The sequence below is a fragment of the Symsagittifera roscoffensis genome, chromosome 9, assembly GCF_963678635.1.
Source record: "Symsagittifera roscoffensis chromosome 9, txSymRosc1.1, whole genome shotgun sequence".
Lineage (NCBI taxonomy): Eukaryota > Metazoa > Xenacoelomorpha > Acoela > Convolutidae > Symsagittifera > Symsagittifera roscoffensis.
The window spans coordinates 20,627,086-20,755,535 of record NC_087070.1 but is presented as its reverse complement, the minus strand read 5'-3'; the positions used below and the strand labels follow the sequence as shown (position 1 = coordinate 20,755,535).

The 128,450-nt window shown below is 33.2% G+C and overlaps 4 protein-coding genes across 4 annotated transcripts in view; 3 read left to right on the top strand and 1 right to left on the bottom strand.

Moving 5' to 3' along the window:
• Positions 1 to 50,740: 50,740 nt before the first annotated feature.
• On the top strand, positions 50,741 to 80,588 carry LOC134854755 (ankyrin repeat, PH and SEC7 domain containing protein secG-like; the record flags this gene model as incomplete). Its single annotated transcript, XM_063871113.1, has 6 exons — positions 50,741 to 51,460; positions 68,969 to 69,204; positions 71,712 to 71,836; positions 79,753 to 79,875; positions 80,275 to 80,345; positions 80,457 to 80,588. Coding segments are annotated over exons 1-6 (849 nt in total), but the record flags the coding sequence as incomplete, so codon positions are not given.
• On the bottom strand, positions 57,737 to 65,422 carry LOC134854343 (O-acetyltransferase OatA-like). Its single transcript, XM_063870564.1, has 2 exons — positions 64,048 to 65,422; positions 57,737 to 57,790 (listed from the first exon to the last, which is right to left on the bottom strand). The coding sequence occupies exons 1-2, from the start codon at positions 65,203 to 65,205 to the stop codon at positions 57,737 to 57,739; spliced, it is 1,212 nt and encodes a 403-aa protein (XP_063726634.1). The 5' UTR covers positions 65,206 to 65,422.
• Positions 80,589 to 80,593: 5 nt separating the features above from the next.
• On the top strand, positions 80,594 to 94,895 carry LOC134854071 (uncharacterized). The gene is made up of 11 exons (XM_063870145.1): positions 80,594 to 80,599; positions 80,906 to 81,044; positions 81,587 to 81,713; positions 82,914 to 83,034; positions 90,029 to 90,196; positions 90,747 to 90,905; positions 91,986 to 92,204; positions 92,683 to 92,832; positions 93,230 to 93,442; positions 93,700 to 93,996; positions 94,543 to 94,895. The coding sequence occupies exons 2-11, from the start codon at positions 80,909 to 80,911 to the stop codon at positions 94,546 to 94,548; spliced, it is 1,596 nt and encodes a 531-aa protein (XP_063726215.1). The 5' UTR covers positions 80,594 to 80,599; positions 80,906 to 80,908; the 3' UTR covers positions 94,549 to 94,895.
• Positions 94,896 to 121,146: 26,251 nt separating this feature from the next.
• LOC134854163 (myosin light chain kinase A-like) overlaps positions 121,147 to 128,450 on the top strand; it is a gene marked incomplete in the record, with an annotated part of 12,472 nt that continues 5,168 nt past the window's right edge. Inside the window, 3 exon segments of the mRNA XM_063870291.1 lie at positions 121,147 to 121,832; positions 122,118 to 122,175; positions 126,174 to 126,254. Coding sequence (XP_063726361.1) covers positions 121,692 to 121,832; positions 122,118 to 122,175; positions 126,174 to 126,254 — 280 coding nt within the window.

The following is a 128,450-nucleotide window of genomic DNA, read 5'->3' as shown; positions in this document are numbered from 1 at the left end:
TATGTTTGTTTTACGTGTTATTATGGCTAAACGCGTGATGTTACGCTGTAAAGTTTGAAGAACAAATCTGTTTACAGTTGTCGATTTGTTCACCACGCCAAATTTCATTGCATTATGACAACGTTAAATAGACTTTTCAAAATTGAATTTGAAGGGGGGAAACTGGAAAAGAGCCGAATTTTTCACATGCTGGTTGGCCGCTTAGAAATAATTGACTTAACGCACGAGGTATTTAAGTTCAAGTTGTCCAATTTTCTTTAAAAATTATTAACTCGCTATTCCATTGAAAATGTGGCCATAGTCACCACTTTGTCTAAAATAAACAATGGTTGTCAAACTTCAGCTGCGCTCCTTCAAAATTGAAAGAAATTCAATGACCTTTGATTTCCGCGTAAACTTTGATTAAAAGTAGTTAAAAGACCTCTGTGACCTGAATCTTTGAGGCGATAAGATTGTCTGAGTGGTGAAAGTTGACAGGTTTTCTGCAGCATTTCAGTCAAAAAAAGATAAATGGAATATAGCGATGGCAAAAAAATATACAAGACTGCTCGTATCAGGGCGAAGCCCTGAATGTTCCGACTGCCTTTTAAGGTTTATGGAGCAGCAGTATTAACATAAAAAATTAAAAGAAATAAAATGAAAAGAATTTTTTTTTCTCTAAAATTTGAAGTTTTTTATGAAAATCATCCCCCCACACGCCATATTAAGTACAAAAAGATAGATTTCGTTCCTTGTAACAAATCAATTATGGCAAATAAGCTTCGTTCAACTAATTTGGAACGATTTATAAGACGGATTAAATCTCCGCTTACGCGTTAATAGCGCGAATTATATCGCGCGTTAATTTGAGTTAGGACCGAGTTGGTTAACTCATAGAGTAATTTCGGATAGGGTACACCGTCTGCTCGTCACGCTATCTTATTTTCGGCCGGATAGATTCGTGCAACTTCTTAGTCTAATACCGATCCTAATCTTACTCTTATACTATCTAGTCTCAGGTTGTTTAACTAGTCTCTGCTAGGCTCAATAGATCTAGGGTATACTGGTTTATTGCGGCTGCTGAAGTGCTCGGGAGAGTCCAACTAATTTCTAAGTTAAATTCAAATCTCTCTGGTGCTGAAATTACAAGTAACTTCAGCACTTACAAATAAGTGGGTTGTTAGTTAGATGGATCATGATTGGTTAATATTAAATACTTTACATTGGTAAAATATCTAAATTATCCAATCATAAAATGTAGTTTAGATCAGGTTCCACCCATCCGGGTTTTACAGAGTTTTTTAGAATAGTTCTTCTGCAATTCGAAGGATGGATGAAGGACGTTGGTTTTCGGCGAACATCATTTTCTTCCGTTTCCTCTTTGTTAAAGAAGTTCCAGGAAGCTGGAGTTAGAGACATAAGACGTTGTGTCTTCTAGTGACAACGACTAAGTCTTTGCAACAAACTCAAATCTGATTTCAGAATGGTTGGCTATGTCAGGTTTTTCTGTTCTGCGTGGAGAACTTCTTTTGTGTCTGATCTAGTTTGGGAATGGCGTGGAGATTGTGCGTGGGGGGGATGCCTGGTTACTCGGATCTGTACGTATACTTGAACATCGAGGTGGTCATTGGTCTAGTTCAATGAAGTCCTTTTCTGCGAAGTCAAGTCGTACTCTAAATCCTTTGAGTTGTGATTGTGAGTGGCATATCGATTGTGGTTGGTCATTCTCTCTCGAGTGTAGTGGGGTCGTTTTGTCTTTAGATGTTCGTCCTTGGTGTTGTATTCTGATCTATGTATTGCATAATGTAATTTACATTTTATAAAACATTTATTAGTTTAATATTTTTTAATTATGATTTTAGTTAGTTGTTTTCACAAAAGCTTTTTGTTTTAGTTCGGTTATTTTGAAGAGTTACTCACACTTGAGTAGCTCTTATTAAAAATAGAGGTGTGGTCACCAAGCGTGGATGTAGCGCGGTGGGTTAGGCCGGCTATAGAGCATGCTCAGGACGTCCTTCCTGGTGGGTTAGGCCAGGAGTGGGAGTATGATTTCATGCGGTTTTTGTGAGGGGTCCTGTTATGTGACAACGTTTTATGTTGGGTTTGTTGTGGTTTTTCTTATGTTTTGTTGGTTGTGTCCTTTTTTCAAAAAGCAAATTGTTCGTGGTATGGGTTTGTCTTTCGACTTTTTTGTGTTTTATTATTTCTTTCTTAGACTTTATAATAGTCTTCAAAAGAATAAATTATCCAGTTTTAAACTGGGTTAATCCGGTTTGGGTACCGTTGGTTTCCTTTTCTTAGTCATGCTGTTATGCTTTGTGTTGTGGTGTTTAGTAAGCTGCATTGGTTAGTTTTGTTTAGTATATAATTCCTTTCCAACCGGGTTAAAGGAAAGATTGAAACTTGTTATCGTGTGTTAGAGTTGTTGAGTGTGAAAGCTTGAAACTGAAATTCATTATTTTAAACAATTCTTCGTGGGCGAGCTGTGCGAGTGTGGATAGAATTTCTGTGCGAATGAATGAAAATACCAAAAGGTTAGTACTGCATTTGCATTTTATTAAATTACTGCATAGAATTTGGAAATTTACTGCTAGTTATGGGGGAATTTTAAGTTACAAATTTTCATCATAATTAGATTTACTGCTTGTGGGGGAAATTTTATAAATGAATTTACTGCATTGATATTAAATTTATAAATTTATAAGTGTAACTGATTAATAGAATTTTTAAAATTGTTTGATGAAATTTGCGATTTTTATTTGTCTTTTGTGGTTTTTGTAGGTGATTGTCGGATGAAGGCTAAAAATCTAAAGAAAACATGGATAAAGTATGGTGAGTTTTTTAATATTTTAATTAGTTAGTAATATTCATTTAATTCATACTTACCTGTTAGTCGTCGGGGAAAAAACCGTGGGGGAAAATGTCGTGAATTAGTTCTGAAGTTGTTAGTAGTTTAGCTAAGATGCGGATGATATTTTTAGTCTGAAGCAGTGGCCAAAGCAATTGAAGTGCCTTAATAGTGGTTAGTTCTTCAGTGCCAACTGCAAACTCATAAGGTGTGTTTTGGATTAGATTATATAATTTGTGATTGAATTTAGTGTTGTGGATGAATTCTAAAATTGGGATTTCTATGGGTTGTACAAACTCGTGCGGGATAAGGAAGGGTCGGGATTCTTCGGCGTTGAAGGTCTTGGTGATGGGACAGAAGATGTACATTTGGGTTATGGGATCATAATTACGAAGAATACCATGGAGGTTAGTGTCTTTAATACAATATGTGAAATTTAGGAAAAATGGTGAAGTGTATTTGGAATTAATGAATTGAAAACGATGGTGTGGTTGTCTAGAGGGTGTGTGTAGGTCAAAGTGATTTTGGATGAAGCGATAATAACTATATGTGTGGGTTTGTTTAGTGCGCAACATAATATCGTGTGAGCAGTGCAGATCTCTTTCGTGTGGTGCAAGAAAATGAAAGGTTAGTGAAAATATTTGGAAGCGTTCTTTAAAACTTTCGTATGCTTGTGGGTCTGTTAGTGCTTCTGAAATAATGTGATCAAACTTTCGGTCGAAGATGTTTAGTGTAAATATATATGGTGTCTTGATGAAAAATTTCTCGGTAATTTGTGGATTAGCGAAGCGATCGTCGTCTAAGAATTGATCTTGGTTAGCTCTGATGATGTTGTGATCATAGTATTCGAGTGTATATTCGTTAGCTCTAGGTGCAGTGTGTGTTTTTAGTGATTTTTTATATCCAACGTAAGTAAATTGTCTAGCGGTTAGTGGTGTAGTGAGTCGATATAGCATGTCCGTATTTCGCTCTATATCGATGTGAGTGTTAGATAAAGGTAAGCAAAGAGGGTTAGTAAAATGATAATATGAGGTCCAAGAGAGAGTGGGCATTAAAACGTATTCATCTACAAAGTTGCGTGTTTCGTTAGTGTCGTGGGGGGTGTTTAAGGTGTATTGTGGGAATGAGGGTAAGGTGATGGCTAAAAATTCTTTTGTGTTAGTGTGCTTGGGGTGGTTGATGTATTCACGGGCTGTTCCTGGTTTTGCTGGGAAAGGATGGTTGGGGAACTTTCTTTTAAAAGTGCGGTAAGCTCTATTAGTGTTGAGTGAAGATTCAGTTGATGTGGATGATGGTGCTAATGATTCAGTATAATTTGAAGAGGGTGTAGGGGTAGGGGGGTTGGATGAATTTATAGTGGAGGAGATTTGGTTTATGGTTGGGGTATGGAGGTGGTAGGGTTGTTGTTGAAGGGTAATAAAATTATCTAGCTCTGGGGAGATTCGGGGGGTGTCTGGAGAATGAGATGATTGGTCAGAATGGTATGAGGAGTAGGTTGGGGTAACTTGGGAAGCATAAGAGGGTGTGGGAGTGATTGGGTCAGGGTTATTGGATAATATGGGTTGAAAAGGGGGTTGAGAAAAATTAGAAGAGTTATGAAAATTATTGGATGGGGATGGTTCTGAGACGGCAAATTCATCGGGGGTTTCAATATTTGGGTTATTGAGTTGTGAGATGGAATATAAAACTGAGATGTGTGAATTAGTGTCGGAATTCATGCCTGATGTTACATTACTAGATGGAAAATCGGGTGGCGGAAAAGCAAAAAGTGGTATTATTGGGATTGTAGAGGTAAGATTGGTTGGGTGGGAATTTGATCGGTGTAGTGATCCAAGTTGGCGGCTCATCGTGGGCTAAAAAAATGATTATTTTGAGACTGGAAAGCGGTGGTATGGGGTTGTTCAATAATTTGTTCATAAGTATTTTGATCTTGTGACTGGTGTGTCATTATATGTTGGATGGGACTTTGTGATGTGGTGAGTCGAAAATTTGGATTATGTGTGATGGCTAAATTTCGAAAATTTCGTGGGACTAGGGATAGTGGATGGTTATTTGGTAGGGGTGGTAATTGTGGTGCCGTTGGCGTTATGTCTACATTGTTATGTTCTTCGTCGTATGTATTTTGTCGTGTTGCTATTTTTGTGTTATATTCTTTTATTTGTGCGTCTAAAAGAATTTTGTTTATAGATGTAGAAAAGATTCCAAAAAATCCTGCAAAGAGTATGCGTGCTACGCTTGCTTGTCTGTTTACTTGTGTGTGTATAGCACATGTGTTGTAGATTCCTTTTAAAAGTGAGAAAAGAAATCCAATAAAGTTAAACATTGCGTATAAAATAGTCAATTTTTCTAAGATGTAGTAGGGCCATCCTAGAAAATCGAGGATCTCATTTTTGAGTGTAACAAAGCTAAAAATGTTAATTGGTGATATATCTTGGGGACGGTATTTTTCACCGTTTAGATATATATAATCTTTAATGTCTTTAAAATATCCGCTATAGTCTTGCGTGTAGATATCGGCAAATCCTGCGGTTTCTGCAAGTTTGCGTAAATTTTGGTCTATTGATTGTCTTTGTATAGTGTCCATTTGTGTTAATAATTCTTGGAATTGTTGTGTTCTAATGTGATGTTGAATATCTGATTTTGAATAGATTCCTATTGATTGTAAGTCTATATTTGGGTTTCGAGCAATAGCGCGAATGCTTTCTGGTGAAAATTTTTTGAGTGATTGCATTAATGTGGGATATGGAGTGAGAAGATAATATTTATTTTCATCAGGGTTTAGTTGTACTACATTGTGGCTGTTTTCTGATCCACATGGGACTGCGGTATCCCAGAAATAGGTTCTTCGTGAAAGTGTATCCACGAAATGTACTTTATTCTTATAAAAGATAGGGATTCTTTTATAACATCGTTTATCTTCAAAAACGTATAGTGGTGATACTTTTTTAGTACAAGTATAAAACCATAAGATGTTTCCTTCATAGTCTAAAAAATTTGATCTATTTCCAGATAATAAGTATCCTGCATAGGGTATTTTTAATACTGCTAGTGCAAGTGATTGTAATATTTGTGTTCGTTCTAATTCGCATAGTTGGTGTAGTGTTTCTAATTCGGAGAGTGACATTTCTTGAAAAATTCGGCTAATTGTATAATCTAGTTTCATATCTAAATGAATATCATAGTGGATATTACCGAAATATGTAGTATTCATTAGTGATAATTCTTGTAAGCGTGTGCTTCTGGTGTCATGGGGTTTTAGATGTCCACCAGGTTTGATAGGGATTCTTTTATAACATCGTTTATCTTCAAAAACGTATAGTGGTGATACTTTTTTAGTACAAGTATAAAACCATAAGATGTTTCCTTCATAGTCTAAAAAATTTGATCTATTTCCAGATAATAAGTATCCTGCATAGGGTATTTTTAATACTGCTAGTGCAAGTGATTGTAATATTTGTGTTCGTTCTAATTCGCATAGTTGGTGTAGTGTTTCTAATTCGGAGAGTGACATTTCTTGAAAAATTCGGCTAATTGTATAATCTAGTTTCATATCTAAATGAATATCATAGTGGATATTACCGAAATATGTAGTATTCATTAGTGATAATTCTTGTAAGCGTGTGCTTCTGGTGTCATGGGGTTTTAGATGTCCACCAGGTTGTCCGTTGCTTTTTTCAAAATTAACTGGTATATAGGATGTTCCTTCGTTTGGAGGATGACCTGTGGCATATGGGTCGATTTTTACTTTTCCAGTGGTCATGTCGAATCCTTTTTCGTATTCAACTAATATCTCGGAGTATTGTGTTTTGTGAAGTGGGTTTCTGTTTTTACATGCAAGTTCTGTTTCTTGATATATTTGAAAACGTGTCAATTTATTTTCTATATTGTCTATGTTTCTAAAATTAGAACTTAGTTTTCGTGATGGATGGACTTGTTCATATGGAATTGATTGTATAAAATATTTTTCGTGAAATTTTATCATACGAGCGTGTATTTTTGCTACTTGAAATGTTGTACATGTATCTTCGGGGAACCAAACAATTGTTGCTTGTGTTCTCGTTGTAGGGTCGCAATAACCTTGATCATTTTTACAAGGTAATCGGATTCCTTGATAGATCATTGTATTATCTGATAAATCTCGTGTTAGTTGTATTTTTTCGAGTTGTATTTTCCAATCGAAAAACATTATTTCTTGGTATCCTTTATTTTTTGTGTCTGCTTTGCAGTTTGATGGGTCATTTATACCAATGTGTGGTATCCAATGTTTATCGTGTAGGTCATAGGTTAATCGTCCGTGTGCGCCGTTATATGGGTATTTTTCGTCTAGTTTTATATGTCCTTGGTGTCTTTCAAGTTGTGATTGATGTACAGAGTCTGAAAAAACTTGAAAGTTAACTAACCTTCTTTCGGAGTTTTTATTTTGTGTGATGTTTAGTCTAAGTAATTCATTTTTACAATCGTCGGGATTGAGATGTAAAAGACGTTCTATATTACTCTGATAGAATGATTCATGGTCAAGTCGGTTTTTGTTTCCGTTCGAGACTTGTGAACAATGTACTTTCTTTTCGGAAAATGTTGCTGTGAATTTATAACCTGTAACTGTTGTTGCTCGGGCTTTTGAATAGAGTGTTGCTATTACATTTGTGGTTTCTATAGCTTGTGGTTCTGTTTCACATTGTGATACTTGATTTATTGCATATTTATGTAGTGTTTTTTGTTCATTTTCTTCACAATCGTAATGTGTTACTAATAAATCTTGTGGTCCTGTACGAGGGGAAGGGTTTATGTTTTGATTTGAGATTACTAGAAAAAGGAGTTGGAGAAAAATTAATAATTTTAGAATATACATGTGTATGATAATCCTGAGTATGGATTATAAAATGTAATGTAGCCAATTGTGTTTTTGGTGTATCTGTCGTATTTGTATATTACTTCAGTAGTTATAAACGGTGGTGGTAGTGATTGAGCTGTTATGTTAGGTGGGTTTAATGGGTAGGGATGTTGGGTAATATTATTTAACTTAACTGTGATTTCAAACTTTAATTGTAAACTGTTTTGCTGAAGTATTTGAATATTGTGATCACGGATATCGTTGTGAATATCTTGGCGATATTGTAATCTATTAAGTGCCCAGTTATGAAGGCGGTTACTTTCTTGATGTTGTCCAAATAATGGTGGAGGTGCTGTGAATGTATTCCAATCTAGTCTTAAAGGAATATTTATTGATGATTGTTCTCGATATCTGGCGTCGAGATTATTTGGAAAATTTAAGTTAAAAGGTGGTGGTGAAATCTGGCTTATTGATGGTGTTGATGGTAGTGATAATGTTTCTGGTAGTGATGAGGATGTTGTTGTATCCGTAGAAATATCTATGGGGTCGTTGACTAAATTTGGTTCACCTTGTGTAAATGAATGTGTAGTCCAATATGGAAATCGTGATGTTTGGTTTGTGGGGTTGAAAGGATTTTCACGTATTTGCTCAGATGTTGGTGTTGAACCTAAGTAATCTGATGGTAGGCTTGAGGTGCTACGTTGTGAAAGAAGCGTAGGGGTTTCTGGTAATATACCAATGGGGTTTTCTGGAGTGTTTTGTGATGGGGATTGAGGTATATCAAAATGAACTCGGGGAGTTTGAAAATTTCTGTTTCGTCGAGGATGTATAATTTGTCTATTTATTTCGACTGTATTTTGGTTTTGACTAGGATTTCTTATTCTACTTAGTTCTTGTGGTAGTGTTGGGTATAGGTTATATGTTGGTTCGCTTAGAGGTGCTTGTCGTTGAACTGGTTCTAGTGGTTCTGATAAACGAGCGTGTCGTTCTTCAAAAGTGTATGGATTGTCTTGAAAAGAAATTCGTGTAGATGTTTGAGGGTTTTGAGTGGTTGAAAGTGTTGTTGGGTTATCTTGGGATGATGTCGGTGAAGACTGACTTTGTGACTGTTGGGTAGCAATTTTTGATAGTTTTTTGAATTATTACTTTAGTGAGAAAATTTGTGTTTATTATAATATTCTTCCAAAAAAAGAATTAGAAGGATTGTTGCTAGGGCAAATGTGAGGATTGCTTTCTTTATACATTTACATATGGTCAAAATGAGGGATGATAAGAATGCTATGAAAATTATAAATAATAAAAAAATATCAGTTCTACTGAAAATTGTTCGTATCATTTAGACAAGTTATATAAATCGTACCTGTGGATATAATCAAGGGTTTTGGAAAGTTGGAGGAATAGTTCGAGTATAGTGTAGAAAATTAAAAAAATGTTACAAAAAATGATTAGGATTATTAGAAAAGATTCAAGTATATCAAAAAGAAATATTATAAAGGTTTTAAGTATTGTAAAAAAATGTTTAAAATTTATGAGTATTTGAGTAACTGATTGAGAGAAGAGCATTTAAAAAATGATCTCTTGGTCGAATATTTTTTGCTGTTTGAGGCGATTTTCTAGTGTGGTCGGATTATTTATTAGTTTTTTTGACAAGTGGGTTGAGTTTTGTAAAAAATTGTTGGGGGCAATTTTTATGGTGATCGGGAGGTCTTCTTTGTCTTTATTTTCATTTGTCAAATGATCTGGGGTATTTTTGAGATTTTTATACTTTAGGCTAAATAAAATGTTCATTTTGTTACTTTAGGCTAAGTTAACAAATTTGTTTTGGGGGTATTCGTGGTCTGAGTTGGGGAAATATTGTTGATCTTTGGGTTATTAGATAAGGGAGGGGTACGGTATTATGGTGATATTTATTTTAGTTGTCAAGTTGGAGTGGTTTGCTTATTTTTGACCTGGAGGTCGTAAAGTTATAGTTATAGATGTGCCTGGAGTTCTATATTATTCGTCTAATTGGTCTTAGTTTGAGTTAGAGAAAGTGACGGATTGGATGAATCCTATTGGTCTATTTTGAACTAGAATTATTGCGTACTTGTCAGCATGTTATTTTGAAAAATGTAAATGAAAAATGTTTCGGAGGTTTCAAGAATGTGAAGTATAATGTTAAAATTACTTTTGAAATTCCACTTTCTTTAAAATTTTAGATTGGGGGATGAATATTTTTTAGTTTTTACGTGGTTGATTTCGGAGTCTTGTTGTTTTTCTATTTTCTGATTTGTCGATTTGTTCTTGGGGTATTATTTGTTCGATCATTTTTCTATTTTTTCTTTGTTTTGGGGATTCTTTATGGTTTTGTGTATTGTTTTTGGTGGCGGTTGGTTTTGTGTTTTGATTTTCGGTGGGGTTATCATTTTGTTCTGTGTTTTTCAGATGTGGTTCATTTTGAATGATTTTTAATCCTGTGAAAGAATATAATTGAGTTAATTCGCGGAGTGCGTATTCTTTTGGGTAATAAGGTAATAGGTTGTTTCGGTGTTGAACGATTTCTTTTTTGTTTGAGTCGGTAATTTTATATGTGACATCAGTGGGTTTTGCAATTATTTGGTATGGTCCTTTTCGAAGGGGTTGTAATTTTTTTGAAATTCCTTTTTGAGTATTAAAATTAGGTATTAAAACAAATGTTCCAATTTTTAATTCGGAGGCTGGTGTAAAACGTGAATTGATTTGTTCATTAATGTTTTGTCTTTGTAATAACTTTTTTGTTATTTTTTGATAAATTTCATTGTGTTTTTTATCTCTATTTAGTATCCATTCGGTGTGTGTACCGGAGGCTAGTTTAAGAATTTGTGGGTGATGAAAATGATCTTCATCGTGTGTATGTAAAGGTAGGTTATAACAAATTGAGTCTTTATTTGGTTGACAATAACCTTGTGCGTTTTTATGAGAATTTGCTGTAAACATTATTGGTTTGCGTGGCTTTTGGTTAAAAACCATTTCGTATGGTGACATTCCTAAAGTTGTCGTAATTTGTGAATTATATGCTAAGGGAAATAATTTTACATCTGCTGACCATTCGGTATATTTTGTATCATTTCCGTTGATGATACATCTAAGATATTCTTGTAATGAACGGTTCATACCTTCGACTAAGCCGTTTGTCCAAGGTGCATGAGATGTACGTGGTTTGTGTTTTATGTTGTATAAATGACATAGTGTGATAATTTCATTATTTATGAATTCTGTACCGTTGTCTGTGACTAAAATTTCTGGTAGTCCGAATTTTGCTATCCAGTGTTCATAGAGTGTTGTGTAAGCGTAATAAGCGTTACAATGTGGTACTGGGTTAAGTGCTACATAATGTGTAAATGCGTCAACAATTACCATAATGTAGGAGTTTCCTTCGGATGAGGGTGAAATTGGTCCTTTAGTATCAAATGAGATACGATGGTTAAAGTACAAGCTTTGTCCTTTAAAATCTTGTTTTTGTGCTATTTGTTTTTGGTTTGGGTAAGGTTTATTTAGTTGACATACTATACAATCATTGCATAGTACTTTTATCCAAATTGGTGCATTTGGGAAGTAAAAATTTTGTATAAAATTTGAATATGTTTTTTCTGATCCAGAGTGTCCTTTAATATTTTGTGTATGTGAAATATTAAAAGCTATGAGAATCATACTTAAAGGGAGACATGGAACTGTAGATTCATTCAGGTTATACTCTAAAAGGTCTGTATTTTCGTTAACTGTTGTGTTGTTAAATTTGCGAAAGTATCGGAGGAGTGTTTTGTTTCCTAGAATGGTTGAATCTGCTTTGATAGGTTTAGTTTTATATTTGTGCCATGATTTTAGTTGTGTAATTATCGGGTCAAGATTTTGATATTGTTTCAGTGTTGAAATTGTAATTGTTTCTGTTGGAGGGAGAAAAATGTTTTCAATTTCGAATTTAGATAAGGGTATTGTATCAAGTGGGTCGTGGAGGTCAAAAACTTGATTTATTGTGTATTTTGAATCATTTGTTTGTGGTCCTGATAAATTTATTTTATCAGTTAAATCTTCTTTTTCAATTAGTGGAAAATGGTCTTTCTTAGGCGGGTGTTGTTTTGTTCGTTTTTGTTGGGTGTTATTTTTTATCCATTGAGAATATGGGATTGGTTTGAAAGTTGATGTTCCAAGTAGATCAACTTCATAATGATTATTTTGACAATCTAAATAAAGTGGGAAATGTTGTAAACTATTTATTTGTGATTGTTCAATATCAGTTTTTACTGCATATTTGCATTCCAATCGGGGTGATGTTTCGTTTTCTGCAAGGTAGAATTTTATGTTTTTGGGTATTTCAACTGTTGTTTTTCGTGTAAGTAATTCAGGTGGTGTATTTCGACTTAAGGTGTCTGGTAATGCAAGATTTTTTCCTGCGGTCCAAACTATATGTAAGTTTGGAAATTTCATTAGAATTAGTTGAAATCTGTAAACTCGGTGGTTTGGGTTAGATTTTTGTGTAAAGAGAAAGATGATTGGTTTATGGTCTGTGAATAGAACTGTTGGATGTTTTGATCCAAGTATCAGAAATTCATATTCTGTCAGTGTATATATTATGGCTGTACATTCTCTCATTAGAGTTGAGAGTCGTAGCTCTGCTTGAGTGAATAATCGAGAATTTGCTGATATGAGGTTCATTTTATTTGTACCATTATGTGATTGTAATAGTGCTGCACCGATGCCAAAGTTCGAAGCATCGCACATTGCATAAAATGGTTGATTTGAATCTGGAATTGTGTTTGAAATTTGTTCAGTTAAAAGTTTCTTTATTTCTTCAAATCGTGTTTGATGTTCTGTGTTCCATTCAAAATTATTTTGTTGTCTAAGGATGTTATAAAATGGTCGTAGATATAATTGCATTTTATAAACATATTTACTTAAAAAATTTAACATTCCAAGAAATTCTTGGATTTTCTTTTTATTTGTTGGTGGTTGAAGTTTTTGAATAGCGTCAATGCGTGATTTCAATGGAGTGATTGTTTTTCTTTCTATATTATGTCCTAAGAATTTAACTCTTGTCAAAAAGAAGTGTGATTTATCGGGGGCGGCCTTCAGATTTTCGTTCTGAAGTATTTGGTGATATTTTTCTAAAACATTGAACATCTCGTCTTTTGTTTGTGATTGCATAAAAACATCGTCTAAATAGGTGATTGCGTTTTTCTTGAGTATTAGTGGTCTAAAAATTTTGCTCATAAAAGCTGAAAATGCTGCTGGTCCTATGGATATTCCATAGAATAAGCGGTTGAATTCATATTGTTGGTTTCCGATAACAAATTGTGTTAAACGTCGTGATTGTTCATCTAGTGGCATTTGATTGTATGCACTATTCATATCGGCGGTTGTAAAGTATTTGCCGTTTATTTTTGTTAAAATAACTTGTATTGGTTCAATGGGCCAATTACATTTTGATTCATCTATAAGTGAATTGAGGTATCTAGCATCGAGAACGATTTTTAATGATTCTCCTTTAGCTAGAATGATAACGGGGTTGATGAATGTGTTCCCTTTTGGTTGTTCTTCTTTATTAACTGGTGATATAATGTTGTATTGTTCTAAAATATCGAGTAATCTGTTCACTTTATCATGTAAGTGAATTGGTACTTTACTTGCTCTCTGTTTTTTGAAAACTGCGTCTGGTTTTAACGGGAGATGTAGTGATGAACTGATTTTTCCAACATCGAATTTTGATGTTGCATAGACTGATGAATATTTAATTAGCTGTTTGGCTAACTTTTCGAATTCGTCTTGTGTTATTTGTGAATGTTGGAAATTAAACATTGTTAAAAATTTCTGTTGGTCCTCTGTGTAGTTACTTATGTTGAATGTAGGTTTGAAATATGGAGTTTTTGTGAAATAATCCGTATTTCTGTTTTCGTTACTTATTATATTATTTATAGATAATTCTTCATTAAGAATTGTAGATTGGCAAATATCTAGTAATTGGAGTATATTATTTACGCGATAGGCTTTTTCGTGTATTGGTGATATTGTAGCGTTGGTTTCACAATATCCTAAAAGTCCTAAAGGTAATGTTACTTGGTAAGGTGTGTTGTTATAGACATGTAAGGAAATGATATCGGAATTCGAATTTTTCAAATATTTTATGGATGAGATTGTGATTTTGAAAAATTTGTGAATAGGTTTGAATTCAAATTCTGACATATAAAATTTTTGTTTGTTTTGTTCTTTATCATATTGGTGAACTTGTTTGATTGAAAAATTATAGATGTTTCCTGATAGTGGTTTTAGGTGTTTTCTTTGTTGGTTAAATATCGGGTAGAATTTTGAAAAGAATGGTGGTTGTTTATTTAATCTTTGAAAAAATGTTAAGGATGTTTCTTTTGTTTTTGTATATTTATCTTTGATTAATATTCTACTATTTAGTATGTTAATTGTTGGTATATACTTTGAAATAAATGGTATTCCAATGATATTATATTTAATGTCAGTGATATGGAATATTTGTTTAAATGGCTTATTTAAAATTTTGCTTTGCTCCATTGTTCTGGTGGGGAGGAGAAATAATTCGATTTTTCCGTAGTTTATCAATGTTGATCCTTGTGCTGTTGCTAACTTACTGGAGGTTTCAAGAGGTGTTAGCTTTGGGTGTAAAGTTTTTATTTCATTCCATGTGGGGATGTTTATTATGCTTGATTCTGCTCCTGAATCAATTAAAAAATCTATTTCAAGGTCTGGTGGTTGAAATTCTTTATTTCTTGGGCTTTCTAAGAGAAATGGTATTGTCCAAATTTTTTCTTTGGGTTGTTCTTTTTGTATATTTTGATAAATGTGGTTTGTATTCAAGCATTTTGTTTTGATATTTTTATTGGTTTGATTTGTAGTGTTAATCTCATTTGTTTCTTGCGTCGTTGGTGTGGAATTTATGGGTGTAGTGTAATAATTTTGAAGAAATTCTGATTGATTTTCATATATGTGTGATGAAAAGGGTTGTTCATATATGACAGATTCATAGTCATTTTCGACTTTTATCATATTGATAGAAAGAGTGTTTTCTGTATCACTTTCTGAATCTGATGATGTACAGTTTATTTGATTGAGTTGTAACGTATCAGTTACTGTGTCATCAATACCTGGAGGGTCTGATGTTGTTTCTGGATTAGATTGTACTTGATTGATTTGTCTTTGGTGTTTAGGTGTACTACTTCTGTGGCGATTATTAGAATTATTATAGTTATTATTATTCCGGTGTGGTGATTGGGAATAATTTCTATAACGATTATTATAACTTGGGTGTCGATTTTGTGAATTATTTCGCGATCTGTTTTGGTAATTATTGTTTGGTCTGTTATAGTTCGATCTATTATATGAGTTATTCCTTGATCGATTGTTCGGGTAATTCTGGTTTCGGTTGTTTGAATAACTTCTATTTCGATTATAGGAGTAGTTTCTATTCCTATTGTATGATGAATTTCGTGATTGGTTGTTTGGATAGTAGTTATTTCTTGATTGGGAATTAGATCTAGAAACAAATCGTTGTGTATTTGAATTTGATCTGGAGTAGTTACTTCTACTATTTGGTCTATTGTAGTGATTTTGTGATGAATTATGTGTGTTTCTTCGTTCTGGTGATCTTCTTCTATAACTTGAGTTATATGGTGATTGATTTCTTGTATAATTTGTATTGTTCGGGAGTGGTTTTCCTGAACTGTTGTTGCTGTAGACTGTTTTGTTCGGTAGATTTTGATCTTTTTTCATGTATTGATAGAATGATTTATTTGGTTCTTTATATTTTTGAGGTTTATTTTGATTGTCTTGCTGTTTTTGTCTACATTCGGAAATACTATGTCCGTATCGTCGGCAATAATTACACCATTTTTTGAAAGATGGTTTGCCTTTAAAGTTTGGGTTCTATTCGTAAATATTGAGTATTTCAGTGATTTTTTCAACGAGGTCTGTCTCTGATTCCTGTATATTATTAATATTAGTGGGAGTCGTTTCAATTCTGTTAACGTATTGTAATTTCAGATTTTCCGTTTCTTCTAGTTTCATCGTGATTTCTGCTTGTTCTAATTTGTCTACTAGTTTTCGAAAATCTAAATCGGGTTCTCGAATTGAAGAAGGATGGGATGCTCTCTTTTTTATTGCTATTTTCCTTAATTGTGGTGTTAAGGTCATCATTAAGATTTCTGTCATCTTTGTGTTTTTATAGTCGTGTGTATTTAGTGAATATGCTTTTCGAACTAGTGTTTCGATTCGTACTGCTATTTGCTTGATGGTTTCGTTTGGTAATCTGCGAATTTCATTACATAAAACTCTTTGTTGTTGTTTGTTTCTTTCGGAGTCAAACATTTTTGAAAATTCCTGTGTAAACCTTTTCCAGTTTGATTTTATTTCTAGAGGTAGTACTGAAAACCATTTTTGGGCTGCGCCATCTAAGGTTGTTTGTATTAACGCTGTGCGTCGATGTATCCAATTTTGATGTAGTGGCGTATTAATGGGTTCAGGTCCAATATTTAAAATCAAGTTTGCTGTAACTGCATTTAAATAATCTTCTACAGAGTATTCAGGGTCTGTACCTGTGAAAACCATTAAAGGTTTGTTTGATGTTATTGATGATCCACCCATAAGGTATGGATTCATTGTCATTTGTAATGATTCTGCTGCATTTGGCATTTGAGAAAAATTTGAAAGTTGGTTTCTTGTTATTTCATGTTGTTGGAGATAATATGGGAGTGGTATTTCATTTTGCATTTGTGATGCTTGATACGAGTGTGCAGTCATTGGATTTTGTTGTTGAATTGGTTGAAAAGATTGTGTATTAATTAGATTTTGTTGTTGAATTGGTTGTTGATGTTGTGCATCTATTGGTTGTGGAGAAAAATTTCTATGATTTGTACGTGTTTTCTGTATTCCTTGTCTACGATATTCTTGAGTATTTGGTGCAAATATATCTGGTTGTAAGAAATCATCATCTGAGGATAAATAATCCATTTGATAAGATGTCTGTTTTTTATTCTTATTTTGTTGAAAAAATGGGTAATTTTCACTGTGATCCTGTGGAGGATTTGTTTGGAAATTTATTGAATTAGGTTGGGTCATTGGGTTATCCCAATTTCGAGATCTTGTATATTGGTTAAAATTTCTTTGTGGTTGATTATATGTTTTTGATGGATGTGTATAATTATAATTATGGTCTGCAAAGTTGTTTCTTGTGAATGTTTTGCGTGTTTTTGATGGTATTGTCATGGGTCTGTATGTTTGGTAATCCATATGTGAATATTTAGGAGCAACCGAAGGTTTAACGGTTGATTGTAAGGTTACCTGTGTTTGTGAAGGATTTGTATTTCTTGGTGTTGTTAAATTTGGGCGTATTGGTGAAATACTTTGTTGTGTAGTTGTTGTGTGTACAATTTCTTCATTTATGAAGTGTGATGGTGTCTGGATATCTTGTTGAGTAAGATTCCTAGTTCCATTGAGGTTTTCATTGTGTATAACTGTAGAATTTAAACTATTATTCTGTGTATCGGGCAAAAATGTATTATAGTTTAATGGTGTTGCATCAATGGTTAATGGTATTACTCTTACATAATCTCTTATGTAAGATATCGTACTTATTGCTTGACTTGAGATTGATTGTGGGAAGCTTATAAATGCGGGATGAGACCATTCGGGGTCCCAAACATAATCTGATTGTTCTGTGATAGCGGTATCATCGTTCGAGTTTTGGGGTCTAAAATTTTTTCTTGCTTGTGCAATTAAATCAATATTGTGTGTGAAATAATCTATTATGAACCATGCCAAAATTTTTTGTAGATCGTGTTTTGTATGTTGTGAAACGTCGTCTTTCGTGAAATTTTCTTTAATGATGTTTAAATAACTAGAGAGTAGTGTGATTTCATGTCGTACTCTTAAATGTTTAGATGTTTCTGTCGGTGAGACATTTGTTATTGGGATTTCGTTTTCTAATATCGAAATATAACTATATATTATTGCGAAAACTTCATTGGTGAATATGGAGTTTGCTCTTTGTGAGTTATGATATTGGATGCTTTTTATATATTCTGAAAAAACTTTTGAAAATTCTAAATCAAGATCGTCTGTTTGAATTGTATATTTTCTATGATTATGGTTTGGTGAGGTGAATTATATGGAGTAGATTCCATACTGTTGTGTTATGTTGCATATATCTTTTAAGTAGTGGTCTATGATTTGTCTTTTGATTTTTACATCTGGGAACTCTGTTTTACATGGACTGATTCCGGGTTCAAATAAATTTAATAGTAAATTTTTGCAAAATATATGCTGTCCTCTATCAGTGGTTGCATCTACTATAAAAGGAAAGATTTCATCATCATCTGGGCTTTCTTCACCTGGGGTGTGCGTTGAGCTCATTTTTTCGTTCGATGACTGTTAATATGTAATTATTAATGTGTCGAATTGGTTGATTCCAATTGTATAAATGTACTGGTTTGTGTTTATACTGCTTTTTTATTTTTCTTTTTCCTCTTTTTGATGAATTTGAAGTTGTTTCTGAGTCAGAAAAATATAATTGATCGTGAAGTGGGCAATTTTTATCTATTGATTCTTTTAGTTTGTAAAGTTCGTCTAAACTGTTGGTTTCTGATTCTGAAAATGCGTTTCGATTTTTTGAAAATCTTTTTCGTGTTATTTGTCTTTGTTTCGTTATTATTTTTCTTTTTAGTGTTTGTCGTTTTGTTCGAATGTATCCAACTGTTTGTGTATGAGGTGTGATTACAAGGTCGTATTTTTTGTTATCTATTTCACAATTGTGTAAAACGATTGTTTGTTTATTTCCTAGGTTTTTAAATGACATAAGGTTTAGGATGACGGATGCAAACGGTTGTTAAATGATTTCTATTTTCTTAAACTGTTAGTTCTTACGATTTTTTGGTTAGCTTAACCTGGGTCTGTTTGTTCAGGGTTGGAGAGAAAGGTATATCGATTCCGAAGAATGATTTTTTACTTTCTCGTGGCTAGTATAAGCTAAGGTGTTAACTTACTTAATCTTACTTAGGGGTAGTGATTGTGTTCAAGGGTTGGAGAATAGTAAATCGATCCACAAGGTTCAGGTATAATTAGAACGCGAGTAGTTCGTTAGATACTATTTAAACTTACTAAGTCTAAGATTTATCCTGGGTCTGGTAAGAGGGGGGGGTCAAGTGAAGGATGAATAACCGAAGTTCTTCACTGTTTATCCTAATTTGAATGATTAGTTTTGTTCAAAAATTTCTATTAGTCTTAGGTCTTTAGAAAGGGTTGGGTAGTGAATCGACGTTTGAGGTCGTTAGACACTAATTAAGTGGGTGGGGGAGAACAAAGTTGTTCTGTTTGATCCAAGGATAAGCCTTGGTGATCAAATTTGAAATTTAATTAAGTAGAAAATGATTTAAGATCCAAGGATAAGCCTTGATGATCTGGTTTTTAAAATTAAGTGAATTTAAGTTTTAATAAAATTTTAAATGTGTGTAAAGGAAAGATTTAGTGTTTTGATGATATTAGTGGGTTTATGATTGCTGTTATGTTTTAGGTGATGGAGCTGGAACAACAGGATGATTTATGATTACTAACCATTTATTGTCATGCTACTAATTTTTATTTTCTATTTTTCAATAAATATTTTTCAAACATGTTTTGTATATTACTGCAGAGTTTTAGGAAAACGATCTTAGATCTTTTTATCAATCGTTATTGTATATTAATAATTTTGTTTAGCGCCTGAAATGATTTTGAGGATTGACTTCAAAATTTTAGGTTTGCAAATGAAAATCTAAATTCATTGCAAGTAGTATTCTAAATATAAAAGTTTGTTCTGGTTTTTGCCTAACTATCATATAGCTATATGGCAAGTTTCTACTTTGTCGTATGTCGTCTCTGGTTCGAGGTCTTCTTCCAATTCCGGGTAGTTCTGTTATGGTTCGGAATATTGGCTCTGATCTATTGAGTCGTAGAGACATTTCGATTAAATTATTGTCGTATAACATTTTGTAAATGTTTTTGTCTAATTTCTAATCTATTTTGGTTAATTCTAAGCTATTAAGGTCTTGTTCGAGACTTATGGTCGCACCAGATGAGTTAGGACCGAGTTGGTTAACTCATAGAGTAATTTCAGATAGGGTACACCGTCTGCTCGTCACGCTATCTTATTTTCGGCCGGATAGATTCGTGCAACTTCTTAGTCTAATACCGATCCTAATCTTACTCTTATACTATCTAGTCTCAGGTTGTTTAACTAGTCTCTGCTAGGCTCAATAGATCTAGGGTATACTGGTTTATTGCGGCTGCTGAAGTGCTCGGGAGAGTCCAACTAATTTCTAAGTTAAATTCAAATCTCTCTGGTGCTGAAATTACAAGTAACTTCAGCACTTACAAATAAGTGGGTTGTTAGTTAGATGGATCATGATTGGTTAATATTAAATACTTTACATTGGTAAAATATCTAAATTATCCAATCATAAAATGTAGTTTAGATCAGGTTCCAAATTGTCCCAAATTGGTCAAAATGGCCAAAATGGCAATCTTTAAACCCTCATAACTTTACGAAAAATGATCACAGGTGAAATATCTTTTCAAATTTGAGCTCAGGATAACAATAACTTTTGAATGATATAAAAAAATTCCGTCAAAAATGGCTAGTTAAAAAGTCGAAATTTGTCTGAAGAAAAAAAAAACCCCACCCCGAGCACAAATATTCCGTTACTTTCGTATCGAAAGTCGGAACAATAAGTTGGCTTGAGTTTTTTCCTTGCAATGAAATTTCAGTCAAAATTAACGTCATTTGTTTCAAAGCTAAGGCTGCTGTCTAATATACAATGGTTTTGTTAAATAAAATCTAGGAAAAATTAGTTGAAAAAACAAACGTTTGTTTCATTTGAAAACCGGGAAAAAAATCAAACTTGAAATAAAACGTTTGTTAAAACTAACGATTGCGTATCACTGAATTGTTCACGCGAAAGGAGTTAGCTAAGTAGAACTGATGGTCAGACTTGACCTGTTAACAGGTTACTAAATACCTTATCAAGTTGAGCAAATTCGGCGATTTAAAATTGAAGCTTATTGGCTAGGTTAAAATACCACTGGGTGGACCCATACAGATAAAGCACTTGACTAAACCAAGTAGCATTAAAATCAAATAATTCATCGGATATATGGGGAGCATTTTACATTTAAAGAGGTAACTAATAACTAAGTGAAAGACAAAAATACCAACTGACGAAAAGAAAATTTTGAAAATTTGATTTTCGGGTAATTTTTTTCTCAGGGATTCGTCTATTTGTTTCAACAAACTTATTGATGTTCAAATCTATTTCAAATTTTTCGTCAGCTCAGAACTCTGAAGGGAGTAAGAAAGACTAAACTTTTGAACGAAAAAATAACTTCTCACTCAACGGGAGTCCATCGTTTTCGGAACTTTGTCTTGATCTATTGGAGAATGTAATCGATTTTCTGATGGTGCGGAAATTGCATTTTCTTTAAGGACTACTTGGCATGCTCTGCTGTTTTCTGGATCTAAGTCGTCAGTGTTGTCCTTGCTACTCAAGAGAGCTGGCTTGTCTACGCTTCCCAAGCATGTGTCTTCCATGTTGCCTACAACATCTTAGATTTAAGTAGGGCCAAGAGTTTGACAAAATGTTATTGAAATATACCGGGTTGACCAAGAATATGAATCAAACACTTTTCATGCAATACCATGAAAAAAAATAGCATGAAAGGTCTATGATTAGTGATTTTGAGTTAATGAAAATGTATGATCAGCATTTTTCCACAAAATAAAAAACTTGAAAATTTGATTTCTGTAAAATTTACCTTCTCAAAAACTTTGGGATGTTGTGGTAACCGAACGCAAGTGACAAAAATATTGTATACTAAAAATTAGAGCCAACAAAGGGTGGACCGCTTTGTATTGGTAACGACCTGAATTGTCTAATAGTTGTCTTAGACAAATGGTATACTGAAAAAATCAAACTTTTAAATTTTGGCAAAACTTTTCAAAGATGAACATTTTTTAAATTTGATTTTTTACTTAATCAGAGAACGATCAAGGCGTACATAAACATGCCATGCAAAAAAATAAGAACTTTCAGCGTTTTTGAAAAAATTATGCAGAGAAACGTACAAAATCTAATTAGATTACGTTATACAGACAAAAATTTATTTTGTGCATGAATTTTTTTTATGGAAAGTGTCTGTTTGAGTACAAAACCCGTTTTGTGGGCGAGAAAAAACGAAAAAAAAATCGAAATTTTAGGGCAACTTCAAAATTACTTGGAAAAATTTGTATTGTCTCCTAAAAAAAAACGAGTCATATAATTTCCACTGCGATGTTTCGATCTCGGAAAATGAAAGAATATGAATCTCCAAATGTTTCCATCGGTACTTAAGAACGCCATTTTTCACTTTGCCATCCGTTGGATGTGATGGGAACAATATTTCTGCTGAAGATCGTTATCGGGATGTCAGTAAAACTGCAGTAATGTTTTTTTATAAGAAATGGATAACGCAGTTTTAATTTTAAAAAAAATTAATTTTTGAGAATCTTGACCAGTCTGTCTGAAACCCAATGGATCACTAACTTTATACCACTTTCATTTTTGAGCGCCACATTAAAAAGTTTTGTCTTTTCCTTTCCCTCCTTGTCTAATATCGTTGTAACAATTGAAACCAAAAAACTTTCGTTGTCATTTTGGCCGGCCTCTGACCATGCATTAACTACATCGCAGAATTTCAAAATTATTTGGTAATTTTATGTTGGTTACAACTCCTGATTTGACAGGTTATGTACACTAAGAAGTTCATATTCTTGATCAACAAAACTTGTTTTTTCAATATTTTTTTACGATAAAATACACTTTAAATACGAGTACAACAAAAAAAATTTTGTGGGCAATTTCAAAAACCACTTGGAAAAGTTTTTGTTGTCGCCATCAAAAAAAAACTAGTCATACAATATCCACTGCGATGTTTCGGTCTCGTAAAACGAAAAATTTTGGTTTCCCAAATGTTTTTTTTTATCGCTAGTGAAGCCTTTTTTGATTTTACTATCCGTTGGATCTGATGGGAACAAAATTTCTTCTCAAGATCTTCATCAGGTTTTCAATAAAACTGCAGTAATGTTTTTCTCAATTGACTGTGAGAAATGGATAACGCAGTTTCAATGATTAGAGAAAACTTTTTGAGGATTTTAACCAGTCTGTCTAAAACCCATTGGATCCATAATTTTAGATAAATTTCATTTCTGAGCACCACATTTAAGAGTTCAGTCCTGTCGTGTCCCTCGTTGTCGAATATTGTTGTAACATTGAAAGCCACAAAATTGTTGTTGTCATTTTGTCCAGCCTCTGACCATGCATTAATTGCATCGCAGAAGTCTTCAAATATATGGTCAATTTTATGGTTATTTACAACTGATTTTACAGGTGTACAACTGATTTTACAGGTGTACCTTAACTATCCTAATTATCGAAACTAGAATTTTTATACTGAATTTCTATTTGTTGATAAAATACACTTCAAAATTACAAACTGTGCACTGAGCTTCTTTTGCTGCACAACTCGCAAAGTTGAATTAAGCAAGTTTGCTACCATGGTTTATACAAGATTGTTTTTCTGTATACAGTTAAAAAGAACTATTTTTTAAAAGGTTTTTCGATAGGTTTTCCCAAAATTACTATAAACACTCTGGGCAGATTTTAATATATTTGTCACCATCAACTAGTTAGCAATCTATTTTTGTCGATGAGTGTCGAAATTCAAGTTCCTCGGGATGAAGTTTTTGCGTCAGGAGTTTTCTCTGTTTGTCAAATTTTTCTTACATATTTCTTCGTCTTCCCCACTGGCGATAACGTTCTTTTTAACAATTTCGGCTTATGCACCCCCGAAAACCTTACAAGTTTTTCCTAACTTTTTTTCATCTGTTTAAGAGCTTAGAGCGCTTAACTTTGTAATGATTGCTTGATTTTGGTGGTTCCAGAATAAGTGAAACAAATTCGAAGAATTTTTTCTGAATTTTTTTTTTTCAAAAACTTGCTTTCCTTTTTTTCATAGGCTATATAGAGCGTTGAAGGTTATTTGTTGTCAGCTTTCTTAACGCGTATGCCAGTGATATCTTCGTTTCTAATTTGCATTTCTTCTATCATCAATTTTTCTACTTTCTTCGAACTTTTTTTCTAAGTGATCTGCTTCTGGATCGGTTTAGTTGCTAAACACAAGCCAATAATGTGGATTGAAACGTATATTTAATCTAACTATTGGGTTAACACTGAATTACTTACTCACTCCGAAGGAGTTAGCGTGGTCGAACTGAAGGTGAGACATATATTGATAAAAAAGCTTGAAACTTAAAAGCTTTTTAGTTTTTCCTATGTTTGTGGCATACGTTTTTGTAAAGTTAAATTGTAACAACAATTTTCAAAAAGAATTTGAAAGTTCATTCAGAGGGCGACGTCAACCTTCCATCTTTTAAAGCGTTTTTATCTGAATCACTCGATCGTTCGTCCATTTTTAAAACCCTACTGCACAGGAGTTGTTCCAGCATAAGGAGTGTCTCCCGGGGCTCTTTTTTGCAGAACTTCATGACATTACGAAACTTTCAGGGAGCAGTTGTTACAGCTGAAAAACCTTGTTTTGCATAAAACCCTTCATTTAAAGTTTGAAAAGCTGTATGTTAATTTGTACTAATCTATTGCTCAAGCAAAAAGATTTTTATTTTGTTGTGAAAGCATGTGTTATGATCATGGAACCTGATCTAAACTACATTTTATTATTGGATAAATTAGATACTTTACCACTGTAAAATATTTAATATTAACCAATCATAATCCATCTAACTAACAACCCACTTATTTGTAAGTGCTGAAATTACTTGTAATTTCAGCACCAGAGAGATTTGAATTTAACTTAGAAATTAGTTACCTCTCCAAGAGAACTTCAGCAGTTGCAATAAACCAGTATACTCTTGATCTATTGAGCCTAGCAGAGACTAGTTAAACACCCTGAGACTAGTAGATATAAGAGTAAGATTAGGATCGGTATTAGACTAAGAAGTTGCACGAATCTATCCGGCCGAAAATAAGATAGCGTGACGAGCAGACGGTGTACCCTATCCGAAATTACTCTATGAGTTAACCTCAAGGACCTAACTCATCTGGTGCGACCATAAGTCTCGAATAAGACCTTAATAGCTTAGAATTAACCAAAAATAGATTAGAAAATAGACAAAACATTTTCAAAATGTTACACGATAATAACTTAATTGAAATGTCTCTACGACTCAATAGACCAGAGCCGCTATTCCGCACATTACGAGAACTACTCGGTTTTGGAAGAAGACCTCGGACAAGAGACGATATACGACTAAGTAGAAACTTACCATTTAGTTTCATGGTTGCACGGCAAAAGCCAACTCAAACTTTTATATTTAGAATCTTATTAGCAATGAAGTTAGATTTTCGTTTGCAAACATAAAATTTTGAAGTAAACCTTCATGATTATTTCAGGCGCTAAACAAAATTACTAATGTACAATAACGATTGATAAAAAGATCTCAAATCGTTTTCTCAAATTCTGCAGTATTATATAAAACAAATTTGAAAAAAATTTATTGAAAATAAAAATAAAAATTAGTAGCATGACAATAAGTAGTTAGTAATTATAAATCATCCTGTTGTTCCAGCTTCATCACCTAAACATAACAGAACTAAACAAAACTAAATCAAATAAATTTAAACCATTTTAAACCTAAATTTAATTAATTTTAAACTAGATCATCAAGGCTTATCCTTGGATCTTAATAAATTTTCTATCTCATTAATTTTAAATTCTGATCATCAAGGCTTATTCTTGGATCAAAAAGAACAACTTTTGTTCTCCCCCACCCACTTATCAAGTGTCTAACGACCTCAAACGTCGATACCCAACTTTTTCAAAAGACCTAGGACTGATGGAAATTTTTAATAACACTAACCATTCAAATTAGGCTAAACAGTGAAGAACTTCGGTTATTCATCCTTCACTTGAACCCTCCTCTTACCAGACCCAGGATAGATCTTAGACTTAGTAAGTTTAAAATAGTATCTAACAAAGTACTTGCGTTCTAATTATACCTGAACCTTGTGGATCGATTTACTATTCTCCAACCCTTGAACACAATCACTACCCCTAAGTAAGATTAAGTAAGTTAACACCTTAACTTAGACTAGCCACGAGAAAGTAAAAAATCATTCTCCGGAATCGATATACTTTTCTCTCCAACCCTGAATAAAAAGACCCAAGTTAGGCTAACCAAAAAATTGTAAGGATTAACAGTCTAGGAAAATAAAATTCACTAATAACTTCTAGCATCCCTCATCCTAAACCTTATGTCATTTAAAAATTTAGGCAATAAACAAACAATTGTTTTACACAATTGTGAAATAGACAACCAAAAATACGATCTTGTAATAACCCCACATACATAAACAGTTGGATACATTCGAACAAAACGACAAACAATAAAAAGAAAAATTATAAGCAAACAAAGACAAATCACACGAAAAAGATTTTCGAAAAATAGAAACGCATTTTCCGAATCAGAAGCCAGCAGTTTAGACGAACTTTACAAATTGAAGGAATCAATAAATAAAAATTGCCCCATCCATGATCAATTTTTTTTTCCGATTCAGAAACAACTTCAAACTCATCAAAAAGAGGAAAAAGAAGAATAAAAAAGCAATATAAACACAAACCAGTACACCTATATAATTGGAATCAACCAATTAGACATATTGATAATTATATATTAACAGTCATCAAACGAAAAAATGAGCCACTTTCAAAGTGACGAAGGTCCAGATGAAGAAGCAGTTTTTCCCTTTCTTATAGATTCACTCAATGATAGAGGACACACACGATTTTGTAAAAACTTACTTGCAAATTTGTTTGAACGATGAATCAGTCCATGCAAAGCAGAATTCCCGGATGTAAAAATCAAAAGACAAATTATAGAACATTATTTGAAAGACATATGTAATCTAGCACAACAATACGGAATCTACACCATGGAATTCAGCACACCACGAAAAGCTCATAACAAATATGTAATTCAAACAGACGATATTGATTTAGAATTTTCAAAAGTTTTTATAAAATATATCAAAAGCATACAATATCATAATTCACAAAGAGCAAACTCCATATTCACTAACGAAGTTTTTGCAATAATATATAGTTATATATCTATATTAGAAAAAAAAGAAGTTCAAAGTATATCACCAACTGAAACATCCAGACATACAAAAGTACGAATAAAAATCACAGTATTTTCAACATTTCTACAATGAAAAACTCAATGGAACCAGAAATTTTACACAGCAAGACATTCAAACACCATCACACTTCATAAATGAAGAAATCGTCCAAACAACAGTAACAACTACACAACAAAGTATTTCACCAATACACCCAAATCTGACAACACCAAAAAATACAAATACATCACTAACACAGGTAACCTTACAATCGACCGTTGAACATTCGGTTGCTCCAAAAAATTCACATATGGACTATCAGACGTACAGACCAATGACAAATTGTCAAAAACACGAAAAACGTTCACAAGAAACACTTTTGCAGAACACAATTATAACTATGCACACCAACCAAAAACAAATCAACCCCCCCAAAAAAATACACAAAATTTGAATCACGTATGTTCCCATTATTGGAACCTCCCAAATACATCGACCAATTCAGTAAATTTTCCAGATAATCCACACCCTCCACAGGATTATAGTGAATTTACCCATTTTTTCAACGAAATAAAAATAAACAACACAGACCATATAACACAAACTATTTATCATCTGATGATGATGATTATCATCAACCAGATATTTTTGCACCATATACTAAAGAATATCGCACACAGAGACCGCGACAATCTCAACCATCTCAAAATATGAAAACTTACCCACAAAATACAACAGATATACAAAATCCACAACAAATGCATACACAAAACCCATTTAACACACAATCTTTTCAACCAATACAACCACAAAACCCAATGTCAATGCATTCTTATCAACCAACCCAAATGAAAATTGAAATACCGCTTCCATATTACCTTCAGCAACTTGAAATAACAAAAAATCAACTTTCAAAGTTTTCACAAATGCCAAATGCCGCAGAATCAATACAGATGACTATGAATCTATACCTCATGGGGGATCGTCAATAACATCGAATAAACCATTAATGGTATTCACAGGAACAGATCCTGAATATTCTGTAGAAGATTATTTAAATGCAGTAACAGCAAATTTAATTTTAATTATAGGACCCGAACCAATTAATACACCACTCCATCAAAATTGGATACATAGACGCACAGCGTTAGTACGAACAACACTAGATGGCGCAGCTCAAAAATGGTTTTCAGTACTACCCATAGAAATAAAATCAGATTGGAAGAGATTTACACAAGAATTTTCAAAAATGTTTCATTCTGAAAGAAACAAACAACATCAAAGAGTTTTATGCAACGAAATATGCAGATTACCAAACGAAACCGTTAAACAATTAGCAGTTCGAATTGAAACGCTAGTTCGAAAAGCATAATCACTTAATACACAAAACTACAAAAACACAAAAATGACAGAAAATTTAATGATGACCTTAACACCTCAACCAAGGAAAATAGCGTAAAAAAGAGAGCATCTCATCCTTCCTCAATTCGAGAACCAGATTTAAATTTTAGAAAATTAGTAGATAAACTAGAACAAGCAGAAATCACAATGAAAATCGAAGAAACAGAAAATCTAAAACTACTATATGTTAATCGGATTGAAAAAAATACTACACATATAAATAACATACAAGAATCAGACACAGATCTGATTGAAAAAATTACTGAAATACTAAACATCTACGAACGAAATCCAAACTTTGAAGGCAAACCATCTTTCAAAAATTGGTGTAATTACTGCCGACGATACGGACACAGTATCGCCGAATGTAGACAAAAACAACAAGACAATCAGAATAAACCTCAAAAGCTTAAAGAACCAAATAAATCATTCTAGCTATCGAAAAAAGATCAAAATCTACCAAACAAAAATATATATAGTAATAATAGTTCAGGAAATCTACTTCCAAGTAACTCAAATTACTCAAGATATCAATCACCATATAACTCCAGTTATAGAGGTAGATCGCCCGAACGAAGAAATTCACGAAATTTCTCACAAAATAGATATAGCCGATCAAATAGCCAAAATAACCAAAAAAACCATTCCCGATCGAATTCAAACACAACAGAATTTGTTTCTACATCCAGTTCCCATTCAAACCCAAGGAATAGACACTATTCCAATAATAGATAACAAAACTCATCATACAACAGAAATAGAAACTATTCACACAGTAGATATAGAAGTTATTCTAACAATAGAAATCAGAACTATGCAAACAAAAGATCAAGGAATAATTCATATAATAGATCGAATTATCACAGATCAAATGATAACTATCAAACCAGATCACAAAAAAATTCACAAAATCGAAACTCAAGTTACAATAATCGATACAGAAATTATTCCCAGTCACCACATAGGAATAATAACCGTTATCCCGATTCTAAACATCGATACAGAAGTAACACACCAAAACATCAAAGACACATTAATCAAGCGCAAACAAATGAAGAAACAACTTCAGACCCCCCAGGTATTGATAACACAGGAAGTAATCAATTACAACTGAATCACATTAATTGTGAATCATCGGATACTGATAGTGATACAGAAAATACCATCCTGTAAATATGATAAAAGTCGAAAACGACTATGAACCTATCATATATGAACAACCTTCTACTTCACATTTATATGAAAGTCAATTGGAACTCCTTCACAATTACTATATTGGACCCATTGATAATACACAAACTACACAAGAAGTAAACGAAATTAACACGGTAATTAAACCCGATAAAAAAGACGAAACACAATGCTCAAACACAAAACATATTTATCAAAATATACAAAAAGAACAACCAAGAGAAAAAATTTGGACAATTCCATTTCTCTTAGAGAGTCCAAGAAGCAAAGAATTTCAACCACCAGACCTTGAAATTGATTTTAAAATTGACTCAGCAGCAGAATCAAATATAATTAAAATTCCCACATGGAATGAAATCAAAACATTGCATCCAAACTTAACACCTCTTGAAACATCTAGTAAATTAGCAACAGCACAATACACTATATCAAATAACATTACCCATAGGACTTTTGGGATATTGCGTAACAAATGCTACAATTTCACCTATAAATGAAGTAGCCTACCGAAATAATAATATACTACAATTATTAGACATTTGCCAATCAGCAATTCTTGACGAAGAATTATCCATAAATAATATAATAAGTAATGAAAAAAAAACAAATTATTTCACAAAAACAACATATTTAAACCGACATTCAATATAACAAATTACACAAAAAAACAACAAATTTTTTACAATGTTTAATTTTCAACACTCACAAATCACACAAGCTGAATTTGATAAATTAGCAAAACAACTGTTAAAATATTCAACAGTCTATTCAACATCAAAATTTGACGTTGGAAAAATTAGTTCATCACTACACCTTCCATTAAAACCTGCCGCAGTTTTCAAAAAAACAAAGAGCAAGTAAAGTACAGATTCATTTACCCGACAAGGTAAATAGATTACTTGATATTTTAGAACAATACGAAATTATCTCACTAGTAAATAAAGAAGAACAGCCAAAAGGTAACACCTTCATTAATCATGTTATCATTCTAGCAAAAGGTGAATCACTAAAAATAGTTTTAGGCGCTAGATACCCTAATTCACTAATTGACTAATCAAAATGCAATTGGCCTATTGAACCCATACAAGTTATCTTAATCGAATTATCACATGTCAAATGATAACTATCAAACCAGATCACAAAAAAAAAATTCACAAAAACGAAACTCAAGTTACAATAATCGATACAGAAATTATTCCCAGTCACCACATAGGAATAATAACCGTTATCCCGATCCTAAACATCGCTACAGAAGTAACACACCAAAACATCAAAGACACATTAATCAAGTGCAAACAAATGAAGAAACAACCTCAGACCCCCCAGGTATTGATAACACAGGAAGTAATCAATTACAACTAAATCACATTAATTGTGAATCACCGGATACTGATAGTGATACAGAAACTACCATCCTGTAAATATGATAACAGTCGAAAACGACCATGAACCTATCATATACGAACAACCTTTTACTTCACATAAATATGAAAATCAATTGGAACTCCTTCACAATTACTATATTGGACCCATTGATAATACACAAACTACACAAGAAGTAAACGGAATTAACACGGTAATTGAACCCGATAAAAAAGACGAAACAGAATGCTCAAACACAAAACATATTTATCAAAATATACAAAAAGAACAACCAAGAGAAAAAATTTGGACAATTCCATTTCTCTTAGAGAGTCCAAGAAGCAAAGAATTTCAACCACCAGATCTTGAAATTGATTTTTTAATTGACTCAGGAGCAGAATCAAATATAATTAATATTCCCACATTGAATGAAATCAAAACATTGCATCCAAACTTAACACCTCTTGAAACATCTAGTAAATTAGCAACAACACAAGGATCAACATTAGTAAATTATGGAAAAATCCAACTATTCCTTGTTCCCACAAGAACAATGGAACAAAACAAGATTTTGAACAAGCCATTTAAACAATAATTTCAAATTACTGATATTAAGCACGACATTATTGGCCTACCATTTATAACTAAATATATACCAAAAATCAACATCTTAAATAGTAAGATCCATATCAAAGATAAATATACAAAAACAAAAAATACAGCCTTAACTTTCTTCCAAAGATTAAACAAACAACCACCATTTTTCTCAAAATTTTATCCTATTTATAATCAAGAACGGAAACAACTGAAACCACTATCAGGAATAAATATAATTTCTCAATAAAACAAGTTCATCAGTAACAAAAATCAAAATAAACAACAACTTTTCATGTCAGATTTCGAATTTAAACCTATTCACAAACTTTTCAAAATTACAATCTCATCTATTAAATACTCAAAAATTACGAATTCCGATATTATTTCATTACATGTGTATAACAATACACCATATCAAATAACATTACCCATAGGGCTTTTGGGATATTGCGAAACAAATGCTACAATTTCACCTATAAATGAAGTAGCCTACCGAGATAATAATATACTACAATTATTAGACATTTGCCAATCAACAATTCTTGACGAAGAATTATCCATAAATAATATAATAAGTAATGAAAAAAAAAACAAATTATTTCACAAAAACAACATATTTTAAACCGACATTCAATATAAAAAATTACACAAAAAAACAACAAAATTTTTACAATGTTTAATTTTCAACACTCACAAATCACACAAGCTGAATTTGATATATTAGCAAAACAACTGTTAAAATATTCAACAGTCTATTCAACATCAAAATTTGACGTTGGAAAAATTAGTTCATCACTACACCTTCCATTAAAACCTGACGCAGTTTTCAAATAAACAAAGAGCAAGTAAAGTACCGATTCATTTACACGACAAGGTAAATAGATTACTTGATGTTTTAGAACAATACGAAATTATCTCACTAGTAAATAAAGAAGAACAACCAAAAGGTAACACCTTCATTAATCATGTTATCATTCTAGCAAAAGGTGAATCACTAAAAATAGTTTTAGACGCTAGATACCCTAATTCACTAATTGACTAATCAAAATGCAATTGGCCTATTGAACCCATACAAGTTATCTTAATCGAATTATCACATGTCAAATGATAACTATCAAACCAGATCACAAAAAAATTCACAAAAACGAAACTCAAGTTACAATAAGCGATACAGAAATTATTCCCAGTCACCACATAGGAATAATAACCGTTATCCCGATCCTAAACATCGATACAGAAGTAACACACCAAAACATCAAAAACACATTAATCAAGTGCAAACAAATGAAGAAACAACTTCAGACCCCCCAGGTATTGATAACACAGGAAGTAATCAATTACAACTAAATCACATTAATTGTGAATCACCGGATACTGATAGTGATACAGAAACTACCATCCTGTAAATATGATAACAGTCGAAAAGGACTATCAACCTATCATATACGAACAACCTTTTACTTCACATAAATATGAAAATCAATTGGAACTCCTTCACAATTACTATATTGGACCCATTGATAATACACAAACTACACAAGAAGTAAACGGAATTAACACGGTAATTGAACCCGATAAAAAGACGAAACAGAATGCTCAAACACAAAACATATTTATCAAAATATACAAAAAGAACAACCAAGAGAAAAAATTTGGATAATTCCATTTCTCTTAGAGAGTCCAAGAAGCAAAGAATTTCAACCACCAGATCTTGAAATTGATTTTTTAATTGACTCAGGAGCAGAATCAAATATAATTAATATTCCCACATGGAATGAAATCAAAACATTGCATCCAAACTTAACACCTCTTGAAACATCTAGTAAATTAGCAACAACACAAGGATCAACAGTAGTAAATTATGGAAAAATCCAACTATTCCTTGTTCCCACAAGAACAATGGAACAAAACAAGATTTTGAACAAGCCATTTAAACAATAATTTCAAATTACTGATATTAAGCACGACATTATTGGCCTACCATTTATAACTAAATATATACCAAAAATCAACATCTTAAATAGTAAGATCCATATCAAAGATAAATATACAAAAACAAAAAATACAGCCTTAACTTTCTTCCAAAGATTAAACAAACAACCACCATTTTTCTCAAAATTTTATCCTATTTATAATCAAGAACGGAAACACCTGAAACCACTATCAGGAATATATATAATTTCTCAATAAAACAAGTTCATCAGTAACAAAAATCAAAATAAACAACAACTTTTCATGTCAGATTTCGAATTTAAACCTATTCACAAATTTTTCAAAATTACAATCTCATCTATTAAATACTCAAAAATTACGAATTCCGATATTATTTCATTACATGTGTATAACAATACACTATATCAAATAACATTACCCATAGGACTTTTGGGATATTGCGAAACAAATGCTACAATTTCACCTATAAATGAAGTAGCCTACCGAGATAATAATATACTACAATTATTAGACATTTGCCAATCAACAATTCTTGACGAAGAATTATCCATAAATAATATAATAAGTAATGAAAAAAAAAACAAATTATTTCACAAAAACAACATATTTTAAACCGACATTCAATATAAAAAATTACACAAAAAAACAACAAAATTTTTACAATGTTTAATTTTCAACACTCACAAATCACACAAGCTGAATTTGATAAATTAGCAAAACAACTGTTAAAATATTCAACAGTCTATTCAACATCAAAATTTGACGTTGGAAAAATTAGTTCATCACTACACCTTCCATTAAAACCTGACGCAGTTTTCAAATAAACAAAGAGCAAGTAAAGTACCGATTCATTTACACGACAAGGTAAATAGATTACTTGATGTTTTAGAACAATACGAAATTATCTCACTAGTAAATAAAGAAGAACAACCAAAAGGTAACACCTTCATTAATCATGTTATCATTCTAGCAAAAGGTGAATCACTAAAAATAGTTTTAGACGCTAGATACCCTAATTCACTAATTGACTAATCAAAATGCAATTGGCCTATTGAACCCATACAAGTTATCTTAATCGAATTATCACATGTCAAATGATAACTATCAAACCAGATCACAAAAAAATTCACAAAAACGAAACTCAAGTTACAATAATCGATACAGAAATTATTCCCAGTCACCACATAGGAATAATAACCGTTATCCCGATCCTAAACATCGATACAGAAGTAACACACCAAAACATCAAAAACACATTAATCAAGTGCAAACAAATGAAGAAACAACTTCAGACCCCCCAGGTATTGATAACACAGGAAGTAATCAATTACAACTAAATCACATTAATTGTGAATCACCGGATACTGATAGTGATACAGAAAATACCATCCTGTAAATATGATAACAGTCGAAAACGACTATGAACCTATCATATACGAACAACCTTTTACTTCACATAAATATGAAAAACAATTGGAACTCCTTCACAATTACTATATTGGACCCATTGATAATACACAAACTACACAAGAAGTAAACGGAATTAACACGGTAATTGAACCCGATAAAAAAGACGAAACAGAATGCTCAAACACAAAACATATTTATCAAAATATACAAAAAGAACAACCAAGAGAAAAAATTTGGACAATTCCATTTCTCTTAGAGAGTCCAAGAAGCAAAGAATTTCAACCACCAGATCTTGAAATTGATTTTTTAATTGACTCAGGAGCAGAATCAAATATAATTAATATTCCCACATGGAATGAAATCAAAACATTGCATCCAAACTTAACACCTCTTGAAACATCTAGTAAATTAGCAACAACACAAGGATCAACATTAGTAAATTATGGAAAAAACCCAACTATTCCTTGTTCCCACAAGAACAATGGAACAAAACAAGATTTTGAACAAGCCATTTAAACAATAATTTCAAATTACTGATATTAAGCACGACATTATTGGCCTACCATTTATAACTAAATATATACCAAAAATCAACATCTTAAATAGTAAGATCCATATCAAAGATAAATATACAAAAACAAAAAATACAGCCTTAACTTTCTTCCAAAGATTAAACAAACAACTACCATTTTTCTCAAAATTTCATCCTATTTATAATCAAGAACGGAAACACCTGAAACCACTATCAGGAATATATATAATTTCTCAATAAAACAAGTTCATCAGTAAGAAAAATTAAAATAAACAACAACTTTTCATGTCAGATTTCGAATTTAAACCTATTCACAAATTTTTCAAAATTATAATAAAATCTATTAAATACTCAAAAATTACGAATTCCGATATTATTTCATTACATGTGTATAACAATACACCATATCAAATAACATTACCCTTAGGACTTTTGGGATATTGCGAAACAAATGCTACAATTTCACCTATAAATGAAGTAGCCTACCGAGATAATAATATACTACAATTATTAGACATTTGCCAATCAACAATTCTTGACGAAGAATTATCCATAAATAATATAATAAGTAATGAAAAAAAAACAAATTATTTCACAAAAACAACATATTTAAACCGACATTCAATATAACAAATTACACAAAAAAACAACAAATTTTTTGTAATGTTTAATTTTCAACACTCACAAATCACACAAGCTGAATTTGATAAATTAGCAAAACAACTGTTAAAATATTCAACAGTCTATTCAACATCAAAATTTTACGTTGGAAAAATTAGTTCATCACTACACCTTCCATTAAAACCTGACGCAGTTTTCAAATAAACAAAGAGCAAGTAAAGTACCGATTCATTTACACGACAAGGTAAATAGATTATTTGATGTTTTAGAACAATACGAAATTATCTCACTAGTAAATAAAGAAGAACAACCATATGGTAACACCTTCATTAATCCTGTTATCATTCTAGCAAAAGGTGAATCACTAAAAATAGTTTTAGACGCTAGTTACCCTAATTCACTAATTGACGAATCAAAATAGAATTGGCCTATTGAACCCATACAAGTTATCCTAACAAAAATAAAAGGTAAATTTTTCACAACCGCAGATATGAATAGTGCTTATAATCAAATGCCACTAGATGAACAATCACGACGTTTAACACAATTTGTTATTGGAAATCAACAATTTGAAATTAATCGCTTATTCTATGGAATAACCATAGGACCACATTGATATTGAACGAAACACTATCACTCCATGAAAATCACGCATTGATGCAATCCAAAAACTTTAGCCACCTACAAATAAAAAGAAAATCCAAGAATTCCTTGGAATGTTGAATTTCTTAAGTAAATATAGTTACAAAATGCAATTATACTTAAGACCTTTCTATAACATCCTTAGACAACAAAATACCTTTGAATGGACCACTGAACATCAAACACGATTTGATGAAATCAAAAAGCTTTTGACAGAACAAGTTGCAAACACAATTCCAGATCCAAATCAACCATTTTATGCAATGTGCGATGCGTAGCATTGCTACAATCACATAGTGGAACAAATAAATTGAAACTTATATCAGCAAATTCACGATTATTCACTCAAGCAGAGCTACGACTCTCAACTCTAATGAGAGAATGTACAGCTATAATTTATACACTTACATAATATGAGTTTCTGATACTTGGATCAAAACACCCAACAGTTCTATTTACAGATCACAAATCAATTATACTTCTTTTTACACAAAAATCAATCCTAATCATAGAAGTTATAGATTTCAATTAATTCTAATGAAATTTCCAAACTTATATATAGTTTGGATAGCAGGAAAAAACCTTGCATTAAAAGATACATTAAGTCGAAATACGCCACCTGAATTACTTACACGAAAAACTACAGTTGAAATACCACAAAATATTAAATTCTATCTCGCAAAAGATCAAACATCACCGCGACTAAAATGCAAATACGCAGTAAAAACTGACTTTGATTAATCACAAATAACTAATCTACAACACTTTCCACTCTACTTAGACTGCCAAAATAATCACTATGAAGAAGATTTGTTAGGCACATCTACTTTTAAACCAATTCCATACTCACAATGGATAAAAAATAATACTCAACAAAAGAGAATAAAACAACATTCGCGTAAAAAAGACCTTTATCCACTAATTGAAAAAGAAAATTTGACCAATAAAATAAATTTATCAGGAGCACAAACAAATGATTCAAAACACACAATAAATCAAGTTTTTGACCTCCATGACCCACTTGACACAATTTCCCTATCAAAACTAGAAATTGACAATATTTTTCTCCCCCAACAGATAAAATTACACTTGAATTTTTAAAAGAATATCAAAATCTCGACTCAGTAATTAGACAACTAAAATCATGGCACAAATACAAAACTAAGCCCGTAAAAGCTGATACCACAATTTTAGGAAACAAAATACTCCTCCGATATTTCAGAAAAATTAATAACACAACAATTAATGAATTCTACAGATCTTTTAGAATATCAATCAAATGACTCTTAAGTTCCCTGTCTTCCTTTAAGTATGATACCAATAGCTTTTAACATCTCCCATACACAAAATACAAAAGGACACTCCGGATCAGAAAAAACATACTCGAACTTTACACAACATTTCGAACAAATTGGATAGAAGTATTATGCAATGATTGTATAATATGTCAATTGAACAAGCCCTATCCAAATCAAAAATAAATAGCACAGAAACAAGATTTTAAAGGACAAAGTTTATATTTTAACCATCGCATTTCATTCGACACAAAATGACCAATTTCACCATCCTCTGAAGGAAACTCCTACATTATGGTCATTGTTGATGCATTAACACATTATATAGCACTCAAACCAGTACCACATTGTAATGCTTATTATGCTTACACAACACTTTATGAACATTGGATAGCCAAACTCGGGTTACCCGAAATCCTAGTTATAGATAACGGTACAGAATTTATAAATAATGAAATCATCACACTATGCCACCTATATAACATCAAACATAAACCACGTACATCATGCACCTTGGACAAACGGTTTAGTCGAAGGAATGAACCGTTCACTACAAGAATATCTCAGATGTATCATTAATGGAAATGATACACGATACACAAAATGGTCAGCAGATGTAAAACTATTTCCCTTATCATATAATTCACAAATTAGGACAACTTTAGGAATGTCACCATACAAAATGGTTTTTAATCAAAAGCCACGAAAACCAATTATGTTTACAGCAAATGCCCATAAAAATGCACAAGGTTTTTGCCAACCAAATAAAGATTCAATTTGTTACAACCTACCTTTACACACACATGATGAAGATCGTTTTCATCATCCACAAATTCTTAAATTAGCCTCCGGCACACATACCGAATTGATATTAAATAGAGATAAAAAACAAAATGAAGTTTACCAAAAAGTAACAAAAAAATTGTTACAAAGTCAAAACATTAACGACCAAATTAATGCACGCTTTACCCAAGCTACAGATTTAAAATTTGGAACATTTGACTTAATACCTAACTTTAATACGCAAAAAGGAATATCTAAAAAATTACAACCTCTTCGAAAAGAACCAAACCAAATAATTGACAAACCCACTGACGTAACGTATAAACTCACAGAATCAACTAAAAAAGAAATTATTCAACATCGTAACAATCTATTGCCCTTACCACCCAAAAGAATACGTATTACGCGAATTAACTCAATTATATTCTTTTACAGGTTTAAAAATTATTCAAAATCATACACATACAGAAAAAGAAACAAACGTACAGGACAACATTCATCATGAAAAACGAAATCAAAAACAAACCACAACTCAAAACAATACAAAAACGCCAGACCCAAAAATATCTCAAAAAGAAAGAAAAAACAGGAAAATGATAGAAAAAATTTTACCACAAGAACCAGTAGAAAAATCAAAACACAGAGAATCATCACGACTTAGAAATCAACCACGTAAAAATTACAAAAACATTCATCCCACAATCTAAAATATTAAAGAAAGTTGAATTTCAAAAACAACTTTGATTTTAAAATTAAAATTTTTTACAACTCTAAATCAATTTGAACTTTCATATTTTCGAGATAACATGCTGAAACGCAATAATTCTAGTTCAGATTCAGTTAATAGGAATCACTCAAATCCGTCACCTTCTATATCTCTAACACCAACCTATTAGCCGATAGATATTGAACTCAGGCATATCTATAACTATAACTTTACAACCTCCAGGTCAAAAATAAGCAACTCTCTAAAATTTGACAACTAGAATAAATCCCACCACAATATTACAACCCTCCCCTATCTAATAACGCAAAGATTAACAATATTTTCCCAATTCAGACCTCAAAAACCCTCCAACCAAAAATGGCAAATTAGCCTAAAGTAAAAAAGGATTATAATCATTCGGCCTAAAGTACAAATTTTTCAAAAATACCCCAGATCTTCCAACAAATAAAAAAAAAGCAAAGAAGACTTCTCGAACACCATAAAATTAGCCCCCAACAATTTTTCACAAAACTCAACCCACTTGTCAAAAAACCAATAAATAATCCGACCACACTTGAATCTCGCCCCAAACAACAAAAAATATTCGACGAACGAATCATTTCTTAAATGCTTTTCTCTCAAACAGTCAATATCTTAAAAATACAATCTTTAATCTTTTCATAAAATTTTTCATTCTATTCAAACTTTTGCTCATATTTTTTATTGATACTTTTGAAGCTTTAATAATCCTTTTAATAATTTTTTGCAATATTTTTTTAATTTTCTACTCCCTATTTGAAATATATCTCCAACTTTCCCAAATGATTGACCACATTCACAGTTAGGATAATTCAAAGTCTAATTAAATGATACGAACAATTTTTAGTAGAACAGATATTTTTTACTTTTCGTAATTTTCATCACATTTTTATCATCCCTGATAACGACAATGTGCAAATGTGTAAAAAAAGCAATAGTCACATTCGCCTTAGCAACAATCCTTTTAATTCTTTTCATCGAAGAATATTACAATAAACATAAACCTTCCCACTAGAAAATATCAATCGGACACGTTCTCATAATTGCTAACCAACAATCACAAAATCAGTCTTCACCGACATCATCCCAAGAAAACCCAGCCATACCCACAACTACCCAAAACCCCCAAACATCCACACGAATTTCTTTTCAAGATAACCCATACACTTTTGAAGAACGACACGCTCGCTTATCCGAACCACTAGAACCAGTTCAGCGACAGGCATCCCTAAGTGAACCAAGATATAATTTATACCCCACATTACCACTAGACTTAAATAGAATAAGACACATTAGTCAAATTCAAAATACAGTTGAAATAAATAGACAGATTATACATCCACAAAGAAATAGAAATTTTCAAACCCCTGGAGTTCATTTTGATATACCCCAATCACCAACACCATCTACTTCAGAAAATTCAAATAGTACATTGCCAGAAACTCCCACACTCCTTTCACAACATAGCACCCCAAATATACCCTCAGATTACTTAGGTTCAACACCGACATCTGAACAAATACGTGAAAATCCCTTTAAATCCACCCCAATCCCACCGCACGACTACCATATTGGGCAACACACTCATATACACAAGGTGAACCAAACATAGTAAAAGAACCAATAGATATTTCTACAGATACAACACCATCATCGTTACCAGAAACATTATCACTCCCATCAACACCATCTTTAAGTTAAATCTCACCGGCACTTTTCCCTTTAAATTTCCCAAATAACCTCGACGCTAGATATCGAGAACAATTATCATCAAATACCCCTTTACGACTAGATTGGAACACATTCGTAGCACCTCCCCCATTATTTGGACAACATCAAGATAGTAACCGACTCCACAGTTGGGCACTCAATAGATTACAATATAGACAAAATATCCACGAAGATATTCGAGAACAAAATATTCAAATACTCCAACAAAATAGTCTCCAATTAAAATTTGAAATCACGATCAAACTTAATAATATTGTTCGACATCCCTACCCATTAAATCCAACAAATATAACAGCTCAACCGCTACCACCATCATTTATTACAACTGAAGTAATATATAAACACGATAGATATACGAAAATCACAATTGGTTACATAACATTAATAACCCATACTCAGGATTATCATACATATGTATATTCTAAAAGCTTTAACATTTCAACACATCTTTTTTCTAATATTTTCCGACCAAAACACAAATCCTTCTCCTCGCACAGGACCCCAGGATTTATCAGCAACACACTATGATTGTGAAGAAAACGCACAAAAAACACTACACAAACATGCAATAAATCAAGTATCACAATGCGAAGCAGAACCACAAGCTATAGAAACTACAAAAGTAATAGCAACATTATATTCAAAAGCACGAGCAACAACAGTAACAGGATATAAATTTACAGCAACATTTTCCGATATGAAAAGAAAGTAAACTGTTCACAAGTTTCCAACGGAAATAATAACCGACTTGATCACGAATCATTTTACCAAAGTAATATAGAACGACTTTTGCATCAAAATCCCGATGATTGTAAAAACGAATTACTCAGACTGAATATCACAAGAATTAAAAACACAGACAGAAAAATAGTAAATTTCCAAGTCTTTGCCGATTCTGTACATCAAGCAGAACTTCAACGATATCATGGACATACTAAATTAGACGAAAAATACCCATATAACGGCGCACACGGAAGATTTACCTATGACATACACGATAAACACTGGATACCACACATTGGAATAAATAATCCCTCAAACTGCAAAGCAGACACAAAAAATAAAGGATATCAAGAAATAATGCTTTTTGATTGGAAAATACTACTTGAAAAAATACAACTCACACGAGATTTAACTGATAACACCATAATCTATCAAGGAATCAGATTGCCCAGATATAAAAGCACAGGTAACCCTGGTGGAAAACTAAAACCATATGACAGTAAAAGTACACGTTTACAAGAACTGTCACTAATGAATAGCACCTATTTTGGTAATATTCATTATGATATCCACTTAAACATGACATTGGACTACACAATTAGTAGAATTTTTCCTAAAATGTCACTTTCTGAATTAGAAACACTTCATCAACCATGCGAATTAGAAAGAACACAAATCCTACAATCACTCGCACTAGCAGAATTAAAATTACCTTATGCAAGATAACTATTATCAGGAAACAGATGAAATTTTCTAGATTACGAAGGAAATATTTTATGGTTTTATACTTGCACTAAAAAAGTATCACCATTATATGTTTTTGAAGACAAACTTTGTTATAAAAGAATCCCCATCTTCTATAAAAATAAAGTACATTTTGTCGACACACTTTCAAGACGAACATATTTTTGGGATACCGCAGTCCCATGTGGATCAGAAAATAGCCACAATGTAGTACAATTAAACCCTGATGAAGATAAATACTACCTACTTACACCATACCCTACATTAATGCAACCACTCAAAAAAATTTCACCCGAAAGTATCAGAGCTATCGATCGTAACCCAAATATTGATTTACAATCAGTTGGAAAAATTCTAAATCAGATATCCAACTTCAACTTAGTTTCAGGAATTATTAACCCAAATGGACACAATACAACGACAATCAATCGTTCAGAATTTAAGAAAGTTTACCGAAACCGCAGGATTTGCAGACATTTATACACAAGACTATAGCGGATATTTTAAAGATATCAAAGACTACATATATTTAAATGGTGAAAAGTACAGACCACAAAAAATGAAATTCTAGCTTTTCTAGGATGGCCCTATTACATCTTAGAAAAATTAACTATCTTATACGCCATGTTTAATTTTATAGGATTTCTTTTCTCACTGTTAAAAGGAATCTATAACACATGCGCTATACACACACAAGTAAACCAACAAGCAAGTGTAGCACGTATACTATTTGCAGGATTTTCCGGAATTTTTTCATCATCAATTAACAAAATACTTCTAGATGCACAAATAAAAGAATATAACACAAAAATATCCACAAGACAAAACACATCCGACGAAGAACTTAATAAAATAGAAATAACATCTACTGCACCACAGTTGCCACCCTTAGCACAAAACTATCCATTATCATTAGTTCCCCGTAATTTCCGAAACCTAGCAATCACAAATAATCCAAATTCTTGACCAAAAACAACAAAAAGTCCCATCCAACACATAATGACACATCATTCACAAAATGATAATACATATGAACAAATTATAGAACAACCTCACACCACCACTTTTCAATCTCAAAATAATCATTTTTTTTAGCCCACGATGAGCCGACAACTTGGATCCCTCCATCGCTCAAATTCCCACCCAGCCAACCTCCAAACTCAAATTCCAATAATCCCACTTTTTATTTTCCCACCACCCAATTTTCCAATTATTAATATACCATCAAGCGCGAATTCTGATACTAACTCAGATATTTCAGTTTTTCATACTATCTCACAATTTAATAACTCTAATGTAGAAACCCCGACGAATTTGCAGACTCCGAACCATCTCCCTCTACCCATACCCAGACCAACTCCTCAATTTTTTCAAAAACCCCTATTCAACCCATCCCATCCGGTCATCCACTCCCATCCGTTTCCACTCCTTCTTATGCTTCCCAAGTAACAACAACCTATTCTCCACTTCATTCCGACAGATCATTGATAATTCCCCAGGTACCCCCCAAATTTCCGAAGAACTTGATAATTTTATTACGTTACAACATTAATTAAAAAACCCCAACACCCTTACATTACATCAACTATCATCCACAATAACATCCTCAAATCCACCTACCCCCACACCCTCCTCAGCTTACACTCCATCATTAGCACAATCATCCACATCCACCGAAACACCTTCCAGTACTCACCGAGCTTATCGCACTTTTAAACAAAAATTTCCAAATCACCCATGCCCAACCAAACCCGGAACAGCCCGCGAATATATTAATCATCCTGAACACACAAACACTAAAACTTTTCTTGAAATCACCTTACCCTCATTTCCGCAATATACATTAAATACATCTACCATTGCTAACGACACACGCAATTTTATTGATGAGCACGTTTCAAAGCCAACACTTCATTGGACAGCTTATTATAATTATACTAACCCCCTCTGCCTACCATTAGCTAATAATACTGAAAGTATCGAGAAAAAATAAAAACATGTTATATAGACTCACCACAACACTAACACCTCGACAATTTACTTACGTTGGATATAAAAAATTATTAAAAATATTCACCGCACCCCGAGCTAACGATTTTGCAATAGAATACTACAATCATAATATCATCCGCCCTAATCAAGATCAATTTTTAGATGAAGATCGCTTCGCGAACCCGCAACTAACAGAAACATTTTTCATTAAAACATCGTACGTATTTACACTTAATGTTTTTGATAGAAAGCATGATCATATTATTTCAGAATCACTAGTTGATATTCAAGCATATGAAAGCTTCTATGATAAATTTCAGTTATTTTCACTAACCTTTCACTTTCTTTCACCACAGGAACGCGATTTGCACTAAATTAAAAATATAAATTAAAACACTTTTAACTAATAAATTCAAATGTGAACTAACCATTTTCTATCAATGTTTGATTTATTCTTTTAGTCTTCACACAACAGTAATCTACAAAACAGAAAAGACAAATAAAAATACAAACTTGTTAAATTATCTGAAAACTCATTAATTTCTTGCACTAAATAATGTAGTAAAATTCCTAACAAATGTAGTAATTTTATTTATAAAATATTTTCCCATGAAGCAGTAAAATTGAAATACAATGAAACATTATAATTTAAAACTTCCCCAAAACGCAGTAAAAATCAAATTCTATGCTATAAATTGATAAAAACAGATTTACCCTTCTCAATATTTTCATTCATTCGCACAAGAATACTATCCAAACTCGCACAGCTCGCCCACGAAGATTTGTTCAGTTAATGATTTTAAATTTCAAGCTTTCACTATCAACAACTCTAACACACGATAACAAGTTTCAAACTTCCCTTTAACCCGGTTGGAAAGGAATTATTTACTAAACCAAACTAACCAATGCAGCTTACTAAACACCACAAATCATAAAATAACAGCATAAATAAGAAAAGAAAACCAACGGTACCCAAACCGGATTAACCCAGTTTAAAACTGGACAATTTATTCTTTTGAGGACTATTATAAAGTCTAAGAAAGAAATAATAAAACACAAAAAAGTCGCAAGACAAACCCAAACCAAAAACAATTTGATTTTTGAAAAAAGGACACAACCAAAGCAACATAAAAAAGACCAGAAAAAACCAACATAAAACGTTATCACATAACAGGACCTCTCAAAGAAACAGCATGCAATCATACTCCCACTCCTGGCCTAACCCACCAGAGAAGGACGTCCTGAACATGCATATAGGCGGCCTAACCCACCGCGCTACACCCACGCTTTGTGACCACACTTCAATTTTTAATAAGAGGTACTCAAGGGTGAGTAACTCTTCAAAATAACTGAGCTAAAACCAAAACCCTTTTGTGAAAACGGCTAACTAAGTTCATGATTAAAAAACCAAAAAAACAAAAATTTATAAATTTTAAATCATACTTTGCAGTATATAGATCATACACAACGACAAAGACGAACATCCAAAGACTAGATGATCCCATCACACTCGAACAGATGAATGGCTAAACACAACCGACATGCCGTCCACAATCACGACTCAAAGGATTTAGAGTACGACTTGACTTCGCAGAAAAGGACTTCATTGAACTAGACCAATGACCACCTCGATGCTCAAGTATACGTACAGATCCGAGTTACAAGGCATCCCTTCCAAACACGATTTTCACGCCATTCCCAGACGAGGCTGCACACAAAACAGTTCTCTACTAATACAGAAAAATCTGACATAGCAAACCATTTTGAAATCGGATTGATTTCATTGGGGATCACAGTCGTTGTCGAATGACAAAATAACAACTTCTTATCCCTGATTCCAGCGTCCTGGAACGTTCTTCTTCAAGAGGAACCGGATAAGAAAATGATGTTCGCCAAATATCAACGTTCATCATCCATCCTTCAATTGCAGAGAAGAAAGATAGTTCTAAAAAACTCTGTAAACCCCGGATGGCTGGAACCTGATCTAAACTACATTTTATTATTGGATAAATTAGATATTTTACCACTGTAAAATATTTAATATTAACCAATCATAATCCATCTAACTAACAACCCACTTATTTGTAAGTGCTGAAATTACTTGTAATTTCAGCACCAGAGAGATTTGAATTTAACTTAGAAATTAGTTACCTCTCCAAGAGAACTTCAGCAGTTGCAATAAACCAGTATACTCTAGATCTATTGAGCCTAGCAGAGACTAGTTAAACACCCTGAGACTAGTAGATATAAGAGTAAGATTAGGATCGGTATTAGACTAAGAATTTGCACGAATCTATCCGGTCGAAAATATGATAGCGTGACGAGCAGACGGTGTACCCTATCCGAAATTACTCTATGAGTTGACCTCAAGGACCTAACTCAATCAGCTGATTGCTTTATTCATTGAAGTTTTTTATTTGAAAATAGAAAATTGCTATCAAGAGTAATTCAATTCTAAATCCTGAACCTCTTTGTGCAAAAATGATTTCATATCTATTCTGCAACCATTTGCACAATAGAGATATCAAGTTCAGTTTAAACTTCCTACTGGGACTTTTCTCAAACTTCAGTGGTCAATCTCAAAAAGCTCACAAAACTTTTTCCTTTTTAAACTTAATGAGGGTGACTAAATTTGATTTATCATCTCTCTTGAAAGTTTTCCTAACAATCGTTTGAGCCTCAGGAAAAGTTTAATAGCGCATTCTGTGCTGATTTGTACCATCCTGAAAGAAAACGGCCAAATGGTAAAAAAAAACTTAAAATATGTTTTCTCAAATTGTGTTGAAAAAGTCATCACTGTCTAATGAGAACCAAAAAGTAGATAAAATTTTCGGATCGGAAACTTTGGGTCGGAAGATAGACTTGCGGATAGACTTGCGGATAGACTTGCGGGTCGTAATACCCCCGCAATTCATGTAAGACTTTGAATTGAGCAAAACAATGAACCCGTTATGGGTAAGAGAGTGTGATTAACAATTTAAAATCAATTTGCGCATTTTGGAGATAGCCGCCTGAGCAAACATTGAAACAGGAAAATACAATCCCTCTGTGAGATAAACCAGCCAGAGTATAAACCAGCCGAACACCCGAGCATAAAAGCTAGTTCAGTCGAATATATAACGCAGTTCAATTTCACGGCATAACTAATATGTAACAGTTACGTAATTCGGCTGGTTTTAGGCAGCTTGTTTCTACTTCGGATGGTGTATATGTCACTATGTCTTCCATTATCAGTTCTTTGACGAAAACCTTTGAAAGCTTTGATAGGTTTAGAGATGGAGTAAGCCGTACAGCAAGGTTTTTGCATTATTCATTTGATAATAAGAAAAACTTGCAAATCTTGCATTCTAACTGATTTTGAATGGATTTAAATTAACTTTAAATTCGTTAAAAACAATGGATTATCATCAAATTTTTAATCCATTTTGTTGTCTGAGTGCAACATGAGAATCGATTGTACAGTGCTGATTTAAATTATCCGGACAAAACAAGCAAAACTTGAAATTTCAAACCCGTTTGTCTCAATTTGGGTTAAGATTAGACAATAAATGAAGGGAACTAAAGTTGCTTAGAATTTCATCAGAATTAATATGTTGCAATTTTTTCTCCGAAATTCCCAACTAAGGTTTTACCCCAAAAATGGGTCGTTTTGGCTTTTTTCAATAAATCAAGAATTACGCTGAAACTACTTCGTTAATTGATAAGGACTATATATCACAAGAAGCCTCTTACACAGCCCAACAAAGTTCAAGGAAGGTTAAATCTCCAAAAACCAATATAAGAAAAAATATTTTTGCTTGATATTCAAGAAACATGATTTTTACTTATATTAAACCCAAATTGTTTGATTAAAAACAAGTTTTAAGCAATTTAGAGGATATTTTTGGAAATTTATCCCTTCTAGAACTTTGTTAGGCTGTGTATGAGGCTTCTTGTGATATATATTTCTCATCAATTAACGAAGTATTTTAAGCGTAATTCTTGGTTTATGAAAAAAGCCAAAATGACCCATTTTTTGGGGTAAAATTTTAGTTCAGAATTTCGGAGAAAAAACTGCACCATATTTATTCTGATGAAATTCTAAGCAGCTTTAGTTCCCTTCATTTGTTGTCTAATCTTAACCCAAATTGAGAAAAACGTGTTTGAAAAATCAAGCTCACTCATTTTGTCCGGATCATTTAAATCAGCACTGTATTGATCGGTTGTACAGAATCTTATTTAGACCACAAAGATTAATATAATTGATTTCGTTTCAATCAGATGCAGGATGTAAAATTAAAATTTTTTAAAATTAGTGCGATCCAGACAGAGAAGTGAAATATGTTAAAAAACCTCTAAGAGACGATCAATTTATAAAAACTATAGATATGTTTTCTCTTAAGTAGTATGATACCTTAAACTTTTTTGAATACTGGTTCTTACTAAAACACGTCTATCTCAAACTACCCCGGGTTAACCATCCTACGAAAAATTTCTCTATCTCAGAACTTCTTAGATATGAAAATAAATTTGAGAAACCCTTTGTTAATTTATAGTTTATACACTTCGAGCAAACAATTGAGTTTCTACTTTTTGATGTTTCTGCAATACACATCTATGTTTATATTTACTAGTGGTAAAACAAACTTCCAAATAATTTCACAAATAATTTTTTTGGAACTAAATTGCTTGTTCAACTGTGATAAAAAGTTTTCAAAAATTGTTAGAAGACCTATCAACTTTTTTTGTTGATTTTCATGCGCTTTTTATGCGTTTCCAATGTTTATCTCATGCTTGGGGAAGCATAATTTGGCAGCCTCCCATTGGAGACTTTGCTGAGTACCTGCTAGTAGCTAGCCGAAGCTATCAAATAAATAAGTATCAAAAACAGCAAAAATTGTGTCAGAATCATTGGAATAACCAAGAAAACTAAATTTCAGATCTGACATTAGGTTTGAAACTGATTTTTTCAGATCCGAAGGAACCAAGAAAACCAAAATTTCAGATCTGAGTTTAGATCTGAAATAACCAATTCCTAAAGTATCAAAACGTTACTTTAAAATTTCACAAACCACTTCAGATCTGAAATTTAGGTCTGAAAATATTATTCAGATCTGGACTTGAACATTTTCTAGGTTAGGCGCGGGATATAAAATTTTTTTGAAACATAAGTCTTGATTAACTTTTTTTGTCCATCAAAAACACACATTTCCCGGCAACCGAAATCTAGGTTAGGATGGCGGTAATAATCTCACAGAAAAAGAGCTTTTAAATATATTCAGGGAACTGCATTTATTCAGAGAAAATAAATCTACTCAAGCAAACACTTTTTCGAAAAACAATTTGGAATGAAAACATTAATTTTTTTTTTATATAACAAAAAGTAGATGAACAAAAAATCATTAAAAATGTATGATTTTTAAAATCTATTCAAGGCGGAATGTTAAGTAGCTGGTTTTTGGGCCATAACAGTTTCCTTGGCAAGTCAAAAATCAAAAAAAAAATATTTGTCGAAACAATTAGAGGTATAGTTTTTATTTGCTTCAACTATTGAAATTCGAGTGATTTCAAGAAAATACTATTACTGCTGTTTTGCTGCTTCTTGCCTCCCCTCATTGCAATCTGTGCAAAATGTGCCCATGAATTTTAAAAATTGGTAAAATCTTCTCTCAGTGTTAAACAGCATCTAGATTCCAAAATTCAAGACAAAAAAAACGTGATTTTGCAGAAGTTTGATTTTATCGTAAGAACGATGGTAATTTGCGATAGACTTTCATGATCTCTTTAGTAGCTTCACAGATGAAACAGTTTTGTACCGCAAATGGTCTTACTAGCTCTGAGTTAATCATCATCAGTTGTGCTGACAGTCACTCTTGTAACTAGCAAGCCATTACTAGTCAATAATATAGTTAGCAAATATAATAACAGGTTGGTTGCAAAGTTAAACAGCAAAATTACACCACTGATCGCAATTCGTTAATTAGCACAGGTGCACCGATACTGTAAGCTTCTGAATCGAAGTTAGATTCAGACATCCGGTAGCTGAAATTGAAAAGTATTGTTATACTTTTCGACAGTTTTTTTTTCTTCTATCAAAATAGTTCAACTATACTTTCCTTGTTCGTATGGTTTTTGAAAAAGAAGCATTGAACTTTAAATTTTTTTTTTCTAATCTACCAAAAATTTATGTTACGAAAGAAAATATTTGAAAATTGAAAATTGGTAATCCGCTATTATTTATTGAACGAAGCCTCAAGGGAGCATATCAAACGACCACGCCTTAACGATAACAAACATGCCATATTTGTACAAAATTAACTTTATGTCTAGAAAGGTGTCGCCTTATACATAAATTTTGACCCTATCTTGAAATCAACTTCATTACCATTTCAAATTGAATCAAATTGGATAGTTGTTTCATTGAGAATAAACCTCTCAATACATCCTTACAATGTTTTTATTGGCAATACTATCCGAAAACGATACATTTATATAGTGTTATTTTTAACTGTTTTTATATTAACCTAGTCAGCAATTGCAAATTTATTTTCCAAATGTCAAAAACAAACGTTGTTTGATTTGAATCGTATTAAGTGTTTAAACAGCTAAATGTTATTTACAATAAATGCTGATAAAATTACAATTATTTTGTGAACAGTTACTTTGATATTTGATCCTAAACTTACTAGAAGCTCAATTTATTGATGCTGAAATTTGTTAAAACCGTTCCTGGAACCAATTTCCAGAAGGCCAATTTATTAGAGGGCCAAACTAATGAGTCATCTCCAAAGGAAGAGAAGGATAATTATGGAGTGAGGATTCGAAAAACTTCGTCAAAGAGCAGGCCGAAATCTTTCCAAAATAAGGTTAGAAATTTTTTTTGTATTTTGAAAACAGTACGCGAAGTCCGCAACCACTCGAAATTAGATTTGTCGCAGAATCCAAAATAATGCTAGTTTTCTTTGGTCTTTTTTGCTGCTTTGATTTCCACAAACAAATAGCTATAACACAGTATCACTCAAAACTGCACCACGCACACGTGAGTTTGCGAAATCCGCAACAAAACTTGCGGAATCAGCAACAAAAAATGCAGAAATCTCAACAAACATAACGGAATTTGCAACGAAAACTCTGCAAACCGGAACAGATTATAGAATCAACAAACAAACAAAAATATTGGTCCACACTCGCGGGCGGAATTAGAAGTGGAATTCGCAAATTGTAAACGGAATCCGCAAAATTTAACTGGAATTGGCAAACTTAAGCGGGATCAGTGTAAATTTGCCGAATTTGGAACAACTAGCTATTCAAGAACAATTTATACCTCATCAATCTCTTAATTTTTGTATAAATTTATCATTGATAAGAATTAGACATATCGAGATAGTTCAGGGCAACATGTCAAATATTAAGTTCTCAATTTTTTTTCTAATATCTGAAAGGCTTAGTACCGATGAAAAACTATTAAAAAAGTTTAACTGTTAAACTTTTAAAAAAACGAAAGAGTAATGACTTGACTGACTGTTATGCTAGCGGAAGCACACTCAGACAAATTAATCGACATAACTGCGGGCAAAAAAGAACATTTTCTGAGTACCTTTACAGGGCGCGCTTCTTGCTCAGTCAGGTTCAAATTACAAGGTGAGAGATACGAGATGTGAAATTACAAGTAAGTATCAAACATTGTGCACAGAAACCAGTTACATAACATAAGTTACGTAGCAAAGAAAACAAATTGTGTTTTGAGACATCGGGCCGGCTCAAAATTTCACCTGAAGAGCAAAAAAACTTAAACAAGCGTTTCTCGGTATTTGGCATAAAGGTTTTCTTTCACAAATTAAACGGAACTCTTAGTTTTGAAAGTTTCAGAAATTGGACTACACAAAATGGAAATTATTGGCAATGCAACAATTAGCTTACATTAAGCGCAAACATGAAAAAATTATTTAAGATGATTCGAAAACTGTTTAAGAGTTCGTTGCGTTAAAAATAACAAAACGTAATCAAAAACGTGATAATCTAAGGCTTGATAAAAAAAACATATTTGTTTAAAAACATCATAAGAGAAAAAACTTTTTTCGACAGCCAACAGACGGCTTTTAGAGGAAACTTGCAATCATTAAAAAAATCATTTGCAAACCATCAAAATTTGTTTGGTTTTGATCTAAATTTTATCATTAGTTGGAGACATTTCCTTCGAGCTACTCCGAATTGCAACAGTTTTGTTGACAAAGATTTTCAAAAGACGATCTTTTCCGAGCTTTGTAAAAAAAATGCTCTTACTGAAAGACTTTCGAAGAATCAAAAAAGTAGGTTGCGCGAAACTATCTGTTCCATTTTCACTTAAAAGCACATTGCAACTTATGAAAAAAGCTTGCATTATCAGTTTCATCGTTACATCAACTAGCAGATACTAAAAACAGCAGTAGCCAGAGCAGCAAGATAGGTTAATGCGCTCATGGAAATTGGTAACAAATTGAAATGTTTCAAGAGTAGTTGAAGTAGCGAAAACTCTTAAATAGGTCTTGCTAGTTTTCTTTTTTTTTCAGGAGAAAGTCTTCAAATATGCATAAAAGTCTCTGATAACGACAGATAAGCATTCATACATAGTGATGCTTTTATGAATGCACTTAAGAATATAAGCACTTTTTTGGTTTAATTAAAATTCATCTGCTGACACTGACGTAAATAGCACTCTCCAAAATTTTCGTGAACTTTTTCGCAAAAAAAACGTGAACGACTTCTAGTTTCGAAAGTAGAATAAAATTTTTAGATTTCAAGAGAAATTAAAATTTTAGCTGTTGATCTAGTGTTCTCAGGTTGGGTTAAAGTTATCAAAAAAGCACCGATCAAAACTCGTTCTAGAAATTCAAAGAGTTTAAAGGGCATCATTTTTTTTGAAAATCGACAGTTGAGATTTTTTTGAACAAAGTCAGTTTTTTATTTCTGTTTACTTGCGTTCATTACTCTTTTCCAATCTTTGATTAGGTATGTTTCAAAAGACCAAATTGTGTATGCTGTTGCTCATTGTAGACTGCCTATTTGCAAGGCGCCGAAAAATAAAACAAATGTTTCTTGAACTTCCTTTCAATACTTGTAAACAATCAAGCTGAACCAATCTCCATTAAATCGATCCTTTCATAAAAATTCATGCGCAAACAGAACTTTGATCAAAAACAGAGTTTAAAGGTTGGATATTTTTTCAAAAAATAAACTGAACTTTTGACGAGAGGGTAAAGCTTTTTTTCGATACCAATGAGAATCGAAAGGAAAGTGATTGAAGGTTTTTGTAACAGTTGCATTAAAAACAACAGGCAACGGAAACTCTATTGTAATCAAAACTGTTTCGTATTGGCATGTCAAAAAGTATAGCAAAACTTGTAACTAGCTGTGAGACTTATCAAAAGAACAAACTATCACTACAACAAGGATGTTTCAAATAATTAGAAGCCGTAAACAATTTCAAAAGCAAAAGTAACACATCAATTAGCTAGAAGACTATCCTAGTTTTTCAGGCAGGAAGAAAGATTTGAATTTAAAAAAATTCGCTGAAATCTAGACCTAAAATAAAAATCTGTAAAAGTAAACTACACAAAATGGAAATTATTGGCAATACAACAATTAGCTTACATTAAGCGCAAACATGAAAAAATTATTTATGATGATTCGAAAACTGTTTAAGAGTTCGTTGCGTTAAAAATAACAAAACGTAATCAAAAACGTGATAATCTAAGGCTTGATAAAAAAAATATATTTGTTTAAAAACATCATAAGAGAAAAAACTTTTTTCGACAGCCAACAGACGGCTTTTAGAGGAAACTTGCAATCATTAAAAAAATCATTTGCAAACCATCAAAATTTGTTTGGTTTTGATCTAAATTTTATCATTAGTTGGAGACATTTCCTTCGAGCTACTCCGAATTGCAACAGTTTTGTTGACAAAGATTTTCAAAAGACGATCTTTTCCGAGCTTTGTAAAAAAAATGCTCTTACTGAAAGACTTTCGAAGAATCAAAAAAGTAGGTTGCGCGAAACTATCTGTTCCATTTTCACTTAAAAGCACATTGCAACTTATGAAAAAAGCTTGCATTATCAGTTTCATCGTTACATCAACTAGCAGATACTAAAAACAGCAGTAGCCAGAGCAGCAAGATAGGTTAATGCGCTCATGGAAATTGGTAACAAATTGAAATGTTTCAAGAGTAGTTGAAGTAGCGAAAACTCTTAAATAGGTCTTGCTAGTTTTCTTTTTTTTTCAGGAGAAAGTCTTCAAATATGCATAAAAGTCTCTGATAACGACAGATAAGCATTCATACATAGTGATGCTTTTATGAATGCACTTAAGAATATAAGCACTTTTTTGGTTTAATTAAAATTCATCTGCTGACACTGACGTAAATAGCACTCTCCAAAATTTTCGTGAACTTTTTCGCAAAAAAACGTGTACGACTTCTAGTTTCGAAAGTAGAATAAAATTTTTAGATTTCAAGAGAAATTAAAATTTTAGCTGTTGATCTAGTGTTCTCAGGTTGGGTTAAAGTTATCAAAAAAGCACCGATCAAAACTCGTTCTAGAAATTCAAAGAGTTTAAAGGGCATCATTTTTTTTGAAAATCGACAGTTGAGATTTTTTTGAACAAAGTCAGTTTTTTATTTCTGTTTACTTGCGTTCATTACTCTTTTCCAATCTTTGATTAGGTATGTTTCAAAAGACCAAATTGTGTATGCTGTTGCTCATTGTAGACTGCCTATTTGCAAGGCGCCGAAAAATAAAATAAATGTTTCTTGAACTTCCTTTCAATACTTGTAAACAATCAAGCTGAACCAATCTCCAATCAAATCGATCCTTTCATAAAAATTCATGCGCAAACAGAACTTTGATCAAAAACAGAGTTTAAAGGTTGGATATTTTTTCAAAAAATAAACTGAACTTTTGACAAGAGGGTAAAGCTTTTTTTCGATACCAATGAGAATCGAAAGGAAAGTGATTGAAGGTTTTTGTAACAGTTGCATTAAAAACAACAGGCAACGGAAACTCTATTGTAATCAAAACTGTTTTGTATTGGCATGTCAAAAAGTATAGCAAAACTTGTAATTAGCTGTGAGACTTATCAAAAGAACAAACCATCACTACAACAAGGATGTTTCAAATAATTAGAAGCCGTAAACAATTTCAAAAGCAAAAGTAACACATCAATTAGCTAGAAGACTATCCTAGTTTTTCAGGCAGGAAGAAAGATTTGAATTTAAAAAATTCGCTGAATTCTAGACCTAAAATAAAAATCTGTAAAAGTAAATGGGTTCTGCGATATAAAGTTTACGATCGTGAAAGTATCCAAAATTTTGTAATGTACATTGCTTTCTATGAGCATACACTGATGACTTATCTAAATACAAAAAACCAAAACAACAGCACACCGGCAGAAATTTTTCTTGACAAAAAGTTAGATAATTACTAGAAACCAAAAATACTTGCAACTAATATAACTATCCAAATCAAAGTTTATCATCAGAGTCCAATCAGGACAAAAAAAAATCACTAAAAGATTCAGTTAAAGGAACCACGCTGAGGACGCAAAACTCCCAGGCCACAAGGATAGCAAAGTAGATTTTCGTCAACCACAGAGATCTGGTTGAGAATATTTCCAATGATCATCAAGAGTCCACAGTTAAACAAAGTATGGCAGAGATTTTATGCTGGAATATTTTTAAACGATATTTCAATTAAGCCAAAACAAAAAAAAATTAGTTAAAAAATTGAGAGGAAATCTGTGCAAATTTTCCTGATCTATTGAAACGGAAAACAGTTTTGCATAATTTTGTGCATGTTGCTGTTTTTTTACTATATTTCAAATTTAGTCCATCATCAAATTGCGTCAACAATAATTTTCGCCACACAATTTATTTGATTAATATGGAAAACGAATTATTACTTTATCAGTATTTGATATTATGTGTATTTTTTTTTCAATTATATCAACCGCTAATGTCAATCTTAAAAAAATCCTCGAGATATCTTTCTTCTTTCAAATTTATCCATAACAACTTAACAAATAAGAAATGTTAAACCGGCTCTACCCTCCGCCTGTGTACTTTCTATTTCTGGCTGCAAGCTTTTATTCCAAATGATGTTTTTCAGGAATAATTTTGGCATCCGTTTGCGGATGAACTACGGTAACAGTAGTCTGAAAATCTCTATCATAAATTCTATAAATCAAAAATTGACCTAAATCTATCTTCACAAAATGGTGATGTGTAGTTAATTGATATGAAGAAAAACTCTCAAATTACAGGTGGATTTCGCAAATGTATTTGATTCTGCAAATTAATGCGGATTCGGCAAAATTGCATGATTTTTTTTTTGATTTTGCAAACTGTTCTGGATTGGATTCGGCAAATTTTGTTCCGGATTTCTCAAAACCGACTGCTTTTGGCGCAATCTACACAGTGTGATAGCTAGTTGTTCGTGGAATCGAAAACAGCAGCACAATAAAAAAAGAGGTGGTGGGGTTTGGTGAAAAACTTGTCTTAAGCCTGTTGTGGAATCCGCTCATAATTCACAAAAAACACAGTTTGGCCTCGTGATGCAGTTTTTTCGAGAGTTGAACTTCAATCTCTCAGTCAGGGACGGATTTAGGGATTGAACAACTTTTATTTAGAAAAACATACATATACATTGCTTAACTCGCAAGCACGGCGCACGAACCCTGAGTCTCATCGAGGCGAGACTATCGAAAACCAAAAACACGAGAATCAAGTTGATCTAGCAATATTTTGAGAAATCCATTTCTCGCTAACCTACTCTACAGGTTTCAAAATTACTTTTTGCACCAATTTAAACTATTTTGAGGGGGAGCGAGCTTTCGAAAAAACACAATTTTTTCATCAAAATTTTTTCAAAAAAAGCTGAAAAACGAACTTTGGCTCGTTTTTTTTCAAAAACTTCAGAAATTTGTTCATCCCAGTGTTTTTACGATGACGTGGGAAATTGTTGAAAAAAATTAATCAATCTATAGAATTTTAACGAAAATTTCTATGGCGTGGTTCTGTGGGAAGTGATCTTACAGCTATCCTTTTTCCATACTGGCCGTGTACTTTATCCAAATGTTCTCATTTGTTCCCAGAAATGTACCGTCTAACTTTCTATTTGCCCCGTTCAGCATTTTGAAGTCTCACTGTTTTTCGGAGAACACTTAGCTAAAATATGCAACAATACTTCCATTGCATATGCTCAATTCGGTATGATCAATTCAGCATGAAAAAATGATTCATTCAGGGTCAGTTGAAAAAATTTAAGACAGTTGAGAGATGTTTCAGCAAATTTGTCGAACGATCCTTTGCCTGCAGATGAAACTGAAAGTATAAAATGTCCGTCATATAATGGAAAAGCATCAGAGTATCATTACAAGTTCAACAGTTAAATATAAGTTATAGCATCTGTTAAGAGATTATTTTCAATAAATTTGATACAAGTTTTGGTAGATTGATAGCTGCAAACTCAGCAGTTATATGACTGGAATCTTTAAATGATATTGTGCCATCGTTAACAGCTGGCCACGTGAAATTAGTCATACTCGTGCCAAACAGCAGCGGACCCATTTCTACGAAGTCAAACTTCGGAAACTCAAAGAAAGTTGCATAAAATTAAAAGAACTTGCACAATATAAGCCTTATTTTGTAAACTATTCAGAATAAATGGATTATTTTTGACCAGCATTGTTGGGGCAGTACAACAGTGCCGAAGTACAACAGTGCTGAAGTACAACAGTGCTGAAGTGCAACAGTGCCGAAAATCAAAATCATGTTCAACAGTGCCGAAAACTGTTTTGAATACTGTTTGTACTCATCCCAAATAACTGAAAAGTAAATTTTTTGTAGAAAAAAAAACAATGCTTATAATGAAAACAATGTTCCCCAAGAGCGCCGTCATAAGTTTTTCTAAACAAACTATTATCTCAAACACAAAACTCATGCAAAATTACCAGCAATTCAGAAAAAGAACTCAAAATTCTCAAATATGATCAGCTTTTTAGACGGCTAAACACGTTTTCAGTTTCTGCACTGTTGTACTTCGGCACTCTTGGACGCCCCTGCATTGTTAGTTTGTCTTTCAAATAAAGGCGATAGAAAGTTTAGGCTCGGTGTAATTTTTTCTTAGGACAAACTTCGGCTTTTCAACTAGCCACTTATGAATGGAGTTTTCATGGCACCTGAAAAATGTGGATTAAAATCAAATAAAAACTAAGACGCTTTGAGAACCTTTGAAAAATATACATTCCATCTGTGATCAGTTTTCATAATTTTATGGCGGTTTGAAAGATGCCAATTTGTCTAATTTGCATTTAAGAGTGAGTGGCGATCTAAATGGTGGGCTCACACTTCCAATTTGATTTGATGCGACATAAATTTTTAGACGCTACGCTTAATACATCTTATTGTACTTCACGTAGCGGGTGGGGAGTAATTTTTCAGAAAATTAATCTGATTTTTTTAAACATCATTTTTTTTACAAAATCACTTTTTCTTTGGATTTTAAGAGGATGTCTGAACACTCCAGGCACCCTTGCTTAGCTTATGAGCAAACAATCAGACGCAAACCATGTTTCAAATAGTTTCCCAAATTGGTACACTTCTTGAGCCAAGTTATCATCCTCCCCCTAAAACGGTGGATTTAGTTCTAAGTTCGGCTGAAAAAATTCGCTATCTTAAATCTTTGTTTGTAAGAGTCTTAAAATTTCATAGATAATTAGGCTCAAATTACAAGATGAGGGCATTTTCTCATAAAAATTGTGAAATAGTGATTTTCTTTTTTGTTAAATCTTGTAAAAAGTTCTGTTTATTTGAACTATAGGTCTTTTTTTGAGCTCTATTTTACACCTAAGTTTTATCTCTCTTGTTCATATTTGAATGCTGTTCGCTAATGCTTTTTTTGGTAAGCAATTATCTTTTTTCTTCGCATCGCCTAATTGGACCTGATTGCTGGTGTTTAAAAACCGTATTCATAATTGCTCAGTGATTGTTGACTTTAAACAAGTTTTAAAAATAAATATTCCATTCTTGTTTTGAATTTTTGACTTTTTAATGGTCTAAACAATTTTGACGAGTTTGCTTTTTTCCTCTGTAAAGTTCCTTGTGAGCAATGTGTAATTCATGCGCAAAGTTTGACCCAAAAATTATCTGACGACTTAATGTCTGACGGTCATATGTCAAACTGCAAACTGTTTGTTTTTGGGAATTCAGACTCAAAATTTACATCAGTTTAATTTTTGCTGAGAATTTTGCTCCGAAAAAAGTGACCAAAATGTTATAAGTTAAGCTGGTTTATTCTGCGCAATAACGAAAGCAGATTGTGACAACACTACTTCAAAATAAAAATCAGAGCGTGTGTACAAAAAAGGGAAAGAGATGAAAACAATGCTTAGAAGATTTATTGATAACCTAAGGTAACTTCATTTCTGGTGGCAAGATTCAGAACACAAACAAAATTTTTTGTGGAAAAAGCCGCAAGCTAACAATTTTTAGAGTTTTTCGACTTTCTGACTGTTTTGATGTTTGTCAAACTCAAATATCACAGCATCGAAACTTTTGAACTGAAGCTGCAAAAACTGAGCAAGAACCAAAATTTTCAAACTGATGTTTTGTGAAAATATTTTAAGATCATTTGAATCACGAGTTAGAAAAACCTTATTAAAGTTTGACTCATCCCCGCGTGGTTTTTCGAAATAGTAATTTATTAGACATAGAAACATAATAACAAAAATATTAATCATAAACATAATTATCGTTTTAAGAATTCTCATAATAATCACAATCATAATAATCATAATTATCATTAGAATATAATCATATTAATAATCGTGATAGTAATCATAATAGTCATTAAAATCATAATAATCAAAACCATCGTTATCATAAAAATTACAATCATAAAAATAATTTACAAAACGATTTTATAACAACGGCAAAAATGATAATAATTATGGTAACCATGATAATAATAATAATCATAAACATATTCATAATCATGATTATATATTGACAATCATGGTAAAAAATTACTCATCAAAAAGTAATAATTTAGTAACAATATTCGTAACAATCATAACAATAACAATTAAAATCATAACCATGATTGTAATAATCATAATAATATCCAAAATTATCATAATAATACTCATAATAATCATAATAACAATTTTCATAATTTTCATAGTCATAATCATTTTAATAATCATAACCATAGTCTTTAAATTTTAAAGTAATCATCATAATTTTATCATAATAATCATAATCGTAATGAAAATCATAAAAACTATCAATATCATGAGAATCATGATAATCATACTAACCAAAACATATTCATAATCATAACTATAATGACAACCATAGTAATAATAATCATCTCAGAAGGAAAAATTAGTAACCATAATCATAACAATCAAAAAAATATCATCTATAATTATAATCATGATAATCAAGATAATCATAATGATAATCATAATAGTCATGATAATAGTTAAAATAACCGTAAAATAAAAAAAATTCAAAAACAAAATCATAATATTTATAAAAATTTTACTAATAATGATAAAGAGAATCATAAGAAAAGTCCTGAGAAGCATAAGAAATGATAATCATAACAATCATAAAAATTCAATCATGAAAATAATCATAATCATCAAGCTAATGTTCAAAATAAAAAAAATAACGACAATCATTATCAAAATCATAACAATAATCATTATCATAATATTCGTAAAAACCATAATCTTAATCCAAATAGCTGACATAATAATCGCAATAAAAATCATATAAAGATAATCTTTTTATTAATCATTGTAATAAGGATGATAATCAGAAATTTTTTTATTAATAACCAAAATATGAAAATTAATGTCATAATTATCATATACAATAATCTTAATAATAATAGTAAGAAAAAATCATAACCATAATCAGATCAATAAAAACAAACAATCATAATCATAATCTTAATAATCATAATCTTAACAACAATAATCATAACAATGATCATTTTATTTACAATTTAAGTCATAATCATAATGATTTTAATACTAATAGTCATTTTCATGGTTGTTATCAAACTAATCAGAATATTAATCATTATTTTGAAAATAATCAGTATAACTATCATATTAGTATCAATAATCCTGATAATCAAAATAAGAACAATCTTAATCAAAACAAAAACAGTAATAATCATAGTTCTAATAATCATGATAACTATACTAATAAAGATCATAATATTAATAATTTAAATCATGATCATAAGAATCATAATTGTTATAATATTAACAAATATTGCCGGCTACTGTGCAAGTACTGCAGAATGTGCTAGCCATAGTCTTAGAAAAATGCAATGAAAACGGTTTTTTTTTCTTCAAATCAGTCTCGTTTTTTTTGGCGTGGTGTAATAAAAGGAGCTGAAAGAAAAATCGGAACGTAGATACTCAAACAAACAAACGTTAATTGGGTAATTTTAGTTTTTTACGTTTTAAATTAGGCTATTGTAAGCTTTTAGGCTATTTAAATCAGGTATTGTAAGCCTGCTTGCTCGATTTATTCGCTCTAGTTTTAACAATAAGCCAAAAAGTTTCAAACGGTTTTTCTCGCCACTGGGAAAATTTTTTCTAAACTTTTTAATGTCGTTCGAATCACGACTCTAAGGGTTTAAATATGATATACCATTCAACTCTCTCCGATGATTACATGTGGTAGCTAATTTTGAGTGGAAAAAAGAGAAAAAAACACTAAAACACACCCAAATAAAAACGTTTCTCCTAATTTTTTCAATTGGCCGAAACAGTAATCATAATAATCATAGTAGTGAAATTTTTTTATTATAAAAAATCATAATGATAATCAATTTAGACAAATTTTAATCATTAAAACCATAATTTATTTCAATAGTCATAATCACAAAAATGATCATAAACATAATAATAACCATAAGAAATCATAACATTCTACAAAATAGTAATAGTCATAATAATAATCTTAATAATAACCATAATCATAATAAAAATCATGATAATCACAATATAAGTAAAAGGTTTCTTAATTATCATTAACATAATAAAAATCTTAATCATAATAATCATTGTAATTATAATCATAATCATCATAAAAGGGGGTTGAGAAATTAAACGATAAGCAAATTAGACAGAGGTACTTAAAAGGAAATTAGACAATTTCGCTAAGCTGCAATTATGAGAAAATAGACAAATGTGAGAGAGATTAAAGTTGTTTGCAGACAATTTGCGTGAGAAAAATGAAGTTGTTTGCAGCCAACAGTTAAATTTCGGTGGCCGCAAATTTTACAAGTCAATATGCATAATTTTTTCAATTCAAAACTCTACTGTAATATTCTGATTTGACAATTTATGTTGATTTAAAGTAATTGTTTTTGATAGGTATTGACATTTTATGTTCTTTTTGTATTTGTGACACTTGACTCTTAAGAAAAAATGTTGTTGGCCCTTTTCTTTTCATAGTTTTTTCGTCTAAAATGCCAGATCTGTAAAAAATTAATTTCGTCTAATTTTGTTTTTGTAGCATCCGTCTAATTTGCGTATCGTCTAATTTCCTACGTCCCATCATAAAACTACTAGTGTTAAAATAATTTTAAAAATATTCCTAGTGAGGGGAGCTGGAAAAGAGCTTCAGATATGAAGAATGGTGGTGTCCATAATACTTATGCAACTTTCTTTGTTTTTCAACTCTGTAAATAACGAACGCGTATAATTCACGCCTGGATCATACTCTAACTCCATAGGACACGCAGCTGTCATTTTTTTCACGCTATTTTCTCGATTACGTTTCAGAAGAAACTGCTTAATACAAGTTTCTGGGCTGATTTTTGGATGCGGGTGTTCGATCATAAATATCGCATAGGTATGATTTGTAACAAAAGGTACAAATTCGTAAAATAACGCGCGGAGTAATTTTTTCCACGTCTCAAACTGATCAACCGAAATCTGTGAATAGTTTTTGTGGTAAAAATAACCTCTATAAATTGACCGCGTGAAAAACAAAGTGGTGTTCGGTTTGCTTTGGCTGATAAATTTGTACAACTTGTCTTGAAACTGTTTTAATCGTTTGATTTTCTTATGGTCATAGCGCTCTAGTTTTTCAACAGGTAAATAAACCGTTGCTGATTGGTTGAAATAATTGTATTTATTTGAAGTATTGCAGTTTTTCTGATATTGGCTGAAAGCTTCGATCCAGGCTGCTGTGTAAGAATCCCCGGCTAGGCAGATATCTCCCAATTTTTTCAAATTTTCACAGTGTTCGATATTTTCTGACAGTAACAAAAAATTCGCCGAGTTTTTGAAATCAGATTTCGTTTTTTGGATCCACAAAAATTTTGATGTAAGGATTACATTAAGAATTGACGCTATTAAAAACGTTGAAATAATGAACGCAAGTAAGACTTGTTTTTCATTATTTTTGTTGATCTTAAGAGTGTTTTTAGCTGGTTTTTCAACAGAATGCCAGATGATTGTAGAAATAACTACAGTGATTGACAAAATTAACAAAGCTCGGGGTACCTTTTGAAAGGGAAAAACCTCAAGAATATCACCAATTTTTGTGATAGGAACATGCGTTAGATACATACTATAGGATATTTTTCCTATAAATTTCAAGTATGTGTTCTGTGAAAGCAGTTTTTTTGTGAAATTTTTTTCTCCGGTAACTTCAAAAACAAGAATCAAGAAGAAAGTGAAAGTTGTAGCTGTAAATCCTAAAATTAATGCATTGAAAGTTGACTTAGCAATAAAAATCAACATGGTAACTATCGCAAACCCAATAGCTGATTCTATAGCGGTGATCAAAAGACGAAACTTTTCAGAATTACGGAACTCATAGTGACAAAAGTTGGTCTCCGTAATTTCCCTGTGAAATAAAATGGAGGCTGCCAAAGCACCTGCAAAAAGTTGGTACAGGCGTCCCCAGGTAGAAAAATAGGACATCATATGACTTTTTTCATAGAGCTTCATATTTAAAGAGAATGAAAAAACGAAAAGAGAAGCAAAAACAAGAATTGTTATTGAAGTTTTTTTCTTGCTGATTTTGTAAATAATTGCGATTACGACTGGATAAAAAAGGTAAAATTGTTCTTCAATTGAGAGCGACCAAAAATGTACAACAGGACTCTGGTCGGAACCTTTATCGGTAAAATAATCTGAAGCGACTCTAAGATTGTACCAATTGGAATAATAAAATGAAGATGCTATGAACGAATTTGTATGTTTGTTCACGTATTCATTTAATTCGACATAACGATAAATTATTGCTGTTAAAATCAAAGTTAAACTAGAAGCAGGGAAAAGTCTTTGGAACCTTCGGGAGTAAAACTCACAATATTTTAATCTGTGTTCGTAATAGAGTTTGCGAAGTAAGATTGAGGTAATGAGATATCCAGATAATACGAAAAATATGTCCACACCCAGAAATCCGTTTGAAAAAGCAGGTAATTCGCAATGAAATAAAATGACGATAAAACAAGCAAAGCCTCGTAGCGAGTCCAGATAAGGCCGATGACAAAATGTTTGGCTCTTTTTTCCAGTATTTGGATTTTTTGGATCCATAATTGTGTTATTAAACTTTCGCTTTCGATTTATCTTTTGAAAACAATCACAAAGAAATTTGATAGTTTAATTTTTTTTTCAAGTTAAAAGACCGATGGAATAAATCATCTGATATCAAATGTTTGATTTGTAACAGATTTATTCTTCAATAAAAAAATCTTTTGGTCAAATATAAAATCGATTACTTTAATCAGTTTGTGCTCAATAGGTTCAGATTTACAAATTAGTTACAGCCAACGGTTTAGCATGAGTAGTCAACTAAAAAAGAGAAATTGACACTTCTCAGTTGTTGTAACATTTTGAGTATACCCCTCCTTTTTAAGATGCATTTTGTCCATTCTTTGTTTAAATCTTCCTTATAATCCTATTTTTAATATTCGTTCAATCTTGATAATCAAATTTTATCGTAGGTAGTTTTATTGAGCACACAATGAGGTGGTCTCAGCTGCAATATTCACCAATATTTGGAATAAAGAAAATGCCTCGGCACAGAAATTTCAACACACCGAGTTGGCTGAAAAATCTTTAAATTGCTACAAAGTATTTCAAAATAGTTTGACGCCAAAATCAAAAAAAAACCAAAGTCAGTGATCAGATGCGAGGTAAATTGTTTGAGTGTTTTTTTTTGTTTGAAACATTGTGTCAAGTTTTTTTAGATCAAGGATTTAGGTTTATGCAATTCAATTCGTAACACTAGTTATTTATCAGCCATTTCCCTCCCAAAAACGTATTGTGGTGACAGAAGCCCATAAAGACAATTTGGGTTTGGGATTGTTCGTCCAAAAAAGAGGTCACTAAGTAACAAGCAACTAAGTAACTAGCAAAATTTGAAGAAAGGGTGCCCCCCGATGCCTTCTTCCCATTGTTTGACATGAGCTGAGAAAATGAATAGGTAATTAAAAACTTCGAATTTCAATCTTTCTCAGTTCGAAGTTCTTGTTATTCCTAATTGTCACTGGTTCTCAACTGTCACCATTTTCCACTTGTCACTTAGTTCAAATGTCGCTGGTTTCAGTTTTTATTTGTTCTGAAATTTTTTACTTGTCAGTGGTCAAGATGGTCACTGGTTCTCAATTGCCAAATATTTCAAATTGCCCTTGCTTTTTGCTTGTTCTCAGTTGACACTAATTCCCATTTTCACTGATTCTCAATTAACACTTTCTGTTCCGGCCTCTAAAAATGAAGGGAAACACTCTCTTCCGTTATGTTTTAATCTTGTATTTACTTTTTGCTCTCGCAAATTCAGGAAATTTGCAAAAAAAGGCCAAAAAATTCGTCCCTGCTGCATTAATGATCACAATGGGCCGAATGATATATATAATTGAAATCAATGCAGCCCTGAGTCAATCGACATTAGAAAATTTTCCCAGCAATTTCATTGAAACTGAGAAAAGTGAGTTTGAAATATTTAATTTTTGTCTAACTTGGAGACAGTTAAGCAAGCGAGTACAGCAAACAGCTCATTTTTACGCTGTAATTGTTTCTTGAAGTATTTATCCGTCGACATGTATTTAGCCGTAGAAATGTGTTTTCGAAGCTTAGGCAGTGCTTACCTTGATAAAAGATTTGTAAAGCTCTAATAAAACTGAATCTAAAAAAACTGAAAAAAGGATTTCTTTTTATTTTTTAGCTTTTTAAAAATTACTCTGTTCAATGAAACCTGTTGATATATATTTCAGATACTTTGAGTTTATCTTATCGATTTACTCTCAAAACGAACCAAACTTGCAAAAGGAAAAAATCAAGATTTTCAAAAAAATGGAGGTTTATTTTTTCTGCGCTTCTTGCACTGCAACCGGTAATTTTTGTAATCTGATCTGAGAGGATCTAATCTGTATTTGACTTATCACGATATTTTCAGAACTTTTAGCAGTGGGGGATGGATGGCATCTAGAAGAAATTTGCTGAAATCGATTAGAACAGATTGTTATCTCTTTTTGCCTAACTAAATTTTTTTTTGCCTAACCAACACAAAATTTAGCAAAAAAAACTTGCATAACTATGAACAGCATTTGTTTGAGAAAAGAAACGCAAAATATTTACATAATGGGATTCATTCCAATACTGTTAAAACGTTTCTCAATTTTTTTTGCAATAGTCAAATTCTATGAGAAGCATAATTTCTATGAAAAACATAAATTATTGCTTTTAATCAATTAAACTTCAGTAATAAAAATCGAAATTTTATTGGGCAAAAAAATATTTCAAAATGAATTATAATTGATTAAAAATAGGATTTGATTAGTATTTTAATCGATATGAATCATTTTGTTTAGATTTTTATAGAAACAATCCGCAAATTTAACTTTTAATCAGTCATCAGTTCTCTTGACTGAGTGCGGATCCAAATTGAAAAAACTTTCAGATGTACCTTTTTTATTGTTATTTCAGAGCTGGGAGTTAATTTTCGAAGCACTCCTTCTAATGTAGATGTTTCAGTACTTCATAAATCCTGTTAGACACTAGCAGGCACATACCAAAATTTTTTATCTCATAATGCTGAATAAAGAAAGAAAAGCCGTAAAACGCACAAGTGCATAAAAGCCAAGATTTTGAAACAATTTTTATTAAAAATTTCGAAATTTTTTGTAATGTGAATTAATTGGAAGTTTTTTAAACTAATTTATCCTTGATGTATTAGAAAGTTGCACAGAAAAAAAAACAAAGTTTTATGGCCGATATTTTGTCGAAACCGAAACGCATACTCTATATGCTTGAATTTTGATATAATTTTCAGATAATAAACAAAAAATTTCTGATCTGAAAACCTACTAATGAAGAATTATAGATCATCTTAAAAGATTTTACTCAAGAAAAGGAAAGTAATTCTAAGAGAGGATTTAAAAATTTTACAACAAGAAAAAATGCCAATGTGTTATACCAAGTACATATTAACCCAATTACTCTATTTTTAAACTAGAAAACTAGGTTTTACTTTCAAGTTTGCGCGGTACTTTTTGTCATTAAAAACGTGGAACAGATTTTGGCGCTATGGACAGTTGAAACATCCTTCTCAATTCAACATCCTTGCATCTTTTTTGACATTGTTTTTTCAATAATTTTAAACACAACAGCGTTCTCCTAGAAGTCCTTTTATCTAATTGGAATCAATGTTGTAAAAAACGGACAATGGATTAATACTATATCTGCTTCGTACTCATTAAACGTGACTGATGACTGATTTATGTGTTATTGCCTGGATATAGCATGAACAAACACCTGTTCAAGTTCACTTTTTTTACTTTTAACCTTTTTGTTCAAAGGTTTTTTTTCTAAAAGGACACTTTTCTTTTGTGGAAAATCAGGCGGCTGTGTTGTTTGTATTTTAAAAGTCAAACAAAACACAATGTTGATAAAAATAAGTTTTTTAATCTTATGCATCCAGTGGTTTTAGACATAGCAGAGCCACTGAAATATTAATTATTCAATCGACAAGCTTCGTGAGCTCAGAGAGGTAAATTTGAGTAATATATTGTAAATAATTGAATATTTAAAAATCATTGCAAAATTTAACACTGCAGTCAAAATATATTGAAATTTTACAGTAAAATTTTTGACAAAAAATATACGTTGCTTTAGGCTCTGATAGCCATATTTTTCAAAAATGTTTTTGATAATTAATACTCAATACTTAAATTGTTTGTCGCTTTTTCATGACTTGATTTCTTGAAACTTTATATGTTAATAATGCCATTGTCCATTTTAGTACTTTTATTTGATTTTACTTTTAATTATCTAAAAATCTATCATTTTTCTGGGTTAGCAGACGAGCAGTGAAGTAGATCAATGGACCAAATTTGATGAGGAATTATACCAAGCTGTGAAGCTCAGTTCAGCGACAGAAGTTAGCAACTTACTAAACCAGTTCCCACTCACCTGTCCCAAAGAAGAACTGACTTCATTTCGGGACTATTCGGACTATAACACAACATCTGGGCAAACAAGTTCGTACCCGACTGAAATATCACCAACAAAACTCAACCCAAAAGGCGACTCGAGGTATGTTTAACTTAGTAGAGTATGCCAAAAAAAATTTTTTCGGCTGCATTTCAAAAAAGTTCATCTTTCAAATTAACGCATAATTTTAAGTTAACGAATAGTTTTATGCAATCATGAGCAAAGAACATTCGCCATTTTTTGGCTGTTAATTTTAAAATATTTAAATTTAGAGCATTTCAGAATTTTATCTCTACGTATGGAAGAGCGGTAGTCATCACTTTTTGTCATTAAAGAGGTTAGCTAGTCAGTTTTTGTAAGAACCGGAATTAGGAGTCAATGTTCATTTCCTCTACTGAACAAATATAGAGAGGAAGGTTCCGACAATCAGGAAAAACTAACCATAGCGCCATTTGGAGATAAATATTTCTTTTTTTGCCCTTGCATACCTTATTTTCTCGCTTCGAAAAATTCATTTTTTCCACTATTGTTTTTACTAACGGAGGCGAAAACTCCACTTTTTTGTAATACTCTTAAAAGAAAGCGTGATCGCAACATTTTGTGGTAAAATTTTGTCGAACTTTTTTCAAGTCGAGCAAATTGGTTTTAACTTTTTCCACTATTGTTTTTACTAACGGAGGTGAAAACTTCACTTTTTTGTAATACTCTTAAAAATAAGCGTGATCGCAACATTTTGTGGTAAAATTTTGTCGAACTTTTTTCAAGTCGAGCAAATTGGTTTTACGAGCGCTCCGAAAACACTATAATGAAATCATTTTGAGAATTTGTTTAGTGCCGCAGAGAAGGTTTTTTGAAAAAGTCAAAAAAGCCGCTTTTGGACACTTTAGAAAATTTTGGCCAAAAAATTTCGTGTTTTTCCCGCACGCTTTTAGTAGTACATTAGTACATATGTGTCCGTGCCCGATTGATAAGTGTCCTTACCTGAGAGGTTAGGGCATGAAATCTTAATATCTAGGCCCCAGGTTTGAATCAGCCGCGAGGAAATTTAGAAATCTTAGGCTTATTTCTACTGTTTCTCATTTCATCTTATAGAGCTGCTGTTTTGCCGGGTTTCAATTATAACCGGCCTCAAAACTTCTTATTTGGCTGCAAACAGCCTTCAATAATAATAATTTTTTTTAGGTTTGCTTAATATAAAAATCACATAACTTCCGCTGAGTAACCACAATACATTGAAAAAGCCTTAATAGCTTTCAAAAATTTGATTTTTTTTTTAAATTCACCTATAAAAATCAAGAATAGGGGTTTGCTGTGCAAGTAGCATAGACTAATCCGACCATATTCTTCGAAAATTTCATCGAAAAATTTCATCGAAAAATTTTTCAATCATTGTTTTTGATCGTAGTGTGATGAAAAGATATGACAAAAACTCAAAAGTTAGGCATAGTGGACAGTCAAAGTAAGCTAGGCAAATTGAACTAGGGTAATTGTACATGGAAAATGACTAAAAAACTTTGTTCTTTTTTTGAATTAGTATTGTTTTTTATGAGTTAGTGTTTTTTGTTCAAATGTGATAAAAGGATATGCCGAATACATATAGATTCTGCTCAATTGACAATTATAGTAAAATTGGCGTTAGTGTTTGTCAAAAAATGCCTAGACAAACAAAACAAATATTAAAAAAAATTGTATCTCTTTTCACTTTTTTCACTGAGGTTGTTTTTCATTCCAAACATTCAAAACTTTTCATCCCAAACATGGCGCTAAAAAATTTAATCGAAAAGCATTTAAAATATTATAGCTCATCTTTCTCTAAATAGGCCTCTCGCTTGCTTTACTCGCTCGAGCTTAGACTAAATTTCAAACAAATAAAAGCGGTTTTTCTCGCCACTGAGACATTTTTTGAAAAGCTCTAAACCAGGACTGAAAGGGTTTTAATGGGATAATTTACTCTAACCAGTACGATGAGTTTTTGTGGTATGTGTTTTTGGTTGAAAAAAATCCTGCTCCCTCGCCCTAATCGCTTGAAACTAGACCAAAAAGCAATAAAGTCGAGAGGATTTTCCTCACCACTTAGAAAGTTTTGTAAAACTTTTTTAACGTCCCTTAAATCACGACTAAAAGAGCTTTAATATCATATATTACTCGACCCTTTCAGAAGACGATTGTTTGTTGCATCTGATTTAAGTTAAGAAAAAGAATAAAATTAAATTATATCCGAATACAAAGTTCCTTCCATTTTCAATGGTCGGAACATAAAATAAAACTGTTAATGCGCTGAAAATAAAGCTTTTACTGCCGTAATTTTTAGATGTTTCGCTGTACAGATCCTCTCTTCATCACAAACATTTCGACTGAAAATAAATGTACTTTGCCTGTGAAGTTTTTGCGGAAAATAAATTTACAAAGGTATATAAATTTACTTTAAACAAGTTATGATGCATCTTTTATGAGTAAAAAAACCTTAACTTTTAAACCTATTCTTGTGATGGAAAAGTATAGTTGAGTCAAAATAGAGCTATAAAGATTAAAAACCAAATCTAGATTAAATTTCAAATTGGAGGTAATGTTTCCAAATGCGTCGATTTTTTTTTCAAAATGTGTTTAAGCCTTCACTTGTGCTGTGAGATTGGCAACTTGGACATTCTGTCACTGCTCCTCATGAATTCGACTACTTCTCCCACCCAATCTTCATTCTCTCCCCATTCCAAAATCAACTCCATAGACTCGAAAAGTAAGTTTCATAATGAAAGACATTCAACAGTTACGCTACATGCAACGCTTTATAAGCGAATAAAACTCATTTTGAGATTTAAAGAAAAAAAAAATGTTTTTGTCAGTGCAATGCGCTGAATCGCCTGGCTGCTCTATGTCAGCTACGTTAGCTCTGGACTGAAATTTTTTTTTTCTGAAATCTTCTCTATGGACCTTTGATAGCATATAACAGAGATATGCTTCTCAACTAGTAATGCTTCGGATGGCCGTTGAGCATGCGCTACGTTCAAAAAAAACTTCACATAAAGCGCAATAAGTACCGCAAACAGGCTGAAATGGATGGAGATTTTTAAACTCATTCCTTGTCCTAAAATCCCGCGCCTCTTAACCCCTAATTATTAAACCCTAGTCAATTATTTCCGAAGTTACGTGAACTCGTTTCCAACTAACATTTTTTCAATATCGATCAAGAAAATCAAAGTGGAATTTTTTGATCGAAAACAACGTCGGAACTTAAACGGAGAAAAATTGATGGATTAAATTGTCTGAAAGTATGAAAAGTTTGAAAATTGTCTGAAAATTGTCATAAATGAGCTGAAAGTGCTTTCTTCTACTAGATTTTTGCTAAACTTATCCCCTAAAACATTTCAAGTTCATTTTTTTTCGGATCTTTTGGGTAAACTTGACACTTTCGAACTTTCGATCAAATAATAAATGATCATCTAAACCATAGTGCAATCCCTCGACACCGTTGGCTAAAGCTAAAGTGGTTTTATTTTATCAGGTGATAACATAAAAAGAGTAGCGTTTACGTGCTAATTAAATCAGAATAAATTGTTTCCAATATAGGTTCACAAAGATTAGTATAATATATTAAATATATATATTTATTATTTTATATTAATCTTTGTGAACCTATATTGGAAACAATTTATTCTGATTTAATTAGCACGTAAACGCTACTCTTTTTATGTTATCACCTGATAAGATAAAAACCACTTTTTTCAATTTCAATAGGCAGCCTGAATCTTGAAGTATTAAGCCAATGGACAATAAGTCAATTGACAATATGGAAATAATTGGGTCGGCATCATCTTGTTTGGCAAGAATAATGAAAAGAACGAATAGCCAACGGTGTCGAGGGGTTGCACTATGGTTACTTATATGATCTTTTGAAGAACCCAGTCTGGGAGGTTGTCGTTAGTCAAATTATGCCTGTTTTCAGACGTCTCTTGGCGCAAAAAAAACAGCTGTCGGGAGGTTGTCGTTAGTCAAATTATGCCTGTTTTCAGACGTCTCTTGGCGCAAAAAAAAAACAATTGGGATGTCGGTATAATACCACCATTATGTTTTTAACCACCATTAAAAATAATTATATACCACCATTATAATACCACCATTAAAAAGAACCCAGTCTGGGAGGTTGTCGTTAGTCAAATTATGCCTGTTTTCAGACGTCTCTTGGCGCAAAAAAAAAACAATTGGGATGTCGGTATAATACCACCATTATGTTTTTAACAAAACTCAATTTTTAAAACTATAGAAATTTTGATGAGATAGTTAGAAGTTTGAAATTTTTGATGAGAATGTAAGCGATGGAGGAAACCACTACTATGAAAAAAATCTGAATATTATATTTATTAACTCATTATTCCCTATTATTGCAGTCTCTAGATACTTATTAAGAACGTAGTTGATTTCATTTTGTGTCATTTTGCAAATCATTTGGAAGAAGTCGGAAATAGATTTAGGAAACATTGAAGAATTTTTGAGTTCTTTAACAACTGAAAATTTAATATGTTTTTTGGCTTTGACCACTAATTTAAAAAAAAATTTTTTTTTTAGGATTATGTTGCACTTTGAGGAGTTAGCTTGATTTTGTTATTTTGCTAAGTGTCACAGACTAACAAAAACTTCACCTCTAAAAGTGGTAGAAACTATTGGCGTAAATATTCTGTTGAAATAAAATTGATTTTATACAAAATTTTGAGCGTTAAAACTCTGTATATGCTTTACTACGTACTCTTAAGGAATCGTTCAAAAAATGAGTGTGATGTGAAACTTAAAACCGAGTCGTTATTCATATTCGAATGAAATAGCTCAAAAACTTGAAAAGTATTTAGGTTATCAAGGGTGATTTTTCAAAGACAGAGAGACAGAGAGAGAGAAGAGAAAAGCGAGAGAAGTTGCTTACAATAGCTTCTCTGTTTTTCATCACATTTGAAGCTTTTCTGAGATCATAAGTGTTTTCTGCTTTTTTCCTCTTGGTATCTGTTAAGCAGTGAGTTCTTCTCTCAACTAAAAGCCTGCTGGCGAGAGCGCTTTTCTGATCTGACTGAATACTGCTTTGATGAGAGTGAAAACAGAGCCAGGCAGGAGCATTACGATGCTCTTAGAGTAAAAGCAGAGCAGAAGGATGAAACAGGGAAGAGAGAAAAATATTTTTAACCTCTTAGTGGGTGGTGAAAACTACTTAGTAGAATTTTGAGAGCTCGTTTTTTATACTGGAGCTTGTGGTGGGGGAGTGGGGCTAATTGACTTGTTGCTGAATAAGCTGTTTGCCCGATCAGTATCGCTTACATACCAAAATACTATTTCTCAACTGAACTTGAACCGATTATGTTTTTCTATCGCTACTTCAGCCCTCTGCTCTTGTTGTTCTGCTTTCATGGGTTGCTCAATATGCTGGCTGGAATATCCTCATGAAAAGCTACTAAGTGGGTTCAATTTTAGTTGCAGATCGTGGAAATGTTTGCTAATTTTATAGCATATAACGAAAGTTATTTTAAAAAATGAAAAAGCTAGCTAAAATCCTTAAATCTTGGACTAAAATCTTCCAAAGTCAAGTTAGCGGATCCTAGAGTTCCGGTCATTATGTTTGTTTCCTACATTATGTTGTCTCCTACAGGTTGTCTTATGTTTACTCAGGGCGGATCTAGGGTTTTCTCGATGGAGGGGGCGGATTTTCAGAAATTTTTCGGAAAATTTGTTCGATTTTTTTTTTCAGTTTTACTAAATTGATTTTCCGAGCTCTTACAAGTTCACTTGTGTAGGAATACATCAGTAGTTTGATGAAATTGAGAAAAAAATATATTTGTCATATAATTTTTATTTTACATGATCGGAGTCAGAGTATTCTGGGCTAGTCGCATAGCAAAAAGGCATGCTCGTTTGGCTCTCGGAATAACAGCAGGGCAATTGTCTTTGCTGTTGCTGTCGGAACACCTTTATCAGATTGAATTATTTGTGCAGGCAGTAAAAATCTTAAAATAAAAAGATGTATTTTCTTTAAAGTTCAATGATTTCGCTCTATTGGACTATCCATGGAGCCCCTGGTTGAATACCAGCTGATTTTTGTTACAAGCGCACCTCATTTTGATAGTTTTTGAAACCGGCAGTTTCAGAATCGACTCCAAAAAAAAGTGACCTTAGATAAATTTTCATGGCGCTTTTTCTTTAAGAAATGTTTCAAGATCAAATCGCGGAAAATAAATCAATTTTACTACAATTCAACCTCTATGTTGGCCACAATACTTCATTTATACAATTTTTACGCTATTGGCGTGGTAGATCTGAGCATTATAGGCGCTTTATAGATTTAAACACTCATTTTTTCCCAACAAAAATGAGCAATCATCTATTATTGGTGGTCATATTTGATTGATATCTGCTTTTTGGTTTAAGTACGTGCATTGTATTTTTTTGCTACTTCAGACCGTTTTCAGACCAATAAAGCAAAGCGCACAGTGTATAAACATACATTTTATTTTAAAACAATTTCAACAGCATATTAGACAAAATATGGATACATCTTTTTTTCTTTTCTGTTACATTTAAAACATCTTCTGTATGCTACTGAAGTCTGTTTTTAACAAGCACTTGTCCATCTGAATCGACAAAAGAATGAACAAAAAATAATTTAATATTCAATTTTTAATGAAAAATTCCGGTTTGTTCTTAAAGTTTGACAACATTTATTATTTTTCAAAATCCTAGCAAATTTATTTATAATATTTGTATCATTTATTGACGTGATTATTAAAATCACTTGTGACAGTTGAGTCATTTTGTTTGGTATTTTTTGAAAAATTAGCGACAGATGGCGAATTTTAATGGAGTGAACAATAACATGTCCGGCACAACCGGTTATGTTTGTATGGATAATTCTGGTTCTGGACATCCCCAAAGTATCCAAACAAACAACAATCTGGCAAACGCCTCAGTAGCTCAATATGTTGAGCCTCAAAATAACTCAGCCATAAAAACCGCTTATATTAATTTTCCAAGAGTGCAGCAAGTTTTCGACAGGTCACGAGACAATTTAGATTCGAATTATTTTCCTCCAAACTTTGCAGTTATTCAGCCAACTCACATTGGCATCGGGCAGCAGTTTTTAGGTGAGAAATTTGGTTTGTATTTTCGGCTGTGGTAGTTTTGGACACTTTTAAGGGAAGCGAACCCGGGTCTTTTCTGTAATACTAAATGATGGAAAAAGAAAATGATTTTTTTTGAAAAATTGGACTGATTTTGTTTACAAATGTGGGGTGATATCACGAGCGATAATACAATCTAGAAAATCGCAAAATTGTAAATAAAACGACAATTGAAGGCGCATTTCAAAAAAAATTTAAGTGCAGAAAACGGCAAAAAAGGGGAAAAACGAGAAAGAGTCAATTTGAAGCTAAATTAAGGAGGTCTGCTTCATTTTTACCAATCTGATAACATTAAAATATAGCATTTTAAATTAACTTTCTCCCAATTTATAACCGAAATAAAACCGAAAAGACCCTTAAGGCTGATAGCCTTTACTTTTCTTCAAAAACAGATATTATATTTATTTAAAAAGCTAGAATGTAGTTTTTGATACACCCTCCAAAGGACCATTTAAAATACCCTATCTCCACATCTCTGTTTTAAATTAGGGACTACTTTGACGATTTTATTTCAAATTGGGATAATAACACGTCTTATATTTTGTTCTTTTAAACCGTAAGCGGCAAACTGAATGTTCCCGAATTGTACTGAGGCAAGAAGCTTGCTCATATTAAAGTGTTTCCACGCTCAAGTGATATCACTTGGTGCTTTACCTAGCTTGTGGGGGATAAATTTCAAAAAAACTTTAGAAAAAATATTCACTGTTTTTTCGATTTTTTCTATAAGATTTTTTAAAGCAAAAAGCTTGCATTCGACATGGAGCAGCAGAAAAGATTTTCAATTCTACGGACCGGCAGGCCCAAAATTTTTGGGACCTGCCAACTATAGTTGTCTATGGAAAAAGTTTTTTGAAGGCTGTGCGCTGTCTATCGTTTTTTGACAATATTTTAAACAAATATGACATCACAGAGCGATAAAAACTAAGTTAAGCATCATCAAAGCCATATTTGGAACCGCAGAACTGTAACATGTATCAAGAGCGCGACATATGTGTTGTGAGAGCACAACATACATGTATGTTCTGAGAGTCCATCTTCGTCATTTGTAAAAACACAATATGTGTAAGTCCAATTGCATTATCAGCTTGTTTTGAAATAGGTTATTATTGCTTTGGTTGGTTTGCCTGGATTACTTGTAAGACTATATTCTATCTTCATTTGTTTTTTGTGAGTTCTGGGAGTTTGAAAATTGTCGATATGACCAAGCTCTGGACTAATTTATTTGCGCTGTGAAGATTTTAATTATCATTCTCAAAGCAAATGCGATTCAATTGTTCGTGGCAAGTTATTCAGCTCTAAAAAACAATTCCAAAATGAATTGAGGCAAACTAATTGCTAGTATGAATTTCGTGTCACAAAAATTTAAACTTACTGTTTCAGATTTTATAAAGTTTCCGTTTTTTTAACCAGTTTACCAACAAATTTTGAATACCAATTAGGCGGCAAACAAAACTTTTAGGGTCTTGTATTGGTATACAAGCAGCCTTGTTGTTCCGACTTTCGATACGAAAGTAACGGAACATTTGTGCTCGGGGTGGGTTTTTTTTCTTCAGACAAATTTCGACTTTTTGACGGAATTTTTATATCATTCGAAAGGTATTGTCTTGAGCTTAAATTTGAAAAGATATTTTACCTGTGATTTTTTTTTCGTAAAATTATGGGGGTTTAAAGATTGCCATTTTGGTCAATTTGGGACAATTAACGCGCGATCTATTTAGCGCTATTAACGCGTAAGCGAGATTTAATCTGTCTTAGAAATCGGTCCAAATTGGTTCAAGGAAGCTTATATGCCATAATTGATTTAATAATAGGGGCAAAACTTATCAATTGTACTTAATATGACGTCTGGGGGATGTTTTTACAAAAAATCTCAAATTAAAAAAAAACATATTTTTTTTACCTTTAAATTTTCACGTTACTTCTGCTCCATAGACCTTAAAAGGCAGTCGGAACATTCAGGGTTTTGCCCTGATACGAGCAGTCTTGTTTATATTTATTGATATTTTTTTCGCATTTTTACCAACATTCGAGTTTGAACATTCAATTCTGATTGCTAAGTTTTCTTTGTCGTAGCATTATTCGTGACGCCATCAATTAGAGGTAAAAATTGTGATTAGCAGTTTCATGGAAAAAACATTTAATATAAAAGTTTATAAAATGTCATTATACTTCAACACTGATGCAAAATTGGAACACGAAATTGATTATATGGTCAATATAATCAATTAGTTTCATGAAAACACAAAAAGTGTTTTTGATGAATTCTCTCTCGGTTACTTTTGCCCAGTCAAAAAGGTCACGTTTTTTCAGATCACGGAATCTAAACAAGCTCAGTGTTATATATAACTCCCGCTTACGAACCCCTCCCTATCCGTTCACGCTCTGCCCCTACCCCAACATATTCCCTCAAGTCACCCATTTACCGCACCCCCACGTTTATCCCCCACACTTACCCCGCCTCTCCCCTTAGATGTGGGGAGGGAGGTATGAACATGGGTGAGGGGACTGTATACGTGGAGGTGAGGGTGAAACTTAACTTGGGTTGGAGGAGAGGGTAATGTGGAAATACTGGGTTAAACAAGGGAAAAAGGTCATTTGCTGAATGGGGCAAAAAATTAAAAATATTTATCAAAAATTTTGAACCGAAAACTTAAAATAAGATAAAGTTTTTCTCGCCAAAGTTAAAGTCATTTTTACTTTATGCCACGTGTATTGCGTCAAAATCATTTGCCAAGATTTTAATACACTGCTTTGTCTTCAAAAATTGTAAGCTAAATTAAAAAAAAAGATTTGCAAATGTTTAAAAGATTAAATTGGGGATTAAGAATAGAAAAAAGGAGTAAAGTTAAAACAGCCTAGAGCTCTACCAAAAATATTATGGTACAAATTATTGTGCGAAATTTGAAACCAAAATGTTTCCCCAAAAATTGGTCATTTTGGCTTTGTTTAAAATTTCCAGAATCACGCGAAAACCTACGAGTTAATGGAGATATATCACAAAAAGTCTGTCAATCAGCTTGATAAAGTTTTAAAATGGTAAAACCTCCAAAAACTGTCGCAAAACTTTTAAATTTTGTTCTCAAGCAAATTTTGTTACCCATATGTGGGGGAGCATTTTGGTTTCAAATTTTGCACTAGAATTTGCACCATAATGCTTATTGTAAAACTCTACGCGACTATAAAAGTCTCGGATCATGTTTGCTTATATATTTTTTCAAAATTATTGGGAAATTTTTGGCTGGGGTGGGGGGGGGGGTATAATGTATGTGGGGTAACTGGGTTTTTACGCACTTTTTAGAAAGTTTTGATGCCATAGAAAATAAAAGCATTACAATCCATTTTCAAATTCTTATTACCAATTTTTCAGAACTTCACAGAGATTGACTAAAAATTGTCAATATAATCGATTATTATCCATTGAATTCTGTAGCGAGTCAAATCTTAATTGATGAACGTAATTTTTCCACCACGATAGTATAAGAAATTCAATCCTGTGTTTCAGACCGCACCCCTTTGCATCGGGCGTTGGTCTCTGGACAGACAGGAGTGGGCAAGACTCTGATCCAAAGTGGGGCTAACATAGAGGCTCAAGACCAGACAAACATGACGCCCCTACACATTGCAGGTAGCTTCTTCCTTTTCATTCCGCTTAGATCTCTTTAACTATATCCCCTTTTGCAAGGGGGCATATTCGTTACTAGGTATAAACTTTTGTGGTTTATTACTTTATAGGGGGATATTCGTTAGTAGTCAAAGAGATCCTTCCGTTTTCAAAACACTTTTCAAAACTTGATACGATTTTTTGTTTGAAAAAATTGGGAATAGAACAATTTTTGGTTGCCTGTCGTCCTAACAAAAAATCTCTGTCGCTTGAATTGAAACGGGGAATTTTAGAAATATTTTTTGGCAAAATTGTGATCTTTTTGCAATCTAAAAAAGAGATAGATATTTTTATTGAAACTTCGTGCTGTGTTGAATTTTCGAAGACGAATGAACTAATCATTCGAGGGGGTTTTTGTTTCAGCTGCCAACGGGGACACAGAATGTGTTCAGATCATGGCCAAAAACGCAGCTGTTATCGAGATGAAAAATCAGGTAAGCTTTGCCAAATATGTTTTTAGTACACAAATTTCTTCGATAATATTTTTCTGAAGAAGAATAAATAACGATGGCAATTTTTCGAATGTTTTTATTTGTTTTTTTTAGGACGGAAGAAGTGCACTGGCTGTTGCTGCTTGTTGCAACCAGATTGATGTGGTGGATGTATTACTAAACCAAAATGCGGATATCAACTCAAGGGATATCCAGGGTCGTACCCCTCTCATGCTAGCTGCACAGGGGGACTGAAGGCAAGTGCGAAAGTGTTTACATTATTGACAAAAATTTATATCACGTAGTCGCTATAGGCAGTAATTGTGGGGTACTCATTTTTCCGCACAATTTTTTGCACCTCAAAGATATTTTAGAAAGCTTTTTCATTCGTATTTCTGATTCTGTGAAAAGCTACTGCTAAAAAATACCAATCCTGGAAAAGTTTCTTGCTAACTATAATATCGTGTAATCTGTAACCTCCTTATCTATAAAGGAACTCAGTGAAAACGAACCATTCAAATATTTTAACTGCTTTCCAAGCAAACCAAAACCTATATTTACAGGAGATGGTTGATTTCCTTCTGGTGCGGGACGCTGACCCCTACTTGACGGATAAGGGGGGCAAGAACTTCGTGCAACTGGCCAATGAGGCGGACCATTCCAACGCAGTAGCCCCACATCTGTCCAAATTTCTCACACACTGTAAGACATCTTAACCCTTTGTTTACTCTACTCGTGTATTCCTGTAGCCGCGTGGGAGGTGATGGTTGATGGGTGGTGGTGGTGGTGGTTGGGGGAGGGGGGAAGGCTAGAAGTGATTTATAATTTCGCTTGAATATAGAAAAACCAACAAATGTATTTACTCGCTTACATCATTCCAAAAAGAAATTATTGAAGATTATCAGGTTTTGTGACCTGTTTCTGTCCCTGGCATTTGAACAAGGGATGGTTTAAATTAAAACATACTACTATCTCTAATATTGTCTTTGAAATGACTATTTGCATCTCATCCCTGATTTATAAGGCAGAAATTGTATGGTTTAAACTAGTAGAACTAGCAAGATATAAAGCAGCAGAAATTGTAAGATTTAAAGCAGCAGAACATTACAAGAGCAAAATCTTTACTACGTACTATGCAACTCTTGGTTTCACTTAGATGATTGAATTTATTTGAATCCATTTTTGTCCTTTTTTCAGTTGACAAAATTACAATTTTTGGTGTCAAATTCAGTATTATGTTTCAGCTTCTCCGTCGCAGCTGGGGAATATGGGGAAAAACCAGCCAGTTGCACTTCGCAAACATAGTGCCACTGCGTCACCCAGCACTTCCAGGGTACCCCTGTCGAACCCGCCTATCAATCCACCTCGCAGGCACGTCTGTTGCTATAAAAATCTACAGATTTACTAATTGCTTAAAAATATATTCAATTTTATAATCTTTAAACTAATTTGTTAAACTATTTTGATATTTGAAACATTGCGGATTACTGATTTTTGATTTTTTTTCTGTATCATAGGCTGCATGTTTTAGAGCTATTTCAAAAATATACCAGAAAGCCATTAACATTATGGTTTTTTTGGCGTATTCAAAACCCGGGTTGACCACCATAGACCGAAAATGCTAATCATACAATTTCATACACTTAGTCTATGGAAAAATGCTAGTCATACAAATTTCATGCATTTTTGCAAAATGAGTTTAATCGAATTTTAAAGGTATTTTATAGTTGTTTTGGTATCGAAATTGGTGTCTCTTTATAAATAAAAGGAAAAAAATGGTATGAAAAAAAAATGCCCCCAAAAATTTTTTATGTTTTTTTTTCAACCGCAAATTGATTTTCGTATTCAAACAAACATTTTTTGAAAAAAAAAAATTGCATGCAAAATTTATTTTTTTGTGTGTATAACGTAGTCCTGGATATACTAATATTGGATTTTTTTTCCTTTTCTCTTCATAACTTTTTTTCAAAAACGCTTAAAACTCCTCTTTCTTTTGTATGACATGTTTTTGAATGCCTTGATCAATGTCTGGTAATTTCAAAATTCAAATTTTAGAAATAATCATCTTTGAAATTTATTGCCAAAATTTAAAAGTTCAATACTTTCCTTATATTGTTTGTCTAAGACCGAAATAACACATATCAGGCTGTTTCCAATGCATTTTCAATGCGAGAAGGCCAAACCGTTGGTTACTACGTTTGAGTAATCAAGGTTTATGTCACTTGTGGTCGGTTACGAACACAACCACAAAATTTTGAGAAATTAAAATGTAAGAAATCAATATTTTTGGTTTATGGAAAAATACTAGTCATACAATTTCCATATATGAAAAAAATACTAATCATAGACCTTTCATGCAATTTTCTGTACGTATGGAATTGCATGAAAAGTGTATGACTAGCATTTTTCCATAAATGGAAATTGTATGACTAGTAATTTTGGTCATCCCGGGAAAATATGTTTCATTTTCATAGAATTTGAAATATAAGTTGTTTCATCAAAACTAACCAAATTGAAAAAAGAATTCAACTGAAGCTTCAGTTCACAACTCACGTCTAGATTTGCTTGTAGACGCAACTCCAAACTAGAGCAGTCCCCCATGAATTTGAGAGGAGGCTCAGGATCTCCATCGCCATCCTCGCCCTCTATGATGATCACAGAACAGAGAAACTCTCAAATCAGCACTGCCTCTGTAAGTATAAAAAGACACAACGTAGACTTTTCTTCTCTCGCTGACTAAGTTTGAATTATTTTTTTCATTGGATCCATGTTCTGAAGCCTAGGAAATACATTTATGCAGAAACAAATTTAACTGAGCCCTTTTCAAAAAAGCTGTCTAGAAAAACAAAATAAAACAAATTTTTCTGATCCTCAGGACTGCGTTATGTACACCAAATATAAACATTTTTGCATAGAAAAAAACTGTTGAGAGTTGAGATCCAAAGCTCGTTCTACACGATTCAAATGAAGATAAAACTTTTTTGGGGCTACTTTGGAAATTAATTTATGACAATATACTCATATTTATGCAGAAAAAACTTCAGAAAAAAAATATAATTTTTTTGCCCTGAATTTGTGAAATTTAATGAATTTGGAATGACTAGCTTTTTCCATTGAATAATTTTCGTTCATGGAGTTGATCGATCACTATTTTAGGTCCATGGCTGTCAACCCGGGTGGCTATTAAGACAAGACAAAAAAAATTGAAGCATGAAAAGTGAACTGTTTGAGTTTCGGCTATGTATGTTTCTTAGAAACACAAGAGAATTTGTGTATAGGGTCGTCTAAAAGTCCCACCAAAAACGTTTGTCGTCTTATCAGCTGTCGTGATTCTTTATGGACACGTGGGATAAAAGTCTAATTGTTCATCAAGTTGCACAGTCTTTCCATTTGGAGATTTTTTGTTAGTGATTTTCTTCTCATAAATTAAAATTCAAAGTTTTATAATACAAATTAAATAAAACAAGTGTTAATAAAACGATGGCTGTTAAATACTGAATTGACTGTATTCTAGTTCGCATAAATAGGAGAGTGAACTAGATGTCAACACATAACAGCTAGAGAGTTCTAGGCTGATTGACAGGCAGGTACCAAACTCACACTTAATTATAGTATGAGAAATCTCAGAGATAAGTAAATAAAGAATAGCAACTAAGATGATTGACAACTGAACATATTGTAGCCCCTGACATTTCTGTATGGATGTAAAATTTAAATACATAGTAATTTATATTTAATATAATAATTAATAACCTTCAACCTGCCGCCTCAGCTAACACAATACAACAAACTTGAGTTTTAGGCTTATGGCCATCCCTCTCCCTGGGTAACGAGTTTTTAAATGAGTTTTAAATAAGGTTCACTTTCCTTCTCCCCCTGGATGTTTTCCTTTTTGTTCCGCCCCCTGGATATTTTCGATCATGACTCCTCCCATTTTATCTACTGGCTTTCTCCTTCTGGTACTCCTTCTGGTTCCCGAGCTTTCACTTTGACTGCCAAATTTGACGTCTTCTTCTTGGCTACTATTCATAAGGCACTCTCTCGCAACTAACGCCGGTCGGTCTTGGCTCCCCTTTCCTTGTTTCTCTTGACCCCCTTTTCCTCGCTTCGCTTTCGTCACTCTAGATTTTGCTTTTGCTCCCGTTCCATGTTCTGCTACTGCTGTACTGCCGCTTGGGCCTTGTCCCGCCGCAATCGCTTCGTGTCTCGCTAACACTTCTATCGGTAATCGTGCAGGGATAATATTTAGTGGCTGGTAATCTTCACTATCCGAACTGTCAGACTGGAAGGTGGCTACCGATACTTTTTGCATAGCCTTTGGCCTCTTTGATTTCGGCCTCTCGACTGCTTCTTTCTTTGCGCTCGATAACATCTCCTTGATTGTAGCCCGCTTCCGTTTCTTGGGAAGGTTGGGTTTTGGCTTTCCTGCCACTGCACTTTTCCTAAGAACAGATCCGTTTTTTAGCTTGATAGTATGTTCGGATTCAGAGATTACATTAGATTTTAAGAGTTTATACCGATTTATGGTCTTGCTGGTGGTACGCTGATACAGGTCGCGTGCACCTCCACTCCCTTGGATGTTAGGGCCAGTGTCTCCACTCCCTTGGGTTTTTGGGGCAACTCCCGATACCTCCGCTGGACACGTGTCTATTTGCTGGTCGCTATCAAGCATGATAGGGGCCCTTCTTAAAGCTGGAGCGTATGTCAAATCGGACCTTTCCTCCCAATTTGAGTGCTGAGGGAATGCAATTTTACTCATCTCAGGATCATTTTCGTCTAAACACAAACATTTTTGTCTTAAGACGTTCTTCCAATTCAAATTTTTCAAACTTGGTTTTTTCGTAAGATTGCGTAAAACGGTGTTGGCCTCCCGGCCGTGGTGAGCTTCAAAAGGTGTTAATTTAGTAGTTGCATTTTTGGAAAATCATAGGGCGCCTAGCGCTTTATCGACCATAGATTCTAGAGACTTATGCTCTTTTTCATTCGCATTAGCTCGATGCCTTCGCTGTTACAGAAGCTTTTAAATTTATTAGATGTAAGCCATGATCCCTGATCAACGTGGATTTTCCGAGGTACTCCATGTTGAGTTATGTATTTATCGAGAAATTTTAAGACTTTATCTGACGTGTTAGTGGTAGTAACCATTGCTGATGGCCACCTTGAGAAACGGTCCGTAGCCACCAAGACATTTTTCTTACTCTCATTTAAGTAGTTTATTGGCCCCCAGAAATCCAACTGTATACATTCATTGGGTTCCCTTGGTTCAGGGACCTTCCCGATGTCTCCCTTGGGTAATAACGATTTTAGGTTCTTACCCGCTTCCGTGCATTGCTGACAGTACGTGGCCTTTGCTGCCAAACTGCGGTACATGTAGGGATACCAGACGTCACGCGCTGCTTCATACATGTTTTTTTACCGTGATGGTAATAATGCATCCGCGACTCAATTGGGACTTGTAATGGCAAAGGAATAACCAGCCGTCCCTCTAACCACACACAATTGTCCCGTAATGACAAATCGTTTGCGTATTGGGCCCAGTACTTCCCAATCGTCAGGAGTTCTTCTTTCAAGTTAATCTTCTTCTCCAATGCTTCTTTAACTCGTACTAAGTTCACATCTGCCGGTAGGTTTGAGGCAACAAATTCCAAATTAAATAGTTCTGGTAACGCTTGGGATTTCTTGATAACCTTGCAATCACGGGGAATGATAGACATAATTTGCTGATTTGGTTTAACGGTAGGAAAAAGCTCGCCTGGGATAGTACTGTATTAATTTTTGAATCCCGTGTATTTTTAGTATTGGCAACAATTTCAGGGTTAATGACAGTTATTTCATCGCTACTCAAAAGGTTTTCATCTAATCTAAGCGGAGAGTTGATCTGAGAGTGTAGTCTATTCGGAGAGTTAGTTTGGGAATCAATTTCAACATTTTCAATTTCAAATACTGGGAAAGAACAATTCGAATCGCTATCCATTTTGTTTAAATTATTTGATATAGGCCAATTTAACCGTCTTCCAAAGGAACAATATATAGAGCACACTGAATGTCCCTCGGATTTCCTTGATTTACGCGTTATGCAAATTGATCGTTTCCTATTGGTCGGTGTCTTCACGCATGACTTTTCGCCCTCAACCGTCGCTGTTTGTAGGCATGTTTTCCGTTCTCGCTTCTGATTGTATGAAAGCTGTCTAGACTGTTTAGAACCAGTTCCTTTAATGTCCTGATGATTTCGTTCACCAAGGGACTTTAAATCATTTGTGAAACCAAGGGTTTTTCTAATTGAAGCGATTTTTGCCACGGTGAACAAATTATCATATTGACTTATCGGTTTAGGGGGTTCGCTAGGATGCCTCGACAAGTAATCCGCTAATCTGATCTTGGCGCCCGGTTTGTGTTCTATTATAAAGTCAAAAGGAATCAGTCTGTCTAGCCAACGTGTCAGTCTTGAAAAGAGTGTTTTGTTTTTCTTGTTATTCCCGTTAAGTAAGGAAATCAGGGCCTTATGGTTCGTGCTAACTGTAAAAGATCTTCCTAAAATGTAGTTTCTGAAATATTCGGCCTCCCATACCACCGCCAGCATTTCAAGCTCGTTAATGGAATATTGTTTCTCGGCTGCGTTTAAGAATCGTGATGCAAAAGAGATAGGGCGCCACCCTTCTGTACCCAATTGCTCTAAAACCGCTCCAAGGCCATTATGACTTGCATTGCAAAAAACTCTAATGTCTTTATGAATATCAAATTGTTTTTATTCAACTATGTTTGCGACCCCCCAATTTAATGTTTTGGAAAGCATTTTCACATTCCGCGGTCCAGTTTTATTCATTTTTCCTGCTGAGAAGTGGCCTTAATGGAGCTGACATCTCCGCTATCGCTGGTAAATATTTATGCAAGCTGTGGATTGAGCCCATAAAGGATTTCAATTGAGTGACTGTTTTAGGAGCCTTTAATGCGTCTATCGGCGATGTTTTGCGTTTAAGCGGCGTAACCCCCGTTTCGGTTATACGATGACCGAGCCACTCGCATTCTCGTTTCGCAAACTTGCATTTTGGTAATTTCAGCGATATGTTTTCGCGATTTAATTTCCTGAGAATATTTTCAACCAAGGAGATATGTTCTACTTCCGTTCCCTTGGTTGTAACCAAAATATCATCAATAAACGCGTTCGCTTGTGGGAATTCCTTCAAAATTGAATCCATTACTCGTTGAAACTCTGCCGGCATGGACGTTAGCCCGTAAAACCCTGTCCGGAATCGGTATGTTCCTGTCGACCGTCCGCCCACCAAAGAAAAGTTACAGTGCACGCTTGTTTCTTCACTAAGTGGTAGTTGCCCATACGCGTATGTTAGATCCATCGTAATAAAATACACCTCCCCTTGTTTTTTCTCGGAAATAAGTTGTTCTATTGTATCTACAAGTTCTTCTATATTTGGCATTTGGTATTTGTTTTTATGAACTTGTTTATTAAGCTCTCGAGATTCCAACGCTAACTTCACGGACCAGTCTTTTTTTACGGTGATGACGATCGGAGAAACAAAATATCGATCCGAACACTCTTTCAACTTTTCTATATGTCCCTGGGTTAATAGCTTATCAATTTCCTTGTCCACCTTTTCTTGGAGCGTTACCGGCACTCTCCGTCCCTTCTGCTGCACTGATAAAAGATTTTTGAAAATTTCTGCTTGAACCTTGTAGTTCCTAATTTTTCCAACGCTAGTAAAAAGTTTTGGAAATAGCTTACTTAAGTATAATTGCCATTGGTCCATCTGCTCATCCTCCGATTTGTCGTGCCCCTCATCGCATGAAATGTCTTCTGTCCCCTGGATGTTCATTACTTCCCCCCTTGGATCTGCTTGCATCAACTGGAGTCCGAGTTTTCCCATCAAATCACGTCCCACGATGGATGGTCTGGTCCCCCCAATGACTCGGACTTCTGCTTTCGTCTTCCAGCCGTTTGATGCTAACTCGAGTTCCATTCTGCCCAACATCTTGATCCGATTGTTGCTGTAATCCCGGAATTCGTCATCGTCGGCGTCATCTTATTTTAAATTAATTCCCGCTCTTCCCACTGTTCTCCTCAAATCATCTAGTGTTAAAATGGATATCGGCGATCCACTGTCGATCCAAATGTTCATCGGGTGTCCATTAATGTATATTTTGAGTTTAATTCCGGCAACTTTCAATAAGGTTTCGTTCTTCCGTCTAATTGCCATAACCATGTAGTCGTCTGAACTTTCTGATGACCAGCTGTGGTGTTCTTGTTTAACGAAACCTACTGAATTTGCCGCAACTTGGGGCCCCACGTCATCCGAGGGGGTTATCTTCTTCCTCGAATAGCTCATCCCCTTGGATTAGTCCAACCGGTTGTCCCCCTCTCGACTGTCGTTTTCCCCGGCGAATCCTCTCAAAATGCCCGACCTTTTTGCAAAAATTGCATGTGACGGCTCTTGCTGGGCATCGTTGTCGGTGTTCTGGGGTGAAGTTCGGTTGATCGCAATAGTAACATCTTCGATCTTGCATTCGTTCTTGTGTTCGTCCTCCTCCACGATTTGGTTATTGGCCCCGTCCCCTTGGCATTCCTCGTCCCCTGGATCCACGAATATAGCTGATTGGTTCCGTTTTGATCTGCAGGGAACCCCTTGGAGATGGATAACTTGTTCCCGTGGAACCGGATGCGACGCTTTTGTAAGTCTTTGCGTACTTGTCTCCTCTTTCATACGACATCGCGATTCTCAATGCTTCCTCCGGGGTCTTAGTTTCCCGACACAGCTCGTTCTGCGCGTCCCTGTTCCTCATGTTGAATATAAATATGTCTCTCACCATTTTCCGCTCCTGGGTGCCCAAATTGCATCTTGCCGCCATTCCGCTAAGTTCTGCATAGAACGATTCTAAGCTTTCACCCTCCTTTTGTTTCCTCGACAACATCTGGTACATCTCGTACGTTTCGTTTCGCTCTTTCTGAAAAAGAGCTACACAGGTATCCAAAAAACGTTGGTATCGTATTGTTTCCATATCTAAATGTGGATGCTGATTATGCAAGGCTCTCTGTCCCTCGTGTCCCAGGCATAGGTACAGATTCGATATCAGTGTACGTTCACCTTCTCCCCTTGGTTTGCCACCAATGTCACCCAGGTCATTAATCTGTACTTCAGTTAATGTCGATGCGAAGTAAAATTCCGACGAGACGAGTCCATGTTTCGCCACCATTGCCCAATGAAATCTTTGTTTCCAGTGTTCCCATAAGAGTTGTGGTTCCGCCTGAGTCGGAGGCCAGAATGCCACAATTCCAAGGGGGTTTTTCCCCCTCCATCCACTGGCTGAGCCATAACAAAGGTAAATAAAACGATGGCTGTTAAATACTGAATTGACTGTATTCTAGTTCGCATAAATAAGAGAGTGAACTAGAGGTCAACACATAACAGCTAGACAGTTCTAGGCTGATTGACAGGCAGGTACCAAACTCACACTTAATTATAGTATGAGAAATCTCAGAGATAAGTAAATAAAGAATAGCAACTAAGATGATTGACAACTAAACATATTGTAGCCCCTGACAATATATTGACACAAAAAAATCACTCTAAAATTTATTTTGTGAGAAAAAATCACTAATCTATAATATTTATATCGTGTTACCTGGTATCTTTATAGATTTTGAATATTAAGCTTATCGATTTAATTTTGATTAGTCCCATAGCAGCAGCAGCTCTTCTGCCGGAATGACCTCCCATCCTAGCCAGTCTCAGAGCCAGCCCCCTGCCAAGCCCACTAGCGAAAAACCATCCTTATACGCATCCAATTGCAGTTCAATCAGAGAAGTCGAACAACAAAACAGCGAAGATGGAGTCGGACATCAGGTAATTTATTAAAATTAAATTTTCATTTCGCCCAAGCATAAAACTTTTCAAACCACTTTTTTAAATGGGAACTGACTCTTCCATTGCCGATCCTTTCGGCGAAAAAAAAAACAATTTTTCATGTTTTCATGTGAAACTACCTTCTGAAATTATCATAACTTTCTTTTTGAAAATCTGCAGCCTCTTTCACACTTTCACAGCTGTTAGTTCCGGGCAGAATTTTTAACAGTTCAGATGATTTTCTGAGTTATTTATTGGTTTGCTCAGATATCAGTAAAATTCGATTGAAAATAAATATAAGCCAAAAATTTACTGCAGGTGAAATTATCTCCAGGAAATTATTTGTGATCAAAATTTACACATTCTATTAATAAGCAAAAGTATTTATAATTAGTTTCATAAATAACAAGTTTAATCTGTTTGTCTTCCTTCCAATCAAAATTGTTTTCAAAAACTTTCATAATCTTTTACGAAATAATTTTGTATTAAATCTTCTCTTGTGTTCATTTTTCTTACTGCTTATTATAATCTCTTTCGTACCTTCCATTAGGTGTCAGCTTCTGCCCTTGCCACTCGTGATAAGGACAAGGACATCTACACTAGACAGTTGGAGGCTAAGAATGCGGAGTTGATGAGGGAACAGCTGGAAATGCAGAAGAAGCTGGAAGTGATGATGAAGGAGCAGAGAAGGGAAAGGGACCAGCAACAGGCAAGTTGCAAAAACATCTTTCTCATTTACAGTTTTCATGATTTTGTCAAAGATAATAAAAAAACTAGGTATCTAAAAATAAAATAAATTTCAAAGTGAAAAATGTGATATGAAAAATTGTTGAAAAAAATGTATCGAGAAAAATTTATGACTTGGAAATAAACTGCAGTATTGAAAAAATTTGGCTCTTTTTCCTTCCCCCCCCCACCTCATTCAAACATGAATTTTTTGGTCTAACGAGTGGTTTTACAAGGTTAATTATGAAGACTAAATATGTTTGTCATGGCCTATTCAGTCTGTATGTCAATTTTCATGACAATCGGACAAACTGAACAGGAACTTCAATTACAAAAAATTGCAGGTGGGGGGGAAAAGGAAAAAGAGCCGAAAATTTTAAAAAATCTTAAAAGCTATATAATCTCGAGGTGCGAATCTAGGAGTTTTCGAGGGGGAGGGGATTTTCAAAAAAAAAATTTGAATTTTTTCTCAAATTTTTTTTTAGGTCGACCAAATTGATTTTCGGAGCTCTCCCAACTTTTTCAAAAAACAGGCCAAAAAAGGCGTTTTTGGGCACATTTTGGAAAATTTCGACCAAAAAATTGCGTTTTGTCGGCGCGCGCTCTCCCCTAGAAGTTAGTATATATTGGCGCCTAAGGCGCCTTAGAAAAATTTGAAGGTCAGTGATCCAGAAGTGGATATCTCAAAATAGTACGAAGGGGCCTTCCCCTAAATCCGCTACTGAAAATATCCGAGCAAAATTGAACTATCAGAGCAATTAGTAGCAGAAAAAAAGTTACAAACTTCAAAACTAAACCAAAAAACATAGAAAATTGCAGAACAAAGATTCCCATTTAGAAATGAAAGCTCCTTCGCAAAAATTTTCAGCCTTGGCTGTACTATAAATTTTCAGTAATTGATACTGATGAAGCGAATTGTTAAACCTACATGTATTTTTTGTTTTTGACTCTTCTGGAAATTAAATGAGACCAAAATTACATGCAGGTCTTAATAATGAAGCACAACATATCGATGAAGTGAAGAACTGACATGCTGATCCTTTCAAAGTGATTGATTCTGTAGATAGTCGGAGGTGAGACAAACGAGAAAGTGAGTCGTCTTGAAGAGACAGTTCGGCAGCTGATGACGTCACTGGACCAACAGCAGCAGCAGAAGAGTCAAAGCAGAGAGACCTCTCTCCCATCTTCTGCCTCTTACAACATGCAGTGCAGTCCCCCCGATACCTTCCAGCCGAAACACATGATTGCACACTCACAGTCGATGGGTCTACTCAGAACAGCTGTAAGTTTCTTGATCCAAGCTCGATTATCCCCACCGTAAATCCACCACGTGTATAAGGCTCTATACTTAGGGTTGCAGAACCAAGATGACAACGATGACATCGATTCCTTAAAATTCGTCCTTTCTTTTTTAATTTTCAGGATTTTTTGAGCAATCTCGAAAATTGATATTTTTTCCTTTGCTTGCCTCTTCTGCATCTTTTTTGAATATCTTTGGTTAATGTTATATTAATGTTCTCTTAAAATATGAATGCACATTAACTGACCATGAGTCCACAGCAGTCGTAAATTTTGTTTTCAGATAAACCGAAAAAGAAAATATAGCTATCTGAGACTTAATCAGAAACATTTAGGCCATTTAGGCAAGTTCAGGTCCAATTCAAGCGACCATTTTTGCCTCAAAAAGCTAATGTCGAAATTGTTTTTGAAAAATATAACTGCTCTATTGAAGTTTTTTTCATTGTCTTTTGTCCATTTAGACTGACCACGGTATGACTTCTGGCTCTTCCACCGAAGCCTCCCCCGAGAAGCGAAGTGGGAATAATGGTGACCAGCAGATGCCACCGCCTCCTCCCCCTCAACTGTTATCGAGTACACAACACAGTGGATTCCAAAACTACTTCAACATGGTAACATATTCCGTTTTCACTATAACTTCATACCTTAAGGATTGCTTTCAACACATTGTCAATTTCATTTTTATGTCAAGCAAAATCTGCTCTTCATAGCATTCTTGTTCTAGTTGACACTGCAAAAATAAATCCAACTTCGTACAAAAGCAACAATTAAATGTCTTTAAAAGCAGGATAATCACAGCATGGTTTTCTGGAAAAAAAACAGGGAAAAACTAAAAGTTTCGACAGCAAACTATATTACAATCGTCAATGGCCGATAAAAATCGATACTAGGAAAAAGTTAAGATGTTTTTGCACTTGGCTCAGCGTATTAATTATATAAGAAGCAAGAAAAATAAGGGAGAAAATAATATTTTCTTGAAACTGGTGATCCCCGTTAATCCAATTTCAGAGCTCCGTAGGATTGCCAGTAGACAGAGGAGGAGCACTCGACAGACAGCGCAACAGCCAGTCCTCCGACTCTGGCTACTCGGCTGCCGGAATATCCCCCACCTCTTCCACCCGTGGGGGGATAACTGCCGCTAGAAATCTCCTCTCACAACCCCACTTGAATCAGATGACAAACAGAGAAATGAGGGCAGAGCTGGAGACGGCAACACAATGTGTACGTATTTGGAGAACAACGGATTCAAATTCAAAAAACGGATTCAATTTTTTTGCAATTAAAATTGTGAAACTTGTACCATCATGACAATTTTAGAAACACTTCGGAGTTGTAAACACTTTTTGGTTTACATATTTTTATGATTTTGGTTTTTACATTTGGTTTTTACATATTTTATATGATTTTTCTTCAAATTATTGCACGAATTTAGAATTACACGAAATGCGTTGCTCGAAAATGTTATTGAATAATTTTAGTTGAAGGAACTCACTCATCAACAGAGCAAAATGCAACAGGCGTTGGACGTGCAGGCACGTGCAATCAGCTCAGTCAGTGCAACTGTTCAAGCATTGCACGAAGCCCTGCACAGACCACAATCAACAAATGGTCACGTGACCTGCATTGCCCATCTCCCCTCCTCGGGTCAACATCCACCCCACACGCCACCCGTGTTGCCGCCACTCAGCAGCGCCAGTTTGGGGAGTCCGCAGCAGGTTCAGTCGAGCCAATCTGGAAGAAAATTAACGAATCGGGTTTCGATGTTTGAAAAACATGTAAGTTATAAGAGTGTTTGAACAAAATAAACACTAAATGAATTGTTTTTCCGACAACGGGAAGCAACGATGGAACTTCGGTGTGCTTTTGACTGGGTTCTTTTCGCGCAATCAGAAAAGAAGCCAGATGTGGTAGAGTTGTATATATCAATACAAAAACCATTTCGTGATTACAGCTGCAAATAAAAATTTCGAGCCAAAAAAATTTGAATGCTGAAAAAATCGTAAAGTGGTGTCTGAGTATTTCCGCATTTCTTATACTAATTTAAGCAGAAGTGATGATATCAGTTGATGTTTCTCTTTACGCAATTACAAAAAAAACAGATAAACATCATTTTTGCGTTAAAAAAAATCCAGAGAACATTTCAATAATTCTTAAGTATGTGCTTCACCTTATCCCACCAAAACACATTACCATAAGAAACTGGGCAGAACGAAATTTCGATGCATACGAAATTTCGATGCAAAGAGAACTATGTTTGAAGAGCTCAATAGCTAATGTTTTTCGGTCGGTAGTTCGATATAAATAAGTTTGTTCTGTTTCAGGTCTAAAGATGTTCGACAATCAAAAAGAATGATGCCAGTCAGTCGAAGGAATTACAACATTAAGTTACAAATCTCATTGTGTGCTGCCATTTCGTCTGAGAGTTTGGGAAATTGAGGAGGTTTAGTGAAACTTAGTTTAGAGTTCAGTTTATTTACTTCTAATAGAACCTTTTTTTAGTAGAAAACTTCATATCATTTACAAAATAGCTCTGTTAAATGTTAAATCAAATTTAGATATCACCCAAATAAATTCGCCATAATAATGTTTAAAATTATTCTGAATTATATATTTTATTGATTGAATATTCATGTTTCCATTTTTTTGTTCCAAAATTGATTTCTCGGCTCACTGTGTTTTTTTCTTATTTAGTCATAATAATCTACTCTTCTTCTATATTGCACCGTTTTGACAAGGATAGGCGCGAAAGATATGACCAATCGTTAATGACTTACATGATACGACTGCAGTCTACTCAAAATATAGGGTACCGCGACAACTCGCAACACAAGACAATTCGCAAAATTTAATGAAAGCGACACCTCGCAAATTTTTGAAGCTAATTAGAAACTTCGTATTCTCGGTTTAACTGGCTCTAAATATCGTATAAAGTCCTACCTTTTGTTGGAAAGCTCGCAACACGTTGACGCAACTGCGGCGGTGAGTATATTGCGAGTTGTCTTTTGATGCGAGTTGACTTTTATTGCGAGTTGTCTTTTCTTGCGAGTTGTCGCATTACGAAAATATAGCATCAAGTTGATAACTTTCACCTCATAAAAACAAATATGCTCCTTTAAAAACCAGAGGGGTGAACTTTCACTTTGCTGGTTCTGATTTTGTGAAATGGAGAGCTAATCAGATTCGAGAGGTGGTGGTAACCAAACACTTTCACTTTCTGATTCTACATGGTCCCAGAAAAAAGAAATCCCATAAATTATTTGACCTGGAATACTGAAAATAAGCAGTTAAAAATATATTTAAAAGATATCAGATAAACCAATCAGGAAACCCTTTAAAAGATATCAGATAAACCAATCAGGAGGTTGAGACAAAAATGTTTCACTTGGAGCAGTTTTTGTGAATAGTTTCTTTGAAAGTTAACTTCTAGTCCGAGCCAAATTAATTGTTTATGTTAACAACAACAACAAAACAAAATCTTATGTTACGAGGCATAGAAATTGCAACTTTTTGGTTTGAACGAGCAAACAAACAAATTTTGTTTCCACGCTTCTTTCGTTTTCTCTGCAACTAACTGAGAGATAGGATTGCAATTTTGAAACATGCTAGGTTGAACATTCGAAAGGATTTATCGGGTCAAAGTTTCGGATATCTTTTTTGAAGGCGTAAATCAATCAGCATATCATAACTACTTTCAGAGGTGTTCATGCTTTTACAATAACCTTACAAAGAACAAAAAGAATTTGAACGCATGAGCTCAAATTCATTCATTGGAAAGACGATGAGCTTGACTTAGAAAGCCGCAGAAAAATGACAGACAAAAAAATGAAAAAATTACTCGGTCCGGCGTCAAAAATGTCCACATTGTTTTAGTGTCTATATCTTCAAATTATATTCAACCGGATTTTGACGCCGGATTAATTTACTTTTTTCAATTTTTTTGTCTTTCGTTTTTCCGCGAATTTGAAACAACCTCCCAACGAAACATTTTGCATTGAAATCTTTGTGTTGAAATTGCTTTTTTTGTGTTGTTTGCAAGACTGTTTCCACAGTAACAACATCTTGGAAAAAAATTATGATATATTAGCTAGTTTAGTTCTCTAAAACACGGTCAAATTTTCAATCAAAGATTTTAAATAGTTGATGAGAGAGAATAAGAAAAATGCCAAGAAAAGTTTCGGTAAGTTGCACGTTCAAATCACAATTTTGGAAACTCATTGTCCCATGATTGTACCATTTTTCCATTTTGGTTCTTTAAGATGAATTTAGTGCATTTTTCCAAAAAAATTCCCATCATAGAAAATCATAGAATATGGAACTAATTCTCATCATAAATTTTTATGGTATTGAAAATCTGATTTTGCAATTGTAACACTTTTTTGTGATAAAAATTTTATCATACAATCACTTTTATGGATTTTATTGAAAAACGCTTGTCATGCAATCCTCATAGAAGAAAATCGTATTATAAGTACTTTCTAAACAAAACTTTATATTTAAAAACTAACTTGAATTGGTTTAAAACTCAAAAATTACTAATAAGTGGCAGTTTTTGTTATATGAGAGCAAAATTGGCATCAGAAAAAATTTTTCAGATGGAAAAAAACATTCATCGTACATTGTCTGCAGAACGTTGTATGATAAGCATTTGTTCATCAAAATTTTTCTCTCGAAAATTATATAAATTAGTTTGAACGCAAGCAACACAATATATTGGCAGTTTTGGTTACATGAGAGCCAATAAGGCGACAAAAAAAATCTGGATAAAATTTTTTTCTCATACATATTTCACATATGAAATTTTTAAATATATCTTCATACAAAAAAATTGCTTTATTGAGATACAATTCTCCAAATCCATTTTTTGTTTGCAAAGTCGCCTCTATGCTAAAAAATTTTTTCGAAAATGGATTTTCCGCAAAAAAGATTTCCGGCAAAAATTAACTTTAATTTACAGTGTTGAACATCAACAACTGCTTTTAATCTTTGGGTTTTCTTTTGATAGAAATCAATCTTTTTTGCGTTTTTGGGCAAAAAACAAAAATTTGAATTAAAGTTTATTGCATTTTGCCTAGAAAAACTGCCTATCATTAAACTTCATAGACTATGAAATAAAACTCAACATTCAATTTCATAGTATTAAACACTTGCTTTTGCGATTGTGATAGAGTGTTTTATCAAATAACTTTTGAACTCTGTAGAAAAAGCTTATCATACAATTTTCATGATTCTCTAAATTCTTTTAGAAATCAAATTTTTTTTTCAATAATTATCTTTTATTGGCTTACATCTCAAACATTACTAATAAGTGGCAGTTTTAGTTACATGAGATCAATTTTGCCATCAAAATTATTTTTTAGAGAAATCAAGTTCTCATCATTCAGATTAGTATATAACAATGATATGATATGAATTATTTTCGCCAGAAAAAAATCAATTCTGAGATTTTAAAAATTTATGCCGTTTTTGATCGCAAACTCATTTCTGTGAACAAATAAACGTTTTACAAAAAAAAACACTTTTGGACGCCAAACGTGAATTTTGTGTCTATAACGTACTCCAAATTGAAGTGTTCATCCGAGAATAAAAAAAAATAAAGAAGGGTGTTATTGTAAAAAATTGTATTAAAAAAAAGCTCAAACCACACAGGCGTTTTTCTTAACCGCCGAAATTTTCAAAGTAAAAACTGTCTAGTCGTATACATAAAGTTACAATTACTTAGAGTTTAATTTATAACTCTGAGCTAAAGTAATAACAAAAATTTACAGTGCTAATATCAACAAACGCTTCTTCACATTTTTTTTTGTTTTCTGATGATAAAAATCTTTGATTAATGTATTTTTGGATAAAAACAAAATTTCCAAAAGTTTTTTTTTCGCATTTTCCTGTATAGAAAAAACGCGTGTCATATATATTCGTGAAATATGGAAAAATGCAAATCATACAATTGCATGCTTTCAAAAAAATTGCTTTTACAATTTTCACACATTTGATGTAGAAAAACTTATGGCGAAAAACATGTTATTTATTATAAAGTTTCATGGTACGGAAAAAAATATTTTTGTTGCTTTTTTCATATAACTTTTTCAGTCCATCAAATTGTATCTAACAGTTTGTGAAACATTTTTTTTTTCATAGTATGAAATTGTATGATATGTTTTTTGTCAACCCAGCTACTCGCTAAATTTTTACCAATGAGTTTTTCTCGTATTTCAAAGTAGTTATTGATGACGATTGAATCACGATTAGGCGGGCTTTGATATGATATAACACTCAAAGCATTGGCGTTGATTTTTGGTACTGTTTCTGTATAACCAAAAAAAATTTAAAAACTTTAAAAATTGAAACCCACCCGTGTTTAAATGTCCTACCAATTTTCAGAGTCGGATTGATTAACAAGAGCAAATAACAGAAAGAAAGAAGTAGATATCGTTTTGCCAGAATAAAAATAAACAACAAGAATTGGTTGGGTTTGAAACATTGAGACTAATGATACATTTTTACAGACGCAGTTAACTAGCCCAATTTGACAAAAAGAGATTTCAAAATATGATTAGATTTATTATATGACTACCCTTTTTCTATGAGTGAAATTGTATGTCTGTTTTTTTTATAGTTGAATAGTTTGATTAAACAGTTTTTTTCTCATATTGTATCAATTCGAAAATGGTTAGAAATTGAGTTTTTTCACTACAGTTACTCCAAATCACAAACATTATTTTTCGAACATGAACATAAATTTTCTCTGACTTATTGTATTTTGATGCACTCACCAAATACAGACTAGTTTTTAAGCAGTTTTGTGACAAACTCGAAAAGATTTTAGCTGATTTTATTTTTTTCATAGTTATTAACAAGCCTCTGCACCCAAAGGCAGATCAAGGGGACGGGGAGGGGTGGAAAAATTTAGTGGTTAGGTTTTTTTTTAAAATACAATGTTGACGATGTTCTATTGGTATTGACATGAGGGCCCGCTTAAAAAACCAATTTGTAAAACACCAAAATCCAATTATGAATTAATTACCAATTATCATTTTTGAGCTGAAGTAACCGATATTTTCAATTAAAAGAAGTTTGTAAAGCCATGCATTTTCAATCGGGATCTATATCTAGGAAAATACTGATAAAAAGAAAAGCTTTCTTTGTGAAAATTGAGAAAAATTGATAACCAAACGTTAGATACCTTTTTATCGATATTGTTTATAGAATGCCATGTAGAAAAAACTGTACATGGCAAGTAAACGTAGTACAAAATTATAATAATAATCTGAAACGAATATTGAGATTTTGAGAAAATTTTGCATTACGAGGCCAAACTGTGCATTTTGTGAATTTTAAGCGGATTCCCCAACAAGGACGCTCCCTTTATTGTTCTTTTGTTTCCTTTGATTTCTGTTCCAAAATTTTTTTAAACATGTTGGAAGACTTGTATCTGAAATCCAGGATTATACAGACACAAAGTTGTGCGCCTATCCAGTGCACAGTTTGACTTCGTAATGTGTCTCTCAATATTTCAAAATCCCAGAGTTTTTGTACCATTTATCGGTGCCATTTAACTTTGGTACTACTTAAAAACTTCCATTTTCGGCTAACCCACTATCAAAACTTTTGAAGGCGCTTTCAGTTATACAGAAGTTCAGAGGGTTTCAAAATGTTCCCAAACGGGTTCAAAAACGGCAGTTTTGAACACTTGTTTCAAAAATATTCATGCAGCGCGGAATTATTTTGCAAAATAAGTTCTGTATAGCTTTTTTGAAGAGCTTATAAAATTATTTGTCAATGTAAAAACGTGTTTTTTTTGTAATGAAAAAAATAACCCCATTCGAAAAATATTCATATGCCTGCCCTTGTATAAAAAACCAAGTTTTTTTCTACGTTTTCATTTCCAGAATTATAAAAAAAATTGAAAACAAGGATTCGATATCTGAAAATTTCTACCATGAATGAAGTTTTTCGCCTTATCTAAGTGCAAATACCGAATGCGTTGAGGTCTACTACGATGCTCAGAAAAATTTGATAAAAGCAATGAACACAAAGTAAGCAGTGAGCAAAAATTGCAGCCAGTTGACACGTCTCGTTGACAAATCAGCAAAAACTCGCTCTGCTTTGGTTTTTTTTTGCTGTTTTAACAATAGAAACAAAACGATCATTTGAAAAAAAAACCGTTTTGGTTTTTGTCAAAAAATTAGTATTTTCCAGGAGCCAAGACAAATTTTGAATTAATCACTTGTCATTTTTTAATTTACTTTTTCTTCCAATCTAGGAATATTTCGAAATTTTGTTTAAAATGATGAAAAATCTCCCCGCAATTGTGCAGCGTGAAAATTTTTTTTTTACCCAAAGTTGTTATAAACAAGAAAACAACCCGGGTTGACAAAAAAAGATTCTCGTAACAGAAAAATGCTTGCTATACCAAAAGCAAAATAATAGCAAAAAAACCAAAAGCAAAATACCTAATGACCAATAATAGGAAAATAAATAAATAAAATCAGCTTTTTCCACATTATGAAATTTTAAAACAAGCATTTAGCAAAATAATCACAACAAGTTTTTTCCCCATTGTATGAAAATAACAAGCATTTGTTGCCAAACTCTGGAATTCTGACAAAAATTTTTGCCATTCTCTTTATCACAAAACTTATGTGAAAGTAGCAGATGCAATTTTTTATACCATGGTATTCTATGATAGGCCTTTTTCCAAAGCAAAAAATGTTTATTGTAGCGACCAGCAGATAAACTGCATTTGGTTGATTGTTGAGAAATGAGATCCATTTTTTTTACCAAGTTGTTTCTATTTAGCATGGAAAAAATATAAAAGTAATTGATTTTTCGGGTGAAAAAATCAACTGGACTAATTTATAGACACAAAATATCACAGAAATGAGTTTGCAATAAAAAACGGCATACATTTTTAAAATCTGAGAAGTGATTTTTTTCTAGCTAAAATAATTCATATCAAATCGTTGTTATATACGAACTTGAATGATGAGAATTTTTTTTCTCTAAAAATTGTTTTTGATGGCAAAATTGATCTCATGTAACTAAACTGCCACTTATTAGTAATGTTTGAGATGTAAACCAATATCAGATAACTTTTGAAAAAAAAAAATTGATTAAAAAATGTTTATCATAAAATTTTCTAAGAAAATTGTATGATAAGCGTTTTTCTATAGAATTCAAAAGTGAAGTTATTTGATAAAACATTCTATCACAATCGCAAAATCAAGTGTTGAATAACATGAAATTGTATGTTGAGTTTTATTTCATAGTCTATGACTTTTTATGATAGGCAGTTTTTCTATAGGGCAATATGCAAAAAACCTTAGTTCAAATTTTTGTATTATGCCCAAAAACGCATAAACGAATGATTTCTGTCAAAAGAAAACCCAAATATTAAAATCACTTCTTGATGTTCAACATTGTAAATTAAAATTAATATTTGTACAGCCTGTTTGTTTTACATTTTTAGGTTTATCTAAGCATATGAAAGTTTTGTTTTTGATAAAAAAACTTGCTTATGATTTTTGGCTAAAAAACTCCAGCTGGACTATTTTACAGACACAAAATATCAATTTTTTGTGATTTTTTCTCTTGAAATAGCTTTGTTAACTCAGAAGCGAGTTTGCAATCAAAAAAAGGATAAAAATTCTTCGTCTCAAATTAATTTTTTTTATTTGTGAAAATGCATGATCAACAACGTTTTTTGCTCAAATTTTTTGATGCCCAAATTACTCTCATATAATCAAAATTGCCACTATATTGCATTGCCTAAAATTTAAACCAGGTTAGATACTGTTCGATATGTTTCGATTGATAAAATGCTTATCAATCAGTTTTTTTTAATGAAAACTGTTTTATAAACGTGTTTTCGAAAGACTCCCTATTTGAAAGTGTATGATATGTTTCTTTTTGTTTGGTCTTCAACTCAAGGCTGAGCTAAGTGCGCTGAAAAAAATAATTGCAAGAGATTTTTTATTAGGCCGTTCTTTGTACTATTAAGCTTTGAAAAAATTTTGAACATTTTTGTGTCTGTATTTTCCTGGATTCCAGAGATGAGTCTTTATATTTGTTTCAAAATGTAAGTGAGTTCAACTTACAAACTTACCGTGAATTCCGCGTACAAATACCTGTAACGTCAGTTTTGTCGGCACATTAGTTTTGTTGCAGATTCCGCAACGAGCATATATGGGTCACGGATTCCGCAAGTACAATTTACGAAATCCGCTTACTATTGCGGATACCGCTAACAATTTGCGGATTCAACATGCAGCTGCGGATTCCACGACAGCTCAATTTTACTAAACACAATATGTTAATTGTTTGTGGATTCGACAAACTGTTCAGGATTCCACAATTTTTTTTGCGGATTCCACAAAATTGGTTGCGGATTCCGCAAACTTGTCTGATTTTGGAGCAATTTTGAGCAATACAGTGTTTAGCTTTTTGTCCATGGTGTTCAAAACAGCAAAGGGGATCACAGAAAATAGCAACATTGCGTAATACGCTACAAATCTGATTTTGACATGTTGCGGAATCCGCTTGCAATTCACAAAATTCACAATTTGGCCTCGTAACGGCTGTTTTGAAGCTTGCGTTATTACTTTTTCTGTGCAAAAACTGTTAAAAGAAATCAAAAGTTCTTTGGTTTTCGTTTTTATTTAAAGTTGCAACAATGTATGCAGTTAACTGAAAGCCTCTGTTAAAAATTTGTAAATTTTGTATTTCCCTCTTCTTCTTTGCGCGCTCAAAAGCAGCATACATTTCAAAGAAGAAATTTTTTTTCTTGTCTTTTTCCTAAGAATCCATTCTAATCATATACAAACTTTAAGTTTTATTTTCATTCCCCCTGTAATCGGAAAAAAATTTTATTCAAATTTTGAAAAGATTGTTCATGGACCAATAATTTGTTTGTTTCTCTGCAACTTGAATATAATTTCTTTTATTTTAAATAATTGTTCTGTTTATTTATATCTGAAGCACGTAAATTTAGGGTAAAACGGATATCCAATGTTTTCGACATTGCAATCTAAATGATTCAACGAGACAAATTGAGATATTTCGTTATTTGTATTTTTCTTGATTCACAAACATCAAAATGCTGCAATACCGGACGTAAATAAATTTTCCGTAGTAGACGCATGTATCGATCCTAGTGGTTAGAATTTTTCGACGATTTCCATACTTACAAAAATGAAAGAAAATCCGGGTAGTTGAACCCATATTGTATGTTTGAAACACGAAAAATGATCTATAAGATTAATTGGAGAAGTTAAATAACAAACAATTTAAAATTAGTGAGAGATAGTTTTGCATTTTGTATCCTAGAGAAGGTCTCCAGTCCCAACTGTCTATGATGCGAAGAGGGGTTCGGCTGCAGATTTGTCCTGGGTTTTTTCATCAGCCGCGTTTTTCTTTTCAGAGGAAGAAGTTCTCCAGAACTTGAGTTTGTCCCACATCGAGGAGTCATGCTGCTGAGAAGAGATCTTCCGCTCCTCTTCCAGATTCTTCTGCTTTTTCCTCAGTTTCTCCTGCTGCTTCTTCAGTCGCTTTTCCTCCTTCAATTGTTGTTTAGTCAGTCTTACTTCCTCTTCGCCCTTCAAGTATATATACACATGCAGTGTGTCTGCCATGCATTAACCGCTTTTTTCCCCTATTTTTTCAAAGAAAAATTAATTTTCAATTTCAATTTTTGCTCTTTTTTTTCAAATTGTGGGTAAGTTGTGTTCGCAATATTCCGCTTCTTGTTACAAAAGTTTTCATCCATTTTAGTTCAGGTTTGATTAAGATGTTTTATCCGTGCAGTTTTAGACAGATCAAAGACGCTCGGAGCGAATCAAGAGGGGTATCAATTTAAAGACTTAATGGCTGTTGTTTGGATTTCAAAAAATATAGCATCCTTTTAAAATCTAATTCACAACAAGGCGCTTTTGCTAATACTTCTTCAGAAGACATCGCAAGCACAAACATCATAACTAAAATGTCCATTTCAAGAACCATGTAGTACAAAAAATTTTAAAAACTTCTCTCTCTACCTCAAGGATTCGATACCTTGGCCGCCCAAAAATACCCCCTCTGGTGCTTTCTTACGTCCTCCAATTTCAAATGTTCCCCTTACGTCCGCCAAACTGTGTTCCCATAAGGCGCATCGCTCTGAGCGTTCGTCTCTAAAATCCGGAAGCAAGCCTTCAAACATTTTAAAATTTGTCAAGAGACTCCATTTATCAAAACTTTGCTGAATCACTATCAAATATTTGTAACGTTAATTTTGCCAGCTTTTAAAATGTGTCAACAAACAATTCTGTAAAGATACAAATAACCAAAGAAGAGTTCGAAAATACCAAAGAATTGATCTAAGTCTTCGGAGATGGAGCAAGTTGTTCCGACCATTTGAAAAATGGGGAGCAACTTTGTATTCAGGTGTGTTTTAGTTTTTTCTTTTGGTTTTCCTTGCAAAATCAGGTACCACAAATAATCATCGAACTGGGTTGAGTGATATATCATATTGAAGCATTTACAGTCGTGCTTTGAACCACGTATATCCCAGTGTCGAGAAAAAGCGGTTTAAGTTTTTGATTTTTCCATTTCGTCTTATTTCGAGCAAATGAAGCGAGCGAGCAGTCTTATTTCAATTGACAAATTGCTTAAAAGCTTAAAATAGATTAAATTAAAGCTCAAAAACTTAATTATATTAATTTATTTTGAGGTTTTTAGCTCCTTTTTGGAACCAAATTTTTCAAGTATTCGAAAAAAATTTAAAAACTTGAAGAAGTTTGCGAAAAAATTTTTTGTGAGATTTTTCCGTTTTTCTATCAATTTTTCTTCAAAAACTGTTGTTGAATTTGCTTATTTTGGTATCGTTAACGACTTACCTTATCCCCAGTTTTTTTGCTCAGCTTTTTTTTTCACACCACGCCAAAAAAAGATAATAGTTTCAAAAAAAACTTGGTTATGTTTTTTAAGACTATGATCCGATTCTGCATCAACAAACAAATTAAAAACAGCGTTGTGGATTCTGAGACAAATCCTTGTCCATCTGTTTTTGGAATGCGAAAAAATGCAACTTTCGCACTCGTAATTATTATAGCCTTGAGGCAAGCTCAGCCTGAAAACGCAACTTTTTCATCAAAATAATCTAAAAGATGCCCCGTTCTTAATGAAAATCTTTTGAAGACTTTTTCAAACAATTTTTCTGAAAACACTCTCCAAGCTTTAGGCAAATTTACCATCGCTTGTTCTAAGAAAATCCGTCAGATTGAAAAAGGAAAGCATATAGCAAAAACGTTATACGTTCAAATCCTGCTTAAGCTATTAGTTTTTTCATAATGATAACGTCAGGTCAAGTGCTAATGGTAAAGTTTTTTTAAAGTTTAATTGATTGATGTGCAATTTGGTGCGGAAAAGTCAACTTTTAGAGATTATACAACTAGGTTTTGTGGTCCACTAGTGTAAATTTTTGATGTTCAATAACTTCTATACTTCTGATTATACTGCTGTACTTTTTAGCAACTATTTTTTATTGTTCTGACTTCCGAAGAAAGTGATAGAAGATTTTTTCTCCGGGTACTTTTTTTCTACAAATAATTTTCGACTGTTGAATTGATCATTTCTTTACCATTTTTTTGCGATCTGATTTTTATCTGAAGCTCGAATTTGAGAAGATATTTTACTTATAATCTTTATATGCAGAGTTATGAGAGTTTGAGTTTTGCCAATTTCGAACTATTTTAATCGCGATAAAATTCAAGCTATTCAAACCGCTTCAAAAATCATTACAATTTGCTATAAGTGTGCTAGTTATTCTACTTAGTACGTTACAGCAGGATAAATAAGTTTTTTTGCTTTTGAATAGCGGTTTAAGGTGGATTTTCGAAAAATATTAGAAAAAAAAATTCTTTTAAAAAAAAGTAAACAGACGCTAAAGGTCGGTCAGAACATTTAGCGCGTAGCCTTGATACGAGAAGCCTTCAGAAGTGCTGCTTAAAGCTTCCTTGTCCATCCAATAACAGCTTAGAAAAAATGCAAGTTTTAGAGATGAATTTCGACGCACATGAAATTCGATTTTTGTAAAAAATTTTTAGCATTACTTTAAACTGATCTGAAAGCCAAAAAAAATCAGACTATGAAGGTAATTTGCAGTTCCCAGGAAGGTATTTTTTGGTAATGTCATTGCAAGAATTGTAAGAAATTTTTAGTCGATAGCTAAATTTTTTAGAGCTGATTTTAAGTTAACGAGGCGACTTACTTTTAGTTTGTTTTGCTTGGCCTCCTCGTGAAGCTTCCTACGTTCCTCTTTTAGCTGATTTTGCATATCTTTCATTTTTCTTTCCTCGCGCTCATATTTGCGTTTCATGCGCTCTCCCGATTCCACTTTTCGAGCTGATTGACAGTAACAAATGGTAATCGCCACTGCTACAATCAGAATAATCAACTCTATGAAGGTGAACAGAGGTTTTAACTGGTATTTTTCAAAAACATCCTTCGCACAACATTCTAACTCCTGAACGGTAGTATTGGCATCTATTTTGACATTGCAGCATTCGAACGTTTCGCCGAGTTCTTGCCAGTCGGGTTCATTGGGGTTCTCCAGCATCTGTTCGGCTAGCGTCTCGGAAACTTCGGATTTGAAGAAAAGTTGGGTAACTAGACTGGCCAGAACTATCAGCAATAAAACCATGTTTAGTATCACGATGAGAGTCAGTGCAGTTCCTCTTGCTGAAAATTAATTCATTTGAATAATTTCTGAAATAAGTAGCGCAACTTATCCCTGAAATTTACAATTTGTAAAAATTTCTTAGCAAAACTTCACTTAGCCTTGCAGGATGTTTTTAAAAACGATCCCACAATATACCATTAACAAAAAAGTATTTGACAAAAGCTCAGGTTTCTGTAACTCAATTACTAGAAAACAATTCTTAGAGTGATCTTAGCCAGTTACAAGCAAAATGGGAATGAACACCCATTAAATTAAAATCAGGGATTTGATCCAGCAACCAAAAGTATAATAGGTATTATTTTATGACATTCATTTACGGCGACCATCTCTAAAATTTTTTTAAAGCCTCGGCGCCAATATATGTTTTTTTTTCTTCAAAAATTGCCTGCGGTGCAGAAAATTTTGTCAAAATAGGAGCTTAGTAGTGTTCTGGTAGCGCTTAAACAATCAATTTGGTCGACCTAAAACAGCCTATAAAATCCCCTCGCTCCCCCCACACCGAAAAAATCTTAGATCCTGGCTTAAACTCTAACCTTTCTTTCCCCAAGTGCACAAGGAGCATATTGAGAATCCAGAAAAGAGTACAATGAGACCGCCTGTCATCAGCACCATGCCCCACACAAGTGACCACTGTCTCATGGAGTTTAAGTTGTACGAGTCATACATAACCAGCATGTAGATTCCCAGTCCGAAAAATATCACTCCAAAAACAGCGCTGGCCGCATAAAGAATATGCAAAATAAAGTTCTTGCAGAACTCGCAACATGAAGTTCCGCCCATAATTTTTCATTAACAATTTCAATTAAAACAACTTGGTTTAAACTTCTCTTCAATTTAAAGTCTTATTGGAAACTGTTGCTTTTAACCTTCAAGAAAGGAAATTGTGTCGCAAATAAATAAGGTCACTAATTGAATGAATGTTTCACGACTGATCGAATAGTTTGAACACGCTTTAAAAAAACTCTGAACACATTGAAAACTATTAAGGAAATCTGATTTCATTTCTCAAATTGAAACATGTAAATGCATATGAAAGCAAAAACAGATATGAATAAAAATTTACGAAAGAAACGAAACCTAACAAAAATACTGTATTTTAAAAAAATTTTCAAATAATTCTATTCATTTTCTCGTTTTGCTGAGTAAAATGTTGAGTTAGGACCGATGTGGTTAACTCATAGAGTAATTTCGGATAGGGTACACCGTCTGCTCGTCACGCTATCTTATTTTCGGCCGGATAGATTCGTGCAACTTCTTAGTCTAATACCGATCCTAATCTTACTCTTATACTATCTAGTCTCAGGTTGTTTAACTAGTCTCTGCTAGGCTCAATAGATCTAGGGTATACTGGTTTATTGCGGCTGCTGAAGTTCTTTTGGAGAGGCAACTAAATTCTAAGTTAAATTCAAATCTCTCTGGTGCTGAAATTACTAGTAATTTCAGCACTTACAAATAAGTGGGTTGTTAGTTAGATGGATCATGATTGGTTAATATTAAATACTTTACAGTGGTAAAATATCTAATTTATCCAATCATAAAATGTAGTTTAAATCAGGTTCCACCCATCCGGGTTTTACAGAGTTTTTTAGAATAGTCTTTCTGCAATTCAAAGGATGGATGATGGACGTTGGTATTTGGCGAACATCATATTTCTTCTGGGTTCTCTTGTTAGAGAAGTTCCAGGTTCAATCGCTGTGTCTTCTCATGACAACGACTGGGTTTTCGCAACAAACTCAAATCTGATTTCAGAATGGTTGGCTATGACAGGTTTTTCTGTTCCATGTTGAGAACTTCTTTTGGGTTGACCTTGTCTGGGAATGGCGTGGAGATTGTGCGTGGAGGGGATGCCTGGTTACTCGGATCTGTACGTATACTTGAACATCGAGGTGGTCATTGTTCTAGTTCAATGAAGTCCTTTTCTGCGAGGTCAAGTCGTACTCTAAATCCTTTGAGTTGTGATTGTGGGCGGCATATTGATTGTGGTTGGCCATTCTTTTTCGAGTGTGGTGGGTTCATTTTGTCTTTGGATGTTCGTCTTTGGTGTTGTATGCTGATCTATATACTGCAAGGTGTAATTTACATTTTATAAAATTTTTATTAGTTTGGTGTTTTAATTATGATTTTGGTTAGTTGTTTTCACAAAAGCTTTTTGTTTTAGTTCGGTTATTTTGCAGAGTTACTCACCCTTGAGTACCTCTTATTAAAAATAGAAGTGTGGTCACAAAGCGTGGATGTAGCGCGGTGGGTTAGGCCGGCTATAGAGCATGCTCAGGACGTCCTCTCTGGTGGGTTAGGCCAGGAGTGGGAGTATGATTTCGTGCGGTTTCTGTGAGAGGTCCTGTTATGTGATAACTTTTTATGTTGGGTTTATTGTGGTTTTTCTTATGTTTCGTTGGTTGTGTCCTTTTTTCAAAAATCAAATTGTTTTTGGTATGGGTTTGTCTTTCGACTTTTTTGTGTTTTATTATTTCTTTCTTAGACTTTATAATAGTCTTCAAAAGAATAAATTATCCAGTTTTAAACTGGGTTAATCCGGTTTGGGTACCGTTGGTTTCCTTTTCTTAGTCATGCTGTTATTCTATGTGTTGTGGTGTTTAGTAAGCTGCATTGGTTAGTTTTGTTTAGTATATAATTCCTTTCCAACCGGGTTAAAGGAAAGATTGAAACTTGTTATCGTGTGTTAGAGTTGTTGAGTGTGAAAGCTTGAAACTAAAATTCATTATTTAAACAATTCTTCGTGGGCGAGCTGTGCGAGTTTGGATAGAATTCTTGTGCGAGTGAATGGAAATATCAAAAGGTTAGTACTGCATTTTCGTCTTATCAATTTACTACATAGAATTTCAATTTTACTGCTAGTTTTGGGGAAAAATTAAGTTACAAATTTTCATCATTATTAGAATTACTGCTTTTAGGGAAATAATTTATAAATTAATTTACTACATTTGTATGAACTTTATTTAATTTAGCTGGTGCAAAAGATTATTAGAGTTTTGAACAATTTGAAGAAGTTTTCTATTTTTTATTTTTCTTTTGTGTATTTTGCAGATAATCGTGAGATGAAGACTAAAAATCGAAATGATACATGGATAAAGAATGGTTAGTGTTTAAATTGAATTTATTAGTAAAGAATATATAGAAATTATACTTACCTGTTAGTCGTCGGGGAAAAAACCGTGGGGGAAGATGTCGTGTATTATGTCGGAGTTAGTTAGTAATTTTGCTAGTATGCGAATGATGTTTTTAGTTTGAAGCAGTGGCCAAAGCAATTGAAGTGCTTTAATGGTTTTTAGTTCTTCAGTGCCAACTGCAAAATCATAAGGTGTGTTTTGGATGAGATTATATAATTTGTGATTGTATTTAGTGTTGTGGATGAATTCTAATATTGGGATTTCTATAGGTTGAACAAATTCATGTGGGATAAGGAAGGGTCTGGATTCTTCTGCGTTGAAGGTCTTTGTGATGGGACAAAAAATATACATTTGGGTTATGGGATCACAATTGCGAAGAATACCGTGAAGGTTAGTATCTTTGATGCAATATGTGAAGTTAAGAAAAAATGGTGAAGTGTATTTAGAGTTAATAAATTGAAAACGGTGGTGTGGTTGTCTTGATGGAGTGTGTAGATCAAAGTGATTTTGTATGAAGCGATAATATGTATATGTGTGGGTTTGTTTAGTGCGTAACATAATATCGTGTGAGCAGTGCAAATCTCGTTCGTGTGGTGCAAGGAAATGAAAGGTTAGTGAAAATAATTGAAATTTTTCTTTAAAACTTTCGTAAGCTTGTGTGTCGGTTAGTGCTTCAGAAATGATGTGATCGAATTTGCGATCAAATATATTGAGTGTAAATACATATGGTGTTTTTATAAAGAATTTTTCTGTGATTTGTGGGTTAGCGAAACGGTCATCATCTAAAAATTGGTCTTGGTTAGCTCGGATGATGTTGTGATCGTAATATTCTAGCGTATATTCGTTAGCTCGGGGTGCAGTGTATGTTTTTAGTGACTTTTTGTATCCTATATAAGTAAATTGTCTATGTGTTAGTGGTGTAGTGAGTCGATATAGCATATCTTTATTTCTTTCGATATCGATGTGAGTATTAGATAAAGGTAGGCAAAGGGGGTTAGTAAAATGATAATATGATGTCCAATGAAGTGTAGGCATTAAAACTTGTTCATCTACAAAACTACGTGTGTCGTTAGTGTTGTTAGGAGTGTTCAAAGTATATTGTGGAAATGAAGGTAGAGTAATTGCTAAAAAATCTTTCGTGTTAGTGTGATTTGGATGATTAATATATTCACGGGCTGTTCCTGGTTTTGTTGGGAATGGATGGTTCGGGAATTTTCTTTTGAAAGTGCGATAAGCTCTATTAGTGCTAATTGACGATTCGGTGGATGTGGATGATGGTGCCAATGATGCGGTATAAGCTGAAGAGGGTGTAGGGGTAGGTGGGTTTGATGATTCTATTGTGGATGAAATCTGATTTATAGTGGGGTTTTCAAGGTGGAAGGGTTGTTGTTGTAGGGTGATGAAATTATCTAGTTCCTGGGAGATTTGGGGAGTATCTGGAGAATTGGATGATCAGTCTGAATGAAATGAAGAGTAGGTTGGGGTGACTTGTGAAGCATAAGAGGGTGTAGAAATGGATGGAAGTGGGTTATTTGACGGGATTGGTTGAAAAGGGGGTTTTGAAAAAACTGAGGAGTTGGTTTGAAAATTATTGGATGGAGATGGTTCAGAATCTGCAAATTCATCAGGGGTTTCAATATTTGGGTTATTAAGTTGTGAAATGGAGTATAAAACTGAGATATGTGAATTAGTGTCTGAATTCATGCCTGATGTTACATTATTGGTTGCGAAATCGGGTGGCGGGAAAGCAAAAAGTGGAATTATTGTAATTGGAGTGTTGAGGTTGGTTGGATGGGAATTTGAGCGGTGTAGGGATCCAAGTTGTCGGCTCATCGTGGGCTAAAAAAAATTATTATTTTGAGACTGAAAAGCGGTGGTATGGGGTTGTTCTATAATTTGTTCATATGTATTTTCATCTAGTGGATGGTGTGTCATTATATGTTGAATGGGACTTTGTGATATGGTTGGTCTAAAATTTGGATTATGTGTTATTGCTAAATTTCGAAAATTTCGTGGGACTAGTGATAATGGATGGTTATGTGGTAGGGGTGGTAACTGTGGTGCTGTAGGCGTTATGTCTACATTGTTATGTTCTTCATCGTATGTGTTCTGTCTTGTTGCTATTTTTGTGTTGTATTCTTTTATTTGTGCGTCTAAAAGAATTTTGTTTATTGATGATGAAAAAATTCCAAAAAATCCTGCAAATAGTATGCGTGCTACACTTGCTTGTCTATTTACTTGTGTGTGTATAGCGCATGTATTATAGATTCCTTTTAAAAGCGAAAAAAGAAATCCTATGAAGTTAAACATTGCGTATAAAATAGTCAATTTTTCTAAGATGTAGTAGGGCCATCCTAGAAAATCGAGAATTTCATTTTTTAGTGTAACAAAGCTAAAAATATTTATAGGTGAAATATCTTGTGGTCTATATTTTTCACCGTTTAGATATATATAGTCTTTAATGTCTTTAAAATATCCGCTATAATCTTGTGTATAAATATCTGCGAATCCTGCGGTTTCGGCAAGTTTGCGTAAGTTTTGGTCAATTGATTGTCTTTGTATAGTGTCCATTTGTGTTAATAATTCTTGGAATTGTTGTGTTCTAATGTGATGTTGTATATCGGATTTTGAGTATATTCCAATTGACTGTAGGTCAATATTTGGGTTTCGAGCAATAGCTCGAATGCTTTCAGGTGAAAATTTTTTGAGTGAATGCATTAATGTGGGATATGGGGTAAGAAGGTAATATTTATCTTCATCAGGGTTTAGTTGAACTACATTGTGGCTATTTTCTGATCCACATGGGACTGCGGTATCCCAGAAATAGGTTCGTCTTGAAAGTGTGTCAACGAAGTGTACTTTATTCTTATAAAAGATAGGGATTCTTTTATAGCATCGTTTATCTTCAAAAACATATAGTGGTGATACTTTTTTAGTACAGGTATAAAACCATAAAATGTTTCCTTCGTAGTCTAAAAAATTTGATCTATTGCCTGATAGTAAATATCCTGCGTAGGGTATTTTTAATACTGCTAGTGCAAGTGATTGTAGGATTTGTGTCCTTTCTAATTCGCATAGTTGGTGAAGTGTTTCTAATTCAGAGAGTGACATTTCTTGAAAAATTCGGCTAATTGTGTAGTCTAATTTCATATCTAGGTGAATATCATAATGGATATTACCGAAATATGTACTATTCATTAGTGATAGTTCTTGTAAACGTGTGCTTCTAGTGTCATGGGGTTTTAGATGTCCACCAGGTTGACTTTTACTTTTTTGAAAATCAACTGGTATATATGATGTTCCTTCGTTTATAGGGTGACTTGTGGCGTATGGGTCGAATTTTACTTTTCCAGTGATCATGTCGAATCCTTTTTCGTATTCAACTAATATCTCGGAGTATTGTGTTTTGTGAAGTGGATTTCTGTATTTACATGCAAGTTCTGTTTCTTGATATATTTGAAAACGTGTCAATTTATTTTCTATATTGTGTATATTTCTAAAATTAGAACTTTGTTTTCGTGACGGATGGACTTGTTCATATGGAATTGATTGTATAAAATATTTTTCGTGAAATTTTATCATACGAGCGTGTATTTTTGCTACTTGAAATGTTGTACATGTGTCTTCGGGGAACCAAACAATTGTTGCTTGTGTTCGTGTTGTAGGGTCACAATAGCCTTGATCGTTTTTACAGGGTAATCTAATTCCTTGATAGATCATTGTGTTGTCAGATAAATCGCGTGTGAGTTGTATTTTTTCGAGTTGTATTTTCCAATCGAAAAACATGATTTCTTGATATCCTTTGTTTTTTGTGTCTGCTTTGCAGTTTGATGGGTCATTTATACCAATGTGTGGTATCCAGTGTTTATCGTGTATGTCATAAGTTAATCTTCCGTGTGCGCCGTTGTATGGGTATTTTTCATCTAATTTTATATGTCCTTGATATCTTTCAAGTTCTGCTTGATGTACAGAATCTGCAAAAACTTGGAAATCTACTAATTTTCTATCTGTGTTTTTATTTCTTGTGATGTTTAGTCTTAGTAACTCGTTTTTACAATCTTCGGGATTGAGATGTAAAAGTCGTTCGATATTACTCTGGTAGAATGATTCGTGGTCAAGTCGGTTTTTATTTCCATTTGAGACTTGTGAACAATGTACTTTCTTTTCAGAAAATGTTGCTGTGAATTTATATCCTGTGACTGTTGTTGCTCGGGCTTTTGAATAAAGTGTCGCTATTACATTTGTTGTTTCTATAGCTTGTGGTTCTGTTTCGCATTGTGATACTTGATTTATTGCATACTTGTGTAGTAATTTTTGTTCATTTTCTTCACAATCGTAATGTGTTACTAATAAATCTTGGGGTCCTGTGCGGGGGGAAGGGTTTACATTCTGATTGGAGATTACTAGAAAAAAGAGTTGGAGAAAAATTAATATGTTTAGAATATACATGTGTATGATAATCCTGAGTATGGGTTATAAAATGTGATGTAACCAATTGTCTTTTTGGTATATCTGTCGTATTTGTATATTACTTCAGTTGCTATAAATGGTGGTGGTAGTGATTGAGCTGTTATATTTGGTGGGTTTAATGGGTAGGGATGTTGAGTAATGTTGTTTAGTTTAACCGTGATTTCAAATTTTAATTGCAGACTATTTTGTTGGAGTATTTGGATGTTGTGATCACGAATGTCTTCGTGAATGTCTTGTCTATATTGTAGTCTATCTAGTGAATTAAGGTATCTGGCGTCTAGAACTATTTTTAATGATTCTCCTTTTGCTAGGATGATAACAGGGTTTTGGTTGCTTTAACCCATTTACATGAAAACCATAGCCCAGTCCAGCCTCATTAGAAAAAAATGGAATCCAATTAAAAAACATAGAAATTTGCAAGCTAACGGTTGCCCGTAGTGCCAAAACATCGGAATCTTGGCACAAATCTAAAGCAAAAACGCCAAAGAAACTTCAATTAAAGGCCGATGATCAAACAAAGCGTCGCAACGTACTTAGCTAATTGTTTGTATTTTTTCTGGCAGCGCCGAATTTCCGATTATTTTTTGCAGTTTTTCAAGCTGTTGAAAGCAACAACTCCTTTTCACATTACAATCTACTAAAATCTTTGCGATGAAATTGATTCAATTCAGGAGCCAGAAATTTAAAAAATGGGATCAACTGAAACAATTAATTCCCGAATGCACGTAGATGGTAGCAGCTAAATGGATACTTGATACATATTTTCGTTTCCGACCACGACCACGTCAAAAGTAGTATCATACTCACACTTGGTTGTGATTCACAATTCAAACCTTTTATTCAAAATTGAGTCAGTGCCGAGAAAATTGGTCTGAAATTTTCAATTTCCAAATGACTCCATATTTACAAATGACACGATTTGAGTCATTTGTAAATGAACGCTCAATTTAAAATCCCATTCAATGTTCGTGTCAAGTTAATTGTGCTTTTGATTCTCACTAAAATAAAATTTTTGTCCTTTAGCAGACAACAGCAACAGAAAAATTAGTGGTAAATTGAAAATTTTGTTTTTTTTTGTTTCTGTGATCAATTTGCTTAAAACATTTTAGGCTACTCGCTCAGCAACTTACTATTGTTCCGACTTTCGAAGAAAGTAACGGAATATGTAGGTTCGGGGTGTTTTTTTTCTACAGACTTATTTCGACTTTTTGACTAGCCTTTTTTGACTGTAATTTTTTATATCAGCCAAAATCTATTGCTGTCCTGATCTCAAATGTGAAAAAAACGCTACCTCTGATCAATTTTTATAAAGTTATGGGGGTTTAAAGATTTGCATTTTGGCCAATTCGTGACAATTCGTGACAATGTTGTTTTGTGCTATTAACGCATCAGCGGAGGCCTAATCCGTCTTTGAAACCATTCCAAATTGAAGTGAGGGATGCTATTTCATCTAATTAAAACTTAGCTGGATGATGAAAATATAATTTTTTTTCCTTACATTTGTTTTCAAATTACCATTACGAGTCCAAACTGTGCATTCTCTGCATTGTAAGCGGAATCTGCAACAGGCCAAAATCAGATTGGTCGCGGAATCTGCAACATTGCTACTTTTTTTTTGATTTTCTATGCTTTTTTGCATTCCACAAACCAATACCTAAATCATTGTACTGCTCAAAATCGCTCCAAAAATAGGCGAATTTGCGGAATCCACTTACAGTTGCGGAATCCAGAACAACTAGCTGTATTAGCTTGTTGCGGAATCCGCAACAAAAAAACTGTGCCGAGAAAATTTACGTTACAGGTATATATATGCGGAATCCACAAAAAAAATTGTTTGTGGAATTCACTTATATTTTGAAACATATTAAAAGACTTGTATCTGGAATCCAGGAACATACAGACACAAAATTGTGCGCCTATCCAGTGCACAGCTTGGCCTCCAAATGATTTTTGAAAACTTCATCATTTTTTAAACAAAGATAACGCCATGGTCTTTAAAGGGCAGTCGGAACATTCAACACGTCGCCCCGATACGTGTAGTCTTGTCTTTTTTGAAAAAAAAAAACAAAAAAAAAACAGTTTTATTTTCATTTTGAAGTGAATACTGACTTCGCTTGACAATTTGTACGAGGTGACAATTAGAAGTAATCAAAAGATATTGAGAAAAAGGATCGATAAAAATAACATAACTGCTCAACTCAAGGCAAGGGAAGCCTTGAGTTGTCCCAAAGCTCTTTATAGCTTTTGGAAAAAGGTTGGCTTCAAAAAAACTAATGAAGATCAAACTTTCATGACAAAATTTATTTTTTATTAGATTTTTGCAAAATCATTCCGCACACACTATCTAACGAACAAAGTAATATATAAAGCATAAAGTTAAATATTGAATAGATCAAACAGCATGCATCATTTCAATTGGAAGTGATTTCTAGGACGGATATTGGAAATCTTTAACTCAAAACAACAATACTTTTCAGCTGATATTAAGAATCTTCCGTCAAAAATGGCTAGTTAACAAAGAAAAATTTGTCTGCAGAAAAAAAACAACCAGAATACATATATTCCGTCACTTTCTTCGAAAGTCGGAAAGACAACTAAGACTGAAAGAATAATTCTATACTATTTGAGAGTGTTCTGATTAGTTAATTGTTAAAGACCTCGACCAAGCGGTGTCATTTTTTCAGTTTTAATTTTTAGCAGGATTAAATCGGGCAGTCATTCCTAACTGAAGTGAGGGATGCTATTTTATCTAATTAAAACTTAGCTGGATGATGAAAATATATTTTTTTTTCCTTACATTTGTTTTCAAATTACCATTACGAGTCCAAACTTTGAATTCTCTGCATTGTAAGCGGAATCCGCAACAGGCCAAAATCAGATTGGTCGCGGAATCTGCAACATTGCTACTTTTCTTTGATTTTCTATGCTTTTTTGGATTCCACAAAACAATACCTAAATCATTGTACTGCTCAAAATCGCTCCAAAAATTTGCGGATTTGCGGAATCCACTTACAGTTGCGGAATCGAGAACAACTAGCTGTATTAGCTTGTTGCGGAATCCGCAACAAAATAACTGTGCCAAGAAAATTTACGTTACAGGTATATATATGCAGAATCCACTAAGAATTTGTTTGTGGAATTCACTTACATTTTGAAACATATTAAAAGACTTGTATCTGGAATCCAGGAACATACAGACACAAAATTGTGCACCTATCCAGTGCACAGCTTGGCCTCCAAATGATTTTTGAAAACTTCATCATTTTTTTAAACAAACATGACTCCATGGTCTTTAAAGGGCAGTCGGAACATTCAACACGTCGCCCTGATACGTGTAGTCTTGTCTTTTTTTGAAAAAAAAAACAAAAAAAAACAGTTTTATTTTCATTTTGAAGTGAATACTGACTTCGCTTGACAATTTGTACGAGGTGACAATTAGAAGTAATCAAAAGATATTGAGAAAGAGGATCGATAAAAAAATAACATAACTGCTCAACTCAAGGCAAGGGAAGCCTTGAGTTGTCCCAAAGCTCTTTATAGCTTTTGGAAAAAAATTGGCTTCAAAAAAACTAATGAAGATCAAACTTTCATAACAAAATTTATTTTTTGTTAGATTTTCGCAAAATCATTCCGCACACACTATCTAACGAACATAGTAATATATAAAGCATAAAGTTAAATATTGAATAGATCAAACAGCATGCATCATTTCAATTGGAAGTGATTTCTAGGACGGATATTGGATATCTTTAACTCAAAACAAGAATACTTTTCAGCTGATATTAAGAAGCTTCCGTCAAAAATGGCTAGTTAACAAAAAAAATTTTGTCTGCAGAAAAAAAAACAACCAGAGCACATATATTCCGTCACTTTCTTCGAAAGTCGGAAAGAAAACTAAGCCTGAAAGAATAATTCTATACTATTTGAGAGTGTTCTGATTAGTTAATTGTTAAAGACCTCGACCAAGCGGTTTCATTTTTTCAGTTTCAATTTTTAGCAGGATTAAATCGGGCAATTACTCGTCGAGTCTTTTTCCTTTAGGTTTTTTTTTCTCTGAGGAACTGTATATTTATGTAGATTGTTGGTTGGGCACATCAACTAACCACTAGTATTTTTTTTGCTGAAGATTGTTTAAAAGCGTCTCATGCTGTCTTTGATGCTTTTGCTCGAGGAAGTTAGCTCAGTCGGTCATTTCATGGGTGTCAAAAGGAAGTAATTGTTGTGTGTACGGCGCCAATTGATGCGTACTCTCCCAATTACTTTGTTATCAGATCCCGGGTCGAGGTTTTCGTCTTGTATTTCAACTTTGAAAGTCGAGCAAGTGCAGTTTTGCGTCTAAAATTTTGCGGTCGAGAAGCTACTTTAAGTCGAGCACAGAATCTTAAACTACCCATTTCGACCGAGAGAGTCGAAACATACACAATTTTGGTCAATAAAGACAATAAAAAAGTTCAAAAAAGTTAAAACAAAGGTCGATCAGAATCGAAGCGTGTCTGATTTTGGTCGAGAAAGTCGAAACATACGTCGACAAAAGTCGAAACATAGGTCGAGCACAAAATAATTTTTTACAAAACTTTATTTATTTTTTTCAAGATTTTATTTAAACTTCAAGATTCAAAATTCAATTTGGAAATTGTCAAAAAAACAGTAAAAATATAAGTCGAGCACAGTCAAAGCATAGGTCGAGCACAATCTAAACCTAGTTTGAGCACCGTCAAATCATAGGTCGAGCAGACTTTTTTGAAACGTTTGGTACCGTTTCCACAAATAGGCTGTACCAAAAGAGTTTTACGAAAAAATTTTAACAAAATTTTTGTAAAGGCGCAATAGAAACTGCCGAACTATCTGAGCTATTTGATTGAAAATGAAAACCATAAATGCTGAATCAAACTATTTTACTTTTTCAGATCGAAAAATTTTAATCAGATGTAATTTTACTGAGAAACTAAAAAACTTTTTGAACAGTGTTTTGGAGAAACCACAGCCGACTATAAAAACGAGAAAGTTTTTTTGTTTGTCGACGCGGGATTTTTGACCCATCTATGCGGGGTCAAACAAATAGTTTTTTTAATGTCGGTCAAGACAGTCGAGAAAGTCGAAAAATATCGGTTTTGGTTGAAAAAGTTGAAACATATCTGAGCTGGGTAAAAAAAACGAACATTTGTTGTTGGGTCGAAAAAGTCAAAAAATGCCATAATTTGGTCAAGAAAGTCAAAACATACCAATTTTTGGTCGATAAAGTTGAAACAGAAAACCATAAATTGAGCATCTTGACCAGGGATAATGTTTTAACAGTAGATCTCTAAAATCAGTGCTTAAAGAACGAATAATAACTATTCCGATTTTATGTGGAAAAAGTCTTTGTTCCAGTTTTTGAAGAAATCAACCAATATATAGTTTTTCTCATACCTCTTCAAATTCTTTCTAACCAACATTTAACATCAAACTTTTATAACTCATTGTTCTGGGTTCGGTTTGCGATCATTGATGTACATTTTTCATTAGAAATTGTCTTTGACGAGTTCTTAATGCGTGAGGCAGGTTTGGGATTGGTTGATTGGTTGGGGTTAAGAGATATTATCAAAAGTGAAAAAATGAACATGAGAAAATGTTTCAATTTTTTTAGTGTCGTATTTTGAAAGAAAAAAATTTTTAGATGACATTGTAAGTGCGAGCAAAATTTCAAAGCAACTTCAAAATGTTTCAATTTTTCTTTCAGTTTTTCCTTAATTTCAAAAATTAATTACACAAAAACTACAGGGAGGATAATCAAAAATAGAGAAACTATAGAAACTTTCAACTTATATTGAGTTCAAACACCCTAAAAGACACTCGAAACTTTCCAGGTTTTTTGAGCAGTTTTGTTGTTCCCACACCTCTTTACGAAGTGGGAAGAAACTATGATCTACGTTTTATTTCTTTGTTGACTACCGTATAAAAGATCGTAGTGGAGAGGGTCAAATGTAATATCATTCATAAGCGCAGTTAGGACTCCGATTTAAAATAATATTTCGAAGAGTTTTATCGCAGTGTTGAGAAAAACTGGCATTGAGTAAATTTCAGACAGATTAAGTTTTAGGCTGAATTTCCAATCAAATTTCTCCTCGATTATCGGAGCTACTTCGCAATTATTACCTATTTCTAAAAAACTTTTTCAGTAATTCAGTCCGTCTTTTTTCTAATTTATTGAAAAAAAAACATTGAAGAAAAATGAAAAAAGTATGCGAAAAAATCTTCATTTTTTTCAAATTTCAACACTTGTTTAAAAAAACACGCTTGTTTAAAAAACAAACGTGGTCGGAACTTTCTGTTCTACTTGTACGGCCAACCTGCCAATCATGTTTTGTTTCTCTTCTTGCTTTGATCATTGTAGTGCTGAAAAGCTGCGCTATTTCAGTTTTTTGGGACTCTTATTATAGAAGCAGTGAAATATTTGTTTTAACTGAACACTACGGGGAAAATAACGTCGCCAGTTTTTCATTTTTCTGTGTACCATTTTTTTACGATGAAAGAAAAATTTTTCAAACAATATTATGATTACACATTGAAAACATAAGATTTTTTAAAATTCTCGTATTAATATTTAAACATTGGTTTTTTGAAGCTCTATACTGATACCAAGTTGCTCAAAACTGGTTTCGATGGTATTTAACCAAACACATTACTTTCTATAGTCTGCAAGCATTATAAACTATATGGTCTATTGCCTTCAGATGTTTTGTTTGTTTGTCTTTGAAAATCAAACCACTAAAATCAGAGAGTATATCCCACAGTAATTCGTTTTTGGCATTTAATCACTTTTACGGTTCGCTTTATATTTGGTACAGCCTTTTTCCGCCACTCTGGAAGCATCCAATGGATTATTAGATCTATTAAATACTTATTCCAAGAAAATCAAAATTTTAATCATAGATCAAATAAAATATCTTTCAACTAGTTTGTACTAGATAATTTTCTTCTACATTTTTCATCATCATAAAAGCAGCAGTAAAAGTTTTGAATTTTCAACCTTAAACTGTTTTTTATAATTAAAATTATTTACAAAAAAATCTTACAATTGTTCGGAAATCAGGAAACCGAGTACCAATAACAAATTATCAACGAGTTAACAGTGTTGTTTAACCACGTGGTATATCACTGGTTTTTTACGTGATCAAAATAGATGTCTGCCTTGACCACCTGTGGGGAGTTGCGTCGCTTCGAAGCCAAGTACACCCTCTCAGAGACCCAATTGGGGGATGGGGGCTATGGGGTGGTGTGCAAGGGCTTAGACAAGAACACAAGGGAACCTGTGGCTGTAAAGGTACATTGCAGATCGATCAAATTATTTGAAGGATTTAAATTCTTTGTTCAGCCCTTTTTGAGGAACAGATTATGATATGATTTCAACAGTTTTCGATTAAAACCAGCAAAAGATATTTTGAAATGCAATCGCTCGCTATTCAGAAGACAAAATACGTTCTTCAAAGTTCATCGTAGCTATATGACGACAATAACCATAGCTATGTGACGACATAATTTATATTGTTTTTTTTTAAAAGTACCATTACCGTGAAACACATAGTGTACTTGTCATTTTTGTGTTCAGGTCATTCTGAAAGACAACTATGCCAAAGCCGACTTGCCCCGTCTGGCTGTAGAAATTGGTGAGCAACATAGATGAGTTTTCTTGTTCGACTGAGGAATCACCTTCTAAAGTATTACAAGGGTAGCCTGCTGCTGTGCAAGTAGCACAGAATGTTCTGACCATATTCTAAAAAAAACCGTCATAAGTTATTATTTCAAAGTAGTGTCGTTTTTGCGTGGTGTGATAAAAAGATCTGAATGAAGCCTAGCACTTAAGAATAAATGACAATCATAGTGAAATAGGCAAAATGGTAATCAGTTTTTGTCAAGTAAAGACTAGACAAATGATCATAAGAAAACAAAAAAAAATCCTAAAATGTAGAAAAATTTCCGCATTTTTTTTTGGATGTTTTGAAGTTTATTATTCTAAAATGGCGCTAGAGTTTCTAAAATTTTCTAGAGTGAAACTTAAATTTCATGCTTTAGCCTTCTGCAATAAACCTTACTTGTTCGAAATTTGACTGAAATTCAAAAAATTTCAAAATTTTTTTTTCTCACCAGAGAACTTTTTGGAGTTTTTTAATGTTATATTTCACTAGACCCCTTCCGATGTTTAGCTGCGATATCTGATTTTGCGGTCAAACAACACCTGGCAAGGAAACTTTGAAAAAAGGTTGTCATACATTTTATGAAAATTGTTTAAGTTGAAGTATTTTTAAATAGAAATAGAAATATTTATTGTTTAAATAGAAATATAATAAACTTGAAAACTTTTTTAAAATTTCAGTGATAGTAGTATAAAAACTTTTTAGTTGACCTTCATAGACCAAAAATGCAAACTTTACAATTCCATAAACTCAGTCTGCAAAAAATACAAAAAAACTCTGTAAAAAATGTGTAATTGAAATTTTAACGAAATTTTTCCTGTTCTGTTATAATAGTCGATGCATCGTCATCAATAAAAAACAGGTTTTTGTCAAAAAACTTTATTAGAAAATTTTTAAAAGTTTCAAAAATGCCCAACAATTTTACTGTAAAACGATTTTTAAGCTCAAATAAAAACTTTTTAAAAAATTTCGCATTCAATTTTTTTGTGTGAGCATAATGTAATCCTTAATACATTTTTGTCCCTATTCTCTGGAAATTTTGTTTACTAAAATGTTCAAAACGTTTTTTTCTTTTGTATGGCATATTTATGTATGCCTTGATCAATGCTTGAAATACAAAATATTCAATTGATTTTCTCGGTTATTGCTTTCAACGTTTTCAATGCTGAGTTCCGACTAAAATTTTCGAAAATTCGCATCAAAAATTGACATCTTGTTCATTCCAGTGATGAGAATTAAAGCAATACAAAAATTGAGATCTCAATTAGAAAAAACTAAATATTGACTGCGAGGAAATTTGAAATTTGAAATTTCAATTACTTTACCAGCTACAAATACAACGCCAAAAGCAATATATTATGCCTCGCCTGGAGGGAGATCCTAAAGAGCAGTACTGCTCATCGAGTAGGATATCCTGGAGAGTAAAGAGAAGATAGCCAGCATCAACTCAATAAACAAATTAAATTAAGGGCTGAAATTAAAAAACAGTTTGTAGAGGTCCTGATTGGCTTTTAGGTAAGTTTGAAAAAACTGTTTATAGAGTCTCAAACAACTAACTTCTGACATTTCATGTATATTAACAGGTATCAAGTCATTTTGTTTTAAATAGTTAAAAGCCTGCACAATTCTAACTGTAAGCGATCTCTGTTTAGCGGTAGTAGAAAATTTTGCCACTTTAATTACGCCTTTCGCTTTGCTCCTGGTACATAGTCCACTTTTTTGGGAGTAAATCTGAGACAGAAAACCATTTTTTTTGTCAGATTGCAATTCCATAAACAAGTACTTAAACATCTCAAAAAAGTATAAATCAAAAGCATTAAGCTATTTGTTTTCGTCCATAATTTCCTTAATTGATTCATATCTACGTTTGAAAAAAATTGCTCTCAAGATTCTTTTTTGTAGTTTCATTATCTCGGTAAGGTGAGATTGGGAAGTATTGCCGTATATTAAAATTCCATAAGTGATTGCAGGATTTATATATGCTTTGTAGAAGCGAAGCATCTGCTGTTTAGAAAAAACATACCTAGCTTTCCAGACAATGCCACAAAATTTAATTAATTTTTTGCACACATGTTCAATGTGAAATTTGAAAGTAAGTTTCTTAGCAACAAAAATGCCTAAATATTTACACACATTTGTAATTTGAACTGTAGTACCAAAAGCAAAGTAATCTTTTGAAAAGTTATTACCAAATTTCATTATTTGAGTTTTACCAGGATTGACACAAAGTCCATTCGTTTTGAACCATCTATCCATTTTACTTAACGAACTATCAAAACTATCGAAACAATTTTTTTCTGCTTTGCATATTGTAGTATCATCAGCAAATAGAACAACCTCAGATCCTTCAGCAATTTTCGGAAGATCATTTATATATATTAAAAACAAAAACGGACCTAAAACTGACCCTTGCGGTACTCCACATGGCATAAAGCGACTAGAAGATATTTTATTATCAGTTTCAATAAATTGAAATCGGTTTGTAAAGTAATTGTTTAGAAGACAAAGAATCCGGCCTCTAAATCCGTATTTTTCCAATTTTGCCAAAAGAAGATCATGATTTATGGTATCAAATGCTTTTTTGAGATCAACAAGGCATGATTTACCAACTAATTTTTTGTCCCATCCCTCTCTAATAAATTCGGTGAATTCGATTAATGCGTCCACGCATGATTTTTCTTTTGAAATCCAAATTGTTTTTCATAAAAAAGCTTCTGCTTATTAGCAAAGTTATACATTCTATTGAATATTATGCTTTCGAAAATTTTGCTGAGTGAACTGAGTAAACTAATAGGTCTATAATTTTCCAAAGAATCTTTTAAACCTCCCTTAAAAAGGGGAACAACTTTTGCAACTTTTAAGCCTTGAGGAAAATAACCACTCTTAACGCATTGGTTGAAAAGGCTGCAAATTCTTACAGAAATTACAGGCAGCGATAATTTTATAATTTTGTTATTTATGCCATCATGACCATTTGAACCTTTGTTTTTCAACATATATATGGCATTTTCAATTTCCTTGCGGGTAATTTCATAAAACACCATTGATTTTTCGATGCGATCTACATAACCCAACGCTTCTTTGTAATCGAATTCAGGATTTCTCAGTTTCTCGCCAACTGAGGCAAAAAATTCATTAAAAACATCAGCAGCCAAAAAACACGTGTTTTTGGAGTTTCCTTTGCAAAATTCATTAAAGGCCTGGAACAGCGTTTTCGAATTTCTACCATTTCCAACTTTTTTGTCGTAATAAACTCTTTTTTCATTTCTTATTAACTTGGTTGCTAAATTTCTAGCTTGAGAATATTTCAGTTTATTCAATTCAGTAGGATTTCGTACCCACTTACTGAAAAGCCGATTGCGGTTTTTGAAGGCTTTTTTGGTTGAATCGGTAACCCATGACTGTTTTTGTGATTTCAATTTTTCTAAGGGAGCAAAACGATCAATTGATGAAACTATGGATTCAACTAACAGACATAATTTCTCATTGGGATCACTAAGCTTATAAAATTTTGACAATTTGTTTTCTAAGAGGAATAAATATTTATAAATATTATCGTCACGGTAAAGATTTTTAAGATTTCTATAGCAGTTATCTTGATTTTCTTGCGGATCAACATTCACGTAACCAGATACAATTACGGGAAAATGATCAGAAATAGTTGAATCCAGTGTTTTTACGTTGGCGTCAAAATTAGCAATTAAATGATCAATACATTTACTCGGAACCATTTATTGCAACTTTTCCGAATTTTCATTAAAATAAATGTTTGTGCCCTTTATGGTGAAAACTTGAAAGCATTATGAACGTTTTTTGGTCAACAAACGGTTTTTTTTGTATCGCCTCTATTATATATATTTGTGATTTTGAGGTGATCCTGACATTAACTAAAAAGATGAGGTGATCTAGAAACTATTTAAAATGGTGACCATCCGTTGCATTGGTAGCGAAGACGCAGAATGTCTTTTCAGCCCTGTGCAAGCGACTGTCTCACAAACACCTGGTGCAATGCAGAGACGTATTTGATATAGAGAGCAGAAGACAGGTGAGAAAATGTGATATCTAAACAGTCAAAAAACGTTTGTGTTCGCGAAACTCTCAGTTATAAGAACAGCTCAATTACCATTTTTATGGTTCCGAGAACTCAATACAATTTATTCAGAAATATATAAAATTTGCTTCTCAAATTTTTCTAAATCATAAAAAATTCAATTAAGCAACCCACTCGGTTTTCTAATTTAATTTGGTATTGAAAAGTGATTATAATCAATAATAGTACATTATTTTTGAACAATTTACTTAGATTAGATTATAATCTTTTCAAAATTCATTATAATGACTTTCATGAATATATTCTGTTTTTTTAAATATTCAGCAAAATCAGCAAATTTTTCTGCAGTCTTGAACACGTTTTTCCAAATAAAATAAAATCGAATTATTTTCAGCAGGGGCGGATCTAGGATTTTCTCGAGGGGGGGGGGGGCGGATTTTCAAAAAATTTTCCAAAATTTTGACGACCTTTTTTTTTTTTTTAGGTCGACCAAATTGATTTTTCGAGCTCTCCCAAAGCACTGTTTTGCCCCTACTTTGGCTAAATTTTCTGCGCCGCAGGCAAATTTTTGAAAAAACAGTCAAAACAGCCGTTTTTGGGCAATTTTTGAAAAATTTTGACAAAAAAATCGCGTTTTTTTGGCGCGCGCTCCCCCTCAAAGTTAGTATATATTGGCGCCGAAGGCGCCTTTAGAAAAATTTTAGGGTCGGTCGGCCAAAAATGGATTTCTGAAAAAGTATCAAAGGGGGGACCCTTTGGGTCGGCAGGGGGTCGAATCCCTGAGGGGGGGGCGTCCGCCCCCCCGCCCTCCCCCCCTAAATCCGCCCCTGATTTTCAGGTCAATAATGAAAAAAAAAATTTGAAAATAACTTTCAACTTAGCTTGCGTGAAAGACGGCAAATGATATTCTTTCAAACGTCCTTAAGCGGAAAAATAGTTTGAACTATTCTCATGCTAAAAAGGTACAAAAATTATATGGCAAAAAACTAACAACAAAAAAAAGAAATATAGATATGTTTTTTTTTCTGTTGATAACCAGCATAGTTTTCGAAGATGGAGTTTTTCAAAAAATGTCTAATTTAAGTTTTTACCGGAAACTCCATCTTCAATTCGGCTGAGTATGAGATTCACCATATCATAATTTTCACTTATTACTTTGCTCAAAGTAAAAAAATAAAAATTAGTAAAATACTTTCAATGGTTGAGGCAGTTACAATTGCTTCTCCAAAGTCAATCTGATGTCAATTTGAGGAATTGAGCAATACTTAGTTCGTATAATTTGTGCTTTGTTTTTTCAGCACTTATTATTTTTTGCCCAGTTGCTTGTCTTCTAAAGTTAACTTTCGTAACATGACTGTGAGAAATTGTTGTTCCGACTTTCGATACGAAAGCAACGGAATATTTGTGCTCGGGGTGGGTTTTTTTTTCTTCAGACAAATTTCGACTTTTTAACTAGCCATTTTTGACGGAAATTTTTTATATCATTCAAAAATTTTTGTTGTCTTGAGCTTAAATTTGAAAAGATATTTCACCTGTGATTAGTTTTCGTAAAGTTATGAGGGTTTAAAGATTGCCATTTTGGCCATTTTGACCAATTTGGGACAATTAACGCGCGATATATTTCGCGCTATTAACGCGTAAGCGGAGAATTAATCCGTCTTAGAAATCGTTCCAAATTGGTTGAAAGAAGCTTATTTGCCATAAATGATTTTTTACAAGGAGCGAAATTTATTATTTTGTACTTTATATGAGGTGTGGGGACGATTTTCATAGAAAAATTTTCAAATTTTAGAAAAAAAAGTTTTTCATTTTATTTTATTTCATTTAATGTTTTTATGTTCATCAAATCCAAACTTTTCTTCACTTCGAAGAAAAAAGCGGAACCTAAATTTTGAAGTTTGTTTTGCGTTTTTGTTAAATTTTCATAAATCTGAGAGAATCTGCCGCAATGAATGTTCAAACTTTCTTCACATCTCATGATCCATAATTGACTGGTAAAATTTCAATCATATTCAATTAAATTACAAAAATTTTGGGTAATTCTTTTTGTTCCGACTTTCGATACGAAAGTAACGGAATATTTGTCAGAAGGTTTCTTCAGACATATTTCGACTTTTTAACTAGCCATTTTTGAGTTTTTTATATCATTCAAAAGGTATTGTTGTTTTGAGCTTCAATTGAAAAAGTTTTTCACATG

Bases quoted from the DNA above. Each gene is read 5' to 3' on its own strand.
- LOC134854071 (XM_063870145.1), top strand. From the start codon at position 80,909: ATGGTTGATTTCCTTCTGGTGCGGGACGCTGACCCCTACTTGACGGAT. The intron at 90,906-91,985 runs GCAAGTTGCAAA...TTGATTCTGTAG, and splicing joins GGGAAAGGGACCAGCAACAG to ATAGTCGGAGGTGAGACAAA. The intron at 92,833-93,229 runs GTAACATATTCC...ATCCAATTTCAG, and splicing joins TCCAAAACTACTTCAACATG to AGCTCCGTAGGATTGCCAGT.
- LOC134854343 (XM_063870564.1), bottom strand. From the start codon at position 65,205: ATGGATCCAAAAAATCCAAATACTGGAAAAAAGAGCCAAACATTTTGT. The intron at 57,791-64,047 runs GTCTTACTTGCG...TGCATATTTTAG, and splicing joins ACAAAAATAATGAAAAACAA to CTAAGTGTTCTCCGAAAAAC.